This window comes from Pseudorasbora parva, chromosome 16, assembly GCF_024679245.1.
Source record: "Pseudorasbora parva isolate DD20220531a chromosome 16, ASM2467924v1, whole genome shotgun sequence".
NCBI lineage: Eukaryota > Metazoa > Chordata > Actinopteri > Cypriniformes > Gobionidae > Pseudorasbora > Pseudorasbora parva.
In genome coordinates, this window is record NC_090187.1 from 24,947,717 (window position 1) to 25,063,867 (window position 116,151).

The 116,151-nt window shown below is 37.6% G+C and overlaps 4 protein-coding genes across 14 annotated transcripts; 2 read left to right on the forward strand and 2 right to left on the reverse strand.

Moving 5' to 3' along the window:
- Positions 1 to 17,768: 17,768 nt before the first annotated feature.
- Positions 17,769 to 70,989, forward strand: c2cd5 (C2 calcium dependent domain containing 5). Of its 11 annotated transcripts, XM_067420014.1 has the most exons (31): positions 17,769 to 18,063; positions 18,777 to 18,878; positions 18,951 to 19,037; positions 19,120 to 19,291; positions 20,387 to 20,482; positions 20,629 to 20,784; positions 22,552 to 22,756; positions 24,924 to 25,097; positions 25,743 to 25,897; positions 27,348 to 27,545; positions 30,115 to 30,203; positions 30,318 to 30,356; positions 31,835 to 31,943; positions 39,980 to 40,033; positions 46,585 to 46,699; positions 48,619 to 48,786; positions 51,523 to 51,714; positions 52,214 to 52,400; positions 52,491 to 52,655; positions 53,578 to 53,718; positions 53,831 to 53,894; positions 53,981 to 54,042; positions 54,557 to 54,655; positions 55,352 to 55,441; positions 55,603 to 55,690; positions 57,769 to 57,855; positions 60,138 to 60,173; positions 60,579 to 60,680; positions 67,887 to 68,080; positions 69,781 to 69,927; positions 70,020 to 70,989. In XM_067420014.1, exons 2-31 carry the CDS (start codon positions 18,789 to 18,791, stop codon positions 70,143 to 70,145), a joined length of 3,687 nt encoding a protein of 1,228 aa, XP_067276115.1. In that variant the 5' UTR covers positions 17,769 to 18,063; positions 18,777 to 18,788; the 3' UTR covers positions 70,146 to 70,989. The 11 variants fall into 11 exon arrangements, with proteins under 11 accessions (XP_067276115.1, XP_067276116.1, XP_067276119.1 ...); XM_067420015.1 differs by lacking the exon at positions 27,348 to 27,545 and having other exon boundaries at positions 17,771 to 18,063; XM_067420018.1 differs by lacking the exons at positions 25,743 to 25,897; positions 27,348 to 27,545 and having other exon boundaries at positions 17,771 to 18,063; positions 24,924 to 25,045.
- A 1,976-nt stretch (positions 70,990 to 72,965) lies between these two features.
- lmf2a (lipase maturation factor 2a) lies at positions 72,966 to 86,603 on the forward strand. The gene is made up of 14 exons (XM_067420027.1): positions 72,966 to 73,586; positions 74,281 to 74,534; positions 75,998 to 76,026; positions 76,309 to 76,499; positions 79,021 to 79,199; positions 79,281 to 79,419; positions 79,840 to 79,974; positions 80,054 to 80,159; positions 80,271 to 80,367; positions 81,755 to 81,937; positions 82,288 to 82,456; positions 82,577 to 82,688; positions 82,867 to 82,975; positions 85,202 to 86,603. The coding sequence occupies exons 1-14, from the start codon at positions 73,493 to 73,495 to the stop codon at positions 85,616 to 85,618; spliced, it is 2,214 nt and encodes a 737-aa protein (XP_067276128.1). The 5' UTR covers positions 72,966 to 73,492; the 3' UTR covers positions 85,619 to 86,603.
- Positions 86,604 to 86,673: 70 nt separating this feature from the next.
- Positions 86,674 to 91,053, reverse strand: miox (myo-inositol oxygenase). The gene is made up of 10 exons (XM_067420028.1): positions 90,970 to 91,053; positions 90,719 to 90,790; positions 90,551 to 90,631; positions 90,132 to 90,294; positions 89,806 to 89,873; positions 89,605 to 89,714; positions 88,997 to 89,064; positions 87,366 to 87,415; positions 87,137 to 87,249; positions 86,674 to 86,990 (listed from the first exon to the last, which is right to left on the reverse strand). Exons 1-10 carry the CDS (start codon positions 90,985 to 90,987, stop codon positions 86,882 to 86,884), a joined length of 852 nt encoding a protein of 283 aa, XP_067276129.1. The 5' UTR covers positions 90,988 to 91,053; the 3' UTR covers positions 86,674 to 86,881.
- Positions 91,054 to 96,439: 5,386 nt separating this feature from the next.
- Positions 96,440 to 107,444, reverse strand: adm2b (adrenomedullin 2b). Its single transcript, XM_067419620.1, has 3 exons — positions 107,105 to 107,444; positions 106,859 to 106,999; positions 96,440 to 98,944 (listed from the first exon to the last, which is right to left on the reverse strand). The coding sequence occupies exons 2-3, from the start codon at positions 106,927 to 106,929 to the stop codon at positions 98,560 to 98,562; spliced, it is 456 nt and encodes a 151-aa protein (XP_067275721.1). The 5' UTR covers positions 106,930 to 106,999; positions 107,105 to 107,444; the 3' UTR covers positions 96,440 to 98,559.
- Positions 107,445 to 116,151: the final 8,707 nt, after the last annotated feature.

Consider the following 116,151-nt stretch of genomic DNA (forward strand, 5'->3'; position numbering starts at 1 on the left):
GTGTGTGTCCGTCCTACGCCACAAGGACAAAGCAATTCAAAGCCTACATGCGACTAAAATAATTTGTATCTCTAATACAATATAGCAGAAAAAATGGTGCATCCTATTAAAAGGGGGGAATTGCAAAATCAAACAGGAACAGTAGTATAAGGAAAAGTCTGTTGGCTAAAAAGGACAGGCAGGCATATCTGTAAATTACAGGAAACGACTGGTCGTTAACTCTTCACCTCTTTAGTGTGAATACATTACAGTCAAATAACAAGACATTGCATAAAGCAAACATTTCCGTCCATTAGTCATAGGTCAGAAAAATCAGCATCTGCTCACTCTAACAAGCAAACCTCAATTCCATAAATACTAATTTTAACACCATTTGCCCACCAACCCAGGACCTAAAAATTGTCTTGTGTTTTAAGCACCTATTGTGCATTTTGTAGTGTGTTAGAAGTCAAGAACCTAAAGAATATGACCCCCATAGTTTTTGTGTCTTTGTATTCTTAGTGATAAGAATACACAGTGATAAGAATCCTTGACATCATTTGGACATTCAGATCATCAGATCTGTGAAAACTGTTCATTTTTGTTTCTTTTTTTTCTAGTAAAACAGTCTTTTTGGATTGAGTGAGAAAAAAACGTGTGTGTATTCAGTAACCCTTCTATGTGGAGAGCGCTGACTGAGAGACAAACTCATGCAAACACTTTCAGTAGCTTGGGTTGTCAGGAATATCTCTCATGCATCCTCTTGAATATTTGAGCTCAAATTAGCGCATTTCCACCTAAGGCAGCTCAATGTGGTGAAAAAACCCTTTGATCCAGGGGTTCATTTAAAACTAAGCCGATATTTACGAGATATTGAATTGACAGAAGCACATAGATTTACTACTTACCCCCCTAATACACACACACTACATATGATGCCAAAAAATGCACTCATACATATAAAAATAGTCTTTGATGACAATATGCCAGGTATGGATTTTATGTAATATGATGCTTGCTTATGTAATGGTTATTGTTAGACACGGGTCATTTCTGCAATAGGCAGCCTTACTCTGTTACAGTTCAAAGTTTATATACTTGTGTTCGGAAGTAGTATTTTTATAAAACAACAAAAGGGTGTAAAAATAGACCATATATATATTACGGCTGTCAATTAATTAAAAAAAATTATTAAATAATCTAAATTAGTCGCATACATAATTTTTTTTCCTGTGAAAGTATATTAAATATTTAAATTCAAATTAATCAATTAATTATTAGCATTATTGACATTAAAGTTCAAAAACTCTTATTTTTATTTTCACTGTTCAAATATTGGCCATAACAATCAACAATATGACCTGGTATGCTGAGGAAATATATTCAAAAGTGCTTCAGGAAGAAGATGTATGTAGCTGGCTCATTGACGAATAAGGTTTTTTAAAAGTGTAAAAAAATATAATAGTGATATATTTTTTGTTTTGTTTTATTAAGTGTTTACAATGAGATTGTGTTTTTTACAATCAATTTACACAGCTTTTGTAAAAAAATTAAAAAATAAGATGGACAAAATTTGTCACAAAAAAAGTAATTCGGTTTAACCATGAATATATTTTAAATTATTAATTTGCAGATAACTATTAATGAACAAATCTGATTTGACATTAATGTTGAGATAGTATATAGTGTGTAACATGGAAGAAATAACATTATCACTGGTCTCATAAATGTAATCATTTTATTTGACTACTCTAAACCCTCCAACATATTCAAGTAAAACGTTGCACAAGAAAATGAAAAAAGGGGAAATGTAGAAAAAAAGCCTAATCTGCTTTATTTTTGTATTGTTGTAGTTCCTTTAGTTATTAAAAACAATATTATTTTATTTAAATATTTACTATATTGGTTTTACCGAATGACCAAGGCTGGTTACACCGAATGACTCAACTGCTCTTGGCATTATGAATATAATATTATTGTAAAAAATACTTCAAACATTAAAACATTTCAATGTTATTGGAACGGAAATATTTACATCAAACTTAATGGAAGTAATTAAAACATTGAAGCATTTAATTGATATAGGTTGCTAGGGTACTCTGTTTGGTTGAGAGGGAGTGGCTTGGCAGCTGCCAATGATGATACTCCAAAGGCGCTTGCTCAGTATGAATGATATAAACCAGGAGTCTCCAAACTCGCCCCTGGAAGGCCACTGTAAATTTTAGCTCCAACCCCAAATAAACACACCTGACCCAGCTTATCAGCTTACAGCCAAATTCGCTTACTTATAATACAACCAAAAAGTATTTACTCTTTTTTGTAAAGAAAAGGTGGATACTTTTGAGTTTGTAGCAGAAGAGTATGCAAGCTTTGGGACATACTACTTTGTCATCTTTAACGGACAGCTCTGTCGCTTAAGTTACGTATCCTTTTATAAACTGCCCTGTCATTCATCGTCACAGTTCAAATCCTCCACATTCAGTTTAACTTAACCAATTATTGGAGAGTCACACATTGATCTGTCAGTCTTTAATGCAGAGACTCTTTCCTCATGTGTTTGCAGCTTAAATATATGATGCATGCAAAATTTAATGGCCAAATATATTATTACAAAAGTCTGGGAATACTCTCTTCAACATACGAATACTATTTTCAGATACTATGTATGTAGGATGGATAGCATGCAAATTGGGACACAGCGAGTGTTTTACAAAGCCATATTAAGACACTGATTAGTTGGTTCTGGCATGTTTAATTGGGGTTGGAGCCAAAATCTACAGGACAGCGGCCCCCCAGGATTGAGCTTGGAAACCCTTGAAATAAAGCTACCGCAATGCTTCTATGACATTCAGATTTTAAGATTTTTAAGATTTGTGTTTGGGTCAGGGCCATATTTTTATGTTGGTTGTGTTTTTATATTTAAAAAAATAAATAAATGCACACACACACACACACACACACTGCCCCTAAACCTACCCATCACAGGAAAAATTCAGCATTTTTACTTTCTCAAAAAAACTCATCCTGTATGATTTATAAGCCTTTTGAAAAGTGGGGACCGCTGGCTGTTTCCCACATAGGTGATGTCAGGTTTTACTATCCTTATGGGGACACACACACAGACACACACACACACACACACACACACACACACACACACACACACACACACACACACACACACACACACACACACACACACACACACACACACACACACACACACACACACACACACACACACACACACACACACATGTGCATGCATACACACATATATATATATATATTGTTTATAAACAATTGACGTGATTTTTTACCCGGGCCGTGCACAGACATTTTGAGGGGCAGTGGCCCAAACCCAAAAAAAAGGGGCACTATAAAGGGGTTGAGTATCATCTTAATATAGAATGAATAACAAAACTTTTACAATCATACTGTAAATACAATTGTAAGGCTTTCGTGTTAATTAAATTTATGTTGTTCTAATTATTCTTCCAAAAAGTCGATTCTGTGCTAATTTGATCTCTTTTTATTTTTTATTGGAGATTTAAGTAGCAAATGAGAATCACTAAAATTATTAAATATATTTTGAGTCAAAGGTCTTGTTTATGATTTTTGTAAATCATAGGCAACATTTTTTTAATAAAAGAATATGTAAAAGTATGGTATTTGGGGTAAAAGGCATATTTAACATAATAATAAACAGCTGACTGTTTATTATCATGTTAAATATGATCATGGTTAAGATTCAGCTGGTAAATATCTTAAGTAGGATGTCCATCTTAGAGGTTACATCATATTTATAATAAAAATATGATAATAATCATATGATATAATACAAATATATTTAGTTGTTACAACGATAAAACTTTAAAAATTATTATGGGATCTCATACATTCAATGTTTTCAGATTATTTACTTAAACATTTGTGTCTGTATTTTAAAAATATTTTTATATTAACATTTTAATATTTACTGAATAATAATTCATTATTTTATTCATCAAAATAAACAGAAAATGCTGCAAACGTTGCTAGAGATTTTTTGCACAAGTATGAACTTTTTTTGAAAAAGTTGCCATTATTATTATAGTTAAGTTTATTTATATAGCACATTTCATACACAGTGGCAATTCAAAGTGCTTTACATAGAAAGGAATTAAAATAGGGATAACAAATGCATAAGAAAAAGCATTTGTTTTTCTTATGCATTTGTTATTATTAGGGTGTGCTTTTGCCCCATTGTACCGATACAACTCATAGCCTGTATAACCTTTTTTTTATTGTGTATACGATTAATATGCTCTAAATAAAATATCATAAATATGACGTATGTTATAGATACTAGTATTAACTCGTAAAATGGATTATAATTTGGAAATCTATTTTACAGAAGTTAAAGAGTGACAAACTGTCAGCTAAATTTTCAGTATTCAGTATATGACGATTTACCCGCTGGCATGCTGGAGCTTTGAATCCATATTTGCACTGTTGAAACAAACTACTAATTCCGCGGATCAACCACTGTCTGTAATGTGGATTGTAGTTTGTAATATACCTGTTAATGGGACGACATTCTGGAACTGTTGTCTCCACAGAGAGAGGACACAGCCCCGCGATGCTGCGGAGCGAGCGGGAAAACACGGAACGGGTTAGTGTAATTAGTGGATTTTTAGCGGAACAGAGCGCTTTTTTGGGAATCCTCTGAGGTTGAGGGAGGGAAGGGGGCAAGAAGGGCACCTTAGCCGATGAGGGCAAAGGGGCAGTGGCTCTAGCCACCGGGCCACCCCCCTGTGCACGGCCCTGTTTTTTACAGATTCTGATCACCCAGAACAGCTGCTTACATAAAGTTTAAGGTAAAAATAACTGGAATTAATCAGCAAATATCCATATTTAGATAATGCATTTAGATAAACTGTTCATTCATATCATCACTTTACCTCTGTCTTTATCCCCTTATTCCTTATCTTTCCTGTCTCAGAGGACTTCGGTCTTTTTGACACATTGGCCATCCGTCATAAAAAATTAGGCAACTTTCCAACTTTCACTGTCTGGCGCGAGCGAACAAATCGAAAGCGCGAGAGGCGACGCGAACAAATTCCCAATGTTAAACTGATCATATTTTTACTGAGAATGAAGCGTCTCGCGAGAACTCCCCAGCTATGAGCAAACGCACGCACACAAACACGACCAATCAGATGCACCCATCCCAAATGTATTAACAGTTAATTTTAAACCTCATACTAATTTACTAAACGTGTTAATTAATGCAAAACATAACATTTCAACGTCCTTACTAACATTAATATTTAATAATTATTTAAACTGATTACTTCATTAAACCTTATGTAAACACATACAGTACATCTAATTCAGCATATTACACTCTCCCCCTGTTATTAAGATGTCGTCCCGACATGTAAACACCTCTTAGCCAATAAACACATTCAACAGTTTCTTTACATTCCTATGTATACTTGTTATACAATACTAAATAGTAGTGTCAATAAACAATTACTTGTATTCTGAATACATTTTGTCATTTTTTTTCTTTACAATCTCTTGTTTTCTCTTTTCTTTTCTCTTTTTTTTTTTTTTTTTTTTTTTACATTCACGATGGCACTGAGACCGATGGTCCTCTGCTACATCTTTTTTTTCAGTCCATATCAATGCTTTGGCAAATGCAATATATTGACAAGTGTCTCAAAGTTCAGCAACAACAGCCCATTTGGCTGCATTGTTGTCAGGAAAGGACAACAAAAGGACATACCAATTGGCAAATGTTCTATTGACAAGAGTCTTAAAGTTCAACAACAGTCCATTTGAAGCTTCAGAGCCCTAAAAGAGTCCATGTTCCCTAAATCTCACAGCAGTGTTTGCTGTGCTGGTCACTTGTGTTTACTATTGTTCTTCTACTGTTCATATATGTTTCCAGGCTCTCAGTGTATATATTAGAAAGGGCAGTTCATAGCTGATCAAATGTCAGTGTATATTAACACATCCCAACAGTCCATATAATTTTTGCCCCAAAGGCACTTGGAAGTATAATCAAACTAGCTGATCAGTTGAGGATATGGCAGTTCACAGTTGATAGGAAAAAGCTGGGGCTTGGTGGTAAGAAAGGGCATTGTTGACCAATTAATTGGAAGCCTGAAGTCCTGATAATAGTCACCAATCATGCTCTGCACATTGCGACATACTGGGGTCCCAAAGGTGTCGTACGTGAACATTTTTGGGGGGCGTCTGGCCCTCGATGTTAATCTGAAACTACTGTCTTGTTCCCTTAAATGCATGTCTCTCTGTTCTTGTATTACAGGTGTTCCTCTCTCAATTAACTCCAGGTCTTTTGACCCAGCAGTTGATTCGATTTCCTGAGCTCCCTGCCTGGCTTCTGGGTTGTCTTTTTGTCTCTTTTCTCTAGACTCGGTTTCCAATTCGACTTGGGTTGACTGGGCATGTGGTTCATCTGCTTGTCCATAAATGCATACTGATGATTCAGGTAAGCCTGACTCTGATAACATGTCCCTCTTTGTCTCACGTTGTCTATTTGTCCTTTGGTCCATTTGTTGGAGTTCCACTCTGAAGCTGTACTCATCCTCATCACTTTCACTGCTTGTCTCCTGCACATACTCTCTGCTTATCCTTCCAAGTTCACCCCTCTTTTTCCTCTGTTGCTTACATGTGGCTTCCTTTTTCTCTGCAGTGGCTGATGGTAAGTAATCGCAGGGTAGAAGTAGGTTTCTGTGTAATATTCTTGATCTTCCCTTTCCCTGCTCTGGTTTCACTTCGTAAATAGGGGCATCTTCCATGGCTTTGCGGACTACAACATGAACTTCATCCTCCCAGTAGTTCCTTAGTTTTCCAGGACCCCCTCGCGGAGTGAGGTTTTTCACAAGGATTCGGCTTCCAGGATACAGTTCAGCACATCTTACTTTTTGGTCATAGTTTCGCTTGTTTCTTTCGGCAGACTTGTTTGCATGTTCTTGAGCAATTTCATAAGCCTCTTGCATCCCCTTAGTCCAGCGTTTTACATACTCTCGCTGACTGATGGAGCCACGGTCCCGGTCAAGTCCAAACAACGCGTCAACAGGGAGCCTTGGAGAGCGACCGAACAACAGGTAAAATGGCGAGAAACCTGTGACATCGCATTTGGTACAGTTGTATGCGAAGACTAGTTTGTTAAGTGACTCCTTCCAATTGGATTTCTCTCTCGCTGTCAGAGTCTTGAGCATCTGCAGTATTGTTCGATTGAACCTTTCCACCTGACCATTTCCTTGTGGATGGTAAGGAGTTGTTCTTGACGCTGTGATACCACTGTACTTCCTGAGCTGGTCAAACAACTGGTTCTCAAATTCCCCGCCTTGGTCGTGGTGGATCCTTGAAGGGAATCCGAATTTCAGGGCAAAGTCGTTGAACAGTCGGTCAGCCACCGTTTTGCCTGATTTTGAAGTGGTGGCATAAGCTTGCACAAATCTAGTAAAATGGTCAATAACAACAAGGATATACTCGTAACCTCCCTTGCACTTGTCCAGGTGGAGAAAGTCAATCGATACTAGCTCAAAAGGGTAAGTTGTCTTGATGCTCTTTAATGGTGCTCGTGTCTCTCGACATGGTTTTTTCTGCTTAATGCATGAACACGTCTTCAGAACATATTCCTCAACATCTCTCTGCATCTGTGGCCAGAAAAAACGGTCCCTGATAAGGCTTGTTGTGCGATCCAGCCCTTGATGGCCCATCTTGTCGTGCAGTTCCCTCAGGACGATGTGCTTAAACTTGGCTGGTAACACAAGCTGAGTCCGCTGTGACGTCTTACGGTAGAGTATGCCATGTTCATCTAACTGTAACTTGTCCCAGTCCCGGAGTAAGCCTCTGAACTTTGGGTGGACTGCCTGCCACTGTTTTGACCCTGGCCTGGACCCAGACTGTAAGTGATCAATGATCCCTTTGATGTCGCTATCGTCACTCTGTGCCTGTCTAATCTCCTCTTTTGACAATGACTCTGGTGGTACTTCATCTGTTAGTCTCAATGCCATTTCCTCACCACATCCGACAGCCATGGCGGGACCTAGCTCATCCTGGATTTCAACTGCTTGTATCATCGCTCCGATACAATGTGATGGAAGCTCCTCTGTATATTCCTTCACCGCAGTCTCTATGTCCGTCGGCATCCTAGACAATGAGTCCGCATCTACATTCTCCCTCCCTGGCCGGTAGCAGATTGTGAAGTGGAAGTCTGCTAATTCACCAACCCATCGGCATCCGGTAGCATTCAATTTTGCAGATGAGAGAACGTAGGTCAAGGGATTATTATCGCTGTACACAGTGAAAGTTGGGGCGTAATACAAATAGTCCCTGAATTTTTCAGTCACAGCCCACTTTAGGGCGAGGAATTCCAGTTTTCCGCTGTGAAGGTGGTAGTTTTTCTCAGCCGTTGTTAGTGTTCTGGAACCGTAAGCAATCACCCTCATCTGTCTGTTTTGCCGTTGGTATAGGACAGCTCCCAGGCCCTGATTTGATGCGTCTGTATGCAGAATGAATGGTTCAGAGAAATCTGGAAACCCTAACACTGGCGGTTGAACCAAACACTCGATTAGGCTCTCCAAAGCTTCTTGGTGGTCTGCTGTCCATTCAATCTGCTGGCTTGACGGCACCACAGAACATTTTTTTTTTCCTATCTGTCCTTTTCTTTCCCCTTGTTGGACTTTCAACATCATTGGCTTTGGCTTTTAAAAGGTTATACAGTGGACTGGCAATTCTGGAAAAATCCCTTATGTATCGTCGGTAGTAGCTGAGCAGGCCCAAAATCTTGCGTAGCTCGCCTACATTGTTGGGTCGCTTGTGCTTTAAAGTTGTTACAGCAGCTGTGTCGGCTGGGTCCATGCGACTACCCTCCGCAGAGACAATTCTGCCCAGATACCTCACTTCCCTCTTGAACATGTCGCATTTCCGTGGTTTTAACTTTATCCCATAGGTACACAGTTGCCTCAGTACTTTTCTCACGGCCTCTACCTGGTCATCAAATGACTTAGTGAAGACCAAGATGTCATCCAGATATGGTACACAGATCTCGTCTCTCATTCCCTCCAGACATTTCTCCATGAACCGCTGGAACGCCGCCGGAGCGTTCATCAGGCCAAAGGGGATGCGGATCCATTCATATAAACCCCAGGGAGTTGTAAACGCTGTTAGGGGCCGGCTCTCTGGGGTCATGAAGCCTTGATGATATGCCTTCCCTTGATCGAGCAGGGAGAACCAAGAATTTCCCCCCAGGCCATCTAAGATGTCTTGTACCCTCGGGATCGGCTGGCGGTCGGGTACTGTCTTCCGATTTAAGTCCCTGTAATCTATACACAGTCTGAGACTGCCATCCTTTTTACGGACGCACACAATCGGTGAAGAATAGGAGGAGGTGGACTTCTCTACCCACCCTTGAGCAATTAAGTCATGTAGATAGTCTTTCATTTCCTGGTATAAGGGCTTGGGGACTGAATTGTATGTCCGAACTACAGGTGTACTGTCATTTAAGGAAAGACTCATCTGCAGTGCCTCTGCACAACCAATGTCGTCATCGGATTTTGAGAAAGCCTGGCACTCCTCCCTTAACATCTGCTTCACTTGTTGTTGTTGCTGAGCAGTTAAATGGCTCAAGTCGACTGGTGGGTCCCACAGACTTTCTCCCTCGGTTCCCCTAGGTGTTGCTTCGACTGTAACCTGGGTCACGGATCCTGTACCCCTTGGAGATACCATTCCCACAGGTAAGACCGACTTAACTGGTTGCAATATCCCCAACTCAACTCTACCTCCTAGGACAATATCATGGTCCGTCTCGTTCTGCACACTTAGACTGACTGAAGGGCGGGTACCTTTTTTTACCTCTAGCAGAGTGTCAAACAGTTCTAGGCCCACAGGATGTTGAGGGTTGACGCATGGCTCAAACAGTAACACACTGTCTCGTCTTATACACGGCATTTTAACTTCACAAGGTATGTTTATGATTGTGTGTTTTGGTATGTTCACTGGTACCTTGGCAGTACTCACTTTATACTCGCCGAGATCACCAGCCGTCACCAGATTGATGAAGGTACGCACTTTGCCTCTCCTGAGATTGGGAAACGCACTTGCAACGGTTTGATACAGCTGCCTGTTAGTCACCTTGTCCGAATTGTCCCTATCTTTCTGTCTCATCACTTGCTCAATTACATTAAATCCAATGATAGGTTTAGGAAGTTGCTGACCCTTCAGAACAAGCACAGGAATGACTAATTCTTTCCCTCTTCCAGCAGGGGATGCCAGCTTGAATGTCACCTCAACCCATCCTTCGTACGGCATGTCAGTACCATTGGCCGCCACAAGGTGTAGACGTTCGTGTGTTTCTGTGGCTTCTGAAATATCTCTCAGTCTTACTTCAGGTATGTACCTGTCTTTCCAATGCTCATCGATAATACACACCTGGGAGCCTGTGTCCCATAAAGCCTCTGTTTCATGTCCTTGCAGATAGCAGAGCACCAGACATTGCCTGCCAACTAGAGAAGTTACTCGGGAGTGCTGATTAACTCGGCATTGGGCGGTTATTATGCTGTTTATATCATGGGGCATGGGGGGTTGCAATATTTCTTTAAACTGTTGTTTTGGGCGTCGTGGGGACGTGGTTGTCTCTTGGGTCACTCCCTGTCCCTTTGGAGCAACCCTTCCTCGTTTAACGGAACCTCTCGCTGGGGTCTCATTCCCCGTACTCTGCAACCCGCTGCAAAATGTTCGCTACTACCGCAATAATAGCAATGGGTGCACAACTCTGTGCCACCCCTCTGTTGGCAGTGGAAACATTGTCTTGCTCGTTGGCGTCGGGTCTGTTGAAATTGGTGTTGAGGTTGTGACAACCGTTCGTTAGGGTACTGTCGTGTGATCGGGTATGTTGACTGAGTCGCTTGGGGGGGTATGTGGACATGGTGGCGTTGGGGTGGCTGATGTTGAGCGAAATGTTTCAAGGAATGGGGTGATTGTGGTGTTGAATACTGTTGCTGTGATACAGCACCAAATTGTGGACGTTGCGATTGAAATCGATGTTGGTTTTGTTCATGTGTGACTGAATCTGGCTGCTGGACTTGGTGATCTGGTCCTGGACTCCACTCTGGCGGCAGCTGGCTGACCTGTGTCATGCTCCGAGGATGTCTGTGCGCCGCTGTCGCTCCTAACTCTCCATTGCCAACTGCAAAACATTGTTGTGATGTAACTGATGGCTGCTGAATGGTCTCTTTGATCTGCATAATGTCATCGCTAAGTCTTTTTAGCTGAGACATCAGGTCAAGCTTTGACTGTTTAGGCAGACATTTTTGATCGGGGGCAGGCTGATCTAGCTGTATGGCGTGAATAATGGCATGGCGTTCCGTTTTCCGCTTGTTCTGCCTTTCTGACTCATGAGAACAAGCAATATTCAGTTTTTCCAGCAGTACTTCATCGGAAATCGCAGCGTCAGAAAGATACGGCTGTAAGTCGGTCTGAATACGGTCGTTTTGCAAACCCGTTAGGACTGAATGCAGAAACATGTTCTGGACTAAAACAGGGTCATACTTTAACCCAGATTCATCTTCCTGGGAGGCAAACAGAATTTTTTGTCTCAGGTCAAGAGCACGTATCAGGAAGTTTTGTGGAGTCTCTTTGCTGCGCTGGCCCTCTGTGGTCAACTGTTTGTATAATTCGGTTGCGTTTTTCTCTTGATAATGAGAACGTAGGATGCGTCTCAGTGTAGGAAGAGTTAAACCAGCTTTCCCTTCAAGATAGCTGCGTAGCTGGAGCCCAGGTGTAATGGATCTGATTACTGCGTCTATGATTTCCTGTTCCGGATATGCCTTGCACAGCGCACTCTCTATCTGACGAGCAAGACTAGAAAATGAAAGTCTGTCTTTTTGGCCCGGCTCACCTATCATTCCGGAGATTTTAAACTCTTTATGCCAAATTACTGGTGCATTGTGTCTCTGGGGCAGTTGCGAATGGTCTGTCGGTCTCCTGTCTGATGTCACCTGCACCCTTGCTGTAGTATCTGGAACAGCAGTATTGACATGCATGGCCTGGAATGATTCAGTTATAGTATTTGTTTCTCTTACCGGTCGCTGGGCCGTGTTTATTTCTCTTTCAATGTGTGCCAGCTTGTTACGACCCAAAATAGGGACCAACATTAGAGCCATTCATAAAGGTGTATAAACCCAAATCACAAAGGCCATGGTAGTAAAAAGAAAGATTTATTTACAACAAATTAACAAAAACAAACAAACATATAAAACTTAAAGTAAGGACTGGTGAGCTAAACTAATCTAAACTACAACTCAGAGTTAATTCTTTCCTAACTCCCGAGAAACACAAAAGAAAATACATAAACAAATCTTCCGGGTCAGCTTCCTTACCTATGCTTTCCCACTAACCTAACATAACTAAACAAACAAAAACTCACCATCCTGTACAAAAGAAACCAGAAACACAACAGGTTTCCAGAGGTAGGCTCCCCCCCCCCTCCAAACTGAAGTTTCACCAGCAGCTCTTAAGTAGGCAGAGGCCTCAGGTGTTAGGCATAATCAGGCTCCACCCCCATCCAATTGGCAGCTATTCTCAGACAGGAAAGAAAACAAGAGAAAGAGTAGGGGCTCGTAACACCCCCACACATAAAACATTAAATATAATTAAAATAATTATTTTAATGAAGTCAGTACTCACCATCTATGATGAAACAAAACATTCAAAAATCCTAAAATGAGATTGCACAGCTCCAATTCATGCAAGCTCTTACCAGAATTGTCCAAGTCAGTGCTCACTGACCTAACCCATACCGAAGGAAAGGCTGGTAGTCCTCTAAAGAACAGTTCTCCATTCCAGCACTCAGAAAGCGCTTAAGAATCATAGAAGTGTTCACAAAAACAGTAGGCTTAGCTCTGGCATTTCTATGAAGTGCCAAACTCTGCCATAATATAACGATTTACAATAAGAGCAAAATGGCTTATGCATGATCGCAAACTCACTTAGCTTATCTGCTGCTTACTTGGCTAAAAGGGTCAAGTTCATTTCAAAATGCTTATCAAAAATGAACACTAGACTTCTGTACCAAAAGTATGTTTAAGAATCAGCTAAAACAGAAGCTTTGTCAACTAAAAATCACCTTCGGTTGACTCAAGAAGGTTATCAAAGCATCAAGGAGGTCCAAGCAGAGCAAAGTTGGTAGCACTTTGAGGTACACACGAAAAATCAAATAGCCTCCCTTTCAAATGCAAACTCTGGTTTGCGCATTAACCTCGATTGTTACTCCTACATTACAGTTCAAAGTTCCATTACATATGAAGATCTCAGCATCTTATTCTCTAGAAAAAAAATCAAGCTGAATTAAAATACAGCCTGCGAGATCTTTTAAAGAGCATCACTGGAGAACAGTTTCTAAGCCACTAACAGACACATTTTGTTGTCTCACGGCATTTGAATCTGCCACAAACAATCTCCATTTCTGAATTCACACATTGAAACCCAGGGTTTCTACAGCGATTTAGCTGTTCTAATGAAGGAGTCTAAACAAACTTCTCCAAATCAAAATTCTCCATCACAAATGTCACCTGACAAAACAGAAGCACTAACAAAGCCTACTGCAAAATACAATTAGGCAAATCCAGAAACTCTACCCCATAAACAAAACCAATGGCCGAAAAAAAAAAAAAAAAAAAGCGATTACACAAAAGAATGGCAAAGACAAGTGGTCAAATTAAGCACCAGTTAAACTGCCAAAACCAAAAGGGAACAAATGCTACAAAAAAGACACAAATAGCAATGCATTAAACACAAAGCATGCTACCGAAGAGACACGTAGCGATGCATTAAACACAAAGCATGCTACCGAAGAGACACGTAGCGATGCATTAAACACAAAGCATGCTACCGAAGAGACACGTAGCGATGCATTAAACACAAAGCATGCTACCGAAGAGACACGTAGCGATGCATTAAACAAAGCATGCTACAGAAGAGACATGTAGCGATGCATTAAACACACGCATGCTACAGGAAACAAGTAGCATTGGATTCAAAAGCACTTCGTTAAAACAAGTTACAAGAACTAAAGTAGCATTGCAAACAAAGGCAGTTAAGATCGATCCCGGACGAGCCCCCAATTTATGTTACGACCCAAAATAGGGACCAACATTAGAGCCATTCATAAAGGTGTATAAACCCAAATCACAAAGGCCATGGTAGTAAAAAGAAAGATTTATTTACAACAAATTAACAAAAACAAACAAACATATAAAACTTAAAGTAAGGACTGGTGAGCTAAACTAATCTAAACTACAACTCAGAGTTAATTCTTTCCTAACTCCCGAGAAACACAAAAGAAAATACATAAACAAATCTTCCGGGTCAGCTTCCTTACCTATGCTTTCCCACTAACCTAACATAACTAAACAAACAAAAACTCACCATCCTGTACAAAAGAAACCAGAAACACAACAGGTTTCCAGAGGTAGGCTTCCCCCCCCTCCAAACTGAAGTTTCACCAGCAGCTCTTAAGTAGGCAGAGGCCTCAGGTGTTAGGCATAATCAGGCTCCACCCCCATCCAATTGGCAGCTATTCTCAGACAGGAAGGAAAACAAGAGAAAGAGTAGGGGCTCGTAACACAGCTCCACCGATGTTCCTGGATCAGCAGTAATGGTCACTGTGAGGTCGTTTAATTTCTCATTAATACTCAATAACTCCGCCATACCACTGTCCTCTAGATCTTCCAGCTCACTCCTCAATAAATAGCTGCTGAGATACTTTATGAGTGAGAGACGGGTCACATTTGTCACATCTTTTACTAACGTGATGTGTAAAAAAGAGCATAGTTCCATTAATTTCTCTCTTGACAGTGTGCATAATTTTTCTCCTATCTCCTCCTGCAGACTCTGAAGTGCATCCATTCTTTTTCTTTCTCTGCAGTGTTTTTCAGTGTTTGGAGTGACAGTTACCTCACTGATCTGGGTCCCGTCGCTTCTGTAATCACTGTACCTTAAGCGCACGCACCACTTAACAAGCCTGGTCTCTCAACTTCACTCAGCTGCCTCACTGCTGTACATCTGGGTAAGTAGAGATGAATATGATTGGGTGGTCCTCGCTGATGTAAGAGTCAGATCACCCAACAATCATCCCAGCGGTGCCTCCAAATTTATGTAGCACTCCTGTAAGGGAGTACATTTGTAAATAACAAATCAGACGCGATGCTTCTCATTCATATTTTTACTGAGAATGAATTTGTGGCAATAAATGAACAATTATTACACACAACAATGTATGAACTGTCTTATTCATATAATTGTATACAGAATAAATGCATGAGCTCTCCTGGTGTACTTCCCCTTTAAATGTGCATCTCAAATTCACCGTGAATGAGTATACACTCAAAGTAGTGCAAATCCACACTAAACATCCACACTCTTTATATTTACAAGCCCACATCTCATACAAAACACACACAATACAAATCATACAGTTTATAGAACAACTCAACCGCATACATTTAATCGTCCTCTAGACACACATGATTTGCGCGCGAACCGCATGCTCCACAGCCGATAACTCTACAGCTTTACGTTGTACTCGGCCCGTATCACACTCCAAGTAATAATAAAACACAATACTCTTAGAAAATACATCTAGAAACACTAATAATTCACATGTGTGCAAATGTACGCTTCATATACCTGTAAGGGAGTACATTTGTAAATAACAAATCAGACGCGATGCTTCTCATTCATATTTTTACTGAGAATGAAGCGTCTCGCGAGAACTCCCCAGCTATGAGCAAACGCACGCACACAAACACGACCAATCAGATGCACCCATCCCAAATGTATTAACAGTTAATTTTAAACCTCATACTAATTTACTAAACGTGTTAATTAATGCAAAACATAACATTTCAACGTCCTTACTAACATTAATATTTAATAATTATTTAAACTGATTACTTCATTAAACCTTATGTAAACACATACAGTACATCTAATTCAGCATATTACAATCGCGCGTTAAATATCGGACACACTAGCACTCGCTGGGCAGGAGGAGATTTATGCGATGGTCTGGGAAGAGTCTGGGGGTTTGTTTGGTAATATTTTGAATTAATATTAATAAAAAAGTAGCAGTGTAATAAAACCGGAAAAATCACTCATTTTGGCGCCCCTAGCATTTGCCTATTTCGCCTATGCCACGGGCCGGCCCTGCCCAGCTAACAGGGAACGTTCTCAGAACGTTGGCTAACGTTCTCTGAAAGTTCTCTCAACGTTATCAAAAAACGTTCTCGCAGTAACGTTATTAGAACGTTGTGCCAACGTTATTTGCTATAGAGAAACGTTCTAAAAACGTTAGCTATAAAACGTTATTCTTACATTGTTAGTGGAACGTTTTAAAAACGTTACTACATTAAAAAAGTATTAGTCATTACAAATTAGTCATACAGCTTTTTTCTCAAACTTCAGATACATAATTTGTATATCCAGAGATAACTTAATGACACTTAAATGCTATTTTCGTGTATATATTATTTTTTTTACAATCAGAAGAAAAATCTAGTAAACTAATTATGTACTAAATATAAATGTAATATAAATATAAAAGTCAATTATAAAAGTGGTTTTAGCTTTTTTTAAGAAAGAATAAGATGTCAATAAACAAAAGCAAGTACAGTAAAGCAGAAAACAGGAATATTTTATTTGATCATACTCCACACCCTTATAAGAACGTTATTTAACGTTCTTAGAACCTAATGAGAACGTTAATACAACGTTCCACAAACTGGAGATTTCAACGTTCCTAGAACATTCAAAAACGTTTTTAGAACTTAATGGGAACGTTAGGGAAACGTTCTTATAACCTAAAATTGTTAGCTGGGTGGTTTGGGTTGCTAGGGTGCTCAACAATGGTTCTGTGGTTCTATTTTTTTACGGTCTATGGGCATGGCTAGGAAGTGTTGAAAGTGATTGGTGATTGGCTGCTTGCTGTCCTGAGTCAAACAAGCCCACCCTCACGTTTCTATGAAACTTCTATCCAAAGATATCAGATACACTGTAAATTTTTTTCCTGTAAAATAACAGTAAAGAGCTGGCAGCAGAGACGCCAGCAGTATACCGGTATTTTTGTGGTATTCATACACAAGTTTTACCGAATGACCTGACATTTCGGGACATGCGTATAAGCAAGTGAAAACATGAATTTTTCAAATAGTTTATAGAAAGGTGTCAGGTGTCTGAATAATGTCACATTATGTCACATGATATTGACTGCATGATGTGTGTGACACCAAAATGGTGTCTTTATATTGGTTACTCTGAATTACATCAATAAAATTCATTTTTTCGGACATTCTTTCTCTTAACAAAGCAACGACGTCTACACAAACATTGCACGAACATTTAAATACACTCCAGGGTTTCGAACATAGGGTTTCGAATGATAGAAAGCCATATGCTTATCGCTGAAATAACCCTTTAACGAGTGTTTTTTTTTTTTTTTTTTTACTTAAATGATTTTAGCAAATGGCTGCAATAGTAGGCTATAACAAAGTTTTATTTATTTATTTTTTACACTGGCTTTTGATGCAATGGGATTACTTTAATACTGAATTTTAATCCTCGACAATTGGGAAAGGTTCAATGATTATTTTTGCAATTATTTTATAGTGTGAATGTCTAGGACACTGTATGATGGGAAAAAAAACTGAAGATGAAAGTCAAAAATATAAATAAATAAAAAAACAGCACACATCAGACCGAATGGCGTTAATGTCCGTGACCCGGATGTGCTCTGCCGTGCCCGCCCCTCCCACCTGCGTGTGCGTGAGCGATGCGCCTGATTCTGCGCAAGCCGTTGCTGTTGCATTGCATCTGACAGACGATTTTATTTTTGAAATTAGCCGTATAAACAACATCTACATTTTGATATGATTGTGACCAAAATGCTTCACAGAATCGACGCTGCACCTTCCTGAGACCTAATCATGATACAAGAAGCGTTTCAATCGGCGCGAGGATCGAGGGAGAGACTTTAATGTCAGATTGATCCGCTAAGGTGAAACTCTGGTAAGCTGACAGGATCAAAAACGCTCAAATCTACCTCAGTAGGGTATTCACAGATCATTATAGAAGCATGCGTGTGTGTCTAATATAGTACTGCTGGGATATATTGACAATGTGAGGGGAGCTAAACTGTTTACTGTCGGAACCATACAGAGCTATTCATATTAATTGTTTAAAAATGATTAGCGGTTTATGTATAACATGCTTTCGGGTTATTATTTTACGTTTAATGATTTTGTTTAAAAAAAATTAAGAATGTGCATGAGACTGAGACTAGTCTGCTAACTGTGATGTGAACCCCTAATGATTAACTTGTATAATTATTTTCTCACAATCTATATAACGTTACATAATCTTTACTTTTGATGACTAACGTTACTATTACCTCGTTTTTACACGAAGAAGGTGCCTGTTTTGCATGGAACATGATCTTTACTTTATCCTAATGAATTTTGGCATAAAAGAAAAAAAGATAATTTTGACAATACAAATTGTGTACAATGTATTTTTGTAGGCTATTGCCACAAATATACCCTTGCGACTTATTGCGACTTGCCCCTTCTGTCGGTCCTCTAATCTGTCTAAAGCATCTGTTGTGGTCACCTGTTCTAATTATGGATGTGGGACAGGATGCTTAGGATCAGTTTTTTGTTTTGTTTAACCATAATCCAGTGTGCAAACAGAATATTTGTGTTTATGTGTGTTTAAATAAAAAGATTAAAGGAAAAATGCCGGGAAAGTTAAAGGCGAAGATTGTTGCAGGGCGGCACCTGCCCGTCATGGACCGTGCCAGCGATCTCACAGATGCCTTTGTGGAGGTCAGTTCAAGTTTTGAGAAACAACCCTCATTATATATTGTAGATAAGCACTTATAAAGTTTCGTTCCACAGGTGAAATTCGGAAACACAACATTTAAAACGGATGTGTACCCCAAGTCCCTGAATCCTCAGTGGAATTCCGAGTGGTTCAAATTTGAGGCAAGCTCTTCCTTCTTTGACCTGCTAAAGTTTGGACTTTAATGGAGTTTATTAATGATGTTTATCTTTCTTTTGCCTTCAGGTGGATGATGAAGATTTGCAGGATGAGCCATTGCAGATAACCGTTCTTGACCATGACACATACAGTGCTAATGATGCAATTGGAAAGGTGTACATTGACATTGACCCTTTGCTCTGCAGTGAAGCTGCTACTGTCATCTCAGGCTGGCTCCCCATTTATGACACTATATATGGTGTGTATCCATAAGCAAATTTTGGGCTTTTTTAAAAACCTGGCTGAGTGGAACCTGGCACGTTTTCTCCTATATAGTTAAGTTTTTTAGGCATAAATGAAGACAGCAATTGCGCTCAGATCCACAACAAATCAATCGGTCCAATATCACCTGTATGAGGTGGTTTCATCCTGCTAAAAAATAAACTGTAGTGGTTTTCTTGTTGTGAGACACCGCAATCTGAACCCAACGGACTAGGGTTGTGCTGATAGATGAGCCATCGCCGATGGCTAACATTCCCCTCCTCTCAGTGTTATATCCTCTATTAAGCCAAAAACACTTAATTCAAGCCCTTTCAGCTCTGTGCGCATTCTCTCTTTTATCCATATGTGTGCCACATTAACAGAGCTTAACGCTCAAACGCAACCCCCGATGTCATTGTCCATCGCAGTGTTTCACTGAATGCCACATTGTCTGATGCCAATTTGGTAGACATCGCCCAACCCTACAGAGGACCAGTCTGTATCACAATATATGATGGGTAATCACATATGCTGCATGAAAAGCAGCAGTGTTTGTTTCGTTAAAGCCTCTCAAAATGAATCGTGGCATGAAATTAAAATTTGGTCAGGCAAACATATTTCAGAACAACTGTCCAAAACACATAAAAATACTGAATTAAATTGCATCAATTCACAAAAAAATAATTTGGCCAACGGGAAAATGTAGATGTGATCAATCACTAGAACCTTTTTCAATTGCAGACCTGATTTTTTTTTTTACGATGTAGTACAACAGCTGCTATTAAGAACCATAATAAGCCTCTGAAGCTGTTTATCGAATGACTGCTATGGACGGAATCCTGGAACATAAAAAGGTGCACACTGACCAATGAGAAGATAGGTTACTTGCATGTGACTTATTGTAACAAGTTTTGGTCCTTTTAGAAATGTTTTCTTGTGAAAGTGACCCAAACCAAGAAGAAATTGAAACATTGTAATAATTTGAATCCCTGTTTTGGAACAAAGCAAACAAACTTCAGGTCTGAAAATGCCCTTAGTCTGTAATATTGAAGAGTTGTGAATAGTTTTGTTGTGATGATATGCTTGTGTTCAGGTATAAGAGGGGAAATTAATGTGCTGGTGAAGGTTGATCTCTTCAACGACCTGAACCGCTTCAGACAGTCTTCATGTGGGGTTAAATTCTTCTGTAGTAAGTATATCATCTACTTCCATTGCCTCCTGTACTTATTTATTCTATCTGACAACCTGCTTCCTTCACTATCTATCCTGCTTACATTTCTCTCTTTATTTTGATCTTTCTCTGAGAATTTTCACTCACATTCATTTATTCTTCAGCAACCTCCATTCCCCGATGTTACCGGGCCGTTATGATTCATGGCTTTGTGGAAGAGCTTGTGGTGAATGAGGATCCAGAGTACCAGTGGATCGATCGTATCAGAACCCCTCGTGCATCCAACGAGGCCCGACAGAGACTCATCTTTCTCATGTCAGGTACACAATCTGTGTTCAAGAGAAACAGAAAGATATATGTATGAGATAACCATTGTTCCATTAACTGTTACACCTCTAATATATGTGTATGTATATATATATATACCCGGCCTGCAGTATCCCTCTCAGAGACTGAAGCTTTCGCGCCTTGATCGCCCCCCCGGTGACCGGTCCCAGTATAGTCGCCCCTCTGTGTTTTCTAATGGACGCGAGGCAAACTAAACTGTAAAATTACACCTCAAATATTTTTTCACCAAAGTTAGTTTATGTCATTGAAGGCAGTTATCATCACAATGATTTCATTTCAAGTGTTTTTTTTAAATAAGTTTAGTTTTACTTAGTTATCTGATGCTATAAAAACGGGGGGTGTGACATCATGATTGACAGCTGAGATTGACATCTTCTCTGAGTGAAGTTGTCACTGAGGCACTAACTGATTTTTGGGAGCAGATTGGAGCTTTAGCTTTAATTTCTACATTTCCATAACTGTTTATTTCACACCAACATAATTAATTGTTCTGCATCTGTGAGAGTGTGGGCGAGCTTTTGATATCGCAGCAGTACTTCCTGCTCTCTACTGCGCAACTCTGGTCCCGAAATCGCTACTGCGCAAACTCGCTACTGCGCAAACTCGGTCCCAAGATGTCAGCGCCGTGCATGCCACCTGACAGCTTCAACTATGGCAAGCAGAAACGGATGATGTCGAGTCATCCATATTTTTTAACGGTTTATGATATATAAACAGTAAGGAAAATAAGTATTTGAACACCCTGCTATTTTACAAGTTTTCCCACTTGGAAATCATGGAGGGGTTTGAAATTATCATTGTAGGTGCATGTCCACTGTGAGAGACATAATCTAAAAAAAAATCCAGAAATCACAATAAATATATTTTTTAACTGTTTAATTGTATGATACAGCTGGTCAATGACCTGAAAAGAGCTGGGACCACCGTTTTCAAGGTGACTGTTGGTATTACAATAAGACGGTATGGGTTGAAATAATGCATGGCACGAAAGGTTCCCCTGCTTAAACCAGCACATGTCCAGGCCTGTCTTAAGTTTGACGTTCACAGCACCATGCAGGAGGCAGACACCAGTTTCCCGGGCACTTCTGTGGACACACCAGGGTCGGCGCAGAAGTCCCAAGCTGTTCCACTGCCTCAGTGCAAGACGAAACAGCGGCGCAGCCGAGAAGCGGAACATCCCAACATCATGCCGGATGCTGATGACGCTAGCCCGGTGCAAACTTTAGCCACCATGCAGCTCAAGCCCGAGGGAGACCACCAGTGAGCAGCCGACACCCAGAAGAGAGAGCAGTCGCAGCGAGTAACATCAAACGTCCTTCAAACCATAAGCAACCGCAACATTTCAAACATAAACATCAGAGAAGCGGTGAAGAACGGCGAACGGCAAACAACGTCCTCTCAGTGGCTGCCAGCAATCCGCAACCGTCCCAATTGTAGCTCTGACTGTTAGACTAGTCACAAACATAATAAAATAAAATATAATATAATCTAATTGTACAGTTAACATGATTTGTGGGTGGAGAAGCGGCAAACAGACAACGCCAGCATCCTCTCCCCCACGTTGCCATAATCAAGTCTGTCTATCCCTAATATTTACTCCGACTTCTTTACTACTTTAAGTTGCTTTGGTTAAGGTCATCTGCTTAAAGACAACCTACTGTGTGCAATCTGACAACAACAACTCCTGAAAATATTTTCTTGGCTCATGTGGTGTGTAAATATATATGTTTCTGTTGTAGGTGAATTGCAGAGGAAGATTGGTTTGAAGGTGCTGGAGATGGGAGGAAATGCAGTGGTCGGGTACCTGCAGTGCTTCGATCTGGAAGGGGAATCAGGCCTTGTGGTTCGTGCCATCGGGACAGCATGCACACTTGAGAAAATCAGCACATTCCCCGCCACAGCCACACTCCCCAGCAACTCATCTCCTTCAAAAGACATGAAAGAGTAAGTGTCACAAAAGATAAAATGTCAATGTTTATGAGTACGTGCATGTCAGAATCAAGTCTTGCATTATTTTGTAAAGAGATTTGGATTTTTTTTTTTTACAGCTATCTCAGTTAATCTGCAGTACATTCATTTAATTTCTTTTAAACTGAAAAATAGGTAAATAATTGAATTTTGGATGAGGAATGAAAGTATTATGATAGAAAAAAGTAAAATGAAAGGAATTATTTTAGAAATCACAATGCATCCATGGAATTTTACACCTCTTTAATAAAATAAAAATAGAGGCTGTTTGTTTTGAATTTTCACTCACTGTACACTACCATTCGAAGTGTTGGAGGTCTGCATTGATTTGATCGAAAAGTAAAACATAAATACATTAAAAATATTAATATTCTGAAATATTATTATAATTACATTTTAATAGAAAAATACAATTTATTCCTGTAATGCAAAGCTGAATTTTTATCATTATCCAATCTTTAGAGTCGCATGGTCCTTCAGATATCATTCTAATATGTGCATTTCCTGCCCCTGAAAACTGTTGAAAAAATGTAAATGCATATATTTTGTAAAAAAAAAAGAATAAGCAGCACATGCTTATTAATTTTTTTGTAAACATTAAATAGATAACATTTTTTAATGAATTGAAGTTTCAAAAGAACAGCATTTAATTAAAATAGATTTTAAAAAATCTATTAAAAACATCCTTGCTGAATAAAACTATTCATTTAAAAAAAAAAAAATATCTAACTGACTGCAAATGTTTGAATGGTAGTGTTTCGTGATTAACGTTTGCATCTATTTATTTAGCAGACATTTTTATCCCCAGCAGTTTTTTATTATTAAAATAATTTATTAAAATGTTCTAACATTCCTTTTGGTTTTATTAAGCAGGTGTTAATGCATCATGAAAAAGAAGAATATGCTGTACAATTGCTCACTGTTTTATGTTTATATATTTATAATTGAGTATGAGGGTGTGTGTGTTTGTTTTATGAGTTGCTGTTTTATTATTTCGACAAAAAATGCATTCTCAACACACAAACACACCACAATCTTGTTCTCCCCTGCATGTCCTCTATCTACTTCTTGCTCTCGCTGTCTTTTACTTCTGACGTTCTCCTGCATGCTGCATCTGTCCTGCACTAGCATGCGTTTGTGTTGGGCGGCTTAAAGGTTAAATGCTGTACTGTTGTGCATTTCAGAACTAGCCGTGTTTTGCATCCGGAGTGCTGTCTTGAGTCTGTTGTTTTTTGTGTTTGTGTTGTCTTTTCTCTACTATATAAGGAGCTATGAACTTTTGAATGGCAGTGACCCGCCTAACTAGACAGCATCTTTGGTGCCATCTAGGTAGTCAGCTCACTAGGTTTTAATAAACAGCCAATATGGACTTTTCTACCTGTTTTTTTTTTTAAACGGTCTGCCGTAGGGTGTGCGTAGGGGTGGGAATCTCTTAAGCACCTCACAATCTGATCCAATTCGAATTTTGGGTAATCATGATTTTAAAATGATTCTTGAGCCAAAGTTTTTTTCCCCTTAATAATCAGTCACAAGTTTAACAATATCAAATAAATATGTGTATTTTTATTGACTTACTTATATAATTATAAGTACTACTTCAAATAATAACAAATTACTAATAAATCAAAATAATTGTATGTAAAAATGATTATAAACTATCTAAATTGCTTCAAAGCATATATTCTAAAAAATAGCTTTAAAAGCAATTATAAAACAAGCAATAAACAAAAAATGCTTTTAGTATCTGAGAATATTTAAGTATCTAAAAGTTTTTCAGACAAGGGCAGTGAGGAATAGTTTTTTATTTTTTATTGCTGACATCATAGAAGTGGCAGGTCTAATAGCTTGTGCAGATCTATTTTTACCTATCAGATATTAAGAACAAAATCCAAGAAAACACACCTAAGTATCTGAAAGCAAACTTCTGTCAATACTTGTGTTTCATATATGGAATTTATAGTGCATTCCACATTGGCATAGATGATATATCTAGAGAATACATTATTTTTCTCCCACCCCTATGTGTGCGTGTGCATGTTTGTGTTATGTCAACGTTACGTGCGTGCATCCACGTTCTCTGTGATTGTACAGTACACAGTGTGTGTGTGTTTAATGTATGAAATCTGCGTGAATGTGTGTGTAGCTCTCCGCAGGCTGCTCCTTCCACTCTCGGATGTCGTTCCACACACAGCAGTCCAGTACACAGTGCAAGCAGTCGTCTTTCTCAGGGCTTCTCCGTTTCTGTGCCAACACTGCTGTTCGCCGGTATGAAACCCAGACACAGGAGCTCAGAAGCCCCCAGAGCCAGGCAGTGTAGGCAGGTACCCCACGATCCCCATGACCCTGGCACGGACCTCTCACCACCCCCTGTTCTTCATTGGCAGACAGCTACGACATCACCAGACCCCCCTCCCTTCAGCTGCCAAAGCAACCTCGTTTACAGCTTTAAAACACCTCTGACCAATCAGTCAGCTGCATTCAGCTGTCACTCACGGAGTGTATCCAATCAGAGATGTGGGTTTAGCTTCTGTGTTTTTAAGTTGTGCGTGTCCCTTTATTCTCCGGCAGGGTTGTTGAATTTTACATTTTGGCCTTGTAAGGGCAGTAGTCGACCCTTGTTATCAAAGCGTTGTGCTTTGGTTGGCTGAAACACGCTTCTTGTTCATCTCATTTGCGTTCTGCCTCTTTTTCAGTTTTCACAGTGTTGGATTTTTCTCCATTTATTTTTTTCTATCCCACCCACTATGTCACGTGCGTTCATGTCCCTTGTTGACATCCTCACACGCTCTACCCTTTCAGCTGCAAGCAGTCAACACTTTTCCTTCTTTCTTTCTCTGCCTCTATTCCTTCACACAAAGGCACACATGCACAAGCTCAAACACACATACACGGGCACAGTCCTCATGTATGACCCTGTGAGTCCGTGTGTGTTGATGGTGTGTGTTACTCCTTGCTCTGACAGGCCAGGTTTTGGGGAGGAGGCCCCAGGCGTCCCGTTGTCCTCAGGACCCCCCACCCCTCTGAGAGCACAAACCTTCTCTTCCTTCTCCCCCTCCAAGTCCTACAGTCGTCAGTCCTCCTCCTCTGACACAGAGCTCAGCCTAACCCCCAAAACTGGTAAGATACCCGTCCCCACCTGACCTCAGACACACTACCAGACACGCTCTCTCTCTTTCAACTGGCCTTGATTTTAATTAGAGATGGACTGAAAGGAAAATCCTGGGCCGAAACCTAAAATTCTTGATGCACGTGGCTGAAAGTGCATTTTTATAATATAATTGTATTAGTATTAGATTTTTTTAAGTATTAAATAATTGAATTTGAAAGCCAATAAAATAAAACAACTACACTTTTATTTAAAGTAATACCAAAATTGGACAGAAAATATATTAAAATAATATTAAATATCAATATATTATCCTTTGAAATTATTATACAGATTATTATTATTTTAGACCAATGATCAAAATATGTATAGTCCTACAAAGCTATTATTATTAGAACATGTAAGCAGAGCTTAGTGGGGAATAGATCAGTGAACAAGATTGTATTGTAATTTTACTTTTTACCTTTTTTCTCTTTTGCCAAAACCCGAAAATGCCGTTTTCGGCTCATAATTTCAGTGCATCCCTAATTTAAATCCATATCAGTGTGCTGACCCCATTATCAAGGCCTAGAGGAAGAGGGTGTAGGGCACAGTGTCTCCGTTTATTATTGTCTTTTTAATTGTATTTTTTTTTATGTTTGTTTCATTGTCCCTCCATTATTTGTTTATCTGCATGTGCAAAATGTTTTTTATTTGATTTAAGGCTGTGATCTTGGATTTTGCACATGGAATTTAAAGAAATTATTAACTTCATAATTAACTTCATTCTTTTATCTTTCCATGGATGCAAACTACTCACCTATTTTGTATAACAAACTGGTGATTTAGCATATAGGTAACTTATTTGTTTCACGCTGAACCAAGGAGCTTATATTTTTACAGAAAGGTAACATTTTTAAAGGGATGAGTGGCTCTGTCATTATTTACTCACCCTCATGTCGTTCCAGACCTGTGTGAGTTACTTTCCTATGTGTAATGCAAGAAATGTTTTTTGTCCATACTATGGAAGTCAATGGGGACCAATGTTGTTTGGTTAATTAAGCTTGTTTCATTAAGTTAAATCACCATAAAAAAGCTTTTTTTTTTCTTAAAAGTCTTCTCAGGTGATAAGACAGCTTTGTATGAGAAGCAAACTGAGTTAGTCAAAGTCAAGTCAAAGCTCTACAAACTACAAATGACAACTACAAAAAAAGTCAAAAGTCATTCTGACAAAAGTTTCCGTTTTGGATGTCAATTTTGTATGAACATCTTTGTATGAATATACCTTCAAAAACAACCTGTTGGAAATAAAACACTGGGAAACTTTCTGACCTTTACCTCTCGTCAGTTTGCATCCCTGTCTTTCTGATTTCCTTTTTCTTTTTACATTTAAGTCACCCTCCCCCCTTTTTTTTTCCTCATGTGATGTCTTCATACCGTTTCTCCCCAAACTCTCCTTCTCTCTCATTCTTTCTCTGTCAGCGAGGATATTTCTGTGTCCCAGTACTTCCGCCCTTGAGTCTGAATCATCTTCCCTCCCCTCTGTCCATCTGCCCCGTCACTTTCGGCCAGGGATGGCCTCCTGGAGTTCAACTCCTCCCCCACTCCATGTCAGCCAATCAGACACAGCCATGCTGAGAAAGAGCGTGTCTTTCAGTGAGGAACTGCTGCTGGCCTCTGGTAGGACTCACCCACTGCTGTCCCTATGACCTTTGACCCTTGGTGCAGTGACTGCATCCAGTGTGACCACACCAATCCCTGTGCTGCCCACTGGCAGAATACCATGGCTGTCTATGCATAAATCGTACTAACAAATGGATTTTTCCTTATTTGCCCCCTCATACCTTTTATCGAACAAATGCACTCTGAGTGCTTATGATAGAGCAGTGTGGTTTAATGTCTTTTGAGCATTCTGATTTAACAAAGCCCCACTTGCATGTTTTTTCAGCCTGACTACAAGTTAGATTTCTCCACCAATGGAAGAGCAAACCAACGGCCCTCAGTCACCTCTCATTGGCTGGTTCCATAAAATCTCATTTCCTAGTGCCTGGGCTCTGAGCTTGTGTGTCTGAAACTGTGTTTGTTAATTGTTTTAATCTGTCTAAATGTTATGACCAGATGAAGTTTCCCAGCAAGGGAATGAGTAAAGTTAAAACTGCTTGTGAAAAATGTTTCTGAATGTTTTCTATGTGTTGATATTTGTATTTATTTTAAGTGTTTATCCAACTTATGTAATTACATTTTTAGAATATAAAGTTTGCCTTGTTTTCAGTATAAATGCGAACATATGCAATTCAAGAGGAATTTACATTTTTATATTAGACCGCTGCTCTTCCTAATAGTGTAGACAGTCACTATATTGGCTATGAAGCGTATGTGCACCAAATTAATTATACCACCGTTCAAAAATTATAAAGTATAATGTTACAAAATATTTATATTTTAAATATTTTTCTTTTTTAAATATTTTATATTTTAAACTTTATCACCAAATACTGGAAAAAATGTTACCACAATAATATTAAAGGAACTGTATGTAAGAAATGTATTTCAATTAATCATAACATGGCCCTGATATGTCACTAGATATTAAGAAGTCATGTTAATTTCAAATACTTATATCACTGACAACAGTAGTCTGGCCAGGATATTGTCATTTAAAAAGTTGTTGTCGCAGCCCTCAACTGATGTTGACATGTTCTGTTTTGGCCTGAAGCTCCACCCTCCACCAATATACCAATCACGAAGTCAGTAGTTTGGGCATCTGGGTTGCCAGATCTGCTCTAGTAACCACAGCTGCAGCTCATAGACTGTAAAAAAATATGGACGTAGCGTCCGTGACGTCACCCATAGGATTCTGATAAGCCGTTCTGAAGCTTAAAGTAGAGGCGAGCTGGGCGTTGCCATCTTGTGAGCGAGTCATCGCGTGTCACTCCCGGATAACAGAAAATGGGCAAAAAGGCGGGATGTGCGCGGAGCTGAGGTGACGCAATGACTATAGACGGCGGATAAATGGCTATCCACTTGTAACCACGCCCTTAATTATGCAGAACCTTAAGGCTTTATATAACGTAAACGAATGAGTTATAAAAAAATTCACTCCCCTCAGAGTTGTCATGAAGATCAACCTTAGCCTTATAAGCCAAAACCACAATTTGTACCAGGCTGTAAACATGTTTTTTTCTGCTTTAAAGTTGAGAATTTTAACATGGGGCTCAATGAGATTCTGCTCCCTTCTGGAGCCTGTCCCTAGTGGCCAGTTGAGGAATTGCAGTTTACATTACTTCCGTATTGGCTTCAAGAGAGATCGCGGGAGGTTGCCGCTTGCTGCAGCTACAAACATTCCCGCTGGATCCTGCAGCTTTTCTGGCAACCTCGAGTCAGGGGGCAGGAGGAGAGGGAATAGTGTTTGCACTGCAGTACCAGTTTTGGCCACAATCTTACATACGCTTCCTTTAAGCAGAACAACTGTTTTCAACATGTTTTGACATTGAATGTTTATTGGGCAGCAAATCAGCCATAATATAATAATTTCTGAAGGATCATATGACACTGAAGACTGGAGTAATGAGACTGCAAATTCAGCTTTACACCACAGAAATAAATTACATTTTACTATATATTACAATATAAAACTGTTTGTTAGTGTATTTTTGATCAAACAAATGTAGCTTTGGTGATCATAAAAGACTTCTTTCAAAAATCATATCGACCCCAAACTTGAACGGTAGTGTATATTATTCATTTTTGCATGCACATAATTTCTTTATTCAGGTATTCTGGTGAAGCTTTTATATATAAAATTAGGTTACTATTTTAAAAAGGTTATATTTGCTCCACAACTATTGGCACATTCCTGTATGCATGTTCTTTTCCTACTTTAACGACTGTGCAAGAGCTAAATAAATGGCTCTTTTCGGTTTCCTTTCTCTTTACAATGATCTGTATCATGTAGCGGCAATGAGTAATTTCAATTGAACATGCAGATATAAACGATTAATTTGTTTACATAGCACAAATTTAGAATAATATAACTAGAATTGTTAATTTGTTAATTACTAAAAACTAAAATATAAACATGCAATTTTCACTTATATGAGATTATTCTTCTGCATGTAATCTGTCATAGGCACAGACAAGGTACATGTTTGTGAGTGCATTGTAACATTATTTATTTGGTTGTTTAGAAGGGAAGTATCGCTTGGTATCTTTCATTTCCCCTGAATTTCGCTCTCTTCTCAACCAACAGGAATGGGAAGTGGTGGCAGCGCAGGGAAGGAGGCGGGGCCTCTTAAAGCTCTTCTGAGGCAGCAGACCCAATCAGCACTAGAGCAGAGAGTAAGACAAAGCTAATATATTCACATGTATTTATACATTCACAGTCATGCACAAAACACTGGCAATTATCAGAATTCTGTTTCTCCGCCCTATCGCTCTCTCACTGGATTCCAGGGTGTTTCATCATCCTCTGAAGCATTTGTTAGGACAGGGGTATGTCTGGAGAGGGCATGCCGAATGTTTCTGGTTGTAGAATCTTTGTTTTTCTTGTTTCCCAAACTCCTCCCTGTTTGAGAACCTTGAGCTGGAAGATCTGCATCTCTTCTACTGTCCTATTGAGTTCATTATCAAACCAATGACACATCCGTATTGTGACTATTGGTTTGGGCGTTATGTGGTAATGCACCCACTGACATGGAGAATGTTCTAGAACCTTTGACAGGTGCTAGGAAGCTCTCATGTTTACCTGTACGTCTTTTGCTGTTATCTCTGATTTTGGTCTAGGGTTAAAATGTCTTGTGAAATAATGAAATTATGATTAATGTAAATGAAGAGCCAGAGTTCTTGAAGCCTCCGTCTTCACACTTGTATATAGATGAGAATGAACTGCTGGTAACAATTTTGTTCAGGCTTTTAAACAGGACTCCTTGAATATTTTTTGTATTTCAGTCCCTCCAGGTTTTTAGCGATTTCCGCGATCGCTGAATACAACGCAAAATCAGCAAAAAAACGTTTTATTTGAACAGGGACAGTGCACAATTAAACATTAACCCTGTATGTAACAAGGAGAGATGCATTGCACCGGGTTTTAGCAAGCTGCTATTTTCCACGCGTTGTCCATGGGTAGGATGATAAAACATACTATAAATTGACAATTACTAAATTCACAGTTGTGCAAAATATCAAATACAAAGTTATGAATACACACATTTCCATGTCGTTAAAACAATTTACCCCCCTCTCACCACCTTTTATAAAAAAATTCTCACACACACACACACACACACACACACACACACACACACACACACACACACACACACACACACACACACACACACACACACACACACACACACACACACACACACACACACACAAAGGAGGAGCAGTAGCATTATGAATGATTTTAAACAATAAGCATATATTTGAGTGAATTATTAGATTATTATTGTTATGAATGACTATTGTACATCTAACATAATGCATAATATGGTAAATGTGGTTTCCTAATAAATAAAAAAAACATTGCAAACTTTTCGCACATTTCTGGAATTGACCACTGTCATTTTGATTGCAAAAATCACTACAAAAAAAATATCACAAAATCCTGGAGGGACTGGTTGCCTGGTAATTTAAATAAATATAAGGGCCTCCATATGCGTTTATGTGCATCTAAGCTGAGGAACACTTTTTAAACCACTTGCATCTACTCAAAGTCCTGATGTATTGCACTCTGCAAAGTTGTTAACCAGTAAAATAGTCTAAAGTGTCTGAATTTCTGTATCTGCATGAGTGTTGTGTTGCGATATGCTAAATATTGACAATATAATGGCACGACCCAGAGGTTTCGATTTCTGTGAAGATCTCCGTACAGAAGGTCACCCGTCTTCATGACATTTGCTAAAATGCCAGTGGGTCACCTGTGTCCATTCTGTATGACCCCTGCATCACCGTTCTGTGTGTTTCAGGAATACCCTTTCTTCACGTTGACCTCCTTCCCTCCTGGATTTCTCCTTCACTTGGGGGGTGTGGTCAGTGCACGCTCAGTAAAGCTTCTGGATCGAATCCACAACCCAGGTAAGATGGCTCGTATTACACAAGCACAAAGATAAATAAACACCTGCAACACACCAAATATATGATGCGTTAACAATTTCAAACAACAAAACTTAACTGTAGTACTAGGGCTGGGTTGAGCATATTGATTTCTATAGATTAGCCAATATTGATGCTTCAATCCCCAAGTATCAATCTTTTTAGTCTATGCTGTTATCAGTTTATAAGTGAACAAATCTTCTCTAAACATTATTTGTAGCGCACCTCCAATCCAATAAATCACAATATGCTTTGTGTATAAAAGAAAATCTTGGTTTTTAAATTCAGTCAGTTTTCTTACAAAATTCAAACCGCTTTGGTGCTCTTTAATGTGGCGCGACAGATTGCCGTATCCGCCTCTGTTTAAGGGAAGTGGCTGTGCCGCAAACACAGAAGGTATGTTGAAAGATACAGTGCAACTCACTGTAATGTCTCGTGTAATCACTCAGTGTTTCAGCAGCAGAAAGGCGTCTATAAAACAACAAACTGTATGTGTCATAATGTTGCATTTTCCTCAGAGAAGACATTCAATGTCCATAGTTTGTTAGTCAGGTAGTATATACGCTAATTATATACACTATTACATATTCATTATATATTTACTTAACCTATTCTTTAATATTTATCATTTAAATGCTTACATTTCAAAAAACGATTTTGAGTAGAATAGGAACAATTTTATAATTAAAAAGTCATTATGAGGTTTTTATTAAAAAACTGCCTTATTTGCAATTTAAATGTTTGTATACAAATCAGTTAATCATTTTAACCTTTAATATTAGTTTACCGACTGACAGGGTTCCCTGTATAGTTCACATCATTAGTTGAGAGAGATACTTCCTTCTACCTGTTTTGTAGCCAAATACATTTATATAAATTGAAGTTAGATGGAGTTTAGAATTGAATCACAAGCTTGTGAATCGAAATTTAATTGTGAAATTTGTGTCAGTACCCAGCCCTAGTAAGAACACAGACTAAATCAGCAGGTGTATTCATGAGGCAGTTTGAAAGTATGCATGTTGTGCACAAGGCTTTTGTTGTATTTACAATTTTAGTTCCTTGTACAGTATATGTTCTGCATCACATGCACCATTTCTTGGCCTTAATGTTTGTCCTCTCCATCAGAGCCTGAATTTCGTTTCTGGGGGGAATTAGGTGACCCTTAGGTGACTCTTATTGTATAATGTAAAATAACACTGTATAGTCTTAACTGTAAAAAGTAAATAAAGATTATTCCTTAATTAAAGTTACAAAAGTTATTCAGTCAAAAGCAGCTAAGGATTTTCTCTGCCTTTTGTTGTTTGATTAACTTTAATGACATCGACAGAAGCAAGTTTATTAGCTTACTGTCACTCAAATTCACAGATGCAATGTACTGTTAAATGCTTTCTTTATGTTCACTTGAAGGGTGAGTTCACCCAAAACTAATTCTGTCAATAATTATTTACCCTAATATCGTTCCACACCCGTAAGACCTTCATCTTCGGAACACAGTTTTAGATATTTTATATTTAGTCCGAGAGCATTCTTTTCCTCCATTTCTTTTCCGAATGTATTTACGGTATTAAACTGTCCAAGTCCGGAAAAGGAAAAAAAACATCATCAAAGTAGTCCATATGTGACATCAGTTAGTTAGTTAGAATCTCTTGAAGCATCGAAAATACATTTTGGTCCAAAAATAACAAAAACTATGACTTTATTCAGCATTGTCTTCTCTTCCGTATTTGTTTTCAATCCGCAAACAAAGATTCGAACGGTCATGAATCAGCGGATCGATTCAGAATTCCGAATCATGAATCAATGCGCTGATTCATAACCGGTCAAATCATTGTTTGCAGATTAGAAAAGTTTAAAATCAATTAAATGTTTAAATTGGCAAGATGTGATGTGGATAAGTAACAACTATCAACTATCCTGAAATACCAGGGAAAATCTTGTATCGTAGCTTGCAGCTCGGTTGTAGTGCAGACGTGATGATCTGATGTGAAGCTGCTTGCCTGACATAAGATACATGGAGAGAGAGTGAGTGGGAGAGAGATGATGCTGAAATGTTGAATCTCTCAAAATTACTGATTTGATCTGATAGTCAGTGTGGATTGGTTTACTCGCCTAACCCACGTTATTGTGAATAAATGTAATAAAATCCTGTGCCGAAATTCAGGCCCGTTCCAGCATATGATGCTCTATTATTCTTCTTTGCTTATAGAAGATTTTGAGACATCCATTTTCCCTAAACATTATTTTTGCTTATTGCATTTTTACTTTATTAGCACATGCACAAAAAGTTACTTTTTGTAAACCTGCATATCCCTTTTATTATCTGTACTAACATTGAGTTATAGGGGATGTAAATATTGGCATTGATGCAATTCAAAATTTTAAATATTGCTTTGTTTTAAATATTGCTAATGTTTTAATAGGAAGGTTCTGGCAAGCTTCTCTGCATTCTCATGGGGACTTTAATTACAGCTGTAGAAAACTCAAATGCTAATTTAATTTACAGTGGTGTACCACCATTTGTTGGTCTTTCCATAGAGTTTGTAGTGCAACTCCAGTGCATACTTATAAATTAGACCAAAATAATACTTTTTTATTCATTGAGCGTTCAGGGCTCTAGACTGCGACCAAAACGGTAGCAAATCCAATACTTTTTTGATAATGTGCGGGTAAAAATTTCACACGGTCGCATTGGTGGGATAATTGGTGGGTCACATTTGGCTGCCGCTGAGCCAGATGGACACAGTTGATGACAACTGTTCAGTTTTTTCAACCAAATAAGGTTTATTTTACATTTCACATATTTAAATAAACAAGTAGTAGCAAAAAAATGTATAGCAAAAATACTTTCATGTATTTTTGAGAATCGGAATATCAGGTAGTTGATGACAGTCAGGAAGTTAGGGAATATTTTGAATAAAAAAGGAAAACCTAAATAAAAGTCATACAGTGCTATTGTAGCTGCAGTGTGTCCTATATTTAGTAATGTTTTCTTTTAAATTTATGCTTGTTGAAAGCAATGTTCAGATAAAAATATTTAGCAAATATCAAGCTTCAGTCACGTCAATCTTTACATCAATGCCAAACCAGCATATATAATTCAGGAGAACGATTCATCAACATGCAAGGTCATTATGTTTAATATAAAAAAAAGGTTGCGACCAAATTGTAAGTCCAACTGAGAAAGTTAGTCGCACCAGAGCGACCAGTGAGAAGAATGAGTCTAGAGCCCTGTGCATTGCATAAAAAAATTTGAATTCTTGTTAAGGTGAATTTTTACATCCCTTTTGCCTGATTCTTATATATTTCCATTTTATCGACCCATCATTTTATTTTTATTACATAATTCTTATTCCTTGCCCATCCTAACACACTATCCTCAGTATTAGCCTCGTTTCCACCAAAATTACCCAGAACAATTTGTCACAACTTTTTTTTTTCCTTCTTTTTTTGTCCTCACACCTGCTGCTGTCTACATTTCCATCGCGGTCTAAAGTACCCCGAAGATTAGTGCAGTGATGTAGGACTGCGTGCGTTGACTTTACAGTTCCCACTGGATTTAATCCTTTACAAATAAATGTAATAAATACTGAACCTCGTCGTCGGCCTGTCATATTTTTTAAACTTCATTATTGATCCGAAAAGCAATCAACTCTTACTGCACGCACCACAACAGACTTTTAAAAATAGTGCTTAAAATAAAATGCTGCATTGAGTCGACCAATCAAAATGCTGCGGGAACTCAACCAATCAGCATGTTCAGCGCCCAAGTCCCACCCCCGAAAGTTCCTGAACTTTGAAAAATACTACCTCCCAAGCAGGGCTGTTTTGAGGTGGAAATATTTACATAGAGCTTAATTTAGACTCTGTTCCCTGCGGTCGAAACACACGAGTAGCGCCCCAAAGTAGAGCCCTGCGCGGGACTGTTTTCTTCATCCTGCTCCCGCCGAATTTCTGACCATTACCCCCCGCACCGGCAACGTATGTGTTACACTCCCGCAATATGTATAGCCCCGTTTCCACCAAAATTACCCGGAACAATTTGTACCAGGAACTTTTTTACAGGAACTTTTCTCCCCCCCAGACCTGCAGCTGTCTGCGTTTCGACCGCGATAAAGTTCCGAGAAGATTAGGCAAATTAGTCCGGTGATAGGACTGCACGCGACTGCTCCTCCAAATCAGTGAAGGACATGTAATCATTTTTAAGTGTACCGATTGAAAGGACTGTTTACATGAGACGTTATCTAAACCGATCTGATGTTTACATGTGATGACTTTCAATCGCAATCATTTTGTCACATGCAGTTTGTCTGCCGCATCAAAAATGTCGCCGCTGTTGTTTTCTCCAGCAGCTGAATGTGTTTACTGTAGCCATAGCAACTCTTAACGGCCACCAGGACTAATACAGTATTATTTATATCTATTTGTTGTAAAGTGTAATAATCATCCCAGAGAAAAAAATCTTCTGTCAGGCGCAGTTAAAGTAAAAACTGCCCGGGGCAATATACGTTGTGTCATTACTCCAACATTATCTTCATAACTCACGAAATAAAAAGTTTACCCCTCAGAAAAATGTACTTTCCTCTCTTGTCAACATGAGCGCGGCGCGCGCCGTCACGTCATGTAAGGACACACACTTAAAAGTAATCGGTCAGGTCGTTTACATGGTGAAAACAAATTAATAACGAGTATGGAAGAGATTCAAGCTGTGCTGCTTTTGCTGGTTATGTATAGGTTTACGAGGTAATTAACAACGACAGAAAAGAGCACTAATATGCAGATTCAGCAGCATGCAGCATATTCAGAAAGCTTGTAAAGCTAGATTTAAAATGACAATATATTATTATCAGCTATTACGGACATTGAACGTGAGATGGCTGAGACGACCGCGCGCCACCAGACAGAGAGCAAGACTGATATATTTATTGAACGCAGAACGAACCTCGCAAAAGACTTTTAAAAATGCCTGTTGAACTTAAAAATGCTGCGTGAGCTCAACCAATCAGCATGTTCAGCGCCCAAGTCCCGCCCTCGAAAGTTCCTGAACTTTGAAAAAGTACTACCTCGCCAGCAGGGCCGTTTGGAGGGGGAAATATTTACCCGGAACTTCATTTATACCCTGGTTCCTGCGGTCTAAACACACGAAGTACCACCCAAAGTTCCTAGTTCCTGGGTAAAGTTCCTGTGGTGGAAACGGGGCATAAGTCCGCACCCGCAAAACGCTGAGTATTTATTCCCGCACAATAATAGAGATGCATTGATTTTGTGTCTTCTCCCATCCTGCAGGAAAAAAAACCACGTAGGCCTATTTGTATTGATATTATTAAAGAGATTCATGGGGTTGTTTGTTTCGTTTCCCTGGCCTGCATGTTAAAAAAAAAAGACAAAACACACAATACCTTCAAAAACTTTGCACATAAAAATAGACTGCTTTGCAAAAAAAAAATAAAAAAAAAAAAAAAAATATATATATATATATATATATATATATATATATATATATATATATATAATATACATATACAAATGATAAACTAGGCTACATGAAACTTTGACCGGGGAGAACAGAGCAGGTGTGTCGTCTCTGGGGCTGCACGTTTTCAAGTTTTTCATTAACCGTTAACCGATGCCCTTATGATGAGATGCGCTCCAGTTTACGAGCAATGCGAGTGGCCGCGAGGGCGCCTGCATGATTAGGGCATGTAGTAAAATATGCAGCCGAGAATGATTCCCACAGCGTTTGACTCGTGCGGCTGAGCCTCTCCCGGCAGAGTTCAAGCATCTGTGGACTCGTTCCTTCAGCTCTAGCCATCTTGCTTTCAGTCCGCGATTAGCTTCTTTTGTTTTCTTCATTACAGTTAAAGTAACGTCTGCTTTTCGCTAGTCCCTCACAAGTTTCTCACTTCAAACTTTCTTTCTTCTGATCCGTTATGCACAGCGCGCACGGCTCCCACTCTGCTTCTGCCCCAATGCGACTTATAGTCCAGTGCGACTTGTTATTTTCCTCTTCATGACGCATTTTTTTGACTGATGCGACTTATACTCCGGAGCGACTTATAGCCTGAAAAATGCGGTAAGCACGGCATTGCAGTACTTACATTTTGCCCCGTCACTCTCAATTTTAAAGTGCTCCCACCACGCTCTACTTTTCTTTGCCCGCTTAGAAACTAAGCTGGTCATGACTTCTTCTTGTGTATACAAATGTCTGGGAGCGCTCTGGCGGTCTCTATTGGTGCAAAAATATATTACAACTAAATTCAAAGCACGTCATTGACGCCACTTAACCGAGCAAAATGTTTCACTCGGTTACGCAATTTTAACGGTTAATCGGTTAACCATGGACACCCCTAGTCGCCTCAACCCAGACGTGCCGGATTTGTGCCCATTGTAGATGAGTATTTTTGCACATTTGTCACAATAAACAAAGTCCTGCTCCTTTCCATCTTTATCACAAACAATTGAGAAACTTCTCCAAATGTCAGACTTTCCTTGCTTAGCTTTTGTGCTGTAAATACCTCGTTGGAGGTTCTTTTCTACATCATCTATTGACATCTCCATCATGGCGCTAGGCAACCTCCCTATCCCGCGGTGTTTTTTTAGCCGCCCATTCCCGTCCGCAGCAAAATTCAAACCTCCCGCTCCCTCGAGATTTGCGTTGGGTCCCGCGGGACCCGGCGGAACTCAATCTCAATGCAGCCCTCTACCCCAAAGTCCCTAGTACCTGGGGAAAGTCCCTGCGGTGGAAACGCGGCTCATGACTCATAACTGTTGTCACCTTTTGTGAAGCTGCCCAGTGATCTCTAATTGCATTTGTTTAAAACTCTAATTGCATGCATTTAACTCTTTCCCAACCAGTGTAAAAAAAATTTGCCATTATTTTCACAATTTTCATGGCCCCCAGAATATTTTGTTGTATGAATATCTGAGAATGAAAGGGAAAAGACAGAACAAGAAGAGAAATAACAGAGCCTCTGCTTTTAAACAAAAAAATTAAACATGGTTTTATTTGAGCTTCATGCATTCTTCTTTTTTTATCAATAATTGAATGGGGTTTTCTTCCTAAAAAAATGACTTTTATATATGGATCTGCTTACATAAGTTATCGCTCATTTCTGCATCTTCTTCACCTGTGTTTTGATCAGGAGATTCAGTTCTCTTTCAGAAGATAAACAATAGCATCCCTACTGCATAATAGTGAAAACAAGGAAAGGCGGAAATTTCTGTCAATGGCAGGGAAAGTGTTAAGCTTCAAGCTAACCAAGCTGAGTCATTACCTACTAATTTACATTGTATATGCTGATGTGTTTCCAAATAAGGTATCACACAGAAAAGCTGTTATTTTGTTAATGGAGTGTAATTAAAGGCAGTAAACTGTAATTAAGCTCTAGAGTGCAGAGGCTTTTTTTTTTTTTTTACTTTCTTAATTATAATGTAAAGAGGACTGCAAACACACACAAACACCTATTATTTGCATTTAACAGTATACAAAGGAAATGCATCTACAACTAGATCTACATCAGTGTATGAAAGTGTGTGTGAGTGTGTGTGTGTGCATTAATTTAAGCATGGTTTGGTTGAAAGAGCAGCTCATGTAGTTTTTATTGTAGATGTGCTGGTTTAGAGCCTCTAACGTAGTGCTGCTGCATGCTTTCTCTCTCTCTCTCTCTCTCTCTCTCTCTCTCTCTCTCTCTCTCTCTCTCTCTCTCTCTCTCTCTCTCTCTCTCTCTCTCTCTCTCCCCTCCTTCACCTCTTCTTCCCTTATTCTCTTTCTCTCAGACCTCTGTATTCTTCCTCTGTCCATCTCTTCTCTCTTGCTCTCATTCTCGTGGTCACCCTTTCAGATAACTCTCGTCTGACTTTGCAGTTCCTGTGGAGTGGTGTTGTCCAGTGTTGTGTTCTTGTTTGTAGTTAGTGTTTGGTTTTCTTTTTCTTTTCTACTCTCTCTCTCTCTCTCTCTCTCTCTTTCTCTCTTTTTCTCTCCACTCCTTTAACCGATCTACTAATGTGGCGATTTGGCTCAGCCTTGGGTAACACCAGATCATACAAACTGCTAGACTGGAATAGTTTCACTGCAGGTACTACCTACCCTCAATCCTGCTTTACACACACTCACGCACATGCGCACACACACACTTATACGCAGCCCCTGGCAGCTCAGCATTTACACACTTCTAATGATTGAATACATATTTTCAAGTTCTATGTAGTATTGCATTTTAAATATTTTTAGTAAATAATACAGTGATAATGCTTAAAGTGATAGTTTACCCAGTAATAAAAAATCTGTAATTTATTTACTCACCCTTATGTTTTCCAAACCCATATTATTTGTCGAAAGCTTATTTATTAAGGTTACATGGGTCAAAAATTAGACATATTTTATTTAGTTTCTTTTTGTGGTGAGGATAATACAAAATTTTGCAGGGCAAGTCAAAATTAGTCTTAACACGGTCTTAAATGTGCCAGTAGAATTTTTTTTTTGTCGAGCCCTGCGTCTTCATCTCCGTTATCACGATGTCACAACATAGAACAAAAACATAGCTCTGATCATGCTGTCCTCCGTCCTCCAGTTGTTGACGTTGTTGAATGTCATGCTTGAATGACGTTGCTGTCTCTCAGCCTATGTCACTTCAGAGATCCTACTGCTGGTGCGAATGCAATCAGGAAAATGGCTCTAGGGGACAATTTAGTTCTCGGTGAAGTGCCTTGGTGGCTAGTATCTTTAATCCTTACTAAAGTTACAAAAGCTTTTCAGTCAAGAGCTATGAGTGTTTTTTTTTACACCTTACTTATTTGATTAACGTTAAAACAGGCAGCAGCAGGAATATAAGGCTGCTGTTGCTTTAAGACCTAATGCACAGATCTAATATACTTTTGCATTGTTTATCAATGGAAACACATGCTAATGAAGTCTTTAACCATTGCGCTTGCGTTTCTTGCAGCATCTCGCACATGACTCTTCATTCTAAAAACATGGTGCTCAAGTTAAAAGACGTTTTAAAAATCTTTCTGCAGTGTTTCTTCTGCTGAAGCTAAATCTTCTGCAGTGTTTTATTTGATGTAAATATGTCCGTACAAGTGAAATCCCGATCTTTCTGGGCACGGTTTGGATCAAACCGTGTGCTGCATGCACAAAACTTCTCAAACAGCGATTACTGAATTGAGTTCTCTTTCGCGTCTTCTTGCGCTCGAATATTTAAATTGATGAAGCTGGCAAATGATAAACTTTCGTGACGATGTAGCACTGGCCTGATCGGGCAAGTGACGGTTCCTTCTAGAGTTTAGATTCTCTGCCCGAGCCCGAGCCCCGAACGGGTCGGGTCGAGATTTCCCCTTGATCGAGCGTTTGTTTTTTTAATCATTAGCCTACTTTACTAGTCTAATTGGGTGGGCAGAAAGCCATGCTATAATCAGAAATTATATATATTTTTAACAAAGTAAGAACTAATACAGCAACTAAGAAACAAATGTGTAGGCTACAAAGTTGCACAAGTCAGGATTAGTGTAAAAATGCGTGTTAAACTCACAGCTCGTGCAGTGATGGAGCGCAGCATTCTAAACAGAAACGCTCTGTGCTAAGAGCTGCTCGCGTGAACACTGCACTTTGCTTAATTAAATATCTTCGAATCTTTTCGTTTAAAAGCGGACATTTCAAGCTTTCTATACGCATATTTCTCATGTCTATGAGGCAAGTAGCCTGCTGAGTTTCGGTTTATTTATGAGACGCGCGCTCCAGTTCATGAGCAATGAAAGCGATCACTCCCACGACTTTGTCACGATTATAGTCTGGTATTTGCTTTTTATTTATTAAATCCAGGCAATTGGCCGAAGAAACCTTTTTTAAAATTAAGATACAATTTAAACAAATGCTTTCTACTAAACAAAACTTAATATTAAACTAAATAACCACCAAAATCATTTCTGACCCACTCGCATCTTTTCACTTATCATAATCAGATAAAATGTAAAAATAATATTATAATATTTAAACATAAATATTAAGGAAAAAACACACTGTTTAATGGCTACAACAAAGTAAGCTACAGATAAATGTCTGAGCTGGATTTGAGCAAACATCAGTTTACCGGTGAGCGGTTCATGAGCGCGCACCTGCAGATTATTGAGCGGAGTCAAGTCAACTTTATTTATATCGCGCTTTTACAATGACGATTGTTTCAAAGCAGCTTCAAAGTGTTAAACAGGACAATACTGCAACAAAAATTAATTCAGCTGTACAGTCGCTGTGCAGAAAACATGAGTCTCACCAGTCCGCTTTGCTGCGCTTTGCTCATTACAGGCTCATTCTCATGGTCGGGTTTAAATTGGGCTTGGGCTCATAATTACAGTTAATGTGTCGGGCCGGGCCGGGCCGGGCTCGGACACAGCGTGCACGGGCTCGGGTTGGGTCGATCTTGATTTTTTGAGCCCGATCTAACCTCTAGTTCCTTCTACTATCCTGAGTGTCACTCGCATCGTTCAGTGCTTCCACCAAGACAGTAGATTTTTATTTATTTTATTTATTTATTCCATGGAATGCAAAAGAAGATTTTAGGAAATTCATAAAGGTTTTGAACAACATAAGGGAAAATAAATTACACTTTAAAGTTAGGTGAACCTTTCCTTTTAATACATGTTGAAAATTTGTATTCCATACATATTCACAATAAATTTTTGCTCATTGATTTTTTTCAAGAGTGATTACAAATACATAAAAAAAATTGTAAAAAGAATAATTTATGTACATCTTCTAGTCCTTACACAGCAAATTTTACATATACAAAGACTCACACATATAAACTAATGCTTTTTCTCAGTAGTGAGTGTTGCATGAGCTGCCATGTGCTGTGCTTCTGAATGAACATGTCAGGCAGCTGTTGCATGCTTTAGCTGGATGCGTGGCTGTTCTCTGCTCTGGCCGATCATTTCTTGATCTGCTCTGACTGCGCTTCACCTGCCCCTTTACCCAGCGTCCCCTGATCACGACCACTTGATCTACCAATTCAGAGAAGTGGACTTAGGCAATGTTCTACTTTCAGTCATGAATTGTCTCATGACTTCTGTGTGCTTGGCAGTGCAGGTTCCTCTGTGGTCATTGTTGCTTCCCAGTACTAAAGCAAAAAGGATTCATACATTATGGATTATGATTGTGTCAGCTGATATCACATGTGTTCTGATGGTATTGATTTGTAGTTATTGTCTGGGTTCGTACTTGTCGGCAGGGGATTTTAAAAAAATAATAATATAATTTAATTATAATTATAATTTAAAATATTATAATTTATAATAATATAATTTAAGGCATATTTATTGGCCTGTAGGTTTTATCTGCCATTGGCAGGGGTGGCAAATAGTTATTTTTGAGCTTTGGCAGGTGCACTTTTTCAATGATTTTTAAATACCGTAGTCGCAAAAGCAGTTGGACACTTGAATAATTCATTTTGGACTTTAGTTGTAATGTGCATTTTTATTGCGCAGTTATTTACTAGTCATGTCGTAAGTGATTTTAATAATATTATAGAAGTGGTAAGGGTAGCATCAGACCATAATTTATTTTTTGCTTTTATACGCTGTGCTCTTTTCTTTTTACTGTTGCCTTTCAAACTCCCTCCTGCTGTGGGCTGTTTATCCAAAATAGGATGGAGTTTGTCCTCCATTGGGAAGCATGACTGCACTAGCAGGGGAATGCTCTGCCTACTGTTGTAGACTTGTTCATAAAAGCTGTCAGTCAGAAGAATGGCAAATCACACCACTTTCCTCTTCATCTTCACCATCACTATTGTCTTCCTCATTCCCTCAGCCCTATCCTAGTATGTGGTAAACAGGCAGGGGAGTTTGCTTTCATAAAAACCCCTTGCTCTAAGAGAACGTGAGCACCTGTGCGTGCATGTGTGAGTGTGTTTGTGTGTGTGTGTGTGTGAGAGAGAAATTAGCTCAGGTACTAGCCTTGTTTGCTTTAGTGCATAATTAAGTCTGAGGACAATTTTGATGATTTGTCACAGTTTTAAAAACATACATTTGCACAACTAAATTAATTTTAAAAAAATGACACCATATGCTCAAGTATCTACAAACTCTACAGAAGATTTAATTCTATTAAATGTAACATTAATATACAGTGCATCCAGAAAGTATTCACTGCACTTCACTTAATTGAAAATAGTTTTACCTCAATTCTAGAAACAATACCCTATAATGACAATGTGAAATAAGTTTGTATGAAATTTTTGCAAATGTATTAAAAAGTAAAAAATGAAAAAAATGACATGTACATAAGTATTCAAAGCCTTTGCCATGACACTCACAATTCAGCTTAGGTGTATCCTGTTTCCACTGATTATCCTTGAGACGTTTCTACAACTTGATTGGAATCCACCTGTGGTAAATTCAGTTGATTAAACATGATTTGGAAAGACACACACCTGTCTATATAAGGTCCCACAGTTAATAGTGCAAGTCAGAGCACAAACCAAGCCATGTAAGTCCAAAGAAGTTTGGAACCACCAGGATTAGAGCTGTCCGCCTGGACAAACTGAGCAATCAGGGGAGAAGGGCCTTAGTCAGGGAGGTGACCAAGCACCCAATGGTCACTGACATAGCTCCAGTGTTTCTCTGTGGAGAGAGGAGAACCTTCCAGAAGAACAACCATCTCTGCATCACTCCAGCAATCAGGTCTGTATGGTAGAGTGGCCAGACGGCACATGACAGCCTGCCTGGAGTTTACCAAAAGGCATCTAAAGGACTCTTAGACCATGAGAAACAAAATTCTCTGGTCTGATGAAACAAAGTTTGAACTCTTTGGCCTGAATGGCAAGCTTCATATCTGGTGGAAACCAGGTACCGTTCATCACCTGGCTTACACCATCCCTACAGTGAAGCATGGTGGTGGCAGCATCATGCTGTGGGGATATATTTCAGCGACAGGAACTAGGAAACTAGTCAGGATAGAGGGAAAGGCGAATGCAGCAATGTACAGAGACATTGTTGATGAAAACCTGCTCCAGAGTGCCCTGGACCTCTGACTGGGGTGAAGATTCAGCTTCCAACAGGACAACAACCCTAAACACACAGCCAAGATAACAAAGGAATGGCTACGGGCCAACTCTGTGAATGTCCCTGAGTGACCCAGCCAAAGCCAGTCTTGGACCCGATTGAACATTTCTGGAGAGATCTGAAAATGGCTGTGCACTGACACTCCCCATCCAACCTGATGGAGCTTTAGAGGTCCTGCAAGAAGAATAGGAGAAACTGCCCAAAAATAGGTGTGCCAAGCTTGTAGCATCAAACTCAAAAAGATTTGAGGCTGTATTGGTTCCAAAGGTGTTTCAACAAATGCTAAGAATACTTAAGTTACATATTTTCTTTATATATATATATATATATATATATATATATATATATATATATATATATATATATATATATATATATATATATATATATATATATATATATATAATTTTTTTTTTTTTTTTTTTTCAGCAATCAGCAACAGTCCCAATTGTAGCTCTGACTGTTAGACTAGTCACAAACATAATAAAATAAAATCTAAATCTAATAGTACAGTAACATGATTTATGGGTGGAGAAGCGGCGAACAGACAACGCCAGCATCCTCTCCCCCGCGTTGCCTCAAATATATATAATATTTATATTATTATTATTATTAAAATACATTTGTAAAGATTTCAAACTAACTTTTTTCACGTTGTTATTATGGGGTATTGTTTGTAAAATTAAGGAAAAAATACATGAATTTAATCAATTTTGGAATTAGGCTGTAACATAACAAAATGTGGAAAATCCTTTCTGGATGCACTGTAAAGCAGGGTTTCCCAAACTGGTATTCATAAAAAATTACAATAAATAAATAATTTTGAAAGTAAAATCAAAACACTTAATAAAAAGATCAAATATTTTGTTTACCTGCATGTCATATGACGAGTAACTGACATTAGAGAAACTGAAGAACTCAGAGAACTGTGAATATGCAAAAAATTGTTTTAATTATTTAAATATTAAAGCGTTAGTTCACCAGAAAAAAATAAATTCTGTCATTAATTACTCACCCTCATGCCATTTCAAACCCGTAAGACCTTCGTTCATATTTGGAACACAAATTAAGATATTTTTAATGAAATCTGTAAGCTCTCTGACTCCTCCTTAGACGCAACTCCAACAGAGCTGGCGTTCTGACGTGGTTACAATTTGAACAGTGTAGGGGACGAAATTGTTGAATAAAGTCATTATTTCCATTGTTTGTTTGTTTTTGCGCTCAAAAAGTATTCTGGTCGCTTCATAACATTAAGGTTGAACATATTATGAACACTATAGTCGCATGGACTATTTTAAAAATGTCTTTACTACCTTGGGCCTTGAAAGTGTTAATAGCGTTGCAGTCTGTGCAGTCACAGAAAGCTCTCGGATTTCGTCAAAAATATCTTAGTTTGTGTTCGGAAAATGAACAAAGGTCTTACGGGTTTGGAATGACATGAGGGTGAGTAAATTAAACTCACCTCGGGACTCGGGAGCATCAAGTAAACCAGCTTACAGGGCTAGTATGCTGTTAATGCAAAAGGGGTGTTTATGTGCCAACAGTGTGCGTGATGTTGTAAATATGTTTGTTTCAGACGAGCCAGAGACACGGGATGCATGGTGGGAGGAGATCCGTCAGGAAATAAAGTCTCATACCAAAGCTCTCGGCTGCCATGCTGTGGTGGGGTACAGCGAGTCCACCAGCATCTGGTACTTAACAAACACACACACAGACACAACTCTGAGGATGTTTTCAAACAGTGCATCTTAACTTTTTTGACTCCCAAAGCCTCCTGTTGTCAATAACAATATTTCAGAAATTTTTGTGATTTACTTGTTAATGATTGATTTTTAGAACTTGGCATAGAAGTAGAAAAGTATATATTTATTATAAAAATGCCCAGAGAGATGTATGACTCTTTCAGGTCTAGAAATAACAATTTTAAAATTAGACCACCTCATATGTCTAGGTTTTTCAAGACCGTTGCTGAAGGGGTGAAATAAAGTATGATTTTTAGTCGTTTTGGCTTGTTTTAATGCTTGCTTTTCCAAAGGCCACCTAATGGGGTTTAGATAAAAATAAAGGTTTATTGTAATCTGCTAGCCAGACCCACATCAAGATGTTGGGTCTGGGAACTCAGCATTGATAGGGCTCAATCCGAGGGGCGGGATAAACGGTTGTATTTTTATATTCCCTCTGCACGCAATTGGATAGCGCTACAACCAACCAGAGCTACGTGAAGCAGAGCTAGTTGATAGATTAAACTTTCACCGTATCCGTTTGACAAAACTCTGAACACATTTTCCCTTCTTAAGAATGATTTCGGTGCCGTCATTGTTTACCAAGCCCACCGTCTCTATACAAGATGTGATTGGCCTGACCAGAGTTTGTTTTTTCCATCTCACAGGTGGAGAGTTGCTAGATTACACTGGCTGCAAATTAGATTGGGTGCGCCTAGATTTCTAGGCTAGTAATCTGTGGTTCCATAAAGAAAATTTTTCCCTTTATAGAAAAAACTAAAAACTCTTTCCCCACCAGTGCTTTTTTTTTTTTTTTTAAGTTGTCAGCCACCGCCAACATTTTTTAAACCATTTTCACCAAAACTCCATGGCCCTCAAAATATTTTGTTGTATGATTATCTGGAAATGCTATACATCAAAATAAAGAACAGAGCCTCTGCTTTTAAACAAACAAACAAACAAAAGTCATAAAATGTGGGGAAGTTTCATTAAAAAAAGCTACATTTTAAATGAACAGTTGACAAAATAGGGTTTTTGTCAAACATTACCATATCGGATTCATACGATCATCAAAACAGATTGAGTAGATCATGTCTATAAACACCCCCAAAGCTTGCACAGTTGAGTACCTCGTCCTGGGTCAACATTTTATTCAGTACCATTAGGCAGTTTTGATTTATATAATGTTTAATGTTTGATGATTGTGTTATTTTACATGTGCATTAGCAATGCTTCTATCACTTATTTCTGCTGCTTCTTCACCTGTGTTTTGTTCAGGAGGTTACAGAGATCAGGAAAACAGTGAAAACATGGATTGCCAGAAAATTCTGTTAATTGCGGAAAGAGTTAAAGTTGAAAAAGTTATTTTCGATTATTCAAATATTCTTCTCATTTAAAAAAAGTTTCTTTTATTGACTTCTAAAGTTTAGTTTCTTTTAAGGATATTTTATGTTAAGTTTCTTTTAAGGATATTTTAAGGACTTCTAAAAAGTTCTTCGGGGAATCCAAAATGGTTCTTCTATGGCAGGGATGGGCAACTTTGATCCTGGAAGGCCACTGTCCTGCAGAGTTTAGCTCAAACCCTAATGAAACACACCTGAACAAGCTAATCATTGTATTAAAGGATTACTAGAAAGCTACATGCAGATGAGCTTTTATCACTGTTGGAGCTAAACTCTGCAGGACAGTAGCCTTCCAGGACCTAGGTTGGCCATCCCTATCCTATGGCAATGCTAAAAAAATAAAAAATAAACTTTTGGACCCTTAATTTTTAAGATTGTATGTGAGATGTGCTTGACTTTCCCTTGATTCTAAACTAAAAGGATGTAAAACCACCCTCAAATTCTGTGATTAAATGCTATGATTATGTGCTTTTTATGTGTTTGCAGTGAGGAGGTGTGTATTCTATCAGCATCAGGCACAGCTGCAATCCTCAGCTCCCGTTTCATGCAGGATGGCCCACTGGAGACCGATCACAGGTTGTCACGGCAACCACTTGTCTTTTCTACGGGGTCAGAGAGGGTCGAGGGGGATATGGGTAGTACAGCCTCCTTGGGGTAGGTTAATGACACACACATGCACATATACACACATACACACACCTTTGGCCCTTTGCTAAGGGTATGGCGTTGAATGATGGACAAATAGTGCAAGCGCATAAACAAAGTGCGCAAGTGATTTAAGTGTGATCAAAGTGACAAAGCTTGCATGTAAAAATGTAAACCTGAAGAAATCGCAATACCTAATATGATTGTGCACACAAATCAACACGTTGTGAGGAGAAATAATAAAATTGCAAGTCCTGACTGGTCTCACATGGGAATCCATTCCCTCAGTTTATAAACAGTGATCACGAAATCTTAAACTGTTCCCTCAGTTTAAAAAAAGCTACCCATGGATTAATAAACCTTACCCACAAATTTCCAATCCGTTTGCTCAGATTTGGCCAACTGTACCCTCTGTTTTTAAATCCGTTCCCACTAATTCATAATCATTGCACACGCTTTCACAATCCGTACGCACAGTTTGTAAAAACTGTACTCGCAAATTAATTTAAGATGAATAGCAGCAAACTCCCAGGTGTTAACGAATCTTATCGTTTTATTGTGTATTATTCATCAAATTATATTAACTGCAGTGCTTCTCTGGAATACGATTCAATAAGAATTTTGTGCGTCAAAATCTTGTTTAATTGTAATAATCTTAGCACTTTATTATTATTGCCTAATAAACCTGCATGGCATTGTATATTATGACTGACTTTGCGTTTCTTTGTTTCTCTTTTCTTCTTCTAAATGCATGTAGCCTAAATGCAACAATATGCAAATAAAAATGATCACAATAACAACAACAAAAAATATTATTTATTGTATTTATTTTTTAAATGTATTTATTTATCAGTTATTTTTAATTTATGATTATAAAGGGGCGCACTTAAGACAGTATGTTTATCATAAAATAATTAATGAATGTTTTTTTGTGCAAGCTTTGTTTCTGTGCTCACGCTGCTGTAATTAATTTGCGTGCTGTGTTTATGCACTTGCGCTGTTTTGTCTATCATTTAACGCCATATTAGGGGCTCTTAAAGGAATAGTTCACCCCCCAAAAAATTATTAACTCTCTCTCTCATGTTGTATCAAACTGCAATAAGGGTGTAAAAATAAAAATAACCCCTATCTAAAAAAATGTCTTATTGATAAATAAATCTTATTGTGAACAATTCATCATTGCATCATTTTATGCATGTTTTATTTATTTTTAAAATGTTTTAACCTTGTAATGTTTAACAAGTTGATTCATGACCTAGGAAACTGGGGGAAATTGCGCCTGTGTTAAACTACTTTTGACAGCACTAATAAAAATGAATAAATGAATAATAATAATAATAATATATTAAATAATATATATATACACACACACACAATGACACATTTTAATTACTTTTTTTATTAGTGCTGTCAAAAGTAGCGCTTTAACACAGGTGCAATTTCCCCCAGTTTCCTAGGTCATGAATCAGTATAACATGCACATGAATGTGGCTGCTTCCCTCATCCACAGTGCCCTTACAAACTGAACTAGGAGCTAATTGAGAGGCACCCCTTGTCTGAAAGAAGCGTACCAGAATCAAGTTGATTCTTAAACTAACAATAACACACAGAATTATGCCAAAATGCTAGTATTTTAGTATTTTATACACCTCTGGCCATGGAAGTGATTGGAGGAACACCTGAATTCATTGTTTTGGAGGGGCATCCCAATAATTTTGGCAATATACTGTAGGCCATGTCTACACTAAAAAAAATTTGTTTCAAAACTCATCTTTTTCTCTCCATTTTGGCCTTTCGTCCGAACGTAGCTTTTTGAAAACGCTATCCAAAGCGGATCAATTTGAAAATGCCATTTTCGCGCCATGGTATGGACTGTGAAGACAGCGATATTTGAAAATGATAATGCATGTTTAGTCATGTGATGCATATTGTACAAATAGATGAAGGTTTATTGTGCCAATTATGTGCTATTCACTCTCTCACAGTTGCTCAAATATGTTACTTTGCACACTTTATATCACAGTCCTGCAAGAATGACAGAAAATGTACTTGCATTTGCTGCCCTGTGGCAAAAACATGAGTGGAGTTGAGTTTTAGACCAAACATAATGGTTGACCGAGTGTGACCAGGACGCATTAGTGAATAGTGAGATATTTTGCTAAATAAAATGCCCCTGCCAGAAGAATTGTGAGATAACTTTGACATCTGTCTCATCTCAGTGAGCTTTTATGTATGTGCAGTATTAATGGTATCATCTAACTATGGGTTGTCTTAATGTACTGCTTTTTAAAAAAGAAAGAGAAAAAAAAGATGTATGGCTTCCTGAATGAGGAAAAAAATGTAGTGTGCATTTTGATTTCATGGTGAGTTTAGATGTCAAACCAGTTTGAAACAACATGATTCTAAGTAAATCATGACTTAAATTTCATTTTGGGTGAACTTTTCCTTTAATCTTAATACTAAACAATACTAATTAAATTGGTGTGTGTGTGTGTGTGTCTGTGTATATGTTTGCTGAGGACAATTTTTACAGCTACTAACCAAATTAAGTCTTAAGGACTTCATAACAAAGGTGCTAAAACATTTGGCTGTCTCTGAATATGTACATGTTTTATGTTCAAAAATAAACATAACAAATTTGTACGGTTATGTAAAGATATTTTTATTCTGTTTATGGCTGGTTGGGTCTGTGTGATCCCTTGTGTTATCATTTATGTACTAACTGCAGTATTTTTTTTCTGTTAGATTTGAGGAGGTGGCGCCCCCTGGCTGTGGATTCTGTCACATACCGTACGATGAGTTGAATATACCATTTCCTGCTCAGCTCACCTATTGCTGCTGCTGTCGCCGCTGCAAAGTGCCCGATGTCCTCTTCACCACGATCGACCTGCCTACTGATGCCAACGTCACCGGGAAGGGCTGCCTGATTCAGGCCAGGTAAAAACTGCATGTAACATCATGTCCAAATGGAATATTATTGTACTGTATACTGCACAGTAAAGCACAAATACTATCTGAAACAACAGTATATAATAATAAATAGCAGTGTATAGGGCTGCACAATGAATCACAGTGTGATCTTGAAATCGCAAAGGCTACTATTTAATCAAACATTATGTGCTGTGGGTTCATGATCTGGTGTTTTCATTTTCACAGAGCAGCTCGGTTTGCAGTTAATGCCCATCCACACAAACTCATCTCTTTATCTGCGTCGCGTATTATGTGCATTTGGGAACACAGATTTCCCGCCCCGTGTGCTATATTGTTTCCCAACGTTGCAACAAAAGTGTCCCAAGTGAAAAATTAGTTCAAACTCAGGTCAAATGTGTTGCATTGTGGCATACAGTGATTCTCACAGTATGTTCTGATTGTAGACTGCCTTTTGGCAAATGTTAAAGGTCATCTGGGTATTCTTTGCTTCTCCACCCCATTGTAGGCTGTGTCGGACTAAAAAGAAGGCTCAGGGAGAGGGGAATGCCATGGCCATTAGCAATCTTCTGCCGTTTCTAGAGTACGAGCTCCACACACAGCTGATGAATAAATTGAAGCTACGGGGCATGAACGCTCTGTTCGGTCTGCGTATCCAAATCAGCGTGGGAGAGACCATGCTGCTAGGACTGGCGGTCAGTGTGCATTTACCTATAATCCTCAGTCCATTTACTTAATCAATATTATTGTTTGTCCTATTAATAGCTGTTGTTTGTTGTATTCAGTCCGCAACAGGAGTTTATCTGACAGCGTTACCCAGTCCTGGAGGAATCCAGGTTCTGGGAAAAACTCCCAGTGACATCACATACGAACAGCACATCTCCAATATGCAGAAGAAAATCAACGACATCATCGCTAAAAATAAAGAACTCTATGAAATCAACCCACCTGTAAGTAAACATACACGTCAAGGCACTTTGTGAGGTAGTATTTAATTCTTACATTATTATATATTTATAATACAGGGCTGTTGAATGCTTGAATCTGATTGGTTGGCAATTGTTTTAAGGTGTGCAAAAGTTTTCATGGAAAAGCACAGCTTGAGTAATGAAATGCGGTCTTGACCAAACCAGACCAAAACCAAGCTAATAAATTTATTAAACAAGAGGATATAAACACACATTTACATTTTATTATGTATAGAACACACATACTCTCTTTCTCCCACTCTCTGCTCTCCCACTCAAATGCACACACAACCAGGACGGACACACACTCGCACAGAAACGGGATGTCAGCTCTGGCGATTTTGTCAGTAAAATAGTTTAGCAACTTAAAAGCAACAACATCTCTCTCTCTCTCTCTCTCTCTCTCTCTCTCTCTCTCTCTCTCTCTCTCTCTCTCTCTCTCTCTCTCTCTCTCTCTCTCTCTCTCTCTCTCTCTCTCTCTCTCTCTCTCTCTCATAACTCACTGCATTAATAACGATCTACTGTCAGTGGCTCAAGCCTCAATAGCTAGATCTAAAATCACGTTTTGGAATTAGTAACAGAGTCTTGGGATGAGATGCGTAAGAAATTAGTCCTACACACAAGAGCGTTTTAAGGACAAAACTTGACTAATGTCTTAATTTAAAATCATCTGAACAATGTTTTGAGGTGTGATAACTGCTGTAGTATAAGCAGAATAAGTGTCTCCCGGCCATTGAATTATTAGAAAATAATGTACACCCCTGCATTTTCTATTAATTCAACGGCTCGTCATCAATTATTCCTTACCTTATTTTCCTAATACATTTTTATTTTATATTATTTTATTTGTATCCATCTGTTTTTTTTTAACCACAGCTAAAACATTTTTTTTTACCCATCATAGGAGGTTGTTGAAGAGATCATTGGTTCACCAATCCCTGAGCCTCGTCAGAGGTCCCGTCTCTTTCGTTCTCACTCAGAGAGTTCAGATGAGGTGTCAGAAATAGACCTGTCCCATGGGAAGAAAGATGCCTTTGTGTTGGAGGTAAACTGGATTTGGTTTATGGTTTGATAGATAAATGGAAGGATAAACTTGTAGATATTGGACTTTTTTGTGGAGTGAAAGATCTGTCTAATCTGTTTTAATACTATTCTAGATTGACGACACGGATGCTGTGGAAGATATTCATGCACTTCTAACTGATTCTCCCACCCCAGCAGGTACAAACCTCTGCTAGACCCTTGTTGAACTTGTTTTTAATGGACTATATATTCAGATGTGTGTTTGTATGTTGTCTTCTATGCAGGATTCTACAGCTGCAACACTGAAATCATGCCTGGGATTCAGAACTGGACATCAGCGATACAGGTATCCTTCACAACAGTGAACATGTCCATATCGTAAAAATTGCAAATAGAATGTTTGTGTTTGCAACACTCGATTTGTTGATGTGTGACTTAATGTTATCTTATTAACAATATTTTAAGACTAGATGAACACTAGAGACTTTTCAAACTGCAGCAGACATCAAAGGATTTTTCAGAAATATTTATGTTTATTAACAATGGACCCTTTTCACAAACTGTTAGGAAATATTTCCACAGTTATACATCTTTACTAACTCTGAAGACTTCTGCTTCTGAGAACCCTGGACATGTGAAAAAGGGTCCATGAATACCATTACATTGACCTAATATTTGCAGACAATTAATAAATCAAGCTAGTTTGAGATTAATTCACTCCAGGAAAACTATACATATATTGTTTGCCTATTATATGTTAATGCAATTTACATTTGAGGTTGTGTCTTCAGAGTGAGTTGACATGTGGAGGCTTTCGATGCTTGGTGTAGTATCAAACATATATTTTTGTGTGCTTTCAGATGTTTACCTCTGTGAGGGTCTTTCGCCTTAACAACATCAACTTGACCAATCAGGGACTGAATAAAGTTTTCAGTGACCTCTGTGAGAACCTGCTTAAGGTTAATACATTTTTTTTTTTACATATCTCCTATATTTTATTCCTCTCAAGAGATTAATTCTGTCATGTTCTAATGTAGAACAGGTAAACCAAGTTAAAGGGTTAGTTCATCAAAAAATGAAATTTGGCATTAATGACTCACCCTAATGTCGTTCCACACCCCTAAGACCACCGTTCATCTCCGGAACACAGTTTAAGATATTTTATACTTAGTCCGACAGCATATCTAGGTATAGGCACACTATACTCTCCATGTCCAGAAAGGTAATAAAAACATCATCAAAGTAGTCCATATGTGACATTAGTTAGTTAATTAGAATCTCTTGAAGCATCGAAAATACATTTTGGTCCAAAAATAACAAAAACTAAGACTTTATTCAGCATTGTCTTCTCTTCCTGGTTTGTTTTCAATCCTCAAATAAAGATTCAAACGGTTATGAATCAGCGGAATGATTCATGATTTGGATCGCGTGTCAAACTGCCAAACTGCCAAACTGCTGAAATCACGTGACATTGGCGATCCGAAATCATGAATCAATCCGCTGATTCATAACCGTTTGAATCGAACATGAACGGAGGTCTTACGGGTGTGGAATGACATTAGGGTAAATCATTAATGACATAAATTTCATTTTTGGGTGAACTAACCCTTTAAGTGATTTATGCTTGCTAACTGGAATATATGTGTGCTCTGAAGAGTTTGTACTTCAAACTGCGGTCATTGGTCCCCTGCTGTCTTTGTCACCTGAACTTCACCGTGGCCATACCTGAAGATGAGCTCATCCAGGTGAGAACACACCTCAGCTTTCATTTTGCAGTCTTGTTACTGTTGTGAATCAAAAAAGCAAGTAATAATGGTACCCTCAAGATCTATTTAACCTCTTGGGGTCCATTTCTTACCCTTTTATTGCTGTCCTGCGTGATCTGTCAGTGTTGTTTAATTGACAGGTGGCGGTGACAGCTGTGGCAATGAGCTTTGACAAAGAGCTGACTCTGGAGAATGGCAAACAAAGTGGGGATAAGACACTAATAAAGGGTGAGCATTGAGGCTGCCCCTGACTAAAGATTTCTCTAGTCGACTAGTAGTCGTTCATTTAAGCAATTAGTTGACTAATTACATGTTTATATTAATTTAATTGCATAGGTCTACTCGGGGGTGGAATATAAAACCTATTCAGCGCTCAAGTGCATGCATAAAGCTTGTTGCAAAGCACCGGCAAAAGTAATGATTATGGATGTGTTTGAAAAAAAATAGCAAGGAGCCATTTTATTTATTAATAAACTAGTGATCCTAGTGAAACTAGAGTCTGTGTCAGCTGCAAAGATGACAGAAGAAAGATGATACAAAAAATTTTACAAAAATTTGAGACCGTGTCATTCTTACCTTTATAGTCCGAAGTTAACAGCTGAGTTTCGGTTATTTTTTGGGACGAACTCCAGTTCAAAGAGACCAAGACGACAGAAAGCATATCTTCTTTGTTTTCTTTATTTTACTAAAGCATGTTTTGTTGTTATTGTGAGTTTAAATAATAAAGACCATTTACAGTTTCGAAAGATTTGTCTGTATGAACAAAAACAACAGTTTATGTTGTTTGCATTGTTATCAGGAAAAAATGCAAGTGATCGCGCTGGCTCCTCAATGTCATGCAGTAACACGATATACTTAAACTTCTACACTCCGCACAAACATGCACCTAATAATAGCGCACATTTATCTAGGTTAACGTTAGAGTTATGTAACGTTTCTTCTACTTGCATGTTTCAAAATTACTCAAATTCAAATGCATTTTCTGCCTGACATACTGGAATTACCACAAGGACCCGTCATTAACGATCACGGATTGTATGACTTTAATAATAATAATAATAATAATAATAATAAAAATGCATTTTATTTATAAAGCACTTTTCATTTTAAAGAAAATCTCAAAGTGCTACAAAGGGAGGAAAAATAAAATAAAGCATTTAGGGTAATTAAGAATAAGTTAAAATCAACTACAACAACAAAAATGTAAACACAAAGGCAAAGCAATTTAAACATTGAAAGACTTTCTAAACAGGCAACTTTGTAGTCCCCTTTTAAAAGCACCAGTTGTTTGTGGAGCCCTCAGATGTTCAAGGAAGGCTTTCCAAAGGCATGGAGCAGCGGCACAGAAGGCTCTGTCACCCGGGTCTTAATCCTAGGGGGATGTTTGTGGAGCGAAAAGAACGTGCTGAGATGTCACGATATAACAAGCAGATAGTCCTCAGCGAATCATTCCTCTGATAATGTGAAAGAGATGACACAGGGCGCACAGCTGTACAGATAAAAGGGATGGTTTCACCATACCGGGAATAAACAAACTTTCGCAGAGCACTTTTGTGGATGTAACAAGGCCGTTGAAGTAGTCCAATTTCTTGAATGACTGATAAATATGATGGAGCATTGTAGTTGTTATTTCCATCAGCTGAGTAGTTCATTATGCCAGCCACACGAACTTCATGTATGTCATCAACCACCAACCACAGAATAAGCAGAATAAAAAAATAACTCTGCACCAAACAATCATCCGTGACATTACTAGGGAGATTGATGCCGTTGGTGATGTAACGTTAGTTAGAAAAAGCCGTTGGCCGGTTAGCAACAACCAACTGTTAACAGCCGAGTGAAGTCATCTGAGACGGTAAAGTCTATGCAACAGTCCCGATTATATCTCTGACTGATTAGACTGGTCACAGTCAAAAACATTATGACTAACATTATAGTTAGCTTGATTCGGGTGGAGAAGCGGCGATCAGATAATGCCAGCGTCCTCTCCCCCTCGTTGCTAGGAATCCATATGTTTCAAAGCTGGTCTGAACATCTTTTCCATCCTAAACAAACCCCCTCAAACTACTCACTGTTACTTACTTTCATTACTGTTTTAAGGCTTGTTCACACCAAGAATGATAACAATAAAGATAAAGAAAACTCTTGCCTTTGCCACTTCCTGTGGGGTTTTTATTCCTGCGACTAACCGTCTTCTAATTAACTAATAGGGATGTACTATAGTTACTATAGTGATGTACCTTCATGTAGGAATCTCCTCTCTGTAAAGCTGATCTTTACGGTCTCCTGTTGATTGTCTTTTGCAGCAATAACTGAAAATGATGAGCAGCTTCAGTTCAACTTGGAGCTCAATGCTGAAATGTCGTCTTTCAACCCTCTTAGCTCCCCCAAAGGTAAACCCTGGTGAATCCAAACTTCACCCGATACCCTATTAAGTTCTTTATAGCTTTTTAAATGTTTGCCATAATCCATACATCATCCATCCATCCTAAAATCTTATTTCAGGATATGAGAAATGTTATTTCACTATAAAAAAATTTACACAAATATTGTATCCCATATCGAATATCGCATTAATAAGAAGATATATATCTTCACATATATATAGAACAATTTTATTTATTTTTTAAAACTGCAGTTCGTAAGTTTTGCCTCTGTCACCATCTCCTGTGACCAATTGGCATCAGCGTGGATGTTTTAAGGAGTATGTGTGGCTTCTGTCTCTCAGTCACTGCACCAGTGTGAATACAGTACTTTGGAATCACAGATTCTACGTCTTGAAATTATGACCAAAATATGAATTTTGCATACAAAATAAAAATATAATCTGAACAAGTAAGAAAAATCTGCCACTTTTATTCTGACCAACTGAGGGAAAAAAACATTACAATAAATCACGCTTTCAACGGTATTTAAATCTAAAGGTCGCTTGGCTCAAATCACACAAAAAACGTGCAAATTATTATTATTATTATACTTTGTTTTCAAATTGTTAATGTTAACAACATCACCATTTCGTGACTGTGTGTATTTAGTGTTTATTGGTGTTACCTGTATATTTACATTTTTAAACTTTTGCTTTTGACTACGGGAGAATCTCTAGTCACTGATGATTGTCATTTTGTCCTTTCTGGATTACAATCCACCATCAAAACGATACATTTAAGTTATTCCAGTTGCTGTGAGAAAAGGCTATAAATGATCCGCCACATGAAGCATCCTCACATACGATACTACTACTAGCCGGACTCCTTTATGCATACAGACGTGACTTAATGACGCAAATACATGTTTGAATTTCCCAAGGAAATCCACCAGCACCACTTCAGTTATAACACATTATTACAAGTTTACAGTTGTAAATAGGGGATAAGGTAAGGAGATAGTTTTGAACACTGGCTGGTTATGGACTTGCTCAAAAGTTGATTTTGGATCTTTTTTTGCCCAAGACAGTTACGGACTGCAGCTTTAATTTCTTAAAATATATTTCTTTAAATGTATTTAAATACATGTTAGAAAGGAAACATAAATGGAATAATCAAATGTAAAAATAAAATACTGTACATAGTCTTCACTTTATGAATTCTTATTAACTCTACAAAAGTTAGTTCAGTCAAGAACAGAAAGTTATTTTCTCTTTTGTTTGGTTAGACACAGACAGGTCAATTCATGTGCATTAGGCTGCTATCACTTTAAAGGGTTAGTTCACCCAAAAATGAAATTGATGTCATTAATGACTCACCCTAATGTCGTTCCACACCCATAAGACCTCCATTCATCTTCAGAACACAGTTTAAGATATTTTATATTTTAGTCCCAGAGCATATGCAGTCTATGCACACTATACTGTCCATGTCCAGAAAGGGAATAAAAACATCATCAAAGTAGTCCATATGTGACATCAGTGGGTGGATTAGAATCTCTTGAAGCATCGAAAATACATTTTGGTCCAAAAATAACAAAAACTACAATTTAATTCAGCATCAGTCTTCTTAATAGAGATTCAAACGGCCATGAATCAGTAAATCGATCAATAATTCGGCTCGCCAATGTCACATGATTTCAGCAGTTTGGCAGTTTGTCGTGATCCAAACTGTTAAAATCACGTGACATTATCACAGATCCATTATGCTTATACCCATCCGGTTTACACTCAACTGGTTAGACATAACCAACTGTGTTTACTTGAATACTCCACACTATGTGCATTTTGATCTAACTGCACTTAGTTCTAAGATCTAAGTTCTTTTTCACAGTTTATTGCGCAATCTTTTTTACATTAAACACATCCCAAATTCACGATCACCTTCTGAGAGAGGCAGCTTTCTGTGCGTGCAAATTGTGCGCGCAAGTTCTTTTACAAGACTTATTGCACTTAGTAACAATTTTTTATCCTCAGTCACGTCTCACTCTATTGTCTCATTCATGCCTTTCATCACTAAAGTGTCAATATTGCTGTGCTAGAAATATATATTTACATACCACAATACACAGGTTATAGCAAAATCTATAATATGCATTTTATATCGTCGCCACAATATATACCCTTATTCCATCCATCCATCCATCCTGTTGTTTACATTCTACTTTGTACTACATTGTACTTCATTGTACAACTTTTATAATCCTGTTTTTATTTCTTTTGAACATTGCATTGGTTTCCTCTGTATCTCAGGTCTATCAGAGGTTGGCAGCCATCCGTCAGCCAAAGGTCAGTACTTGATTCGTTGCTGAGAGTTCTGGAAGCAGCAGGGTGTTTTTTTTTTCCTTTTCATTTCTGCTCCTTTTGTGTCTGACAGTTTGAAGTGCTGCAGCACACACCCCAGCATCATCCATTTTACCCCTTTTTTCTTTTTTTTCTTTCTTTCTTTCTGTGTCTTGTTTCCTCTTCTCTATGTCCCTCTGTTGTGTCGTTGTATGATTGGGTGTCTATCGGATTTGTGACTGCATGTGCACATATTTATGTGTGTGCGCGTGTGTGCGCGTGCGTGTGTGCGTGTGTGTGTGTGTGTGTGTGTGTGTGTGTGGTTGTCGATCTGTGTTTGTGTCTGAATGTTCGTCTGTCTCTCTGTGTCTGTCTGTGTGTGTCTGTGTCTCTGTGTGTGTGTGTGTCCAGCCCCCTCAGTTGATTACAGTTCCTTTGCAGACAGATGCAGCTCCTGGATAGAGCAGCTTAGACTGAAAGCTCACACCATAAGACGCGGATCAGTTAAAACAAGTAGGAGTACAAACTCGCTTACATACACAGACACATACCAACATATCAACTCTCATAGACCGTAGTCAGAGTAGACTGCATTTTATATATACACCGCCTTTTATATATATATATATATATATATATATATATATATATATATATATGTATGTATATGTGTGTGTTTATAATTTGAAACGGATCGATACTGACATTTTTGAGAGTTCCAATGCTCCTTTTCTGCAGTATCGATATACCATGCAGTATATGATAAATTGGCACCTCTGAGTCCAAGTCTTTGGAAACATCACAACATTTATTTCCATCTAGAGGTGCATCAATTTTTGGTCAAGCTATTGTTGGTCAATGCAAGAGTTAAGCACTCTATAAAGTCTGCTCCAGCACATCCTAAAGACTTTCAATGAATTTAAGGTCTGTGCCCAGTTGCATTAATCCTCTTAAGTAGTTTGACTTAAAGGTATTCCTGAGGGAAGGGATTTCTTTAAGACCATTGCAACAAACGTCTTAACCGTCACTCTTACCTAAGTGTTTATACTAAGCATTTGTAATAGTTTCTGGCAAAACACGGCAATAAAGAAACGGTTGCTATAGTGACAAAATCTCCCACAATAAACAACATAGCGGACCACTGACTTAATAAAATGTAACATTTACTAAACTATACAGCTGTACTACAATATTTGAGTTGTGGAGATTATAAAAGGCGGTGTGACGGACGATTTTTGAGCACAGTTTCTATAAGTCCAGCCACGACACCGAAGAATACTCAAAATCTTGCCGCACAACTCGTATTTATTAAATTACATTATATTTGTTAGGCCTGTCGCGATAGTCAATAAATCAATTAATCGCACGATAAAAAAAATAGCTTGATAATTTCCATTTGCATGCTTGTTTGTTTTCCTCGTCTCTCTCGCTGACTGCGTGCTCCTCGTCTATTTGGGGAGGTGTTTATGCTCGGCCAGATTCGCCTGGAAATGTGCTGCTTCGGTTGCGGAGCTGCACGCAAAGTTACAAAATTTGACGTGCACACCGCCAAGCGAAATGGGGTCTCATGCAATCCGCATTGACGTCATTTTGTAGAAACAAGCCTTAAAGCTACACTGAAGTTGGCAGTTTGATAAATACAAGTTAATTCTTCAGTTCAATCTTTGTGTGCTAAAAGGGCACATAAGTTCGTGTAGAGATAGCAATACACATTCTCCTTTCTTTGCCAAATAAATGAAAAGTAATGTCTTCTCTCTTGCTGTATCAAAATCTCACCTAGCTTTCTTCAGAGAGGGTCAAGTTCAGTTTGTGCATGATTCCATCATATAAAATTTTTCTTTAATACTTAGTTGTAGATAACAACCACAAGAACCGAACAGAACCGATTCCATGATATAACATTTTTCTTTAATACTTAATCCTAAGTTGTAGAAAACAACCACAAGAACCGAACAGAACCGATTCCATGATATAACATTTTTCTTTAATACTTAATCTTAAGTTGTAGAAAACAACCACAAGAACCGAAAACCATGATAAAAAACAATCTGTGGGTTTTGTGAACCATGCCACCCCTAATACGCACCTAAAACACAATCATCCGTTGCAGTTTTCATCCATTTTATTTATTGTTTTGGTATTTATTCAAAATATTTTTTTGTTAACAGACTGAGATTCCTTTTCTTTTATTGTTTTTGGTTGTTTTTTTAATTTATTGTGGATATTTAAAATGTATTCCGTTTTCATTGTTAAATAGTCTTTAGAAATAAAAGTTTATAGATCTTTGAAAATGCATACCTGCATTATTATGCCATTATCTTTATTTTAGATGAACATTTCTCATAACGACAATATTATCGTTTATCCCAATCATTTCTTGGCCAATTTATCGTTCAGCAAAATGTGTTATTGTGACAGGCCTAATATTTGTCCAACTCGTTGTTATTGTGTTGTACTTGGCATCAACTGCCTATTAGGTGATTTCCTTTCAGCCTTGAATTTAAGCATGACCGTACAAAACGACGCATTCAGTTCTTAGACACTCTGCGGCTAATCTTGTCTACTAACCGGCTTTACAATAGGCTACTGGAAACAAGAAATCTAAACTAAATTGGACAAAAAATATATTTTAAAAGACAGGGGATAACACCCAAGCCTGTCATTCTTGCGCACAAGCTAAAAGCCTGGCACAGCACACAGTGGAAGTGATGAAAATTATGCACTAAAAATATTTTTTTTTTCATTCAATTTTATTTTTGACAAGAATATATACCCTCACATCATACTTTCAACTTTTTCAGGCTTATTTTACTTGCTAAAAATACACATTGTTTGAGTTCGGTGGATGACTTAAGGGACCTGTTTTGATCTCTTAATATTTGTAGGGCTACAAAGGACTTTGTTGCAATGCATAACAGAACTTAAGGGAAGTAATTAGGTAATAAAAATTCTGTCATTAATTACTCACCCTCATGTCGTTCGACACCCGTAAGACCTCCGTTTGGAACACAAATGAAGATGTTTGAACTCCGATGGCTCAGAAAGGTCTCCATTGGCAGCAATGACATTTCCTCTCTAAAGACTTTCTCAAAGCTTTGAACAGTTATGAATTAGTGTATCAATTCATGATTTTGGGTCGCCAATGTTGGCGGTTTGACACGCGATATGAATCATGAATCGATATGCTGATTTATTAAGTTCCGATGCTTTAAGAAGCTTCGTTTTGAAATTGGCCCATCACTAACTAATCTCATCGCTTCATAAAATGATTGTACAATTACTGTAGTGAGATGGGCTTTTTTGACGACATCTTTAGAGAGAGAGAGAGAGAGAGAGAGAGAGAGAGAGAGAGAGAGAGAGAGAGGAAATGACATTGGTGTCAATGAAGGCCTTTATGAGCCATCTTCATTTGTGTTCCGAAGATGAACGGAGGTCTTACGGGTGTCAAACAAGTAATTAATGACAGAATTTTCATTTTTGGCTGAACTAACCCTTTAAGTGAACCCTTAGTTGTTTTCTTGTAACCCATGTTTCTCTAAGAGTACTTTTAAACTTATAACTAAGGCTTTCTTAACTTAAGGGCTTTCATGCCACCGGGCCCTGGACTGATTCAAGAATCATGATTCTTTATGATTCTCCCAACCATTCCTTCACAATTTGAGCGTGATGACTCTTGACATTGTCATCCTGGAATATGGCCATGATGTGTCTTTCTACATGTTTTTTTAAGAAATGAGAAGCTACACACTCCATCAATTAGGGTTAAAAAAAACTGTTGCCAAACATAGTATAATATGCTAGAAACTTAAATCACTACAATAATGATCCAATCATAGACTCTTAACTCTTTCCCTGCCAGCGTTTTTTAAAATAGTTGGCCAGCCACCGCCAGGGTTTTTGATGATTTTCACAAAAATGTAATGTCCCATAGAATATTTCTTTGTATGAATATTTGAGCATGCAATATACCAAAAAAAGAGCAGACCCTCTGCTTAAAAAAAAAAAAAAAAAAAAAAAGTATTCTAGCTTCATGCATTCCTTTTTTATCAACACTTAAATATGGGCAAGTTTCATAAAAAAGCGACATTTTGAACAAAAAGCTGTTTTTGTCAAAGATTATTTCCAGATCAGATGCAGAGCGATGATCGAACACAGATGGAGTAAATCGAGTCCATTAACACCCCTAATGCTTGCGCAGTCCTATAGCTCATTCTGGGTTCACATTTCATTCAGTAACATTGGGCAGTTTTGATTTATATGATGTTTAATGATGACGATGATGTTAATTACATATACAACTGCTTGCATACGATCGGTTGTTTTTTCCGTCTCTTTCATCTTCTTCGCCTGTGTTTTGATCAGGAGATTCTGTACTCATTCATAACAGTGAAAACACAGAAACCCGGCAAATTTCGTGTTTGGTGGGGAAGCGTTTTCTCACAAATAACGGAAAATGAAGTGTTTGACGGGGAAAGAGTTAAGCATTTCCTTATTTAAATCCAAAAAGCTTTTTTTTTTGGCCGGGCAGTATATATAGTCTTGTGGAAATTTGTTTAAAGATGTTTTTTACAGTGTTTCGCCAGCTAAATGATCAAAACCAAGTTACAGCACTGTATGATGTATTTACCCAAAGAATATTTAAAAAAAAAAAAAAAAAAAAATGTATGTTTAAAATGGCATCTACTCTGACTATAGTCTATACTCCTACACGCATCCTTACACACACATACTCCATGTCCTGCATCCAAAAGAGGACGAGTCTTGCTGCCATACGCCGATCTGATCGTATCCGAACTTGACTGACAGAGTGTGAAAGTTGAGGTCGAGTCCTAGTAAGGAACCGTGATGAAAAAGACCATCCTTCTTTTAGTTGTGCCTTAGTTATTTCATATTTGAGCTGGCTGATAAGAGGAGTGTGCTCAAATATAAAATCACTAAGTTTGAACAGTTTGAACCCCTAAAGGTTGTACAGTTTAGGGTTGGGCGTTATAGAAAAAATAAAATGTTATATATATACATCTTGATATTACTGTAGATGGTCTGAAATGGCAACTCAAAAGCAAAGCTACTGAAGTCAAGAAGATTCAAAATGTTTAATCAAAAAACGTATGAAGTGTAAAATAATCAAGGCATGTTTTCCACCCAGTTTTTCACTAAATTAGCTCAAATATAGTCAATAATTCCTTTATTTTATAGACTGTTACAACACAGGATTCAGACATTATTAAAATCTTAATATAAAAAAAGTTATGGAAAATTCTGTAGTCGTAAAGTTGTTGCTATGCTCCGTTCTAAAATGTATATGTTGGTAGAAAAGTTACTCTTTATGATTTTTATAAAATACTTTTGAAAATCCTTGTCCACTCTAAATGATCTGAGTCATGACATGGAAATTAACTGGTAAAAACTAAAGGTCAAATGGATAACTAGGTTGGGTCGTACTTGCTGATAGCTGATTAACTGATAGTTAAAAAAAAATAGTACTTAACCATGAAAATGTGTTAAATTAAATAAATATATAAATATGAATATTTTAAAATGAGAAGTTATACAGAACAAATTACAGAAAATTATATAAACAAATATTTCAGGTCAAATGTGTGTTTCTTTGTTTATATTTCATAGGTAACACTTTGCAAGGCTTAACAAGGATGTATTAACTAGCTTACATTAACTATATGCATTATGCAATATACATTTTTACAGCATGTATTAATGTTTGAGCAATACAATTGTACCTTGATCATGCATGTTAGTTCATAGTGCATTAACTAAGGTTAACAGATAAAAATAAAAATGTAATAGTAAATGTACAAAAAAATATACAAAAAATAAACAATAATTCTGCAGGATTTATTAACCGTAGTTAATGTTACAAATGGAATCTTATTGTAAAGTGCTGTCGTTTCATATAAATCCAAACAGTCATGCTTAAAGATGGCCATCTTCAAATACCTACACAAGAAAGCATTAAATATGTGCATACTGTATGTGACTCTGGACCACAAAACCAGTAATGGTACATTTTTTAAAATTGAGATTTATACATCATCCGAAAAAAAAGGTTTCCATTGATGTATGGTTTGTTGGGATATTTGGCCGAGATGCAACTATTTGAAAATAGTTCAATATGGAGAAAATCGCCTTTAAAGTTGTCCAAATGAAGTCCATAGCAGTGCATATTACTACTTATTACCTATTCATTTTTTTATATATTTTACAGTAGGACATTTACAAAATACCTTCACGGAACATGATTTTGACTTAATATCCTAATGATTTTTGGCATAAATGTCGGCTATTGCCACAAATATACCCGTGCGACTTGTGATTGGTTTTGTGGTCCAGGGTCATATATTATATGTATAGCTCGCACTTTATTGGCTTCCATTTTGGAATATATTGATGATTATCTAATCAAAATAAAAATGTATATATTACAGTGACAATAAAAAAAGAACTGAAATCGAATGCATTTCTAATTTATGTTTCTGTCAGCTGCATGAAGATGCAGTTTGCTTTCTCACGCAATTTCTCCGGTTAATGAATGCATAAAAGTGAGCAGCTGGATACAAACTAATGGAAATAGATGGTAACAATTGTGACATTAAACATTTGAGTTGGACTTGCGTGTGTTTGTCACATTGTTTTAACCGCTGTACCTCACACAGTCCAACACAAATGTTTTACAGTACTAATGTTAGCATCCTCTCAGCCTCGACGGTAAATATACATAGGGAACTGCTGTTCTTTCACTGCTAATGTAGCATCTAGTCGACAACAATTTTTTTTTTTTTATAATTATATGGCAACATGAACTGTAGTGTACTGTATACAAACCGTTTCTTTGTCTATTTCAAATGTGCATCTGATGTGTCAGCGCTCTCCACACAGTTTGTGCGCGCAGTCTTGTGTCCAGGAGTCAGTGATAGTTTTTTTTCCGCCTCTAGAGGTCGCTCTCGTACCAATAACTGATTGTTACACCAATCAGTTATCGGTGCCAGTTGATCAGTCCACCACTAGTAAGTACATATACATACATGCATACATCATATTTTTTTAAAAACATGAAAAGTTTGAATTTTAAATCAGTTCTTTGAGTAGATTGATTCACATAAATGAATGGGACAGAGCTGACTCAAATCTGATTAACAAATCTGTCTTAATGCATTCATAAAATCAATGCATTATTTACTGTGTTGTTTTATTGTATATCATCACCAGAATAATCGCATGAATATTCAATATATCGCCCAGCCCTAATTGAGTCCGCTGACCAAAAGTTTGAGCGATGTTTTGGAGCTGCATGCACATTAGTGTCCAGTTGTGATGCAGCGGCTTTGAGATTTTGAGCTCTTTCACACTCTTGATGGGAAAAAGTGTCTTCTTTCTCAAAGCTCATCATCTTCTGATTTATCAAGGCAGATTCAACATGCGTGCATTCATTCTTTCTCTCCTTCTCTGTCTCTCTGTATTTGCATGGTGTTTATTTGCATGGTGCAGTGCAGTTGCTTTGCTTTGCTTTGCTCACACGCCGTTGATCTGCAACACACAAATACACATATGTCTTTTTTCCTCAGTCACATGTTTGTCTCGTCACATGCGTTGGTCTTGTACAGCGCCCTCTGAAGGCCATGTCTGGTATCTTCCCACCCCCTCTTTCTTTTCTCTCTTCTCTTTCTCTCCCCTCTTTCTCTCTCGCTCTCTTACTCTCAACAGCATCATCTATGGAGAAGGCCAGCCCGTTGCCCGAGGGTCGCTCTCGTTCTCTTCGGTCGAATCGCTCCTACTCGGGGAGTTCTGTGGCAGTGGTCAGAATGACCCCGCTCTCTTTCATTCCTGGTGCAAAGATCATAAAGTACCTCGGCATTATCAACATGTTCTTCATTAGAGAGACCACCTCGCTGAGAGAGGTAGCAGTCTCACCGTTTTTAATACCACTTCATACATATTGAGAAAATTGTTAATATTTTTAAAATAATATTATTGCTATTAGAATGAATTAATTTACTACAGTTTAATGCAAAATGAATAATCATTATTAATCGTCATGTTTGGCAGCGGCAAAGTATCAGAGAAAATGACTCGCTGTGCTTGACTAAAGAACATCTGTAGTTTTAAAGGGTTAGTTCAGGCAAAAATAAAATTGATGTCATTAATGACTCACCCTAATGTCGTTCCACACCCGTAAGATATTTTATATTTTAGTCCCAGAGCATATGCAGTCTATGCACACTTAACTGTCCATGTCCAGAAAGGGAATAAAAACATCATCAAAGTAGTGCATATGTGACATCAGTGGGTTGATTAGAATCTCTTGAAGCATCGAAAATACATTTTGGTACAAAAATATCAAAAACTACGATTTTATTCAGCATCAGTCTTCTCTTCCGCGTTTTGTTTTTAAACCTCAAATAAAGATTCAAACAGCCATGAATCAGTGAATCGATCAATGATTCGGCTCGCTAATGTCACGTGATTTCAGCAGTTTGGATCATGTGTCAATCTGCTGAAATCACGTGACATTGGCGATCCGAATCATTTTTGGACCAAAATGTATTTTCGATGCTTCAAGAGATTCTAATCCACCCACTGATGTCACATATGGACTACTTTGATGATGTTTTTATTCCCTTTCTGGTCATGGACAGTATAGTGTGCATATACTGCATATGCTCTGGGACTAAAATATAAAATATCTTAGACTGTGTTCTGAAGATGAACGGAGGTCTTACAGGTGTGGAACGACATTAGGGTGAGTCATTAATGACATCAATTTCATTTTTGGGTGAACTAACCCTTTAATAAATCTATTTAATTTTTAATTTTGGCAAAGCAGACCGTTTGATATGTTAATTTCTGTACATTTACTACCTGTTAGACAGGAAGGGCACAGGTATATGACATTTATTATGGGTTTATGTGTATATTGTTTACTGTAATATAGTTCGCTTACATTAAAAGTTATATTTTTTGAAGCCTAATAAATGTTCATAATTAGTTTTCAGTCACACTATAATGTTGAATTGCTATAATAAATTCTTCACTTTTTTGGGGGATAAAAATCTGTTTTATTGAGACACCAGTAGCTGTATTAGTATCAGTGATACTGGCCTTCATTCATAAAAAGATGCCATAAAACAAGTATTTAAAATGTACTGTCTTTATGTTGTTTCTACATTAATTTGTAACATTAATCTTTAAAAAAATATGTTGTAAACTCTTGATTAATTAAAAAAGTGATTTAATTCATTTTAATTGATTAACAGCATTTATACATAATTAAATTACGATTATTAACATTAATTGTCATGAAAATATAATTAATAATTTAAGAATTTTATGTATTATTGTGTATTGTTTTATTATTAGCATTATAAATAATTACTTTTAATAGTTTTACTATTATAAAATGTATTATTAAAATAATAATATAAATATAATATATTTAATAATAAAATATTACATATATAATATTAATATTATTAAATTTAAATACAATTATTAAATGTTAAAATATTAAGATTAAGAGTAATGTACATTTTTTATAAATAAATCTACTTTTTTATATATTGTTGTATATTATTGTGTATTATGTATTGTTTTGTTTTAGGAGGGAGGTGTGAGCGGGTTTCTGCATACGTTCATAGCTGAGGTATTTGCAATGGTTCGTGCCCACGTCGCTGCTCTTGGAGGGAACGCCGTCGTCTCCTACAGCATGAAGGAGTGCGTGTTTATGGAGAACCCTAACAAGAACCAGGTTAATACATACGCAGTCACACACAAAGACCCGTACACACACTTAACCAATCACATTTGTTCATTTATGCTGGTGTTGCATGTACTTAACAGGCGCAGTGCCTAATCAACGTAAGTGGGGACGCCGTTATCTTTGTCCGAGAATCTGACCTTGAGGCGGCTTCGGTACAGCCACAGTCAGCCACCACACAGACCTCCAACGGTGGGGACGGAACGTGAACCCACACACACTGACAAACTCAAGTAAATGGGTCTTAACATGAACCATGCCATTTGAAGCGATGTCACGCTACAACTAGGAACCAAATCTCCAACAAGAAGTTAATATCTAGACACGCATAACATGACCTGATTAGTTAGTTCTCCAATGTGTTATATTTTAGCCCTTGTAAATGGCCAATATTTTGTTTTATTTCGGAATATTTTTTTAAAATCCCTCCATCGGAAGCCTTTCAGAAAGGTTATCTGCCATGCTTCTGTGTTGCCCATTGTTGTTCACATTCTATTTTGTCCAAATGTGGCGAAGGCAGCTACAAAATTGAAAAGGTCTATAAAATGCGTGAGTGTGTAAACGTGTCAACCACTCTAAATGGCCATGTTTTATATTTAAATAAAGGAATAAACTACTGATGCACTCACACCGACATGCAGTTCAGGATTTTAAATACTGGTTTCAAATTAGGCACTTCCTGTCATGTCCTACTGATCTCTTTTAAATCATGTCAAATGCTGGAAACGTTTGTTTTCTTTCATGTGCCACAATGTATGCTTTTTTTTTCTTTTTTTTTAAACAAAATGTTTGGATCGGACTTCTGTGAGGCCGTTCCAGTTCTCTTGCATGTGCAATGCCAGTTAATCATTAAGACAGAGATATTTCAGGGCAGAAGCGTGCTCACCATGGACTGACACTTGAATGTACAGATGACTGGTCTGGATATGACGTGGGCTGCTCTGCTCCTGTGTTGACTGACTTTTATTGCTATTATTTTGTATATGTGTTTGCCTGAGGACAAATCAAAATTGTACATTAAGATATAATTGAATAAAACTATTATGGCTCTGGTGTGTTTAGTCCTTGTTAAGTTCTTCCCTGTTGTTTAATGAGTTAGATGTCAGACTGTTCTTTTGAAAATAGAGCAATATATTGAGAAAAATCATGGGATGTTGTGCTGTGAAATCAGATTGTTCCAGAACATCAAACTACAAGCAACAGGATGTGTATGGTCAAGGAAATATATGGAAATTAGTGATTATAATTTATTTTGCTATTTTAAAATCTATTTTATTTTTTAATCTATCCATTTTCACATTTTTTGATCCAGGTCTTTTTATAGAATCAGGTGAACCGGTTCGCAAATCAGCCTGATTGATTCAGATGTCTATCCTAAAAAAAAAAGTATATCTTTATCTGCTAATAATACCAAATGACTAAAAAAAACATGATGACAAGCAAAGGCAAAAAGACACAATGGTTATTCTAATCTGAATCGCTAGTTGTCGCCAGGCATTAAATGTTAGTTGGAAGTGGCTGCACCCTAACTAGGCGTTTGCACATCAATATGTCAGTATTCAGAATATAGTCTCCAAAGTTCTAAAAAATAAAACAAATCTGTGACCATGAATTAAACCCAAATTGCAAACCAACTTATAGACAAGAAGAGAATAAAAATTAGATAAGGTGACCGGAAGTTTATTAGGAATATAATTTGATTTTATAACAACAGATAGGCCTCCAAAAGCATCTCTTCTGCTATTAGAAATCACTGATTTCCTTAATCCGTAAAATGGAAAAATCTAGCTTTTGTCTAGCTGCTAAATTATTTGTCAAATAAATAGCCATATTACCCAAATATTTTAAAGTGTCTGTGACTGGAATACCTTCGATCAGGCACTTGCACAGAGACAAGAAGTGGTGCTCAAGCCCTTTTGGCCTTTTTTTTTTTTTTTTTTTTAACTTTTTTTGTTTGTTTGTTTTTGTTTAAGTTTGGCCCATGGCATAAATTCTCAACATGTGTCGATAATTTATTATTAAAGGGTTAGTTCACCCAAAAATGACAATTTGATGTTGATCTGCTTACCCCCTGAGCATCAAAGATGTAGGTGTGTTTATTTCTGCATTATACGAGCAACGGTTGTAGTTAAACATCTTAATTTGTCTTATACTGAAGAAACAAACACACCTACATCTTGGATGCCCAGGGGGTAAGCAGATAAACATCAAATTTTAATTTTGGGGTGAACTATCCCTTTAATAATTCTGAGACCGCTCGAGCCCCTCCCACTCTCCGATACAATCACAGCGCACAGCTGACGTCAGTTCCACAAGTTTTGGCCTTCCGTATGTAGCACAAGGGGGTAATCTAGCGCTCGGAAAGCGTTCCACCCCTAGGGGCTGCCATTGCTAACCAAGCCATCACCTGCTGTTAGCATCCCATTGACTCCCATTCATTTTTGAGTCACTTTGACAGTGAATAACTTTACATCTGAGACGTTTAAAGACTCCATTTGTCCATTGTTTATTTCTAAAGAAACACGACAATGTATAAAAGGCTCCATTACCTTGTATCTTACACTATCGCCCCACAGAAGCTGTTTTTGTAAAAATAGGCTAACGATTGCGTCATAACCAACGCGACCCTGTCGCACAGTTGAGAAATTACCGTATAGACCGGAGGAGACGCTCGCAGGCAATCTTTTACTGTCTCTGAGGCAGTCGGGGGGACGTGGAGACATGTCCTGGAGACTAGTCTGATAAAGTCAAGGGAGAAGAATGGGGAGAAGCCCATAGTGAGCCAAAAGCAACGGGAGAAAATATTTAAACAACGTGATTCAGATTTCGCTTTCCACATCTACTAGAAGACTCACAGCTGTCAGACAGGAGGCTCACGTCACATCTACGTCGTCAAGCTCAGTCTGAGCCTGCGCAGTTCGCTCAGCCATCAGGAAGTGAGTGCCCCTAGGTTGACTTCATTATTTCGCCGTAGACGTCAATGGGGTCGCTGTGTCCATTTCTTTTACTGTCTATGATGTAGCATCCACGTCTTTCGGACCGGCCTTCATTGGTCAGGGAACGATTGTGTTTGCCCTAAACGTCACTGTTTGACCGCTGTAAAATTAAAACACTATTAAAACAGTGTTCGCCGCTAGAGATCGCTTTTTCAAAACAATAACAAGGGCACAGCTTGATGAGGCCGTGAATGCCTCATTGGCCTATTTGAGCAATATGTATTTTATTTTTGTTCACGCAGAGATCATTAATTGGCCAGTCATGTAACGTAAACTTACTATCGTACAGCAGTCAGCCAATCAAATTGACTTCCCCGAGCATGGCGTAGTTAATATTAATAAGGCAATTCTTCGCCATAGTAGACAGCCAGCGCTCGTGGCCCGTCCTCTATGCGCGTCCTCCCTGTTCCTTTTTTTTTTTTTTACGGTCTATGGTTCGTGCACGTCAGACGTGTCGCTCAGCCAGTACCCTGCATTCAAACCTCCCTGATCTCCATCTTGAGGGGAATCCTACCCCATCTGTTTCCTTTAGGATTTTATTATAAAAAAGAAAATTAAAAATGGGAGACATAAGGCTGCCGAGGCACATGTTCTTGTGGTGCATTTCTGCTATTTATATGTTTGCCTTTGCATCTCTTTACGTGCAGATTCCAGGTGAGTTTGTGAAGATTTTTAGTTTAACTTGCATGCAATGAACTAAGAATTTGTTTGTGACGCACGCAATAAAAGTCTTTTAGGCATACATTTTTAATGAACATACTCATCTCTTAAAACATTAGGTTATAGTTTGTTCAAATCTTCAGTTTTTTGCTTTGTTTTGTAGGAATACAGTACTAGAGATAATATTTTAAAGGGCGCTTGTTAATGTTACATGATTCTGGTCGAACTGTTTGTGCAAAACATTTTAGATCAGCATGTAGATGCTTGTTCTGAGACATCTAGAGTCAACTGTAAGAAGTCTGAGGAAATGCATTGCACAACATTTTTGTGTCTTTTTAACAAACTTTTTGATAGACAAATATATATATACACATACATACATACCGGTATGTATGTATGTATATATATATATATGTATGTATGTGTGTATGTATATGTATGTATGTATGTGTATATATGTATGTGTATATATATATATATATATATATATATATATATATATATATATATATATATATAATATATTCAGTATCTATGGGGTTCAAAAATTTGAGACCATATTGAAAATCTGAGATTCCAAATTTTTGCATTCTGGAATAAAAAACTAAAAGTAACTTAATGACATCCACATTTTAGAGTATGCAGAAATGTGTTGCATTGACCATGTGAACGCTCTTTTTTTCTTTAGGTCTGTATGGAAACGAGGGTTTGCTGCCGGCACGGTGGCAGCTGCGAGTGTCTGGTAAGAGTTTTGTGGAGCAACTGAAGTATTCTCCCACCCTGCTGTGGTTTGGTCCTCGTTTGGGTTTGGACACACAGCAGTGCATGGAGCTTCTCAGTCTGACCGGTGCTCTGCTCAGTTTAATGACTCTGGCTTTACCGCCGCTAAGAGATTGCAGAGTTTTCCTGGTGCTCTGGATACTCTATCTATCTCTCTACCAGGTACAAACTTCATCACATGTGGATGCTAATAGTGATTGACCAATATGGGTTTTTCAGTAGCTGATGTGAAGTTTAGAGAACAGAATGATATATATATACAAAAAGTTTGTTAAATAGACACAAAAATGTTGTGCAATGCATTTCCCCTTGAGTGAAAGTATCAGACTTCTTACAGTTGACTCTAGATGTCTCAGAACAAGCATCTACATATATAAAAATAATACATTTTAATTATTACAATTTATTTACTGATATATATATATATATATATATATATATATATATATATATATATATATATATATATATATTATAGCAGTAAATAAATTGTAATAATTAAAATGTATTATTTTTATATTTTACACAGAAATTAGTATCTATTGCTATCTAAAAGCTTGTAGCAGTATGATTTTGGATTTTAAACAAGAAGTAATAAACGCTTCCTTTACAAATGCAACCATACACTGTTATCGGATTATGCTGATAATCAATATAATGGCAAAATATTGGCCAATACATTTTTGCCTTACTAATGTACTACTTATGCTTTCACCTTGATATAGCGATAGCCAATTAACAGGAATGGAAAATTCAAAAATTTGTCAAAAGTTTTCTAATTAGTCAAAAGTAAAATAAAAAAATATTTTTAATGTTTTTGAAAGAAGTCTCTTATACTCATCAAGCCTTCATTTATTTGATCAAAAATACAGAAAAACTGTATCACAGTTTATTTATTTATTTTATTTTTTATTTATTCATTTATTCCAGGCAGTGGCACAAAAAGTACAAGGTAGACAAATATAGTTAAGTCATATAGTGCAAGAAAAACAAAACAAAAAACAGAATATACAGTTTTCAAATATGACGATCGAATTCTGCCTGAAAGGGAGTGGGAAGAAGACAATTTATTTAATTCCACCCCAGTTCTAAATTTAGTGATTAATAATTAAGCTTCATTGTTATTTCTCTCACAGATTATTTACAAATGTTATATCATGGTGGCTATTAAAAAAAACTAATTAAGAATTATTTCTGAAGGATCATGTGACACTGAAGACTTTAGTAATATAATGCTAAAAATTCACACAATTATATTTTAAAGCAGCTGTTTCAGGTGTGTTTGATTGTGGTTGGAGGAGCTAAACTCTGCTGGACAGTGGCCCTCCAGGACCGAGATTGGGGACCCCTGTTTAAAAAAAAAAAGTTTTTTTTTTACAATATTACCATTTTTTTCTGTATTTTTTATTAAATAAATGCAGGCTTGATGAGCATAAGAGCCTTCTTTCAAAAACTTCTTTTTTTCAAAAAAAAGTTTTGAAACCTTTGACCGCTACTGTACAAATACATGTATATCCTATAAATGTGTTGACTACAACTTATCCCAAATACTACTTCTTAAGGGTAAAAATAATTACATTTAAAAGGTAATGTATAAAATACTGAAATGTTCTTATTGTTTCTAGGTGGGCCAGGTATTCTTATACTTTCAGTGGTAAGTTTGAGGCTTTCTGTCAGTGTGTGTTGCTTGTACACCACTTGATGTTCTATTGATTCACAAATGTTCTTGTTCCCTAAATTGTATTCATTTTATAACTTGTATATAACAAAGTCTTTGGCTTTGTTTAACTGGACAACCTTGAAGTCTTGACCTTATCAGATACTTGAATGTTACTGTAGTCACACGTCTGTGTTGATCTGTGAAATGTCCTCAGCAGCACATCAGAATTTGGATATGTGTCAAACATGTCTTTTTCCATTCTTATCTTGTTCTCAGGGATAACCTCTTATTGGAGACGGGCTTCTTGGCCATTCTCATTGCTCCCATGAAAATGCCCTGGTCTTCAAAGGTGTGCCTCCATGATAATGTGACTTTCTGGCTGGTGCGCTGGCTGTTGTTTCGGCTGATGTTTGCATCAGGTGTTGTGAAACTGACCAGCCGGTGCCCCACCTGGTGGGGCCTGACAGGTGAGGCTTCGTAGAATAGGTTAGTATTTGTGCCCACATGCTCTTGAGTTGCTACTGGAAGGTTTAGAACTTTCATTAATAATTTGCAGGATTTGATATGAGTTAAGCGATCGTTAGAATGAATCACCTTTGGTAGCGTGATTTATTAAAAGGATTTTTTTATTTTATTCGTATTTTGGTCATACTTCCAAGACAGAATCTGTGATTCTAAAGTACAGTATCCACACCGGTGTGGTGACTGACAGACAGCGACATATACTTCTCAAAACATTAGACTCATCCGTGCTGAGAGCCTTGCTAATGCTCATCCCCACGTAAAAATTATAATTCTGCAAATAACTGCAATTGCAGGTTTCAAACAAAGATGGTGACAAAGAGGCAATTTACGGACTGTAGCTTTAACTTGGGACCAGTTTTGCCAGTGCAAACCCTCTTTTGGCTTTAAGCTACTGTCAGGATTTACTAAAGACGTGCAGTGATAAGTTAGCGCTGAAGAACCGTGGACACTTATTTTTGTGGCTGACCTTATTGCAAAAGTGTTTGTCAGAGTTTCCCTTTCAGGCGCAAAATATATGGATTTAAATGAATAACGCAAGGTGATTTACAAAAGTTTCCGCTCGTAAATTTACTGGTGTTTGTGCCATTATTTATGGCCCTAAAGAAGCACGTATTAAACCAGGCACTAACGGGTCTGCGACGGTCATTATTGAAATGATCCGACTGAGTCTGTGTGCTTTAATTTACGCGTCATCAGTAGATCACGCGCATCACTGCCATCACTGATAACTGTCCATTCACTTAAGTGCTTTTATAAAGTTACATTGAGGAAAATAACTATTTGAACACCCTGCTATTTTGCAACTTCTCCCACTTGGAAATCATGGAGGGGTCTGAAATTGTCATGGTAGGTGCATGTACACTGTGAGAGACATAATTTTAAAAAAATCATACAGAAATCACAATGTATGATTTTTTTTTTTTTGTATGATACAGCTGCAAATAAGTATTTGAACACCTGTCTATCAGCTAGAATTCTGACCCTCAAAGACCTGTTAGTCTGCCTTTAAAATGTCCACCTCCTCTCCATTTATTAAACTAAATTAGATGCACCTGTTTGAGGTCGTTAGCTGCATAAAGACACCTGTCCACCCCATACAATCAGTAAGAATCCAACTACTAACATGGCCAAGACCAGAGAGCTGTCCAAAGACACTAGAGACAACATTGTACACCTCCACAAGGCTGGAAAGGGCTACGGGGAAATTGCCACAGGGAAATTGCCAAGCAGTTTGTTGAAAAAAGGTCCACTTTTGGAGCAATCATTAGAAAATGGAAGAAGCTAAACATGACTGTCAATCTCCCTTGGACTGTGGCTCCATGCAAGATCTCACCTCGTGGGGTCTCCAATGACCTGAAAAGAGCTAGGATCACCGTTTTCAAGGTTACTGTTGGTTAATGCACGTCATGGACGTCATGGTTTGAAATCATGCATGTCACAGAAGGTTCCCCTGCTTAAACCAGCACATGTCCAGGCTCATCTTAAGTTTGCCAATGACCATTTGGATGATCCAGAGGAGTTCATGGGAGAAAGTCATGTGGTCAGATAAGACCAAAATAGAACTTTTTGGTCATAATTCCAGTAAACATGTTTGGAGGAAGAAGAATGATGAGTACCATCACAAGAACACCATCCCTACTGTGAAGCATGGGGGTGTTAGCATCATGCTTTGGGGGTGTTTTTCTGCACATGGGGCAGGGCGACTGCACTGTATTAAGGAGAGGAGGGGGCCATGTATTGCGAGATTTTGGGGAACAACCTCCTTCCCTCAGTTAGAGTATTGAAGATCGGTCGAGGCTGGGTCTTCCAACATGGCAATGACCTGAAGCACACAGCCAGGATAACCAAGGAGTGGCTCTGTAAGAAGCATTTAGCCAGTCTCCAGACCTAAACCCAATAGAGAATCTTTGGAGGGAGCTCAAACTGCCAGAAACCTGACTGACCTAGATCTGTGTGGAGGAGTGGGCCAAAATCCCTGCTGAAAAACTACAGGAAACGTTTGACCTCTGTAATTGCAAACAAAGGCTACAGTACCAAATATTAATATTGATTTTCTCAGGTGTTCAAATACGTATTTGCAGCTGTATCATACAAATAAATAGTTAAAAAATCATACATTGTGATTTTCTGGATTTTTTTATTTAGGCTATGTCTCTCACAGTGGACATGCACCTACGATGATAATTTCAGACCCCTCCAAGATTTCCAATTGGGAAATCAACACTTATTTTCCTCACTGTAGGCTCACGCAAATTTGCTCTGTTTAGTAAATCTGGTGAAAATAACTAAAACTAAAATAAAAAATGTGTAAAACTATTTAGACTTAAATGTTTTTTTTTTTAACACAAATTTAAATGGACAATATAAAAATAAAAACAAATTCAAAATATTAATAAAAAACATATCTCAACGAAACTAAAATAATACTGTGTCATGCACTGTGTTCTGTTGTCCTCTCATCAGCTTTGACTTATCACTATGAGACCCAGTGTATACCAACCCCACTGGCCTGGTTTGCTCATCAGCTGCCAGTGTGGTTCCAGAAACTCAGTGTGGTGGGAACGTTTGTAATCGAGATCGCAGTTCCTTTCCTGTTTTTCAGCCCCATGCGAAGACACAGACTCGCCACCTTCTACATGCAGGTGAGTATGTATGCGTGTGTTTGATCAGAAATGGAGTAGCTACGAGTTTGTGCACTATTGTGATGTCTTTGTGTGTTACAGGTCCTGCTTCAGGTGTTTATCATCCTGTCTGGGAATTATAACTTCTTTAATATTCTCACTATCACCCTGTGCCTGTCGCTGCTGGATGACCAACATGTAAACTTCTGGCTCCGCAGACCCACGCCAAAGACACAAAGCAGTATGGGCACACTTATATTACACTAACTTTGTTTTTGAACAGTCTCATTAAATCTGCATTTATTGAATCAAAAATACAGTATAAACAGTAATATTGTGAAATTATTACAACAACAGCTATTTGAGGACATTCCAAATTAAATTTTTAATGTTTCAGCATAATGACTCCAGTCTTAAGTGTCACATGATCCTTCAGAAATCATTCTAATATGCTGGCTTGCTGCTCAAGAAACAATTCTTATTTAATATACATACCACATTATATATACACCAATCACACATAACATTATGACCACTCAGAGGTGAAGTAAATAACATGTTAGTGGGTGGGATATATTAAACATTTTGTCCTTAAAATCGATGTGTTAGAAGCAGAACAAATGAGCAAGTGTAAGCTGCTTTTTTGTTGAATTTTTTTCAGCATCATTACAGACTCTCTTCTCTGGAATAGCTGTAATGTTAGAGGTCAGTGTATATGCTTTGCTTGGCTACTGGACCATCCAATACTTTGACCTGCAGGTGGACTGGGAAAAGAAAAGCGTCTCCTCAAAAACAGGTGAAGCTCTCAACGATATCTTACTGAGGTCAGTTATCGTTCAGTGTGATTTATCTCTCTTTGTGTTCCTTTTCCTCAGCCTTTACTTATTTTGAGTTCAATGGCTTTCTGAAGACTGTCACGGTGCCCAGTATCTGGATTGGAGTGCTGTCTCTCACGTGGGAGATCATCACTGCCATGTTTAAGTAAGTGTTACGGGATAGTTTACCTATGGTTTGTTGGCTCAATATGTCCATTAGATGGCGTTCTGATAGAATGCATGTTTTTGATTGCTTGTGCATGTGTATATGTTCCAGATGTGCTTGTGTGAGGGGTGTGTTGTGGCGTCTCTGGAGCACAATCCAGTGGGCAGTGATGGCTGCGGCTGCAATCTCAATGTTTGCCATCAGTCTGGTTTGTACTTTTCCTGTCAGTGTTATTAAAGTGTCATTTAAATATAGAATGATAGAATTTATTACTATATTGAATTTGTTTTCAAAAAAATTCTAGTTAAGCTTAATTTTGTTTGTTTTTTAGTTTTGTATTTGTCTATTTAGTTTTTAATATATTTTATTTTTATTTACAATTAAGTTTAGTAGTTTTACCATTTCAACTTGCACTAAATGAAAATTATACAATTTTGCCATGGCAAATAACTGTTTTTAAAAATATATTTTATATTAATGTTTATTTTAATTTTAGTTATTGATAACAATACAATTTCCTGTTTGTGTACTGTTCAAGGCATAGTTCACCCTCAAATTTAAATTGTCATCATTTTGTCACCTGCATGCCACTGTCTGTTGAGATAATTAGCAGAATTGCCAGATTTTTGTGAAAAATAGATGGTGACTGCAACTGTCAAAATCAACGAAACAAATGGACAATAAAATTAGTCCATACATCTTGTATTCCACATTTCAAGGCTTATCAAACAGTATGACAGCTTTTGTAGGGAATTTAAAGGTCCCGTTCTTTGCATGTTTTTCGAAGCTTTGATTATGTTTACACTAGTATGCAATATAACATGAGTTCATGTTTCGCGTGTAAAAAAACAGTGTTTTTCACACAATTGACTTATCTGTACAGCCCTGTTTTCTCTGTCCTAAAAACGGCCTGATGATTTCCTTGTTCTATGAAGTCCCTCCTTCAGAAACACGTAACGTGTCCAGCGCTTCCCGTGTTGTGATTGGACAGCAGCTTAGCGCACTTTGCCCGGAAAGGTCCCGCCTCTTACCATAACGGGGAGATGCAAGCGCTGAATGCACGCTCTTCTCCACGTGGGAGAGCAACAAGACCACGCCCCCTATTTAGCGTGTTCTTGTGGGCGGAGGGCTAGTCAACAAACGGTTCTAGTGACGTCATTCCTGAAGGAAGTGCAGGGGTGTTGTCCAAACCGGCCGTTCACTGTAGGCTTTGAAAGGGAACTTCTGTTAAATAAAATATCTCGCTTGACATTGAACTTTGAGCTTTATAATTTTACAGGTTTTATATATGCTCTAACAGCAGCATTTCACACTTACTAAAGTTTGAAAGATGGAATCGCGAAGAACGGGACCTTTAATAAAATATAAGTAATTTATTACCAAAAGTCAAAAGTGCCTTCTGCACTATTCTATCAAAATCTAATTCGAACAATCACAATATACATAATAGTAGACTGTAATAATAATAATACGTTATACAGTATAAGACGCATAAGAACTTGTGTACTTCAAGTGTTGTGTTCATCTTTTTGAGTGCACTGTCTCTTTAAGCTATGTAAAAAATAATTAGGCTAATAATAAATGAATGTGTGCAGGTTCCCTACACATATTTTGAATATGATGCCAACAGTAATCTTTGGCCTGGGATCCGGACAGCATTTGAAATCACAGACCGTTACCAGCTGGTCAACTCATACGGATTGTTCCGGAGAATGACCGGGGTTGGAGGTCGTCCAGAAGTGGTCATTGAAGGCAGCATGGATCGCAACACATGGACGGTCAGTTTACGAGTATTTCAGGAAGTGTATAGTGTCTGAATTACAGAATTGATTTGTATGTGAAGGAGGTGGACTTCAGAAAAACTGTAATCATATCAAAAATAGTCTAAGAGGTCTGAAATTTGGGCTTGTAATTGAAAAGTTGTAGGTATACACATTGAGTCTAACCTGGATCATAAATGTGAAGTTTATAGATTGTTTGTAGATTGTCTCGAGCTTGCAAAAATCTTTTTCTCCAATTAGAGGTGGGAATCTTTAGGCACCATGTGATTCGATCCCGGTAATCACGATCCTATTCCAAAACAACTTCTGATCTACATAATTTTTTTGTTATAAATGAATTTTTGCAGGAGATAGAGTTCATGTATAAGCCAGGGAACATGAGCGCAGCGCCCCCTGTGGTGGCTCCGCACCAGCCCAGGCTGGACTGGCAGATGTGGTTTGCTGCTCTGGGGCCGCAGACACAGAGCCCCTGGTTCAGCAGCCTCCTACACAGACTCCTGCAGGGTAAACGCGATGGTAAGGATGTGCTGTTTGTGCATGTGTGAGATTTAAAAGCATCCAGTTCATCAATCTGAACAAAATGCAGTGCTGAATACAGTGTTTTGTACTATACTGTACTATGTGTGTGTTGTGCAGTGGTCAGACTCATTCAGACAGATGAGTCCCAGTATCCATTCAGCAAACAGCCTCCTACGTACCTTAGAGCTCACCGCTACAAATACTGGTTCAGCGAGCCGAAAGAGGATGGGTGAGCATGCAAAATCCCACAATGCCTCTTGCTATAAATTGTCAAATGCATGTAAAAAAATGACATTTTAATTATCTTGCATAACAGTGCATTATTGTTAACGTTGATGTTTAATGTTAGCTTCACTGGATGTTTCCTTTATGACTTTATCATATTAGATGTATTTGTGTGCGCTTAGTTCGTATCCCCAGCGATGGTGGAGACGGGTGTACGTGGAAGAGTTCTATCCTATAGTGCAACTTGGTGACTCTTACCTTGAACAGATGCTAGTTCAACATGGTTTGAAGGTAAGAAATGAGTCTGTCTTCAAAAGTGAAACTGAATCAGGACACATTTTCAACATTGATTTCAACTATAACCTCAGATCAAACAGACCTAAAGTTCACTATCTGTTATCTGAAAATTTGTTTCATTTAGATAAATAATGAAATAATACGTAAATCAATATTTAAATGCAGGCATATGTTTCAGAATGAAGTGCAGCACTATGTTCATTTACACTCATGAATGAATGTCTACACCCAACAAAAGAAGCTTTTGGTGTTTTTCCATCCTAATAAAAGCTTGAGGGTTTAACGTTTAAGTTGCTTCTTGTGAAATTTGGTCAATACCTCTCCATGTATGTACAATACATAATTATTTGCGGGAAAAATACTGTAATATTTCCATGTTCCATTGGTTGTAGTACATTCCTAGACTGACCAAAAATTTAGCATTATTCACCTGAAGTAAGTCAGCCTGTTCACTGGAATGTATAATTTTAAATGTTAAAAGTAATTGTAATTAATACAAAATATATACGTTTTACCGCACTTGGTGAGAATTGGGAGATGTTCCCTTAGGCATCATGCGCTGTGGTAGCACATCAAAGCATTCTCGGGTATAAATGTTCAGTAATAATACATGTGGATGTCTTTGAATTAATATTTCATGTTGCTATACAATGGTTGCAAACAATTAAAACTAATTGTGCTATTGATGTCTTTGTAAGACTGCCAACTCTATAGAACAGTGCCAAGGGAAAACTGCGCTTCGAGTGCGAGAAATATTTTATTTGTATTGTGAACTTATGTTTGCATTTTCATTGTGCTGTGCACTACTGGACCACCTTACATTCAGTAACATTAGGCAGTTTTAATTTGAAAACATGGATTGCCGAAGAGAAATCATACATTTGTATCCTAAATCTTTTAAATGGCAGGGAGAGAGTTAAAGTGATAGTTTACCCAAAAATTAAAATGTTATGTTTATTTGCTTACCCCCAGGGCATCCAAGATGGAGGTGTGTTTACTTTTTCAGTAGAACACACATTAAGATTTTTAAAGGGTTAGTTGACCCAAAAATGAAATGTATGTCATTAATGACTCACCTTAATGTCGTTCCACACCCGTAAGACCGTTAACAGTTTAAGATATTTTATATCTAGTCAGAGAGCGTATCTAAGTGTAGGCACAGTATACTGGGCATGTCCAGAAAGGATCCTCAAAGTAGTCCATATGTGACATCAGTTAGTTAGTTATATTTAAAAATATATTTTGGTCGAAAAATAACAAAAATTACGATTTTATTTGAGGTTTGAAAACAAACGCGGAAGAGAAGACAATGCTGAATAAAGATTCAAACGGTCATGAATCAGCAGATTGATTCATGATTCGGATCGCCAATGTCACGTGATTTCAGCAGTTTGATACGTGATCCGAATCATGAATCAATCCGCTGATTCATGACCATTTGAATCTTTATTTGAGGTTTGAAAACAAACGTGGAAATTTGATGTTTATATGCTTACCCCCAGGGCATCCATGATGTAGGTGTGTTTGTTTCTTCAGTAGAACACAAATTAAGATTTTTAACTCTACACGTTGCTCATATAATGTATGTCAATGGGGTGTTTTTTCTATGAGAGTCGCTATGAGAGGAAAAAAAATCACACACACACACACACACACATATATATATATATATATATATATATATATATATATATATATATACACACACAAATCCATAGTAAACACAGCAGCTTGTGGTGATACATTGATGTCTTAAGACACGAAACAACCGGTTTGTGTGAGAAACCGAACAGTATTTATATCATTTTACCTTAAATACAACCCTATGTACATCAGCCATCCCCGCGCCATCACTTCCTGCAAGTGAGGTCAAACTACACAATATGGCATAGAGATGATCACACAAAAGATCACTTCCGCCGCTTGTATCTCATTGAGATGTGCAGTATCTTGTAGACCTCACTTGCAGGAAGAAATGGCCCGGTCGCAGCATTTGTACGTAGCGTTGTATTTGAGGTAAAAAATTATATAAATATTGTTTGGTTTCTCACAAACTGATCGTTTTCACAAACACACCTAAATCATTGATGCCCTGGGGAAGAGCGGATAAATATCAAGTTTCCACTTTTGGTTGAACTATCCCTTTAATGAATTTTTACCTATTTTAAATGCCATCTCTTGATCTGGTCATTGAGACCCTTTTCTTATTTTGTCCATCAGGATAAGGCTCCTCCGAGGCGAAGCTCAAAGGGTTGGCTGCCACAGTTATTGCGACACGTTGGTGAACATGCCCGTGAGATACCAGCTCATCTACTGCTTTGGACTCTCTTCAGCTCTGCAGCGACCCTGTGTCTCCTCAACTCACTGCGATCGTGTGCACATCATCGCCAACACGACTCACTCCAGAACCAACACCCAGACAAACAGGCCACAGAGCAGACATGCTCCAATGTGGCAAAAGAGAGTGAGAAGAAACATGAGAATAAGGAGGATGAGAATGAGGTTACAAAAGATGATTCAGAGGAAGATGAAAAGGAGCAGGAAGATGCAACAAGTGAAGAGGAACAGGAAGGAGAAATTGAAGAGAAAGCGAGTGCAGAGGAAACTGAAGAGGACAGTCTCAGGAAAAGGAAGTGATTTTTTTTTTTTTTTTCCTCTCAAGTGATCTCCTATGGCTTTAAATTAATCTCCGGACTTTTTAAGACCAGCTCAGGCTAATGACATCTACCCCAAAACATCCACACTTACATCTTCATTGTGTCAAAACATTGATATTTCTCTGTTTTCGCAGGCATTTTTGAAAGATGTAGGCAGGGTAGGGAAACTTTCATGTATCCCAGTAGTGTCCTAGATTTACCTGCCCGTTTAGTTAAACTAATCCTGATAGGAGGGCCACACTGCAAAACAAGCGATTTTTGGTTGCATGCCCTCCGAATTGTCTGACAGGTAAATGCAAAACAAGGTAGGTTATTGTTTCCCCCATTGTGCACTTACTGCTTGCACCCTACATGATATCATGTTAAGTGTAACCCAGGATGTCTTCCACCATGAGACCAAAAAATACCTTAAACAAACTACGTTCAAACACATACTGGGCCTCGTTAAACGAAAGAGTAACATTTGTGTTTGTAAAATCATTCTTGCATAAATTACACATTGAATTGAATGCATCGAAATACCAACCAGCACTTTTATGAACAATTCATTTGTTCTGCTCGTGTTTTATGAATGAAGCCCGGTATGCGCCCGTGCCTTATGGTATACCAAAAGTATCACGGAAATCTAGGTATCATAAAATGTTTCAATCTTATTTAATTTTCGTGAATATTATGTAGATGTTTGAATATTTTTTTCACCTAGACTATCATCTTGTATATTTGGTGTTATATGATATAAAATTGTTAATCGGACTGTAACTGGTTATGGTCTGTGATATTTGTGTATTATAATAACTTGTGACGATGCTTTTTTTGACCACTGTAATGTCATTTAAAAATTGCATGTTTATTGTTAATATGACTGAAGATTCACAAAAAAGCCCACTCTTCTTTAATGTTTTGTAATATTTTTAATAAACTTAGAAAAATAAACACTGGCACAAGTGCCATTATTTCCAAAGAGATACAGCCTTACAATTATTATTTCTTTGTATCTTTACTCTACAGTATATTAATACATGAGTAAGTCTTGGGTATTAATAATTAATGTATATTTAATTCATGTTGTTTCAAAATATAGATATAACAATTTATTTATTTTACATAAGTGAAAATGTCATTTCATTTCACATTTTTTGAAGAAACTTCCAAAGTGCAGAGGTGTCATGGGTGATTGGTGGAAGTCAAAAGAGTCCATCCTGAAGTCAGTATGATATTCAGTCTCTAGAATTATGGTACACGTTCACCACTGCAGTATCCCGGGGCAGTACTTATCAATGAGAGATTGATAATACGGCCTCAGATTCTCCACGTCCGGTAGGTCAGTGCTCTTGGTATACAAATCAAACTTGCTGTGAGAGGAAAGACAAACAGACGCATGTTATTGATCGATCTGTAGAAATTCGCAGCGTAAGGTCTGCTCTTCAATATGTGGGTCACACAACTGATTAAACGGAAACGTAGATGAGATACTCTTATTGAGAAACTGATAACATACTTAAACTCTTTGACCCAGGGAAGCATCTGCAGGTCTTTCTCGTTGCATAAGTGCATGTAGTCTCCGTTTGAGTGCCAGGGGTAGAAGGAGTGGAAGCGGATCATGTAAAGACCCTGAAGGAATTTGGGAGCGTTAAATGTACAAACGTGTCTTATAAAGCATAAATGACACTATTGTTTTGTGTGTATTAGATTTGTTTGCTTTTCAGGTGAGCCCTCTGTGACGTTACCTCCTCAGGAATGGTGCATTTGTTGAACTTCATGATCTGGTACAGATATTCTAGAATAATGCAAGAAGAATTTCCACTTTGTAACTTCAGCACCAAATACACTACCGGTCAAAAGTTTGGGGTCAGTAAGATTTTTTTTCTTATCTTATAAAATACAGAAAATGTGCAAAATAACTTTTTTTAAAATGTTTTATTCATTTTAAAATGCAACTTATTCCTGTAATGAATAAACTGAATTTTCAGCATCATTACTCACATGATCCTGTCCATTCTAAACTATGATTTTTGTTTTAGAACCTGCGATGGTGCATTTGTTTGATTTGAAATTGTGTAAAATCATTCTTGCTTGACTGATATTATTTACAAATCATAGGTGCAATTAAACTTTAAGTTTAGTTGAATTATATCACTTTTTTTATTTTAATCAGTTTATATTGAAATATTTTATTTTATGCATAATAAATTACATATCCTGCCTTTTGCATTTTTTAGGATATTTCTAGTACTAGGTATATTATTTCTATTTGTTTCCCTGGTACAGTCTTTTTATAGACCCTTCACCTTGAGTTTTAAAGGTCCCGTTCTTCGCGATTCCATCTTTCAAACTTTAGTTAGTGTGTAATGTTGCTGTTAGAGCATAAATAAAACCTGTAAAATTATAAAGCTCAAAGTTCAATGCCAAGCGAGATATTTTATTTAACAGAAGTTCCCTTTCAAAGCCTAAAGCAAACGGTCGGTTTGGACTACAGCAGGAAGTGCAGGGATGTAATGACGTCACTAGAACCGTTTGTTGACTAACCCTCCTTGGTCTTGTTGCTCTCTCACGTGGAGAAGAGCGCGCATTCAGCGCTTGCATCTCCCCGTTATGGTAAGAGGCGGGACCTTTCCGGGCAAAGTGCGCTAAGCTGCTGTCCAATCACAACACGAGAAGCACTGGCCCAATCAGAATTCGTTACGTATTTCTGAAGGAGGGACTTCATAAAACAAGGAAATCATCAGGCCGTTTTTAGGACAGAGAAAACAACGCTGTACAGATAAGTCAATTGTGTGAAAAATAATGTTTTTTAACACGCGAAACATGAACTCATGTTATATTGCACACTGTAAACATAATCAAAGCTTCGAAAACACGCGAAGAACGGGACCTTTAATGAGGAGAGGGACGTGAGTAGAAGGAGAGCTAGTGTTAGTGCAGATTGATTGGGAGTTATTTTAAAAAAAGTAGTTTCAATTATACAAGTTATACCCATAACCAGGTTATTTTACACTAGCCCGGTGGAAACTGAGATGCCCGTATGTTTGGCATCATTTAAAATGTGATCATTTAAGATGAATCAAATCAAAAGTTATTATCAGTTGATTCCAATAAACGTCTAATCGTTTGCATTTCGAAAAATATAAAACATGCTCAATAATTAGGGATTTAGCCTCAGATACAGAATATGTTCATTGGCTTTTACAAACAGGTATTGACATCTTGCGCCCCTGGTCTTTAAGGTCAGCTTTGATCAAATGAATGTGTATTTTCTGAATGGAAAAAAAACCCTCAAATGTTTGACCGGTAGCGATTCACAATTAAACATTGGATGAAAAATATGAAGACAGTCTTGTACATCCTCTAAATCACTCACCGTCATGTCCCCAAGACATCAGGACATTATCAAGCCCGCATTGTGGTTTATAGATCCCAAATTGTGTGCTGTATTGAGAGAAATATGCAAACACTACATCAGGTGGAATGCTGTTGAATGCAATGAACATTTTACTTCTATATTGTTAGGAGACAATTATTACCTTTTTTAGCCGTAAAAAAGAAAAATAATGTATTCACCCTCATGTTTTGCCATGACTGAATGACTTTCTTTTGAGGAACACTATATTGACCCCCTACTGTTAACTAACTAATTTCATTAAAGAAAGCGGAAATAAAATATAATTATACATTTAGGATGAAAAATGTAAATAAAAAAACTTAGAACAACTAAATAAATAAAACATAAATAAATAATATATAAGAAAAATATATTAAAAGAAAAAAATACATACAAAACTATAATAACAAAAGCACATAAGAAAATGACAAAGTTGAATTAAAATTGAATGAAAACTATTAAATTATGAATAAACGCTCTATTATATCAATCATACTGTAAAATCACTGATCAGGACACCCGTTTTGATATTTAGAAGATATCAGGATATTTGTGTTTTGAAAAAAAGGTGCGGTGCGGTGCTGTACTTGAGTGTAGGGTTCTTCACATCCGGATTGCCTTCAAATGTTGAGTTTCTGAACACTATTGAATTCTGGAACTCGCATCCCACTGGGAATGTGTCTCCAACTACGGCCCACTGAAACACACAAATTAGTGTATGGATTGCATATCCTTTAGCCCATGTGACCGACCGTCATAGGCAATGTGTTTGTATTCATTTGTAGCACCTGTGGCTCTCCATACAGGGCCATGATTTTTCCAACGTCATGGATCAGACCAACTAGCTGGAACCAATCTGGAGACAGGTAAAAATGAGAGAAGTGCTTTTTAAATTAATTTGCAATGTTGCATTTTTAAAATTTGGCCAAATAAAAATATCCACGAAGAACTAGCACATTTTGATATGGGTTCTAGTCCTAAAGACGCCCAGCAGATCTGGACATAATAATCAAACTGGACAAAAACAACCTTAGCTATGTGTTTTGTAAAACATCATCTTATCTAAGTACAATGTAGGAGACTCCTGTGACCTTTGTCCCTGCTGACTCCTCACCTTTATCAGGATGCTCTTTGCGAATTCCCTCGGCGGTCTGGAAAGCATGGAAAGAGTTTGGGAAGTCGACATCGGGGTCGGATTCATCAACAAGCTCGTCCAGGGAATTGATGTTCTCCATCATGTTCATGCTGAAGTGATTGCAATTTGCCCAATCCAGGTGCTAAAGGTGAGAGGCCGTGTTCAGTGTTCGTTTGTGAAGGTATTCGCTTATCCAAGTCCTCACAGAGCATCTTAAGTTTATTCTAGTTTAACTCCAACAGAGAAACACATCCAGTTGAACTAGAATTACCTTTACAATGCGAGGAAAGCTTACAATATAGATACTGTTTAATTGAGACAGAATTTAGTTTTGAGTGTTTCTGCATTTATTGTATCAGTTGTATCAGCACAGGGCTTTTACCTTATTAGAGACCAACCTTTTGTTTGACAAAGTCCAGTGTTTGGTAAGTGTGCATCAGTTTGTATGTATTAAACACACGGTCAAAGAGATCTCCACTCTGTATTAGACATGTACACACATCAAAATGGAAATAAGTTTCAGATTAAGAGAATAAGTTAAGAATAGGCAAAATTCCCAATTTTACCTCAAAGTTCCTGAATTCTGTTTGGTCTTTCTCGTGACATTCAGGACGATATGCCAGAGAAGGATCGGGACCCTATGAGTTTGTGTAAAAAAATAAGACTTAAAAGACAGATACACAGTCTACCAACTCAAAGCAACAGTTTGATTGATATTTTACAGTATTGCAAAAGTAATTAATGTATAATGTATAAAATTCAGTGAGGAGTTTTATTATGAATTACTTATTCAAGTAAGTGAATGTCAGGTACATACCAGGTTCACCACCCTCATGTTTCAGCTGAGATTGTGTCGTTCTGGATGAAGGAGGATGTTGTGTGTTTGGTGTCTCGGAGTGCTCTATTTATAATGGTGCACATATGGGGTCTCTGAACTGTGGTGGGAATAACTAGTAAAACTTTAACTTTCTCCAGTTCACTTTCTTTCTGTGTGTGTCAAAGACACACTATACCAATACAGTGACTAAGGCCATTTGGTTCAATAATAATTTAAATTTTGAATTGATTTATTATTCACATATTTTTAGAGTTTTATTGGTATTTGTTTTAGTGTGGTTTTATGTTTCACTGTTTGACTTTAAGGCAAATTTAAGATGGGTTTTGCTTTTCATTTAATAAAATGTTTATTTTATTTATACATGCATACATACATCAGTCAATCTAATCTGAATAAAATGTGTTTAGAATATTTGCTTTCATTGCAGTTTAGAGATGATCTACAAATAAGAAACTATAAACATAATTCTAAAGAAAACCGTGCATGCGTGTCTGTGTTGTGTATATGGTTTGAAGACACAAATATGCATAATGACATGGGTATTACAACGTAAACATGATTTATGGGGACACTTCCTGTGAATGTCCCTATATAACATGTAAACCCAACAAATGTGTGTGTGTGTGTTGTGTTTATAGTAGGTTACACCCCTGATTTTTATTGGCTGATAGTTTGTGGGTGAGTCTGTGATGTGTCTGGTACTAGGTCTAAAGTTAAACCAAGTAGATAAACTGAAATACACACTCATTCTGACATCTAAAACATTTCTTTCTCCTCTTTGTCTTTGGCTGTTTTGGGGTTTGCTATTACTAGCCATTATATTTATTACATGTTATAAAGGACTAAATATGGCTCCCAATTAAATTGTATTATTAAATGGCCTAGTTAACCCCAGCTGGTAGATATTATAACTACGGTACATTATCTGGCTCTAAAAATGTTCTATAGTTTCTGCTGACATCAATTCAAAATATTTACATTTTAATGCATTTCCTTGTGTATTCTTCACAGTTTCTGTAAACGTGTAATGTATCAGATCTGCAGGCAGTAGATGGCAGTCTAACCTTAAACTCTCCTGAATGGATGTCTTTCCATCAGAATAAAGGTACCTACTTAACCATATTTTGGGGACAAATTTGTACCCCGAAGCAGTGTTGGGAAAAGTTACTTTTAAAAGTAATACATTATAATATTTTGTTTAGTCACTAAAAAATGTAACTAATTGCATTACTTTTTATGAAAGCAATGCGATGTTACTTTTGTATTTATTTTTTCTCATCAAATTTTTCTTATGTCAAATTAATAGCATGCCTGAAAACTCTGTATTAGTAACTGTAGGCAGACAATACCTAAATTATTTACTAATTAATACCTTTATTTAGCAAGAAAGTTGATTGATCATGTTTAAAGTACTTTGTTTTAATAGTAGCATTTTACCTAAATGCATTAAATTGATTTAAAACAATTGTTACAAATGATTTTCATTAAAATAGGCACTATTTTTCTTTCTATTCATCAAAGATTCCTCAAAATAGTATTTAAAAAAACAAAAACTAAATATTAATTAAAACATTTTTTATAGCAGCACATCAGCATATTAGAATGGACTTTAGTTTAGGGTCCAATTCTTACTATTAACATTTTGCTTATTAGCATGCATATTAGTAGGATTTTGGCTGTTTATTAGTACTTATAAAGCACATATTCAGGCCTTATCCTGCATGATCATATTTACATCTCTTTATCCTACCCAATACTTAAACTTAAAGCTACACTGTGTGATATTTTCTCCCATCTAGTGGTGTAAAGGTATATGACCATCCAGTGAATAATAGTTTCTGTTCCTCTCAATTCTGATTTCGTTTGAACTCCTACGGTGGCCGATTTAGTCCAAGATTAACATGGCAACCCCCTTCTTCACATTCGACACGGTGTCATCGAGTGTTAAAGCGCGAAAGGCGAAGCTTGAATTTACGGGTACAGGGCTCTCAAGTCTCACGCATTGGGCGTGAGACACACGCATTTCAACCCGTTCACACGCTCACACGCCACACCTTGTATTTCTCACGCAGAGAAATCGCCAGGGTAACACACACTGAGTTGAGCGTTATTAGTCAAGCGAGTTCCGAGTTCTGACGGCCCTGCCATGCACCAGTTAATCTAATAAAAATAGAGACCGAACAGCCAATCATAAAATAGATTTGCTGTATCTGGGTAAGATATGGATATTCCCTCCACCCAAGAACGTTTACGTTCTGATTCCAACGTCACATTCTGTGATTCACGCCTCGGACTCTCAGTGAATCAAATGCTCGCTGAAGAACCGTTAGTTGGCAACTAGAAGCAACGATGACAGACGCACGCAGAGACACAAAGATAACACTGTTAAGTTAAGTTTCTGACAGCACTTTGTTTTCTGTTCTTAATCCCTCAACAAAACTTAAAGGAAGCTCAATCATGATTTGCATGTAATGCATTTTGCTATCATGTACGTTATTGCGCTCTCACTCAGTGAACATCTGTGCTCTTCTGCACTCGTGAATGCGGTGATGGACAGCTGTCCTCATTCCACTAGTGTTTGGATGTGATTTTTTTTAACTCACTTTCATTAATTAATTTATTAAAAGTAACTCCATTTTGTAAGATCATTTTCATCTAAGTAATTCACGAGGCAGACGACATTAGTGATCAAATACAGTCGAGCTATTAACACATTCCACAGAACCACCCAGTGGATTTAGTTATAACTGCGAGATTTAGAGGATTTATCATGGATTCACTGCATTTACGGCCAGCGAAGCAATATAGTAAAATATCAATTTTATTTTTATTTTTCGAATATTAATTACAGATCGAATATATTCGTGCTCACCCCTATTTATGGAAGCTGAAGTGTAGCGATATAAAATTTGCAATGCAATATGCAAAATGGCAATGCCATAGCCTAGGCAATGCATTTCAGTATTTAAATTTACATTTTCCATACCATGTGTGCAACATTTGGAACAAAATGATAATTCAAATTGAATAATATAATTTACATTTGCTATTTCCTACACTAGTTTTAACATATAATTTAAACATAAATTTTATATTGTAATACTTTATATAAGTTGCAAAATTAAAATTTAAATGTATTACAGAAATTACAGAAATAATTAGATGTGTTTAACATGTTCCAGCAAAAATTGTAGCAAAATGATCATTTAAATGTTATTTTTCTAAATTGCATTTAAACTTCCATTTAAGATACTTGCGATTGCATTTTGATTATATATCCCGCAATGAATGTAGCAAAATTCAAAGTGGAATTGAAAATGCAAAACTCCATCTCGTCTAGAGGTAGAGCCGGCCCTGCCGCTGTCATAAAGAGAGGAAAAAATATAACCATACTGATATAGCAAACAATAACCATAGGCAGCTTGTCTAAGATTATTTAAGAGTAAAATAATCTCTGTTGTAAACCACAGCTCACATCAGCGCGACCATGCTCATGTTAACTATGCTCACTAACCATTCTCTCTCTCTCTCTCTCTCTCTCTCTCTCTCTCTCTCTCTCTCTCTCTCTCTCTCTCTCTCTCTCTCTCTCTCTCTCTCACTCACTCACTCACTCACTCACTCACTCACTCACTCACTCACTCACTCACTCACTCACTCACTCACTCACTCACTCACACACACACACACACACACACACACACACACACACACACACACACACACACACACACACACACACACACACACACACACACACACACACACACACACACACACACACACAAATTAAATGCATATTTTTTTATTTGTACGAATGAATGTGTCATTTTTCATATCAGACCCTCGTACCCAGCCAAACCCCCGTTGCTGCCGCCACGGCCGAAATCTCACTCTGAACTCAGTTCAAAACTTGAGAGCCCTGCGGGTATGTCCCTCTTTGGCTAATGTACTTTCAAGATGGAGGGGCAACATGGCGACCGGCATTCGAACCCCTCACCCGTATGTATTTTTAATGGTATATTATAAACTTACGAGAATACTTTATAACTTGAAATAAGTAAATATACATTAATGAGCACATATATTTTTGAAAGAACTAAGTGTTTTTAGCTAAGAATAAACTAAAAAAGTAACAGTGTAGCTTTAACACCCTTGTTAACTGTTAATAAGCAGTTATTAGAAGTGTATTGGGGCAAAAGTCGTAGTAAATAATTAGTTAAAGGGGTACTTCAGCGCCGGGAAGATGAATCTGTATTTAAACTGGGTCATCAATGTAGTAGAAATGTGAAATTATTTTTTAATTTGGTGCCTTCTAGACTGAGAAAAGACAGAAAATGTATTTTTGTCTCATGGGGATGAAAGACTACAATTCCCAGAGTGCTTCGCTGCCCTGTGAGGCCATTCCCAAAGCCACCAACTTGATTACAGTGACTGAGTTAGAGAAGACACTACAATTAAAAACTGAACTGTGTGTTCAATATAATGAGTGAGTCACAGCGCGAGTATCACAGCACTGAGCACTAACTGCAGGAGTGAAATAAACGAGCTGAAGAGGTCTCGTGATGAGAGCTGAGGTAATCGCAACTACAGTCGCGGCATACATTCACAACGCGAGTTCAGTCTGGCGCGTTTCAGTTCAGGCCTTTTCAAGCTTAACTTTCATAGAAATTAATTTGAGAAGTTAGAAGACTTACATTGCTCACCATAGCTCCGTTTAAATGAGTGCCTGTAGCTGAGCTGCACTCTCCCTGCGAGCTGAGTGTGATCTCCCATCCCCCATGCGCAGATTCAAAACATGCGGAAATAGCTCCCTCTGCTGGCTGTAGTCTTTAGCCTTTGGGCAAACATTCCTCCTATGATGCAAATATCGTCAATTTGCATCATAGGAGGAATTTTTCCAGAAATATAATGCATAAATCTCTTGTCTCAGGGGGATATCAAGGGGGAAAGCACAATCATTTGAATATACTCCAGGGTTTCTACTGATATAAAGCCATATGCTAATTGCTGAAGTAACCCTTTAATAGTGAGAATTGGACCCTAATCTAAAGTGTGACCTTAGAATGATTTCTACAGGATCATGTGACTGAAGACTGGAGTAATGATGCTGAAAATTCAGCTTTGCACTACAGGAATAAATTACATTTTTAAATATTCAAATATAAAACAGTTATTAAAAATTTTAATAAAAATGTTTTACTGCTGTTGTACTGTAATTTTGATCAAATAAATGCAGCCTTGGTGAGCATAGGAGACTTCTTTCAAAAACATTAAAACATCTGACCCCAAACATATCTCACTTACTGTTTGTCACTCTGACACAGAAGGTCACAGTGTGATGATCTGTGTTTGCTTCTATTACAGATGCCTACATGATACTAACAAAGGAACAGCAAGCATTTGCATGTTTTGTTTATTGACACCTAAATCATATTAAAATACAGCGCAGTGACTCATAACTACAAACATTCAAACATTATACTCTTGTAAAATATTTACACCTCTAAAGCTTTTGTTAACTTAGAATTAAATAGCATCTCTTGCATTCAAGTCAATGGCATAAAAGAAGGTGATCGATCATGTCGCTTTTAAAGTGCTTTGTTTAATAGTAGCATTTGACCTAAATGTGAACGAGGATGGCAGGCATTCCACCCCTGACACACTATGACAAACTGAAGGTGTTTTGTGCGCGCGCGTGCGCTCTTGTTTGGCCAGAAAATGTTGTTAAAAGTTGTCGTCCATGTTTTATTTGTATTTGTGATCTTTATGTTGTGAGACTGGCATGTGCAACGTACATTATCAGACAGTGTTGAAAGTTTTAGAGCTTTATGGATGAAGATTTGATGCTTTAAACATTTAAATGGGAATATACAGTGGTCCCAAAAGGTATGTGGACACTTAAAGTGGCTATGCGTACAAGTGAAAATACTTTCTCAAGTCCTAGTGCTGAGACGTCTAAGAGTTTTATTTCTCCAAAAGTGTAAACAGTGTGGGTCTGTGACGCTTGTAGAATTACTCTTTTGGTTGGAGCGGGCTGACACGTTGACTTCAAATAGGCTTAATAAGGGCCCATGAGGGGACCGTTTTGGAAAATAGTTTGAAAACAGATCATATTTTTTGCATTTGGTGATGCAGTGGCATTAAACATTTCAGAATTTCAAATAAGATGACAAAATATCAAACTGAATGGTATCTGCAAGTAAATACTTTTTTTATTTACAGCTAACTGCACTTTTTGAGGCATTTTTATCATTTTAACCAACCGAACAGCGGTCTTTTGAATCGGCTTTGGCCGCGACTTTGGAAGACTTGGAGTTAGGCTTTTCTTTGAAAAAAAGGATTCTCTTAAAAAAGGGCTCTCACTCTGACTAAGTCACCACCTTCGTTGCTCTGGTTGGTTGTAGCGCTATCCTATCGCGTGCAGAGGGAGTTTGAAAGACAACCGTTTATCCCGCCCCTCGTATTGAGCCCTCCCAATAGTGAGTTGTCAGGCAATATATCTCCTTTTAAGTGATTTCTTTAACTATAAACATGTTCCACTATTGTTTGGAGACTAGAAAACATCCAAATACATTTCGTCTTCAATTTAAACAGAAAAGTGTGTGCTTGTGCTATCTCTCTTTTTAAATAAACGGCAGTTGGTTTGATATTTTATCCAATGCAGTGAAACTCCAATATTTAAGCATAGATTAAGTGTTTCGAATACAGGATGTTTTCGCTTAAGATGCTCACGTTGAAGCTCTGTTCGGCTTTAGTTGGCTCAGTCAAGGGCGATTTGTCTCAGCGGGACAAAGAAAGAGACGACAATCTACAGTGTGGGATTACTGTAAAGACAATGAAGGTGCAAATAGTTTCATTACAGGAGGGCATACCGGTTAAAAGACTTTCACTTGAGTGTTATATATATTTAAAAAGATAATACAACAATATTCTCTTCCCTGAGGTCCACCGGTGTTTTCTTCACGAAGCGGTCTGTGCTTAAATGTGGCACTCAGACTGTGCAGATCAGACTGAAATGATCAAGGACATTGTTAAAAAAACTTCACTCTTTTCTTGAGATCCTTCAGACATATTTGCAGAGCAGTAGGTGTTATACCCAGTCAAGAACAGCACAAGGTTTGTCAAACGTTCCCTTATTTTCGTTATCGTTAGTTCTTCTGATGTTTTGGAGTGGTGGTGATGTAGTTCTTACATCCCCTTTTTACTCCTTATGAATGGCCAGGTCAGGTTTCTGAACATTAGATACATTTTTGAATGTAAATGTTGTTGCTCATAAAGTATGTTTATGTTTTCATCTAGATGACATGAGTTTCAGAAGTTCAGGTGGAGTCATTTTTGCGGCTCAGTTTCAACACATGGTTTCTTTTTGGGAAGAAGTTTTGCGTTCTTGTACAGTGTGTTTACATATTGAACTCTTTTATTTCAAAAGCTCAAGAGAATTTGAATTCTCATGACAAGACCTCTGTAAATTGATTACTCCAGTTGTTGAATTTGTTGCCTGCTGGTGACTGTTGTCTCCTGTTTTCACATTTTTGGAAAGGTTTTTAGTATGAGGGGTCAGTCATAGTCTTATCCATAACTATGTGGGCTTCTGGGATTGATTGGCGACTCTTGGCGTCCGCTTTGGCTTTTCAGCTGGTAGAGACGGTGGCTGAGGTTCTGTACCTGGCAAGTGCCGAGAACGCATCCCACACGCATCAGCTGACCCTGCTGGCGACTGCGAGACCCTCTGAGGACATGCCGACGCTCCCGGAAATGTCCCTGAGCGCTGCTGTTTTGATTGGACGGTGTGTTGGTCTGTCTCGACGGGGGTCCTTTATGCAGGAGGGCCCTCCAGACCGCACGCCGTTCTCTTGCCCCGCCACTCGAAGCTATTGAAGGAATGGTGATGGTTTCCTTGGCGATACCTCCTCCTGTTTCTGGAAGCTTCCCAGGCTTACTTGGAAAACTCAATCTGGTGAGAGAAAGAGAAATCATTTGGTTGACCACCAGTGGAGCACATGGATGCACTGACCAAATCTAAATGCATCATTCAGACATTCACATAGAAGTTGGCGTAGTTTGACCATCACTTTAGTGTTAAAGCAGAGTCTTGGCAGCATTAAGACCATTTTAGGTGGAGTATTTGAAGCATGTTATTAATCCAGTGTTTATCTGGCTGTGGTCTGAGTTATTTGTGGCATGCACTAATATTCCCTCAATCTAGGACACATACTGCCTCACGTGCTACTCTTCCCTGTCTTCTGTCTGGCTCACAGAGGACATTGAGTATTCATTTTTCTGTTATAATATTAGTATAACATGAGAAATGTGAGGAGGTTTAAAAATAAATATAGGATGGTTTCACGTGATTGTCTGCACTGTCATGATGGAATTTTGTGGCAGTTTTGGGCATTATATTTGCTATTAGTTTCATTTGTTGCATTATATTTGCTATTAGTTTCATTTGTTGCATTATATTTGCTGTTAGTTTCATTTGTTGCATTATATTTGCTATTAGTTTCATTTGTTGCATTATATTTGCTATTAGTTTCATTTGTTGCATTATATTTGCTATTAGTTTCATTTGTTGCATTAAATTTGCTATTAGTTTCATTTGTTGCATTATATTTGCTATTAGTTTCATTTGTTGCATTATATTTGCTATTAGTTTCATTTGTTGCATTAAATTTGCTATTAGTTTCATTTGTTGCATTATATTTGCTATTAGTTTTTTTGTAAATAAAATGTAAATGTAAATTTGTTTATAATTTCTGTCATTAGCAGCCTAAATAAAAAAATCCTAATTAATTTTCCAAACATCTGCAGTTGCTCAGCCAGACAGGTAATCCCATTGAGACAGTTGAGGCAGTTGTGCCAGATGCTCGGCGATCGCATGTCAGATCGCCCAAACGGAGCCATGTTTGGAAGCATCTCAGAGCCACAATGTTTTCCATTGTTTGGAAAGTCAAGTCTTTGAGAATGGATTTCTTGTCTCTGCATATTTATTTATCTTTGCTTTGATAAATGTCAAACAATAAGTTAAGAAATAAATACAATTTGTATTACTCTTAATAAAGTGCTGGCTGTTTGGGTCCTAAAAACCACTGGAACAGTGTTATCCTCTTCAAATGATCTTGATAGAACAAGGCCAAATAATTTCATTTAGATGTACCAGCTCTCTGAAAATACAGATCATGTCACCAAGTTTTACATGGCTGCCAAACTTACAGATGAAGGATTTTCTAGGTAGGAAATGTTTGCAGTTTTCCTGAATGGTTACAGTATATATACAATGATGATTAGGCATAACATTATGACCACTGACAGGTGAAGTGAATAACACTGATTATCTCTTCATCACGGTAACTGTTAGTGGGTGGGATGTATTAGGCAGCAAGTGATCATTTTGTACTCAAGAAAAATGGCCAAGTGTAAGGATTTGAGCGAGTTTGACAAGGGTCAAATTGTGATGGCTAGATGCCTGGGTCAGAGCATCTCCAAAACTGCAGCTCTTGTGGGGTGTTCCTGGTCTGCAGTGGTCAGAATCTATCAAAAATGGTCCAAGGAAGGAAGTGAACTGGCCACAGGGTGCTGGGTGGCCAAGGCTCATTGATGCATGTGAGGAGGGAAGGCTGGCCTGTGTGTTCTGATCAAACAGATGAGGTAATATAGCTCAAATTGCTCAAGAAGTTAATGCTGGTTCAGATAGAAAGGTGCCAGAATACACAATGCAATGAGTGCATCACACTTTGTTGCGTATGGGGCTGCATAGCCGCAGACCAATCAGGGTGCCCATGCTGCTCCCCGTCCACCGCGCGCAAATATTGAGTTCTCTTTCAAGTCTTGTGCTTAAATGGACAAACTCACACAAGAAGTATGTCAACATGTCCATATTGATGAGTATCCAAGCAGACATAGTCTGTATATGCCTTAAGTGAACTTTATACAGTCGAGAAAGACGACACATATCCCTGCATTAGGTCTTAAAGGGGCAGTAACCTTTACTGCTGTCTGTTTAATGTCAAACAAAAGATAAAGACATCACTCACTGCTCTTGATTTAATAGCTTTTGTAAGTTTAATAAGGATTGATCTTTAATATAAACAGTTAATATGCAGTTATTTTACATTTGATTATTTTATTCAATTTCTTTCTGCAGGCAAGTAGGCCTGTACATTATTATTTAATTTACACAAGTGAGGTCAAGTTAAACATTTTAGTTTGAATTGTATTTTATACTGTGCCTTGTTGCAATGGGCTAAATAAATGTATGCATAATTTGTAATTGATTTATTATTTAAAACTTTCATGTTAATTTATGCAATTGCAGTGCCTTGATTTTAGTAAAGTTACACAGTCATAGCCATAAATACAATGGTTACTATTGGTTACAATTACTAATAATCGGCAAAATTTCTTTCTGTGTTTCGGTTTTTGGCATTGGTTTCCTTTTTTTTTCCCGGTTTCGGCTATATATATATATATATATATATATATATATATATATATATATATATATATATATATATATATATATATATATATATATATATATATATATATATATATAGCCGAAACCGGGAAAAAAAAAAAGGAAACCAATGCCAAAAACCGAAACACAGAAAGAAATTTTGCCGATTATTAGTAATTGTAACCAATAGTAACCATTGTTATATATATATATATATATATATATATATATATATATATATATATATATATATATATATATATATATATATATATATATATATATATATATATATACATATACTTAAATGGACAAACTCACACAAGAAGTATGTCAACATGTTTGAGTTTGTCCTGATTGGTCTGCGGTTTAATTTTAGTAAGCATGGAACCTAAATATCAGTATGTTTGTGTAATTTCCAGTCGGTGTTATAAGCTGTGAGTCAGTTTATGTTGTGCATTAGTCGGGGATATAGGACAATACTTTAGTCTTGAATTCTAATCCTAATCAGAATGTTTCTGAACCGGATTAGTCTGGACTTGCAGTAACACAACACATGGATGTACAAAATCACTTGTTTCGATCACTGCCTCTCAGCGGTTTCCGGTCAGGGAGAATTTAAATGATTATAACATAAGTTGTGTAAACCTTTGTTTAGCTCTTAAGGTTTAAGGTCTATAATACTATACCTGTTGGATTTCTGTACACTATACAATTTTTTAAAGAAATTAATACCGATGTATCAAGGTTTACACAAAAATGTCTTTCAGAATCAGCGCAACCGTTCTTTTAATTTGTAATAACATTTGATACTACTTTTTCTTGTACTGTAATTTTGATGCATCATTGAGCATAAGAGACTTTTTTTTAAAAGCTTTTAAAAAATGTGTTAATGTTAATATCAATTGTATATAATTTATATTAACATACATAAATTATATATATATATATATATATATATATATATATATATATATATATATATATATATATATATATATATATATATATATATATATATATATATATATATATATATATATATATATATATATATATATATATATATATATATAGTTAATACAGAGCTCATTTTGATTGGCCATCAATGCATAAGGATCTTTTAGGTGCTAAAGTATCTACCAGCAGAGGCTAATGGCAAGATGCTAACTAGCTAAAGTTTGGTTAAATGTGATAGAACATAATTGTAATATAGTTCATTTGTTGCAAGATTTCAACTCTCTTGTGATGTATGAGCACCACTGCGGGCAGAGCCTGAATAGCTGGCATTACGTGGCGTGTTGGAGCAGTATAGTGGGTCTGTTAGCGGAACCGGAGATGTGGGACTGCCGGGGCTCAGGGTCAGAGCAGGTCTGTGTGTTTGCTGGACTCCCACTTGCTCGCTCATATAATTAAACGTGGGCCAATGTAGGAAAGACTCAACAGAGCCACTGGAGTTTCCAATGCAAACTCCTCATTTAGCATGCGCTGCACACACTGCTTTCAGTGCAACACACAACTACTTTCTACCTCTTGTGAAGGTCACCATCAGACTAAACATATCTATCTGTCCATCTATATATGAAGAGTTCACATGCAAATCCTCTAAAAGCCTTTCGGTCAAAGATTCGTTAACGATACTGAGTAAATGCTCTAAGCATATAGTATACATTCACTTCAAACCCAATAAATCCCAGCCTCAGCCCATTCAGAAGTACAGGTACTTGGGTAGAAACCTGTACATGGAAGCCTGACAAAAATGCTAAATTTAAAGAGAAACATCAGACGAACTCGGAGTGTTTTGCATCTGTCTTCTGTCTGTTGGTCAGTATGTCTGTTGTTCTATTATTTCTATCATTCTGTCTTTTGTTCTGTCTGTCTGTCCATCTAGCTATCTATTGTTCTGTATGTCTATCTTCTGTCAATCACTCTGTCTGTTGTTCTATTAATCTGTCTGTTTGTTTATCATTCTGTCTTTTTTCTGTCTGTCTAGCTATCTATTGTTTTGTCTGTTGTTCTATCATTCGTTCTGTGTCTGTCTGTCTATCAGTATGTATGTCTGTCATTATATCTGTCTGTCTATCATTCTATCTGTCTTACTATCAGTAGGTCTGCCTAGCTATCCATCTTCCTGTATGTCTGTCGTTCTATCAATCATTCTTCCTGTCTGTCTGTCTGTCTCTGTCTGGCTATCATTTTCTGTCTGTTGATCATTCTATCTGTCTTACTATCAGTCTGTCTATCTAGCTATCCATCTCAGTATGTCTGTCTGTTGTTCTGTCCATCAGTTTATCTGTCTGTCGGTCTGTTGTTGTAGTAAATTTAAGATCTTTGCCACTGTACCTTTTTAAAATTGAAAATTCAATTCTGCATTCCTGTTTGATGGCACAATTCAAATGTAGGTATTCAAAAGCATTTTCAATTAAAGCCACACTTTGTAACTTTAGTTTATGTTTAGCTAAAAACACTTAGTTCTTTATAAATGTGATAAAAATATGTGCTCATTAATGTATATTTACTTCTTTCAAGTAATAAAGTATTCTCGTAAGTTTATAATATGCCATTGAAAATACATACGGGTGAGGGGTTCGAATGCTGGTCGCCATGTTGCCCCTCCATCTTGAAAGTACATTAGCCAAAGAGGGACATACCCATAAATTCAAGCTTCGCCTTTTGCGTTTTAACACTCGATGGCACTCATGGACGAGTTTGAACTGGAAGCCATGTTAATCTAAATCGGCCACCGTAGGAGTTAAAACGAAATCGGAATTGAGAGGAACAGAAACTAATATTCACTGGATGGTCATATACCTTTACACCACTAGATGGGAGAAAATATCAGTGTAGCTTTAAATATGAATGGGTTTTCCAATGTTGCTGGTGGCAACGTTTGATCTGGTAAGCATAAATAATTTCTTTTCCATGCATTTTGTAATTATTTTCCTTTGCATTATCGTGATGAAGTTCTATGGAAGCCCGTTTCCGCCACTAAATAGAGTAATTGTGACTTTTTATCCCAGAATTCTGACTTTTTTTCTCACAATGGAGAGTTATAAAGTCCCAATTCTAAAATATAACCTCACAATAGCATGATATAAAGTCAGAATTCTGAGATAGTCGCAATTGCAAGTCCCAATTGTGACTTTATATCACGCGATTGCGACTTTATATCTCAGAATTCTCCATTGTGAGAAAAAGTCTGAATTTTTAGATAAAAAGTCACAATTACGCTTTTATTTTTTTATTTAGTGGCAGAAACAGGCTTCCATAAAATTGAGCTGCTTATCTTAATTTGTTTAACATCCTTTCTTGCATTTGCACATGATTAGATAAAGTCCTCTGCATCATAAAACTCTTCTGAATTGAAATTGGTCCTGCATGGTTATTCAATCACCCTGTCCTAGCATAAGCCTTTCTAAGCCCCCAAAGCTAAAGTCCTACTGTTTCACTGCTCCATTCATACACTTCAGTCTCAGGTGCTATAGCACACACACACACACACACACACACACACACACACACACGTCTTTGAATATGGAAGACAGCTAGGTGAAGTGTCTCTTGGATTAGAGGAGAGACCAAGGAAGAAGAGGAGACGTATTGTGGTATTTTATTCTGCTTTGTGAAAAACTAGGAGGAGCAAGTCTGAAAGTTTTAGGTTGAGAGAAAGAGATTGTTGAGAAACTTTCCCACATCCGTGCCCTGCATGGGGTCTGATAGAGAGATATCATGCACAAAGATCCATCTTAATCTAACAAACTGTTAAGAAGGATGTTGCAATCCACTCACTGAGGGGCACATTTTTAAAAACAGAGCTAGAGGGGCTAATTTGGTGAAAAACTGCTTAAATCCACCTTACATAAATTCCTTAAGCCCTTGTGTGACCAAAAGAGGATTTAATTTCCCTGTGAACATTAAAGCCCTAAATCACTGTTTGTTTGTGACCTCACACAGTCCGTTTGACCTTTTCTCACATTAGACACACACTGCGTGCTCACATTTATTCTGTAAGCTTGTTTCACGTTTGAAGGCCACAGTGGAGGAAACTGCCTCATCCCACCAGGAGGGGGCGCCACTGAGATTGTTCAATCAGTCTTTGAGATCGCAAGTGGCCCAAAACCCAAACCAACAGGTGAAGTCAGTGACCCCCCAAAAAGTATTTGCAAACTAACCAATACCAATAAAATATAAAAACAAGTAATGTCAAATATGGTAAAGTTTTTTTGGAATCTAAAATTTTAGGAAGTACTTTTAAATGACTGCTGTAGTGCTTTTAAGTGGATGTAAAAGTCCTGTGTCCAAATAATCTGTGTATTTCTTCTATTATATCTGTTGCTTTATTGTTTTAAAACCTAACAAACTCCATTTTGTGTAATGTTTTGTTTTAGAAAGTGTGCTCTTTAAAATTAATGCCACGTGATGCTTTAACACTATTTAGAAGTAATGCAATTTAATGCAAGCTTTAGGAGGTATGTGGATTAAGTTGAAGGATCTAGTCAGAGTCAGAAATAACCCAATCCATATCATGACGTCACGATGGGGAAATCTGTGAAACTACGTTACAGGTGGCACGTCTCTCTTTAGCTGTGTGCCAAATGCAGTCAGTCAAGTGACACATAGCCTACTATCTCATGGAGAACTACAGGTCACACATGTGGCAAGCCATTTTAACATCTATCATTTAAAGTAACTTAAAAGTAAAATTTTCTCCAGTCCTACGTTTTTTAGATACGCAAGTGTGTTATTCACTCGATCTTATTCATACACTTACCTACCTAAGTTACCATCTCAATAGCAATAGTATATAAATATGGATAGTATGTATCCAGTTTTTACTTAGCCTATACTGAATGAGACACCAGCATATGACAATTGTGCATAACATTTTGAAATAGGCCTACAACAAGTTGCTTTCTATAATATTTAATAGAAGTGAAATTGAAGGGGGGAAAAATAGAGCAAGCATGCATTTTAAAGAAAAGTATAAGTAATAAATATGCTTTGATTGTTAAAAGGGCTTGCCATCAATATAGATACTTAAACTTTAACTTTAGTAATGTGTGCGATGTGTACATTAGGCTATATGATTACCGGTAACTGAAGTTTTTGTTATCATAAGTTAATGTGACCTAATGAACAATTTGTTTGTTTGCATCTAATTAAAGTTAATTTAATCAATTACCTATACTTTTTTAAAATCAAAAGTTGTCTGTTAACCTTATGCACTCTAAACACATTTTTATTATTATTAATTTTAATATGAAATGATATACAAACGTAATTACGTTTAATATTGATCATGATATTAAACACCCAGGATACGAAGTATAATATTAACAGCATTCTCGATTGATCATGATAACGATGGTGTATCACAGGTGACCGGGCGGCGCCGGTATCCCGCGCTTCTCTCACCTGTTGCGCATTGGCAGCGCGAGTGTTTGCAGAGGCAACAGAAACACACACACGAGCAGCAGCGATTTCATGATGGGAGCGTTTTGTCCTCTACAGTCCGACTCGGTGAAGTATAGAGCTCTGATAGAGAGAGACGCGCAGCTGTGGAGGAGAACAGACGAGACGGTCATTTATGCTACTTCCATAGTAAAGTTATCTATATGAAAAGTTCCGTTTAAAGATACAAGAAGCCTATTAACTCCGTACTTTAAAAGACACTATAGATGGGATACCGATGTATTACGTTTGTTTCTCGTGTGTAAGACTGTTAAGACCGCGTGAGTAAGGACTTTGATTTATGTGGCTGGAGAAACTCGTACTAACTAAGAGAACGTCAGTCTCGTGGATGGAGCAGATTCTTAAATACTGAGAGGGAGGAGACACGTTGCTACTAACACTTTACACGCTGCAGTCCAGCCTTAGTTATCGTTATTATGAATTCATAGTCTCCCTTTGTAGAGCATCCGATTCATTATTCATCACTGTAATTGACTGTGTTTTTTAATTAATATTTCTTAGACCACATGCGGCTGTTTGTCATGCTTTGTTTGAGCGCATTCTTAAGTGGTTTGTCATCCCGAAATAACTGGGGGTGTGGCCAATATGCTAATATTAATTTGTAATGTAACGGTTAGGCTATTGATGGTGTATTTTTCATTTACAAAACAAGTAGGCTACGTTAATAATTTGATAGCTTTAACGCTTAATATAGCTAGTTATTTTAACAGTGTTACTTTATATTTATTTACATTTTAAAACTATGGTAGCCTAATTAAATAAAATGCTGAATAAACTTATTCTAAATAGTTTATTAAACCAAATAGTTTAGTTTACATGTATGACATATTATATAATGCAACTTTAATGTATTAAGTATAATATTATCATTATATATATATATGAGAGAGAGAGAGAGAGAGAGAGAGAGAGAGAGAGAGAGAGAGAGAGAGAATGATATTATAATATTTTATATTACATAGGCTATATATTATAATATCATGGTAACCTTTAAATTTAATGCTTTTTATCTATATAATTTTGCCTTGAAATAGGCTAGCCTATTTACTAAAATAAATAAATTAAATAGGCCTATATATATTTAATATTTATTTACTTTTGCTGGCTTTTGGTAGAATATATTTAAAAAAAAGTTTTTTTATGGAAGGATTTGAGTAAAGGGACTCTTGAAACATAAATAATTTCTCTCTCTCTCCCCTTTTTACTGTGTCTTACTTGATATAAAAATATAAATGTGCTGTCAGGTGTGACAAAGTGGCTTATTTTAAAGGTCAGAGACAAAATACAAAGTGTTTGGTTTAATCGAGCTTACTGTGTCTTGTGCCCTTATAAAGAGGATTTTAGAGAGCATTAACAACAGTTCAGTTAATGTTAATGAGAGTCAGTCAGAGACTGTGTGTGTAAGAGGGAGAGAGGTTTACTGATGCTAGTGTGTTTTGGGTTTTTGTTGTTGATCTTTTATGTAGATTTGTTTTGCTATAGACACATTTTATGGTTAAACTTTGACCTTTTGTTTTTTTGGAAGAAATGCAATTGTCTAAAATTGTATATCAGCTCTAAACGGGGTTTTTTTTTGGCGTGATTGTTTTTTTACAATGCACTGTTATAAAGGTCAGGTTTGTTTTTGTGTCAGTGTGTTAAAAGACACGCACATCTGTGTGTTTAAGAGCTTAGGATTTTACATCTCAGTCTTATGAATAATGTCATAAATTGTGAGTGTCTTATTATTTGGAAACGTTATTATATCAGTTTTATGTACTAAATAGATTAATTATATTTCTTCTGTGAATCAAAAGGGAATTTTTTTGCATTATTGTTTGTTACTTTCGTGGTGTTTTATTTTAATTTCAAACAAACTATACACTCTTTTAGTATTAGCCCTAAGACTTGTTTCTGTTTCGTGTGTGTGTGGTGTGTTCTGCATCATGGTTCAGACAGCAACAGGATACATTTGCATTCATGCGTCAGTTGGCTCAGACAGAGGTGTGTGTGTGTGTGTGTGTGTGTGTGTGTGTGTGTGTGTGTGTGTGTGTGTATGTATGTATCCAAGTGTCTCTTTTCTCTTCATTATTCATTGAAATATCCACTATAATAAGAAACTCATCACAGTAATCCTATTAAAAATACATGTTGTAAAATTCAAGTAGCATATTTTGCTAAATTAAAGGGGTGATGAATTGAGAAATACACTTTCCCTTGAGCTTTTGATATATAAAAGGTCATGTTAATATAAGAATATCCTGTAAGTTTCAGAGCTGAAAACGTCCTTGTTAGTCAAAGAAAAGCTTTTATAGACACCAGCCTCAGCAAATGGTCCTGCGCTTCATTCTTACATCATTGCGCGACGAAACACACACCTCTAAAGCACGTCTAATCCAGTAGCCTCGCTCACCGACTCATGAAGGGCTCGTGCTAGCAGGTCAACAACAATAAACATGCAGAGGAAGATAGCAAGATATTGCGCTATTCCTGGTTGTGGAAAAACACAGTCGCTGCATAAGCTTTCTTCGGATCCTAATATTAGGAATGTGTGGTTGAACTTTATTTTTAATGAAGTTATAGCTCACGTGGGGAAGACATGTTCATTTCACTGCGGGATTGTTTGTAAACAAATCTCCGGTCGATGCTGGATTTGGATCTGACAGGAATGGTGCAACACACTGATGTGAGTAAAACGTGTTTTTATATGTAATAGTATTGCATTGTTATATATGTGTCCGTGTCTTAACAGAATCAAACCTTATAGCTTTAGCATGCTGGACATGTATGGGCCAGGGCTCGCAAAGCCCGACAGGCCGATGAATCTCATAATATTCCGTCTCTCTCTCTCTCTCTCTCTCTCTCTCTCTCTCTCTCTCTCTCTCTCTCTCTCTCTCTCTCTCTCTCTCTCTCTCTCTCTCTCTCTCTCTCTCTCTCTCTCTCCTCTCTCTCTCTCTCTCTCTCTCTCTCTCTCCCCCTCCCCCCCCTCCCTCCCCAATTCAATTCAAATCAGCTTTATTGGCATGGCTGTCGGATAGTACAATGTTGCCAAAGCATTAAACATGTAACAAGTTATACAGGTATAGATATCTAAATACAAAATATAATTAAAGAAGAAAAAAAAAGAAAAAAAAACATTTACATTGCTATATTGTAAATATATTATGACAACTCAACCGGTTGTAAAATACAGGGTAAATGGTTACAGAGAGCAGTGAAGAGACTAAAGAGGGTTCAGCCTCAGCCTTGTCCCTCATGATATGGCAGGAGGTAACATACTGTGCTGCCAAGTGGATACATTTCTCTTTTTCTCCTAAGATATAACACAGTTTGGCGATGTCACTTGCTTGCTGGAATTCGGGGAACATTTGAGTGATTTGGGTGAAGTACGTTTCTCTGATGTTGTTATATTTGCTGCACTGTGTGAGGAAGTGCAGCTTGTCCTCTACGACTCCATCAGGGCAGTGTGAGCACAGTCTGAGCTCTCTGGCTCTCCAGCTCTGCTTGTGTCGGCCCGTCTCCACACTCAGACTGTGCTCACTCAAACGCTACTTTGTCAGGAGTTTTCTCTGACAATAGTCTATAATTTGGATCAGGTAAGGTGCCAATTGGTAATCAGTCTTTATTCTGCAGAAGTACTTCAATTTGTTTATTTGTGCTATTTTGATTTGCCAGTCGTTAATGTAGTCTTCTTGACTGTGATACACTCTCTCTCTCTCTCTCTCTCTCTCTCTCTCTCTCTCTCTCTCTCTCTCACTCTCTCTCTCTCTCGTGCGCTCTCTCTCTCTCGTGCGCTCTCTCTCTCTCTCGTGCGCTCTCTCTCTCTCTCTCTCTCTCTCTCGTGCGCTCTCTCTCTCTCTCTCTCTCGTGCGCTCTCTCTCTCTCTCTCTCTCTCTCTCTCGTGCGCTCTCTCTCTCTCTCTCTCTCTCTCTCTCGTGCGCTCTCTCTCTCTCTCTCGTGCGCTCTCTCTCTCTCTCTCGTGCGCTCTCTCTCTCTCGTGCGCTCTCGCTCTCTCTCGTGCGCTCTCGCTCTCTCTCTCTCTCTCGCGCTCTCGCTCTCTCTCTCTCTCTCGCGCTCTCGCTCTCTCTCTCTCTCTCGCGCTCTCGCTCTCTCTCTCTCTCGCTCTCTTCAATTCAATTCAAATGTGCTTTATTGGCATGACAATTGTTTCAATGTATTGCCAAAGCATTAACACACATGTACATATACATACATACAATAAAGGAACTATATAAAATAAATAATAATAATAGTAATAAGTTGAATAATCTGTAAACATTTAGAATTGTAGATGTGATTTTGATTTTGAGATTGATTTTATGAAGTTTAGGATAGAATGTATTTCTGATTTGTTCATAGTTAGGACAGCTGGTGAGGAAGTGTGTCTGTCTCCACTTCTTTAGCGGTGCAGTACGGGTAGATGCGGCTCTCTCTGGGCAGCCAGTTCTGTCTGTATCTGCCCGTCTCTACGGCCAGTGTGTGATTGCTCAGTATGTACCTCGTCATTCTTCTTCTGAACTCAGTCTTTCACTGCGCTCAGGTATTCTGCTGTTGTGTAGTTTCTGCTTACTTTGTTTTTGTGTTGTTTCAGTCCAATAGGTCAGGTAGTTTTCTTTTTGTGCTTTAATCATTTGGTTGGGCCAGATTGTGTGGATGAGGGTGTCAGTGTCCTGAGGCTGATTATTGTTAGTCGTGTTAGTTTGTTTTTGCAGCCTCAGGACCAGCTGAATTAGGGGACTCTTCTCAGCGTTCACTTCAAATGGTAAGAGTTGGGGTCACTAATTTTTAGATGTTTCCAAAATTTGATGGCTCGTTTCTCAATGTGGATTAGTAAAGGGTATTGGCCTAATTCGGCCCTGCATGCAATGTTCGGCGTGTTCCTCTGTACTCTCAGGATACTCTTACAGAACTCTATCCTGACAAGCCAGACCCACATCAAGATGTTTGGTCTGGAAATTCACCATAGACAGGGCTCGATCCTAGGGGCGGGATAAACGGTTGTCTATCAAACTCCCTCTGCACGCGATAGAATAGTGCTACACCAACCAGAGCAACAAAGGTGAAACAGAGCTCCTTGATAGATTAAACATTCGCCGTATATCCGGTCGGCAAAACTCCGAACACATCTTCCCTTTTTAAGAATGACTTCAGTGCCGTTCTTTGTCCTTTTCTCAGAGAAAAGCTCAACTCCAAGTCTTCCAGAGTCACGGTCAGAGCTGATTCGAAAGACCGCCGTTCGCCAGTTTCTGTGTTTACTAGAAGCATGCAAGCGCAACTCGGCCGTCGTCATTATGGCCCCGCCCACAGACTCTATACACAATGTGATTGGCCCGGCAAGAGTTAGGGGAATACAGCTCAGAAGGGTATTGAGAGTTGCTAGACGACACTTGCGGGCAGATTAAATTTGCTGCCGCTAGGGTGCATCTAGATTTCTAGGCTAACAGAACTCAGCATGCAGGGTTTGTATTGGGTTTTTGTCCCATTTGTCAAATTCATGGTTTAGTAGAGGACCCCACACTTCACTGCCATATAGTGCAATAGGTTCTATGACAGATTGGAATATTTTGAGCCAGATTCTGATTGGTATTTCAAATTGGATTGATTTTTTGATGGCATAGAAAGCCCTTCTTGCTTTCTCTTTTAGTTCATTCTGAAGCCAAGCAGAAGTTTCCGTTTGCATTGAATTTCAACCCGAGGTATGTGTAGTTGGTGGCATGATCAATTTTGGTCATACCAAGGGTGAAATTGTGTTTCTTTCCCTGACATTGGGTCTCTTCTGAAATGTTAGTACTTTAGTTTTTGCCGTGTTAATAGTCAGGGCTCAGGTCTGACAGAACTGATGCAGGATGTCCAGGTTCTGCTGTGTAGACCCTCTTCTGTTGGAGACAGCAGCACCAGATCATCCGCATACAGGAGGAACTTTATAGAGGAGTCATGTAGTGTGAGACCAGGAGCTGCTTATTCCTCGAGGAGTTTCGCTAATTCATTAATGTAAATATTGAAGAGGGTCGGTGATAGTAGGCAGCCCTGTCTCACACCTCGCCCTTGAGTGAAGGACTCCGTTTGTTTATTGCCTTTTTTAATTGAGCATTGATTGTTTGAGTACATTGTTTTAATTATGTTATATGTTTTGCCCCCGATACCTGATTCTAGAAGTTTAGACAGAAGACCTTCATGCCAAATTGAATCAAAGGCCTTCTGGAAATCAACGAAGCAAGCGAAATGTTTAGTTTTGTTTTGATTAATGTGTTTGTCGATCAGGGTATGCAGGGTGAATATATGGTCTGATGTTCTATAATTTGGTAAGAATCCAATCTGACTTTTGCTGAGGGCATTCTGCTCTGTGAGGAAGTAAACGAGTCTCGTGTTAATGATGCTACAGAACATCTTCCCCAGATTACTGCTCACACAGATGCCTCTGTAATTGTGCGGGTCTGATTTGAGAATTTGTCTGAGAGAATTTCTCTCTCTCGTTGACATCTGAAGGGTGGCGCACACGTGTATGTGTGTGCGCGCCATTCACGCTTATATCATCCTTATCATGCTTAATATTATTTAATTAATGACCACTTCAAATATTCTTCTTCTAATATTGATATTATTTATATTACAATTAGAGTAGTAATTAAGGTTAAAATAGAGAATTCCAAGTCATTTTGTGGCTAATAAAATAATGTTCATTTGTGATGCCATTACCAGTAGATACCTTATGGATATTTAATAATATACATGTATCTAATCTAGTTGCTCAAAAAATATTGCAGTCTTGCATTTTAGTAAATATTTAGATATTATCAAACACTAGATTTCTTTAAATGTGAAATTTGAAAACTTGCATCCTAATATTTTAATGAATAATGATCGTTATATAAGCACACACAAGTGAATATTAATGAATGTGAGCACATATTTTGACCCAAGAAACGTTTAAAATAGTGCTAAGACAAAGATTTTCCTTATTATGTACAGTATACTACATTGATACGAAAAACAAGATCGAAATTGATAGCGTTTGTACTACAATTTAGTTAAGTTCATAAGTTTAATTTTCTACAAATATTAACATATTGATCAATCCTGACCATCCAACCCCAATGATATTGTAAGAAATGTTTAGAAATGTATCTGTAACAATAAATCAACATTTGGTCAAGAATAGGATAGTCATTAAAGTTCATGTGAATGTGAATGTAAAGGTAGGCATCCCAAAAACTCTTGCCAAATTTAGTCATATAGTGCATATTGTGAAAAGCACTATTTAAATTGTGAAATGTGAATCCTTAACATTTATTGTGCTGTTTCTATATATATATTTATTTATTTATTTTTGTTTGTTTTTGTTGCAAAAAAAAAAAAGCATAAATCAGGTTTAGCTGTATTTTTAGACGGTCCCTAATTTTGGTCACAAGCCTCACATAAAATGAAAAGAAAAGATAAAACTGCTCATATATTTTCAAATATTATCAAATATTTTCCACATATTTGTAATTGTCTAGTTGAACTTGTAGGGTCATTATAAACAAATATGCAACTGCGCATCACTTTTGGCCACTACTGCCATAAAAAGCTCTTTTAAAGAGTCACTGAGAGGTTGAAATGACCATAAGTACTGGACTGAGACGTAACTCTAGTGAGCACAGCTACTGTACTTTACTGTATTACACACCCACTCACCCCGTTCACTCCTCCAATCTCAGCTCATCAGCAGGTGCCCAGAAAAAAAGAATCAACCAATCACATCTGTGCATTTATGTCAGATGTTATAATGGTCAAAGTACTTTATTTCAAATTCTTGTCCAAATACTGTTTCATAAGGTTTCATAACGTAGTGTTAAAAGCACTTTGGAGGGGAGTCTTTTGTTTAAATAAGTGTGTGAGTATGTTTTAAAATCCCTGGAACTCTAGTGTTTAGCTAGCAGGTGCAGTGCTCGATTCGATGACAGTTTGCCTTTGCTGTCCCCTGCTGGAGAAACATTTCTGTTTACTCAATGCTTTGACACACAGGCTGAATTTGGAATAGCGTACTATTATATACTACTACTATTTTGTAAAAGTAGTGCTATTTTAAATAAAACTTGTGAAAAGTGCAGTGCAGAGTGAACGTGTTGTTCCATGAATGTTTGAAATGGCATACAGTACAGAAAAAATTCACATATTACTACAAATTCACATATTATACAAAGTATATTTTGCATACTGAATTTTTATAGTATATAGACTGTTATAGACCGAAAAATTCTAGACCGTTTATAGTATACTGTGTTTACAGTATATAATAGTATACCTACTATTTTGTGTTTGAGATAACAGTCTGTTATCCCAAAATGTAGTTCTTTTTATAGTAAAATTATTTGCATATGATAAAATGTCACGGTAATAACACTACTGCATGACTGGCTGAATGTGATATTTGTGTGAGTAAATAGATCTAATTCCTCTTTGAAACCAGTCAGACCAGCTCTCTGGTGTGTGTTTGTATGTATTCATGTGTATATTTCTGATATCCTCAGGGCTGTTCATTTATGAATGCTTGGGATATATATCTGTTCTCCCTCCAGTCCTCATGTTTCAACATAATTCAGCAGAAACCTGCACTAAACCAGTAGGCCTACAATAATCAACAGTATAGTATGTTTGCTCTTCAATGTACTTATCATTCTAGAAGGGTTTGTGTGAATCAAGTAATTGTTCAAGTCACAATAATGACCTCGATTAAAGGGTAGGTTCACCCAAAAATGAAAATTAGCCTATGAATTACTCACCATCAACTCTTCCTAGGTGTATATGACATTCTTCTTTCAGACAAACACAATCAGAGTTATAATAAATACATCACAGGCTCGTATAACATACGGAAAAACTGTAGCACCTCTTGCAGTAGAAAATGTTCACATAAAACGCCTACGTCTGTCCAGAGTAACTGGTGTGCAATGTTGTCAGACATCTTGAACTGCGAGAGGAGCGGGCGCTACACCTTTTCCGTTCGTTAAATATGGAGGATGACTTAACGGAAGCTAGATAATTTACTTTATAAAGTTTTAAAGCTACACTGTGTAACTTTTTTAGTTTATTCTTAGCTAAAAAATACTTAGTTCCTTCAAAAATATATGTGCTCATTAATGTATATTTACTTTATTACTTGAAAGAAGTATTCTCGTAAGTTTATGCCATTGAAAATGCATAAGGGTGAGGGGTTCGAATGCTGGTCGCCATGTTGCCCCTCCATCTTGAAAGTACATTAGCCAAAGAGGGAAATA

Coding starts and splice junctions, on each gene's coding strand:
- miox (XM_067420028.1), bottom strand. Junction 90,632..90,718: donor CAGAATTCAGGAACTTTGAG/GTAAAATTGGGA, acceptor TGTCTAATACAG/AGTGGAGATCTCTTTGACCG. Junction 89,874..90,131: donor CAAAGAGCATCCTGATAAAG/GTGAGGAGTCAG, acceptor ACCTGTCTCCAG/ATTGGTTCCAGCTAGTTGGT.
- c2cd5 (XM_067420014.1), top strand. CDS start 18,789: ATGCCGGGAAAGTTAAAGGCGAAGATTGTTGCAGGGCGGCACCTGCCC. Junction 20,785..22,551: donor ACTCATCTTTCTCATGTCAG/GTACACAATCTG, acceptor TTTCTGTTGTAG/GTGAATTGCAGAGGAAGATT. Junction 30,204..30,317: donor AATCAGCACTAGAGCAGAGA/GTAAGACAAAGC, acceptor ACTGGATTCCAG/GGTGTTTCATCATCCTCTGA.
- adm2b (XM_067419620.1), bottom strand. CDS start 106,929: ATGAAATCGCTGCTGCTCGTGTGTGTGTTTCTGTTGCCTCTGCAAACA. Junction 98,945..106,858: donor GCGCTGCCAATGCGCAACAG/GTGAGAGAAGCG, acceptor TTCTCTCACCAG/ATTGAGTTTTCCAAGTAAGC.
- lmf2a (XM_067420027.1), top strand. CDS start 73,493: ATGGGAGACATAAGGCTGCCGAGGCACATGTTCTTGTGGTGCATTTCT. Junction 76,500..79,020: donor CACCTGGTGGGGCCTGACAG/GTGAGGCTTCGT, acceptor TCCTCTCATCAG/CTTTGACTTATCACTATGAG. Junction 80,160..80,270: donor ATCATCACTGCCATGTTTAA/GTAAGTGTTACG, acceptor TATATGTTCCAG/ATGTGCTTGTGTGAGGGGTG.